The sequence below is a fragment of the Triturus cristatus genome, chromosome 7 (assembly GCF_964204655.1).
Source record: "Triturus cristatus chromosome 7, aTriCri1.1, whole genome shotgun sequence".
NCBI classification, from domain to species: Eukaryota; Metazoa; Chordata; class Amphibia; order Caudata; family Salamandridae; genus Triturus; species Triturus cristatus.
In genome coordinates, this window is record NC_140590.1 from 1,849,507,510 (window position 1) to 1,849,651,688 (window position 144,179).

At 46.2% G+C, this 144,179-nt stretch overlaps 1 protein-coding gene across 1 annotated transcript; it reads right to left on the reverse strand.

Moving 5' to 3' along the window:
* Nucleotides 1-829: 829 nt before the first annotated feature.
* Nucleotides 830-79,846, reverse strand: LOC146813435 (uncharacterized). Its single transcript, XM_085620199.1, has 4 exons — nt 79,696-79,846; nt 8,328-8,510; nt 3,878-3,980; nt 830-988 (listed from the first exon to the last, which is right to left on the reverse strand). The coding sequence occupies exons 1-3, from the start codon at nt 79,757-79,759 to the stop codon at nt 3,895-3,897; spliced, it is 333 nt and encodes a 110-aa protein (XP_085476325.1). The 5' UTR covers nt 79,760-79,846; the 3' UTR covers nt 830-988; nt 3,878-3,894.
* Nucleotides 79,847-144,179: the final 64,333 nt, after the last annotated feature.

Here is a 144,179-nt window from a genome sequence, read left to right on the forward strand (position 1 = left end):
CTTCTAGATATCATCCGCATACAGCAATTCCACACTTTCACTGCATTTTATTTAATCGCCTGTACTCTTACACTTACTATAGAACACCATTTTTAACTTGGGGACGACTAACCAACAATTTAGGTGGTACACAGAACGTTCGATTAATTAGTACATTACGTATACCTTGAGAAAAAATTGCAAATGATTTAAAAATATGATTAAAAAATATATTGAAACACAGTCACCACGGATAAATGGTTTAATTTCTGGAATTTAGCCACTTTGGGGACTTTTTTGCCTTGTTGGAAAACGCATTCATCTGTAATGGTTCATCTGCATTCCTCACGATCAGGAGGCGATACCCAGAAGCACCCAAAGAAGACAAATTGGAATAATTTACTCATGACTAGGAGTGCGATTGTCATCTCTTTTCATTTCTATATTAGCAATTGACAAGTGGCAGCAATGTAAGGCCTGATTTAGTTTGGCGAATAGTTCCTCCGTCACAATAGGATATAATGCACTTGTAATGAGGCAGACGGGATAGCCGTTCCGTTTGTGATGGAGAGCCCATCCCTCAAACTCCACCTCCGGCCCGTGGTCCTCCCTACCTCTGGTTGGAGAGGCAAGATTCTGCTTTAAAGACCAGAGTGTTGCATGTTTCTGCTCTCCATCTACCTCGTCCTCAGTAGGTCCTCTGACCAGGAGTGGTGTATTCCGGCTTTGCCCTATGTTTTTTTTCTTAATGGCTGCTTCTTGTTAGGGTTCAAAAACTCGTTGACATAAACAATGCCCAGACCAACATCTTATGCAAGACACACAAAGTAAAAAAAAGTAAAACAATGTATACAAGCTATCGCCTAACACTTTATTTCTATGTCTACTTTCTGGAATAGTTTTTCTTAGTTTCTTCTTCAAAGTGCTCATGTTTCAGGGGTGATGCCGCCGTCAGCCGATAATGCCCCAATTCTCATGAAACTCCCCCATCAGCAGAATATGGACTTCCCTGAGGAGTAAAGAAAAGTGGAAATTAATTTATTTTAAGATTTCAGAGTCCTAAAGCAATGTGATCAGCCTACAAGACTCAAGGCTGGACAGGAGAGTATAACAAATTACCACAAAGAAATGTTTAGAGAACTGAGGGTTCTGTTGGTCACCTACTGCTCCCATATCGCCAAGCCCCTGCTTTCAAAGGCTCTGTGCCCAAAGAGGCAACCACCACGCCCTCTACTTCTCCGCCAGCACCAACTGAGGAACTTGTAAAGGAATAAGTGCAGGCCCAAAGTGTTTCTTAAGAAACCTCTGCCCGTGCTGTCAAATGACACAGTTGTTGAATACTGGTCTAGTGAATACTAACGCTACCTAATTAACATTCTCCCTCATGCCTCTTTCGTCCACCTCTCTGTACTTCCTGCCTCTTTATCTTATAAATACTGAGGCTGCCTATTGAAGATTCTACCTCAAGCCTCTGTCTTTCTCCACCCTACACTTCTTGTCTCTTTCTCCCATGAATTACAAGGATACCTATTCTTGATTCTACCTCCTGTCTTTTTGTTCTACCACACTACTCTTTCTGTCTCTTTAGCTCAGTAATTCCAAGGCTGCCTGACCACGATTCCATCTCATGCCCCCTTCTTCCACCACCCTATGCTCCTGTCTCTGGAGGTCATAAATACCAAGGGTTCATAGTCTTGAGCTCAGCTCATGCCCCCTTCTTCCACCACCCTACATGTCCGGTCTCTTTATCTCATGGATACTAAGGATACTTTATCTTGATCCCACCTCATGCCCCCTTCTTCCACCACAATACACTTCCTACATCTTTATCTCATGAGTACCAGGGAAGCCTAGTCTTGAGTTCACCTCATGCCTGTTTCTTCCACCACCCTACACATCCTGTCTCTTTATCTCATAAATTTCAAGGCTGCCTGCACACGATTCCACCTCATGCCTCTTTCTTCCACCACCCTCCACTCCCTGCCTCTTTATCTCATGAATGTTGAGGCTGCCCAGCCTTGAATCCACACCATGCCTCTTTCTTCCACCACCTTAACCTTGTCTGTTTGTGTCACTCTTGCAGGCTTGTTTTCACCCCATTACCACATTTGTCTCTGTTTGATTCGCTTCCTCGTTCCTTTTCCCTTTTCTGTCTCGCTCTCTCGCTGTGGCGAAAGTCTGATGAAGAAAAGTGAGCCCTGCCACAAAGTAAGCAATGCCAACATGGACAGCTATGCCATCCGAATTAAATGGCAATTTCTATTAGCCTCTGTGTCCAATTGTCTCTTGTGTGTGGCCTTATTACAAATGGGCCGAAAAAGCGAAATTAACTAGACCATGAATATATATATGGCTGTCTATTGGCTGAATGCCAGAGGAAGTGGAAATGGCACAGGCACCCTTTTTCCTCTGACAAAGGGTGCCTGTGGTTCAGGCCTTGTTCTGCCTTCAAACGCCTCCTATTCGCTACGGCGGGGATGGGTGAAGGGCAAGGAATGGAAACCGCATAAAGTAAACAGGGTTCCTACAAGTCTGGTGACATTCTGTTCCCACTACTGGCTGTAGGATCCCTGTGACCAGGGCTAGCAGGGGCAGAGTCAGGGCTACCAAAGGGAAGCCTGGGCTAGCAGCTGCTACACCTGCCTTCCCCTACTTACCATCTCTGCTTGACTTACTAAGCAGCCAGTGTGGGTTTCCTCTCCCACCGAGGGGCCTCGAAAGAGGGCAAAGCAAAAGCGACCAGTGATCAAGGGCCAGTTGGTTGTGGTAGTGATGTTAGAGGATAGGTTTACCATTCTTAATCCATTTCTCATTTCTCTTATTAGGAGTGACCTTTTACAACAATTTCCGGGTGCATTTTTCACTGTATATATATCTATTTATAAAATACTGTTTATAGAATATCCGTGGAAAAACTGCAAAATGTTTTCTCACCTAACGCATATTTTTTGTGAGAATAAAGCATATTTTATAAAATACATTTTGTTTGCATGAAAATTGTCACACAACATTTTAGTGGGTAAAATGTACCTTGAAAAAGCATCACCAAGAGATTAAAAAAAATAACGCAAAACACCAACATATGAGAATGAAGCGAGATCTCGCTTGCATAGAACGCTATTCCCCTAAGTCTTCCTATTGGTAGGCAGTGTGGCCCTCATTTATGAGGCCCTTACGCCGCAGTTGCGGCACTTTTTGTGACGCTGTGGTGGTGTAAAAAATGTGCCACACTACGCAATATTTACAAAGTGACGCATCTAGGCAGATGCGTCACTTTGTAAACCCCTGGGCTACATTATACCTGCGACAGGTATAATGTATGCAGGGTGGACGTTCCGGCACAGAACAGGCTCGTAGAAGTGACGCACTGAAATCTATAAGATTTCAGTGCGCCACTTTTAGGATGCCACTGCGTGAAATCCTTATGCCTAATTAACAGCAGGCATAAGGAGTGACGCTGGACAATCCACATGCGGCTTGCCCTATGGGAAAGGACATATTGCTGGAACTGCGACTGTTTTCAGACACACCCGAGCAGTGCGCCACCTTTGCGCCTACTGATACGTTAGGAATACTGGTGTATCTGTAAATCCTTGCGATATGGAGCACCGTACAGTACATCCAGCGCATCCATGGTGTCGCAAGGAGGGTGCACTAAAAAGTGTTGCATCGCTGTTTTCGCGCAGCGATGCAACTCTTTTCATAAATGAGGCCCTATGTACCTTATGCGGTGTGAACAAGAACAGCCCCACCTAACACAGTCGGACACAGTCACAAAGCAGCCCAATTCTCTTACACCCTGCCCCCAACACACAAAGAAAGAAGGAGACGGAAATTCTCAGACCAACATGTGTGTTACTTTTCTGTAGCATCTCCAAAGTGCAGATGACATACGTACCCTGGCGGGACGTCGAGTTAGGATGTCTCGCAAGTGTCAGTGCAGGTCCCGGCACAGCATATCAGCACCTCAGGGCAGTCATTGTCCTCTTCACAAGGGTTCTCTTAGAACACAAAAAAACAGATCATAAAATGAGATGATCAACAAGGCCCTGAGGTCAGAGGCGCATATCCCCAGTAGATCCCACTCACACGCCCTCATCTCTCTTGGCACGTGGTATCAGAGTGGCGGCTCTTGCGTGTGGGCGCCCAGGCTCTGCCCTCTCAATGCAGCGTCTAGTCTCTGGTTCGCAGTCAGTGAGGTGACGCCCAGAAGAGTATCCTCTGTCAGTTGTCTCACCCCTGATGACATTCAGCTGTTACTTAGGGAAGCCCAGGCTTTGCATTCCTCAGTGTTTCTGGTCATATTAAAGGGGGACCAGAATCCTCTGTTTCACCACTCTGCTCTTAATTCCCTGCAGTACTTTTCCAAATTGGCAGCTGAAGAGTGAAGCTATCCTTTCTGTCTGCCCTTAACTTATTCCCTGCATGTGCCTCACTCAAGCTCTGTTCTGTGTCCAGTACCACCATCTGTCCCTTCCTGTTTTTAACTGTGTTGTTTGTTTTTGCTTTCTCCAGCTTTGTCCCCTTCCGTCCCCCTCATATGCCTACATTGCCCAGGTACTTCACCCTCACCACCCTGCCTCAGGGGGCACCAGGTGTCTGTCAGATCCAGTTGATCAGACTGAATGGCATCAGAACTGACACATTGCTCAAAGGGTGGCTCGGTCAGGTACCGCAAGATGTTCCTGTACATTTTGGAGGTAATCTTGTGGAATCTCTTGCATATATTCTTTACAGATCTCCTAACTGTCAAGGTTGTGAGATCTCATCCACATATTCAGTGCCTAGAACAGCTTCTCGCCCTCCTGGTTACTCTCCAATGACCCTGTGACTGTAGCTCTAGATTGTGAAGTCTGGACTAGAGGTCCTCAGAAGTGTATCTCCACTGGGAACTGGGAGAGTTTTTCAGAAAGTTAAAACTAGAAATCATTTTTTGAAAAGACACAAGACACAGAAGGCAAAGCGTATACAGGCCTCAAGAAGAAATTGAGTTTTGCCCTCCCATAACAGCAATCCGCATTGATGCTCTAGTGTTCGGACAAACTAAAGTTGAGGCCCTTGATAAGAACAGCATTAGAGTGTTTTAAAATATGACAAAACAAGAAAGAAAACCCTTGGAAGAACTGAAGTCAAATACAGACATTATCATAAAACTCTCTGACAAAGGGAGAGGAAAAACACTAGGAACAGTAACAGAATACAGGAAGGAGTGCAGACGCTTCCTGCAGGATGAGAAAAATTATGCGATTCAATAAATAGACCCTACACCACAGCTGAGTATGGAATTAACAGGCTTATAGAGGAGGCAGAAAGGAAGAAATGGATATCGAAAAAAGAAGCAGAATTCCTCAAAACCACCATTCCAATAACACCCTATTTCTACACAATTTCAAAAATACACAAGAACAGATCCCCACCTCCGGGACATCCTGTTGCATTGGGTTTTGATTCCTTGTTGGAACCTTTGCCCCGTGTTTGTGATTTTGTTTCTAAAACCCTTGGTACAAAGACTCCCACACATCTCAAGGACACCGGCGATCTCTTAAATCAACTAAAAGAGATAGAATATAATCCTGAAGAGAATGTGTTACTTGTCTGGACATTGAAAGCCTTTACACTAGTTTACCACAGGAAGATACGCTACATGTAATACAGGAAATCCTTGAGAGAGGGGATTGGGAATATTAGACACCGCATAGATCTGTCTTGGAGTGTGCAAGACTCACACTTGCAGAGAGTTTTTTTTTTAATTTGAAGACACTTTTTACTGGCAAATACATGAAACTCAAAAACACATGAACTCCACACTGTGTGGAGGAGGGAACAAGAGGCACGGGGTTTTAGGAGCTAGCAGCCTCCAACTATGAATCTTTAACCATAAAAGAGCTGCTCCTAAAGTGATAACCACTATAAGGTTTGAGTTATATTGTGAGTGGGGACATCTCACAAAAAGTAACGGACTGGTCTCACACACCACCCGGTGTCATGCTTCATCAATGACCAGTCCTCGCCCTCTAAAACCTTGGTTTGATAGAGGGCGGGCATACACCTGACGACAGGGATGCACTTCTAAACTAAGTGGGGGCCCGTGTATGAGTGAGTGAGATTAAAAATCATTATAGTTATCCTCAATGTGTTTTTTAATGTGAAAGGTAACTATATGATGTTTAAAAGCAGGTGACGGTATGTGGGGGAATTAGTGTTCCCTAACCGTTGTGTGTAGAGGTCGACATGTTTCTGCCGTCTTGGCCCAGGAGGGTCCAGGGCAGTCATCAGGCCTCCACAGTGATCACTTTTGGTAAGAACGGAGCCCCCATTTACATATTTAGGTCCTGATGAATGCCCTGTACCCTCCTGGGCCAAGACACAATGAGGATAACTATAATTATTTTGATTCTCACCCACTCATACACGGGCCCCCACTAAGTTTAGAAGTGCCTCCCTGTCGTCAGGTGTATGCCCGCCCTCTATCAAACCAAGGTTTTAGAGGGCGAGGACTGGTCATTGATGAAGCATGACACCGGGTGGTGTGTGAGACCAGTCCGTTACTTTTTGTGAGATGTCCCCACTCACAATATAACTCAAACCTTATAGTGGTTATCACTTTAGGAGCAGCTCTTTTGTGGTTAAACAAAAATACATGGAACTCCCATGAATAGTACCTTCGCCCCAAGTGTGGCGGGACTGCATGTCCATGATTTTGAAAGAAAATTAATTCTAAATCCATCTCACCCCTTCAAAGTAAACACATTAACATGATGTAAGTGAGGTCCGTGTAGTATGGGCTGCGGATATGAATTCTACTCTCCCAGTCTTCCCATGGCTGAACAGTTGCGATCCTAATCTTGAATTCACATATACTGTAAACAAGAAAACGTTGACGTTTTTGGATGTCACGATTTGCGGAAGACGAGGTCCTACTCATAAACACCTATCGAAAACCAACTGATAAGACCACTCTGTTGAAATCTGACAGCTTTCATCCCAGAACATTAAAAGAGAACCTCCCCAATGGCCAGTTTTTAGGGTTAAGGAGAAATTGCAGTACGATTGCACAGTGATGTTTGGAACCCTGAAAAAGTCCTATTCAAAAAGGAACAACAGTGGATCTACCAATTGTCCACCCATAAAGAGAGCTTGAATGACAATATACCCTGGAATTGTACTTCCGATAACTATTTAAATAAATTACCTGACAGTCCTATTGCTATTAGGCGATGAAAGGTACCTGGGGCATTTTCCCCTCCAAAAAGCATTTATGGAAATTAAACAATTATGTTGGGTTTCTTCTGACCAAAAGTACAATATTAACAAAGCTTTCAATATATGTATTTCATACTGTGAGTTACACACAGAAACATACACAGAACTCCCTCGAAGTTACATGGGTACTGCTCCGGAACAAAATACAATGCTTTGTTTGTTTACAGAGAGGTGCACAATGTGGAGCAGGAGTGACTTGAGCACAGAGTCCCAGAAATACTATGATTCTAAATAATTATGTTTCTCCTTTTGATCTTTGCAGACTCTTTAACAGTAGATTATCTTGTGATGAGGGAATCGAAACCATAAGAAACAAGAAAAATAGCATGATGTAATGCAAATTGATCACAGGTACACAAATTTGCGTTCTACACCAGACAAACCTATAGATAGGGATCCTGTTAAATCACTGGTCCTGAAGAAAGCCATTTGACCTTCAGCGGCACCAAAGATATGGCTGAAACATGTAGGCCGAGGCACTGATGTGGGAGCTCATAATATCTCCAAACACATCAAGATTTGCTGTTTTTAACCTTACCAACGTTTCCCACTAATAATATGTTCACATAAAGAAGGGGTACCTGCAGGTAATTTTAAAACATTAGACCCCTTGATAACAACTTGGTCCAATTTACCATAATCGTTGAAGCACAGCCAGATACACTGGAATACTGGGTGGGATCCCAATGATGAAGCATGCCACTAGAACAGCCCGTGGGTGAGGGTTCTTTTATAAAAATAGGGAAACCCCTTCTTAATCAGGAAGTTAATGCACGATTAACATATTTACAAGCTCTCTCTCTGTTGACACGAACAAACAAGTCGCTTGTCAGTTTTCATCAGAGAGGAAACTACATTGTGAATCTTGTGTGTTGAGTTCCCTGGGCACCGCCCGCAGCAGGCGACTACTGCTGAGATCTTCGGGACCTCTCAGCAGACTCTGGAGCTCAGTTCTGTCTGTGTGCTATGATATACACAGACGTTTCAGCGCTGTATGGACGCGGGTTCCAACTGGGGTACAAAGGCCTTGTCTTTATCAAATCATATTCCTAACCAAGTCTGGGAGGTGCTGGAAAATGACTCACTGAATATTGGAAGCAGGCATTTGTTTTGCTCGGAGAAGGGGCAACACTTGAAGCTGCCATCGCACTCCTGGTCATTTTCACAGGGCTTGCATTTTTGTTTGTCACCATCTGGAATTTGTTGACAGACGGTAACTTCATTCACACTCGGGCACTTCCCTTTATGTGGTTCTGCAACGCTGGTACCTGAAAGAGAGAAAGAGTTAGAATGCCATCAATGCCATCGAGTAGTCGGATCCAACTTTCCCCCGATCCCCTTCTTGTCACAGTTGGGGACGAGGCTCTTGAGGATCATCAGCTTGAGTGTTGATGTGAAGGGCTTGGGGAATCGGCCAGTGACATGAGGCAGGAAGTTCTCTTGTCTTGTATGCATGTATGTATGTATATATGTATACATGTATGGGATTTATAAACTGATCACTTAGCAAAAAATCTCCAAAGCCTTACAACAGGGGTAACGGGTCAAAATAGGTCATTTAGAGATATAGGGCCTGATGTAGATCTCGGCTGATGGGTTACTCCATCACAATGGTGACGGATATCCCGTCCGCCGAAATATAGATCCTATTATACCCTATGGGATTTATATTTCAGCAGACAGGATATCTGTCACCGCTGTGATGGAATATCCTGTCCGTCGAGATCTAAATCAGGCCCATCGTCTACTGTTTTCAGTAACTTTATGGAAATCAGGTTTCAGGAATCCAGGAGCTATCCAACTCCCTTCAGAAAAACTGCCCTGCCTCCTTAAGTTTTCAGGGGCTGATTTACTTATTGGTGGACGGGGTCATTACTTTCACTGCCCCTGCAGCCATCTATAGCATTTTCAGGAGCCGGTGTCACTCACGGCGATTACTGGAAAGGCATTGTAAGTTTGAAGGATGGCTCTGCCAACATGTCGGAGCGGTACATCACTTATTCTTCCATGGCATGAGGGTCATTTAAAAGTTTTCACTGCTCAGTACCACCACTTTTTCATGGCTGTGGCGGGCAGTGAAAACTGTCCATGTGTCCACGCAATCTAAATATGGCGGGCGGGCACATGGCCAAACATCGGACAGCCTTTACTCCGTCGGCCGTGTGTATACGCAGTGGTGATAGAGTAATCTCCGCTGTCTATACACTGGAGGTCCGCCTGACTCTAAATGAGGCGGGTGGCCCCTTCATGTTAAAAGAAAGGGTACTCTGTCACCCTTGCAGCTGAGTACCCTCTCCGCCAACAAGATCTCGGCTGATGGGTTACTCCATCACAATGGTGACGGATATCCCGTCCGCCGAAATATAGATCCTATTATACCCTATGGGATTATATTTCGGCAGACAGGATAGCTGTCACCGCTGTGATGGAATATCCTGTCCGTCGAGATCTAAATCTGGCCCATCGTCTACTGTTTTCAGTAACTTTATGGAAATCAGGTTTCAGGAATCCAGGAGCTATCCAAATCCCTTCAGAAAAACTGCCCTGCCTCCTTAAGTTTTCAGGGGCTGATTTACTTATTGGTGGACGGGGTCATTACTTTCACTGCCCCTGCAGCCATCTATAGCATTTTCAGGAGCCGGTGTCACTCACGGCGATTACTGGAAAGGCATTGTAAGTTTGAAGGATGGCTCTGCCAACATGTCGGAGCGGTACATCACTTATTCTTCCATGGCATGAGGGTCATTTAAAAGTTTTCACTGCTCAGTACCACCACTTTTTCATGGCTGTGGCGGGCAGTGAAAACTGTCCATGTGTCCACGCAATATAAATATGGCGGGCGGGCACATGGCCAAACATCGGACAGCCTTTACTCCGTTGGCCGCGTGTATACGCAGTGGAGATAGAGTAATCTCCGCTGTCTATACACTGGAGGTCCGCCTGACTCTAAATGAGGCGGGTGGGACCTTCATGTTAAAAGAAAGGGTACTCTGTCACCCTTGCAGCTGAGTACCCTCTCCGCCAACAATTAGCCTCTTAATCTATGTGCCTCAAACCGGTAACGGAAGCACATGCAATTTAAGATAATTATAAAATCTGCGATTCTACTATTTGGGGAGAAATCTTACTACTTTAAACCAACCCACTACATATTAAATGAAATAAAGAATGAATGCATGATGATTTAAGCTACTGGCATGGCTCCTAGATAGCCAGACAAAGGAGCTATTTTGCCTTCCAAAGCAACCATCCCACAGGGACACATGTCCAGCCCTTAAATCGCGAAGAACATGGCCAATGGACAGGTCTTTGAATGGAACTCCATCGCCCTGCCGCCTCCAAGTGAAAGAACTAGAAACGTATATGATAATAATATTATAATGATAACATAATAATATGATTAATACAAATATTTTTTCCTGTCGCAAAAACCGATTTGGACTGTGTGTGACTCTAAAAACGATATTTAATGTGTACTAATACTGGTTTAGGAATCTGTTTGTGGTTCCATAAGGAAACCATATTTGGAAAATGTGTGCTATAGGTGTCCCTTCCAAATATCAATTCTTTAGGTGGTGTATCAAAGTTTTGCAACCCAACCCCAGCCGCAGAACATTGAAAAATTACTGACTTTCGTGTTGGTGTGGTAACCCACTATGTGACCCCCTTTTGCGAGTTAAAAAAAAGGGTTGTTGGGGAGTATGCAGAGGCCTGGAGAACCCACTGACAACTCTGCAACAAACTTTGTAGCAAAAGTAAACCTTTCTTTGTTAAGGCAGCCCTGTTTCCTTTAGTTCAGTTTAAATACAGTTTAGTTGATTCAATTGCAACCACAGTCCTGGTGGTCTGCTGACCGAAGCAGGCCACCATCTCTGTGATGACATCCAATCAGAGAAAGCTGCAATTTGCACCTACCTCATTAATATTCATGAGTTAGGTCAGAATATGCCCCACTCCAAATGGGAATTTAGAAAATTGAAACAAACACAGAAATTGGCATGATATCCTCAGAGAAATGCTGTTTGCCTGATCAGCAAGTCAGCAGGCTAGTACCAGAGACCCAATGAGTTCTGTGTGTGCTGCTAGTTGTGTGTTACCTAAATTGAAGGCATTTTCTAAGCACCTAGCTCAAAAGTTCTAGGTTATCACTAATTATGATACCAGTTGAGAGGTAGGTCCTCAGTTTATATCGAACCCACCCGGTACTTGCTAATTGCAGTGTGGGGGCATAGACACGGCCCTGATGAAAGCCTTAGACCCACGGCTGATTAGAGGCAGAAACCTGTTGGCATAATTAATTGTACAGTGACGCATATAGGTCATTACACCTAAGTATGCCTCCTGTACTTACCCCTTGGTAATCTTTTACTCAACCAGGGATACCACCAAATTAAAGGATACTTAAGTGGATTATCCCATGGTTTTTAAAGTCATAAACTGGACCTAAATCATTGTCCTCAGAGAAGAAATATCTAAGAACTCCCTCAGAAAAGCCCCTTTCTGAGGTCGAGGCCGCCCTTGCCAGGTGACAGATGATGAAGCGTGTCACATTACGAGAGTGGGCCATCCTCGTCCAATTCTTGAAATTGCCTTGAATTTAGGTAAAAAACAACTAGCAGCGCACAGCACTCATTGTGTCTCTGGTACAAACCTGCTGGCCTGCTGATTAAGCAAACAGCATGTCTCTGAGGGTATCACGCAAATGTTTGTGTTGGTTTGAGTTAGTAAGGGCTGGCGTGAGCCCCATAACGCCCCTCTTAGCTCCCCTTTGTTATAGTATAATTTTGAAAATTGAACTATTACTACATAGGTCTGTTTGATAAATTGCACACTAGTCGTAAAATACTGGTATACATTTTTGACCACTATTTTGCGACTAGTATTTTGTACATAAAGTCCAGGCTTGTTAATAAAAGTGACGTTTTTTTGTTTTCTTCAAGAAAGAAGGGCTGCATTTAAAAAATAAAGTTTATGGGGCAGATATATAAGCCCTGTGCGTCACTTTTGTGCCGCCGTTGTGTTACTTTTGTGATGCAGCGGCTGCGCAAATCCTGCGCCATGCTGTGGGGTATTTACATGGTGGCGGATATGCAGGGATGCGCCCGTTATTATAAATCTGCACCTATGTTTTTTAACTGTGAACACAGACATGGCGATCTGCTGACCCCAGGGGGCCACCATCCCTGAGACATCAACCATTTGGAATGAGTTACGATTTATGAGGTAGGTCCTAGTGCGACCCACTCCGAATGAGAATTTGATGAATCGCCCGATTAGTGCATAGGCTGGTTCAGAAAATTCATGATCAACAAGCAACAAAAACAAGGCGTTTCTCCATTAATGTTCAAACAGGCATAGCTCAGTAAATAATCACTATCATGAGACGGACCTACTTAGTTTATATTTTATTATCCGGTATATACTCATTCATGCTAACCAGTTTAACAATTTTAGATTATTTTAAGCTCCCTAATAAAGCAAAACAAAAGCAAACACATACTCACACTTCAAGACAGCCAATCATACTTAGGAAAACCATCCAATCCATACATTAAAAACATTGTTCAGTCTTATTAATATGTGTACAGTTACAGTTCCTGCGTGCGTGTATCTGGGTGTAAATCCATACTGATAAGTATAGCCCTAGTATCTTCAGATACAGGACTATCCTCTTGACTGGAATAGTGTATCCTTACAATTGTACACTTATCCTCCTATTACACGATCCCAGCTATACCTTATTCTCCTTACGGCAGCTTTTACCTTGGGCTACCATAGGGTAACTGACACATATGAGTCCCTTTTTTGGCCAACCGAACTGGCTAATATAGATGAGTATTTACCAAATAATAAAATATAAACTAAGTGGGTCTGTCTCATGAAATGAATTATTTACTGAGTCCTGCCTGTTTGAACATTCATGGGGAGGCGCATTCTTTTTGTCGCTTGTCGATGATTTGTTCCCCCGGTTTTGTCTTCTTCCACCATCAGTGTTCAGGGGCCCTCTTGCTTCTTGATGGCTCCCAAAATTCCACACTGGTCACGTTATTACAGGTCACACTTTGCGACTAGGAGATTGCGACCAGTGTTTTGTACAACGCGCTCTTTGTGTGAGAGTTGTCAGCGTTTCCCTGGACCACTGCCTACCACCCAACAAACGTTTACATTTAAAAAAGGGAAGGAGTCTGAGGTGGACCCATTTCCTTTTGTGGTTGGCCCACACCCCTAGCTCGGAAGTCGGTACAAATTCAATGTTTAACATCCGGATTTCAATTGAAAATCATTGATACATCTCATGAAGGAGCGCTTACATAAAGCCCCTTTCAAAGAGTGATTCCTTGTGGAGTCGCAAACCCCTTTAAGGAGTTTGTAGCAAGTAGCCCACGCCTAAAATAGGGATAGCCCACTATAAAACATGTCCACGGTCATGTTCTCCATCACGGTGACACGAGCACGACTCCTACCCTCGTACATCTCCTACCCTCGTACATCACCACTGTTCTTTGCACAAAAGAATGAAATGTGCACAGGTTAGAAGGAGAAGCAAAGCTGAAAGAGGCAGCCAGGGAACATGTCTGCTGTCACAGAGGGAGGGCTTTTGATGTAATATAACAATAATAATAAAAGTATTCATATTATTGATAATAATAATGCCAATAATGAGAAGAAGAATGATTGCCTTATTAACAGTAGGTTATTTTCATATAGCGCTTTATAGCGCATAGTTCTCAAGTTTGTATATACACCTCTTTTTTTTCCTCTGTGCACCAGTTGAGCTCCCTCACCAAAGCCCCACAGATGCTTCATCGGAGTTTCTTTCTGCCTTTCAGGTCTTCCTAATGTGCAGCTTCAGGGCACCGCTGTGAAGGAGGAACCTTCTGGCTCAAGTGAAACCCCATTGTGGGATTTTGTCAGCGTAGTGGACAAGTACGAAAAGCTCACAGTCACTGGGTGTGCGCGGTGCACCCTGGGCACACTGTTGTCAGGGCACCATTTACTGATTGGCCTTCCCTGCTGGAACACACCAATCATTTAGCTGCAGTTCCAGACCCTTAGTTTCGTCTCCGCTGCAGGCCTATCTGAGGGCCTCATCCATCCGTGCTTCCTTCCTGACCAGAGATACATTGTTGTGCTTCCTCCGGGGCCTCCCGGATGTGGCTCACACAAGGTCTGCAAACAAGCGCGCGTGCTGCAGATCATTCTCTACGGCGTCTGTTGAGAACTCAGGTGCCACCAATCGTCATCAGGCTAAAACTACTCTTTCTTTACAAAATGCATACAGTTAAAATGGTAGATGTAATATGGTGTCTAAGGGTCTAATTATGAGTTTGATGGTCCAATGGACCGCAAAACCCCCAGTGGCAGTGTGCAGGACCGCAGCACCGGCGGTCCAACCGCCCTAATATGAATTTGGCAGTCAGACCGCCAAAGAACCTCGGCAACTGCCGGGGATCCGTGATCCCGCGGTGGTGTTGCAGAGGTGTGAGGCCGCAATATGCTGGCGATGCTGCTGCAGCATCACCAAGCATATTACAAAATTCCCCACTTCGCCCCTTTTCATAGCGTTGAGTCCGCAATGTAAAGGGTGGTGGAGAGGAAACTAAGGAGGCCCTGCAGGCCCCACTGTTGCCTCTGGCCCAGGAGATGCATGCAGGGGGCACATGTTGTGCCCCCATATATGCATGCACCCCCAGTTCCTGCACGGCATGAACTACACAGTCCATGCCGTGCAGGAAAGTGCTTTGGTGCTCCCATTGCGGTTCCTTTCTAAGGCACAGATATGAGCCTTAGAAAGACACTGCCGTGGGACCACCACAGCACCGCGCCCCAGACTAGGATTAAACTGCTAATCTGATGGGCAGTGTGCAGACGGCTTCGATCTCACAACGGGGCGCTGGTGTGGTGGCCTGCTGTGAGACTGCCAAAGTCATCATCATGTGAATGTATGACACTGTTCTCCATTCTGTTCATCAACTGTTGTTTTTGCTTTTGTCCCCCCGAGTGGGACGGGTATGCTGAGACGTGAGTCCCGTGCTCTCCATGCCACTGGAATCAAGCTATCCTGGCTGAAGAGGGGTGAAACTCCGAAAGCGGTCCTAGGATGCTTGTTTCCAGTCCAGGGAGGACCTGGTTTGGCATTTCGGGCTGGACTGTTCCCATGAGGCACAGGGTCAAGACTGATTTGCATATGGCTGTGTTCAAACTGGAATGGCATGGTGAGCAAAAAAACGATGGATTTATGCCCAGATCTCTGTACTGGGGTGAATGTATGACATTGTTCTGCATTCTGTTCATCAACTGTTGTTTTTGCATTTGTCACCCCCGAGTGGGACAGGTATGCTCAGACGTGAGTCCCGTGCTCTCCATGCCACTGGAATCAAGCTATCCTGGCTGAAGAGGGCTGAAACTCCGAAACCGGTCCTAGGATGCTTGTTTCCAGTCCAGGGAGGACCTGGCTTGGCATTTCGGGCTGAACTGTTCCCATGAGGCACAGGGTCAAGACTGATTTGCATATGGCTGGGTTCAAACTGGAATGGCATGGTGAGCAAAAAAACGATGGATTTATGCCCAGATCTCTGTACTGGGGTGAATGTATGACATTGTTCTGCATTCTGTCCAGCAACTGTTGTTTTTGCATTTGTCCCCCGAGTGGGACGGGTATGCAGAGACGTGAGTCCCGTGCTCTCCATGCCACTGGAATCAAGCTATCCTGGCTGAAGAGGGGTGAAACTCCGAAACCGGTCCTAGGATGCTTGTTTCCAGTCCAGGGAGGACCTGGTTTGGCATTTCGGGCTGGACTGTTCCCATGAGGCACAGGGTCAAGACTGATTTGCATATGGCTGGGTTCAAACTGGAATGGCATGGTGAGCAAAAAAACGATGGATTTATGCCCAGATCTCTGTACTGGGGTGAATGTATGACACTGTTCTGCATTCTGTTCATCAACTGTTGTTTTTGCATTTGTCACCCCTGAGTGGGACAGGTATGCTCAGACGTGAGTCCCGTGCTCTCCATGCCACTGGATTCAAGCTATCCTGGTAGAAGAGGGGCGAAACTCCGAAACTGGTCCTAGGATGCTTGTTTCCAGTCCAGGGAGGACCTGGCTTGGCATTTCGGGCTGGACTGTTCCCATGAGGCACAGGGTCAAGACTGATTTGCATATGGCTGGGTTCAAACTGGAATGGCATGGTGAGCAAAAAAACGATGGACTTATGCCCAGATCTCTCTACTGGGGTGAATGTATGACATTGTTCTGCATTCTGTCCAGCAACTGTTGTTTTTGCATTTGTCCCCCGAGTGGGACGGGTATGCTCAGACGTGAGTCCCGTGCTCTCCATGCCACTGGAATCAAGCTATCCTGGCTGAAGAGGGGTGAAACCCTGAAACCGGTCCTAGGATGCTTGTTTCCAGTCCAGGGAGGACCTGGCTTGGCAGTTCGGGCTGGACTTGTCCCATGGGGCACAGGGTCAAGACTGATTTGCATATGGCTGGGTTGAAACTGGAATGGCATGATGAGAAAAAAAATGATGGATTTAGGCCCAGATCCCTGTACTGGGGTGAATGTATGACATTGTTCTGCTTTCTGTCCATCAATAATTCTTTTTGCAAAGTCGTAATCAGGCCCTAAGTGAAGGTGATAAGTACCAAGAATTTGAACCCCCGGGGTGCAGCAGTTTACCTTGTAGTAGACCCACCACTAAGTGGCTTTGGTTGAATAATTACCAGTGTCCACTTTCCTGTTTTTGTCTAGGTGTTACTGTGCCAGTTCACAAGATAAGCCCCGCACAAAGCCATCGCCCTCTTGTGCCTTGGATTGTCCTGGCATGTCCACCATGCTGGCCCTGGCTTAGTTGGATCGGTCACTGTGAGCGATCACAGAAGAGTGACCGGAGGGCCGATCTATCTCTGCCCCGCCACGAAGAGTTCATGCTGCTTCTCTCATTAGCCCACAAAAAATACAGTGCAGCCTCCATATCGCATCCTTCGCCCAGCCAGAGAAAGTTATGTTTGTCATATTAGTGAGTGTTTACATAACATACCATTCACCAATCACTTGTCTCGTGGCTCTTATGCAGATTATGATCTGAATTTGTGATTTATTCAGTACAGGATTCCAAGTGGGAGAAGAAGTAGAAGGGTGTGTATGCGTGTGTGTGCGTGGCTGTGTGTGCGCATGTGTGTGTGTGTTTGTGCGCATGCCTCTGTATGTTGCTCTATGTGTGTGAGTAGAGGTGTAGGTCCATTCACAAAGGACTTCCTGACTAGGTGAAGTGATACCACAGAAGTCCTGCAGTACTCTTTCATGTACTCATAAATGCCCTTTTGATTTGGGCCCAAAATGTCCAGATCCCTATTAATAAAGATGCAAAGAGGGTGCAGTTCCTTCTATATGTACAAACTGTATATTATATTCCCTAAACATCCCCATGTTTCCTGCTTTGGGGTCAGTTCACAAAGGCATCTGTGGGTATGTCAAGTAATGATACTTCATTACTTCATAAATGCCTCTGTGAATTGACCCATAATGTACATTAATGGATCATTTACTTAGGCAAAAGTTTCCACTAGGTAGGAATTCTGCATGAGGAACTTTACAAACTGCACTTCCTGAAACCTAGCACTGCTGTAGAGTTACAGGAACACTCATAGATCTGTTTGTGAATTATAAGAGGTGGGAATCCTGTACAGCAGCAGGCGTGGCCCATGCAGAGCTGCCTTTTAACTTTTAAAACCTGCGATTTGTGAATCAGGTGGTATAATCAATTCTATCATAATATAAAAGTACCCTGAGAGTACAGATATATTATTCTATAAAACTACACTGAGACTACAAATCTATCATTGTATAAAAGTACCCTGAAATCACAAATCTATTATTTTATAAAGGTACCTTGAGACCATAACTCTATCCTTTTATAAAGGGACCCCGAGACCACCAATCTATCATTGTAGAGAGGTACCTTGAGACCAAACATTTACCATTGTATAAAAGTACCCTGAGACCACAAATCTATTATTCTATAAAGGTTCTCTGAGAGCACAACCCTATCATTGTCTACCCTGATAACACAAACATATCTTTGCACAAAAGTATCCTGAGACCACAAACCGATCATTCTTTAAACGTATGTTGAGACCACAATTCTATCATTGAATAAAAGTTCCCTGAGACCACAAATCTATCATTGTATAAAAGTGTCCTGAGACCAGAACTCCATCATTGTATAAAAGTACCCTGAGACCACAAAGCTATCATTGTATAAAAGTACCCTAAGACCGCAATTTAATCATTGTATGATAATGCCCCGGGAACTAAATCCATCATTGTATAACAGTACCCTGAGACCAACACGCTTTCATTGTACAATAATACTCTGAGACCACATATCTGTATTTGTATAAAAATGTACTTACAGACCACAAATCTAACATTGTGTAAAAGCACGCTGAGATTACAAAAAATTATCATTGTGTTGAAAAACCTTGACACAACAAATCAATCATTGCATAAAAGTATCCAGAGATCACAAATCTATCATTGTGTAAATCTACCTTGGGACTAAAAATCTATTATTGTATGAAAGTATCCTGAGAACACAAATCAATAATTGTATAAATGTGCCCAGACACCACAAATCTATCATTGCTTGAAAGTACCCTGAGACCACAGATCTATCAAGGTACAAAGGTACCCTGAGACCACAACTCTATCACTGAATAAAGATACCCTGAGACCACCTGTATATCATTGCATAAAAGTCCATGAGACCAAAAATGTACCATTGTATAATAGTACCCTAAGGCCACACACCTACAATTTTATAAAAGTACCCTGAGACCATAAATCTATCATTGTATAAAAGTACCCTAATACCACCAATCTATCATTGTATGAAAGTACCCTGAGACCACAAATCTACCAATGTGTGATAGTACATTAAGACCACAAATCTATCATTTTATAAAAGTACCCTGAGAACAAAACCCTATCATTGTATAAAAGTTTCAGAGACCACAAATCTATCATTGTATAAAAGTACCCTGAGGCCACAAATTTATCATTCTATAAAAGTACCCTGAGACCACAAACCTATTATTGTATAAGGGTGTCCTGAGACCAAACATCTATAATTTTGTTAAAGTACCCTGAGGCCACCAATCTATCATAGCATGAAAGGACACAAGACCACAAATCCATCATTGTATAAAGGTACCCTGAGACCACAAATCTATCATTGAATATTAGTACCCCAAGACCACAATTCTATCATTTTATAAAAGTGACCTCACACCGTAAATCTATCATTCTATAAAAGTTTTCTGAGAGCAGAACTCTATCATTGTCTAAAAGTATCCCAAGACCACAACTCTATTATTGTATAAAAGTGCCTGAGACACCAGTATATCACTGTACAAAACTATCTTGAGACCACAAATCTACCATTGTATAACAGTACCCTAAAACCACAAATCTATCATTTTCTTAAATACCCTATAGCCACAAATATAACATTGTATAAAAGCTCCTTGAGACCACAAATCTATCAGTGTATAAAGGCACGCTGAGACCATCAATATATCATTGTCTAAAGGTGCCTCAAGACCACAAATCTACCATTGTATAATAGTGCCCTGAGACCACACACCCATCAATCTATAAAAGTACCCTGGGACCACAAATCTATCATTGTATAAAGGTACCCTGAGACCACAAATATATTGTTGTACAAAAGTACGCTGAGACTGCCAATCTATTGTCGTATAAAAATACCTCAAGACCACAAATCTTTCATTGTGTCCAAGTACCTTGAGACCACAAATCTATCATTTTATACAAGTACCCTGAGACCAAAAATCTATCATTCTGTAAAAGTGCCCTGAGACCACAAATGTATTATTGTATGAAAGTACCCTGAGACCACAAATCGATCATTTTATATAGGTACACTGGGACCACAGATCTATCATTGTATACAGGTGCCCTGAGATCAGAACTCCATGATTGTATAAAAGTCCCCTGAGACCAGAACAACATAATTGTATAAAAGTGCCCTGAGACCAGAACTCTATCATTGTATAAAAGTACCCTGAGACCACAAATCAATCATTATATAATAGTACCCGAGACCTAAAATCCATCATTGTATAATAGTATCCAGAGAGACCAACACTATCATCGTACAAAAACACTCTGAGACCACAAATCTATATTTGTATAAAAATGTACTCACAGACCAAAAATCTAACTTTGTGTAAAAGCACGCTGAGATTACAAATTAATCATTGTGTAAAGAAACCTTAACACCACAAATCTACCATTGTATAAAAGTACTCCAAGGCCACAAATATATCATTGTATAAAAGTACCCTGAGACCACAAATCTATAATTTTCAAAGGTACCCTGAGACCACAAATGTATTACTGTATAGAAGTACCCTGAGATCACAAATCTATCAGTGTGTAAGAGTGCCCTGAGACCAGATATCTATCGGTTTATAAAGGTACCCTGAGATCACAAACCTATCACTGTATAAAAGTTCCTTGAGACCACAAATCCATGTTTTAAAAGTACCCTGAGACCACAAACCTAACATTCTTTAAAAGTACATTGAGAACACAAATCTATCACTGTATAAAAGTACCCTGAGATCACAAATCTATGATTATGTAAAGGTACCCTGAGACAACAGATCTATCATTGTAAAAATATGCCCTGAGTCCTGAACTCTATCATTGTATAAAAGAACTCTGAGATGAAAAATCTATCATTTAATAAAAGTACCCTGAGACCACAAATATATCATTGCATGAAAGTACCCGATACCACAAACCTATCATTGTATTAAAGTATCCTGAGACCACAAACCTATGATAGTAATAAACTACCCTGAGACCAAAAACCTATTGTTGTATGTAAGTATACTGAGACTACAGATCTATCAATGTATAAAGGTACCTTGAGACCACAACTCTACCATTGTATAAAGAGACCCCAAGACCACAAATCTATCATTGTGTAAAAGTACCCTGAGACCACAAATCTATCATTGTATAAAAGTACCCTGAGAGCAAAGATCTATCATTGTATGAATGTATCCTGAGACTACAGATCTATCAATGTATAAAGGTACCCTGAGAGAATAACTCTACCATTGTATAAAGAGACCCCGAGAACACAAATCTATTGATGTGCAAAAGTACCATGAGACCACAAATCTATCATTTTATGATAGTACCCTAAGACAATAATTCTATCACTATATAAAAGTTCCCTGAGACCACAAATCTATCACTGTATAAAGGTACCCTGAGAACACAATTATATCACTGTATAAAAGTACACTGAGACCACAAATCTATCCTTGTATAAAAGTACCATGAGACCACAAATCAATCATTATATGAAAGTACTCTGAGAGCACAATTCTATCACTGTATAAAAGTTCCCTGAGACCACAACTCTTATTGATGTATAAAAGTACTCTGAGATCCCAAATCTATCATTGTATAAAAGTTACCCGAGACCACAAATCTGTCCTTGTGTAAAACTACCCCGATACCACATACCTATCAATGTATAAAAGTACCCTGAGACCACCAATCTATCATTGTATAAAAGTACCCTGAGACGCAAGTCTATCATTGTATGAAAGTACCCTGAGAGCACAACTCTATCATTGTATAAAGATACCCTGAGAGCACAATTCAATTACTGTATAAAGATACCCTGAGAACAGAATTCAATCACTGTATAAAAGTTCCCTGAGACCACAAATCTATCATTGTATAAAAGTGCCCTGAGACCACAAATCTATCATTGTATAAAAGTACACCGAGACCACAATTCTATCATTATATAAAGGTACCCTGAGACCACAAATCTATCATTGTATAAAAGTTCCCTGAGACCACAAATCTATCATTGTATAAATGTACCCTGAGACCACAATTCTATCATTATATAAAGGTACCCTGAGACCACAAATCTATCATTGTATAAAAGTACACCGAGACCACAAACCTATCATAGATTTGCTTACATATACATGCTCTCAGGTGAGGGCCTTGCTTCTGAGCTGGATAAAAGACTTAAAGAATGGATTGGAGGATCGAGTCACATCTACGGGTGAACAGGGAACGGCCTGCTAGATAGGATAGAGTACAAATGGACTCTGAGAAAGAAGTGATCGAGTACGACCAATTCCTGATAATCAACTTTAAAGGAGGCTAAACAAGGGAGTGGGGAGGGCACAGTTTTTGGGATTAATTAGTTCAATCACTTGATATTCTAGGTGATATAAGGGTTTGGGGGGAGGATCTTGCTGAGGGTCAATGGTTTGCCTGTCGTTGATTGTAATGCTTCAGAAATGTATGCCTAACTGACCTTCATGTGGAAATGTCTTCATGTTTTGTAAAATTGAAAATTAGATTTAAAAAAAATATATATCTATATATATATCTATATATATATATATATATATATATATATATATATATATATATATATATATATATATATATATACTGAAAAAACCATAGGTTTCAGGGACGTTATAGTTAGTTGGACATTTGACTCATATAAAACCAGAGAAATTCGCCTGTTATAGTTAGTTGCGCTAACTATAACTCGCTCGCCCACAATGAACTGGTGATTAATGTCACATATTACATCACTCATGACATGGTCAGTGACATCACTGATGACATTACTGATGACAATTCAAATGAATGACATCATCCAGTGAATGTGTGTTTCTGTAAAGTTTAAATATTTTTCATATATATATCTATGCCAAGGTGTATTGAAGAAAGAGTGAATTTACAAGTCCCTGAATGGATTATCTAGTAGGTGCGTGACTGACTGTATAAATGAGTGATTGAACATGTGTTACTGAAGGTATGGGTTAGTGACTAAACTGTGTGAAACTCTGTATTAGTGTCTCAGTTGGTGTATAAGCGGCTTCATGGGTTGGTGAGTAGCTACATGAGTGTCTATATGGGTTATTGATTTGTTGTCTCAGTATCTGTATCAGTGCCTGAATGTCTGTATGGGTGGGTGTGGGGGGGTGTGACTCTGTGCATACATATCTGAGTGGGTGATTCACTGGTTGTATGGATTAAAAAGTGCATCTGGGAAGGGCTGTATGGGTGAGTTACTGTGTGTATGGGTGAGTTGGTGAGTGAATGAATGTCTCACTGGTATATGTGGGAGTAACTACATATGTTTTAAGGCAGTATATGTGAGTGTTGGAGTATATAAATGACTATACGTGAGAGTAAGTTATTTGAAGAGTGGGTGTATAAAAGAGTGTCTGCTTGTATCAGTGATTGTATAAGACAGTAAGTATGTGTTAGTATCTGCATAAATAAGTGATGTGGTCTGTGTATAAATAACACAGTTGGTGTGTATAACTGTATACATGAGTAAATGCCTATGTGATTGATTCTTTGCATGACTGACTAGGTGTGTGAGAAACTCTATGCTTGAGAGGTGGACTGTGACTGTATGTATAGGTATATGAGTGCATATTATAGTACTGTATTGATGAGTAACTGCATGTATAAGTGAGTGGATGTGAGTGTAGACCTAGGAAATAGTGGGTGGTATGTAGTATCTGGCATTGTTGTGTGTATGGTTTCAAAAATAGTAGTCTGTATTTTAGAGTGCGTGTATCAAAGTTTATATTAGGCCATCAGTATGTGCATCAGATTATCACCAGTGATGTCATCAGTGATGTCATTTGAGATGTCATCAGTGATGTCACTGACCATGTCATGAGTGATGTAATATGTGACATCAACACCAGTGCACCTAACTATAACAGGCGAATTTCTTTGGTTTTATATGAGTCAAATGTCCAACTAACTATAACGTCCCTGAAACCAATGGTTTTTTCAGTGAATTTCTAAGGTTTTTTAAATGCTAATTCCTAACTATAACATCTGTAAAACCTATGGTTTTTTCAGTGAATTTCAAAGGTTTTTAAATGTTAATTTCATATTTTAAATATTTATAAAACCTATATTTTTTCTATTTTGTTTGTAATATTTTGCACCTCTATAATCCTTTTTTTTTAAATTTGAAAAATTATGTAATTTTTTATATCTTCCCCAAAAAGTATGTATATATATATTTGTTTTTTAGAAAACTATACTCCTGTACCGGTAGTGTACCAAGCTCCATCACCACGCGAATCCGATCCGTGATATTGTGAAACTCGTTAAGGATGCGCATTTCGTATCCGACGGTTTCGTAGCACCGTGTCCTGCCTAACATCATATACGTATAAGGTCGCGCCAGCTCCTAGTTTGGTATGCGATGGCTGCGCGGTACCAATACGTGCGTTACGTCATCTACGTATAGGGTCACGCCGGCTGCCCGTTCCGTATGCGACGAGTGCACGCTGCCAGACCCTGTGTTACGTCATAGATGTATGGTATCGCGCCGGGTATGCCATTCCCTCATTAATTTTTTATGTCTCAAAACTATATCTAAATAAGTTTAAAGTGTATATGAGAGCAAGCGATAATCTGAAATATTTTCCGCATTTATATATTTCTAACTGTAATAAACTTTTATTATGGTAAATATATTTTCTCAAAATCGCTTCGGGTGCGGCCTCCTTGCGCACTCGGTGCACGCTTGTCAGGTGACCTTAAAAAAAAGCTTTTGATTGGTTCATAACATTTCCCATTGTAACAGTTGGAGGACCCCACCCATTTTAGTCATTCTCTCTACACCGTTTGATGAGAGACACCTCTTCTGCTTACAGAGCTTTTTTGATAACTTTTTTGCTGTGTACACATATCTTATAGTACACACAACATGCAACGATCATCTTGATCAATAATCGTGCTCTGTACAGTAGCCTTGCACGTGTGATAGCCATGCATCTGAAATGTTACTTCAAAAAACAAATGTGTGTTACACGCTCCCCCTGGTGTGCATGTGCGCGCATTATTGTGCTGCCTTTCGGCCTGGGTATTGGTGGCTTGAAGGGGTATCATCAGTCACGGGCAGAGTGCACATCCTAGATCACATGTGACAAACAGTAAAGAGTAATGTGTAGATTTGTGTTGCAGTATGCTCTGTTGTCAGGCTTTACCAGTATAGTAGTGTGTCATATGGGAGACTTTCAGATTCACGTTTGACATGCATTGCTTGACTGTAATGAGCGTTATCACTGTGTATGACGTAGCCTCACTGCTGATCCTCCCTCCATCCGAGCACATTAACATGTGTGCGCTTCGCGATAGCAACACTTTCAATAATACCGCACACCATTGACATGCTTGTCTGCGCATATCCACAAGCTTGACAACGACATGTGATTTTGTCCATTCAATGTTTTCGGACAGCATCTCATTAGCGATAGTTTCCGCCCTCCCGGTACATGCTACATTAATGTAAATTGCGGATTGTGCGATGTCAAAACTGCAACAGGGACACACACATAAGTACACTTCCTGCCCAGGCAGGAACTGAACAACACCCAGGTCCCCGGAATAATTATTCACACCCCTACGCTGTACTGGTGAACGCAAACCCAGCTCACTTTGCGTATGTATAAATAGGATAATGACGACGCCACATGTCCCAGTTCTTCCACACTGCTTCAGGTGATATGGCCGCATCCACCTCGCATATCACAATGCGCAATAAACAAAAGGGATCCATGAGGTGTACATCATCCTGGCAATCAAAACTACATCTGAATTATGAACCCTGCTGGCCATCGTGTTTGGACACAAACCAATGACAGCAGGTGAGCAGTGGGGCCTGCATGCACAGGGGCTGCAATTGAGCGCGGTGCGGCGGAAGGGATGGGGTGCATCAGCCTGGGTGCACAGCTGCAAACAAGCGATGTTGCTGTGCGTAATGATGTGATCTCTGACCTCATTCAGTCACATCGCTCTCTCATTTTAAGGACCTGCTGGACCGTACTGTAGGCCTGAGCCAGTGGGCAGCGCTGCCCTACAGACACGTGGCGTTGGCTTTTGGGGCACTGTAGTGAGCTGATTACTAAGTGTACATGCACACAGGCTTGCCCAAATGCATTGCACGTGCACATTATCCTTCTAGCATGCGCTCTGTTCCTTTGTATGTGAACGCTGGCATAATATATTATTATTTACCCTTGTGTATTCTCGTGCACTCCAACTCCTCTTTGAACCACGATTACCACTAACAGTTGACAGATCGTACTTTAGGAAGGAAGGATGCACTCAACTGGTGTTCTCTCTAAAGCTTGAAATAAACCTTCATTTACCTTAAGACGTTTCCACCATTAAATTATTTCTCCCTTTTCAGACCCTGAGTTAGTTGCATGAAAAAGCATGCAGCAGGTGCTCAACCGGTGCTGAAGCTCTGGCCTTTCTGACGCCTTCCATCGTGGTATCAAACGGGCACGGACCACAACGTTGTGCAACTGGATTTGTGGTTTATTACTCCAGGACCTTTACAGCCATGACACGTTTCAGCCCTACTTGGGCCTTGATCACATGACACGCTCTGTCAGGTGAGCAGTCTTTTACAGGCATTTTTTTCTCTCTCTTTTTTTCTCTTTTTTTATTGCATAACTATAACTTTATTGCTAAACCAGTGTTTAAAGTGAGACATGCATATCGACATTGAAAACACATAATCACATAGATGTAAAATATCATAGAAGCACAGAACATTGGACATTGGACATTGTATAGAGTAAAAGTTATCATATCGCCTACACCCTCGTGCTTGCCTTGCAGTAAAATACCATAATGGCACTATTGTAGTAGGTTGGAATAGAATACACTATATATACTATATATATAGAAAAATCCCTCCATTCTTTATAACATTAAAAAACAATTGTTATAAAAGAATTGAAAAAAAGTTTACATGGAGTTAAATATACCTAAAATCATGTACAATTTGGACATTTCAGTAAAATACCTATTTATATAATAGTTGTAGCTTTAATTGTGCAAAAATTAGCAAAAATTAGCAAATACTGTGCAAAATTGCCAAAGCTGTATGTAACCCTTCTGTGTTTCCAATAAAGTGCCAGTGCTGTGCAAAAAGCAACGTTAAAATAATTTTTAACCTCTAAAAAATATGAAACCCTGGAAAAAAAACTAAAATAACTAATTTAATCAATTCACCCTATGTGTCTGAGTTTAATTTAATAAAGGGGACGGCAGCTCACAATATTTTGATTGACTTCTCAAAATTATATATATATATATATATATATATATATATATATATATGGAATTCCGTTCAGCAGTTCGGGCTGTAGTCGTGTCTAAAGTTTCCTATGGGAATTAATATGGAGAAAACACGTTTTGGGACTCCCCTTTTTTCTCAGCCCCCACTAGCTGAATCACCCCAAAACTTTCACGATAGGAGCTGACTGGAGCGGGCCATAAGTTTGGAAAATTTCGCGAAGATTCGTCAACCGTCGCCAAAGTTATTGGGAAAACAAAAAACGAGTTTCCTATGGAAACTAGGTCCTAACTATAACTAACTACTAGCGACCGCCAGTAGGTTATATCTATATATATATATATTCACTGAAAAAACCATGGGTTTCACACAGGTTATAGTTAGGAATTAGCATTTAAAAAACCTTGCAAATTCACTGAAAAAACCATGGGTTTCACACACGTTATAGTTAGGAATTAGCATTTAAAAAACCTTAGAAATTCAATGAAAAAACCAAAGGTTTCACACATGTTATAGTTAGCTGGACATTTCACTCGTAAAAAAACAATGAAATTTCCCCGTTATAGTTAGTTCAGCTAACTATAACTCGCGCGCCCGCAATGCACTGCTGATGACGTCACATATTACATCACTCATGACATGGTCACTGACATCACTCATGACATCACTGATGACATCTCAAATGACATCACTGATGACATCACTGATGACATCATCCAGTGAATGTGTGTTTTTCTGAAAATTAAATATGTTTTATATTTATGTATATCTCAAGGTCAATGGAAGAATAAATGGGTATATAATTGTTTAAATGGATGCTTTTTTTTGAAAAAAAATTTGTGTAACTGACTGATTAAGTGTATCATAGTGAATACATGGCTTACTGAGTAATGTTTAAATATGAAAATATCTGTATCAGTCTCTCACTTTGTGCATAAGTGGCTGCATGGGTTGGTGAGTAGCTTCATGGGTATCTATATAGGTAAATAGTTCTTTTTTTAAGTATCAGTCTGAGTGTCTGTATGGTTCGGTGGGGGGTATTATGTAGTGCATTGGTGCATGAATGAGTGATTCACTCTTTGTATGTGTTGAAGACAACATGTGTGCAGGACTGTATGGGTGGATGAGTGTGTGTATGGGTGTGTTAGTGAGTGAATGACTGTCTCAATAGTGTCTTTATAAGTAACTACATATCTATTAAACTAGTATATGTGACTATTGGTGTATATAAGTGAGTATATGTGACAGTGAGAGATTGAAAGAGTTCCTGTATGAATAAGTATGTGTTTCTATAAGTGATTGTTTTTTAGACTAACTATGTGTAAGTTTCCGTAGAAGTAAGTGTGGTGGTGTGTGTATAACTGTATAAGCTAATAAATGTATGTTTGTTTCTTTATTAGCATGAGTGACTATGTGTGAGTAACTCTATGGATGAGTGGCATTGTGTGACAGGATGTATAGGTGTATGAGTACATATGAAGAGTGAGTGCATGTATGAGTGACTGTATAGGACTGTTGGTGAATGAGTGGATGTGTATGTGGTTCTAAGAATTACTGAATAGGTTGTTGTAACTGATATTGGTATGTCCATTGTTTTGAAAATTTTAGTTTCTATTTTTGTATGTGTGTATCAAAGGTTATATTAGGGGAAGAGGAGGTCTGCCACTCTATCACAAGGATGATGTCATCAGTGATGTCATCAGTGATGTCATTTGAGATGTCATCAGTGATGTCATGAGTGATGTCAGTGACCATGTCGTGAGTGATGTAATATGTGACGTCATCAGCAGTGCATTGCGGGCGCGCGAGTTATAGTTAGCTGAACTAACTATAACGGGGAAATTTCATTGTTTTTTTACGAGTGAAATGTCCAGCTAACTATAACATGTGTGAAACCTTTGGTTTTTTCATTGAATTTCTAAGGTTTTTTAAATGCTAATTCCTAACTATAACGTGTGTGAAACCCATGGTTTTTTCAGTGAATTTGCAAGGTTTTTTAAATACTAATTCCTAACTATAACGTGTGTGAAACCCATGGTTTTTTCAGTGAATTTGCAAGGTTTTTTAAATGCTAATTTTTTTTTTCCATTTTTTTTTTTACATATTTTTATTATAATTTTCTATCCTTTTTTAAAGACTATGGTTAAATTTTAAAAATTCTACAATATGTTTTTTTTTTACCATCTTTATAAAATAAACAGGTAAGATTTATTAGTATAACATATTGGGTTTTTTTAAAAAAAAAAATTTTTTAACGTGCGCGTACGGTAAGCGCACGTCTTGCTTTCATTACGTTAGATTTCTACGCTGTTTGCGTTAATTTACGCAATTTGCGTAGACGTACGTCACGCGCGCGCAGCGCGTAACGCGTACGCTGCACGCGTACGCTGCACGCGCTTGTTACGCGGAAGTGAAGGGGCGTGCCTGTTTTGCGCATGCGCGCGAGCGCGTGTCTTTTTTACGCACATGCGTACTTTTACCGTAAGCGCACCGTAAGCGTAACGTACGCGCACGGTGGGTCATGTGATCATGAAACACAACTTTTGATTGGTTGAAACTACTTTCAGTTCTAGAACTCTCCTACACCACACCCATTCCCCTCATTTCTGCTTGTGATCCCTTAGGAGAAGGAGCTGAGTTGTCTTTGTGATACGATGGCAGAACAGCAGAACTCTTCTGAGAGTGAGGCTAGCAGCACTACCTTGAGGCAGAGAAGGAGGAAACAAAAGAGCTCTTTCATATGGGAGTATTTTTCTTTTCCAGAGGGCAAGAAAAAGGTAAATGCACCCTTAGTGACTTGTAAGCTTTGTGGCCGTGTACTTTCAAGAGGGAATCCCAACAAGAAGTATTCCTTCGGGAATCACACCATGTTGAGACACCTTCAAGATGTACACGGTAGGACATTTGCTCGACATACCGAAGGTAACCCTTCCGTAAGTCAAGCAAGCACAGCCACAGCAGCTCAGCCTGGTCCATCATCTGCAGTGCCGAGTCCATCTTCGGCAGGTCAGCTGAGCCCTTCATCTGTGGGGGGAGCATCTCCTTTTTCTCGTCCTCTGGAAATCAACCATCGGTTTTCGAGGGTTTTAGTTCGGTGCGCCACTTGTCATGATCTAATTGCTCATAGGGAGACCAGTGTTGCCCTAGTGAACAATTTAATAGATCAGCACATTTGTCGTAGAGACTAATATTCCCACTCTTTCTTTCCTCTGTCCCTGCATGAACACAACAGCTCTTTTAAGAGCCAACCTTACCTTTTAACTTTTTTTAATATATTTTTTAAAACTTTTTTTATTTTTTTTTACCGTAGGCGTACGGTACGCGTAATTTTTTTTTTTTTTTTTTAAAAACACTAAAAATCAATTATCACATTACAAGGTCCTTGAGAGACTACAATGAAAAACTGAAAATGTGATTGTGGAGAAGTGGAAAAAAGGGACCATGAAATTTTTGACTTACCATACCCACTCAAAAAATTATTTATTAATTTAAATTTAATTTAAATTGCTTTAAAAATGGTTCTAGTTTTCGAAAATTTTCTATCTCAATCTGAAAAAAAAGAAAAAAGTATTAATATTTAATAAAACATTTTATAATACAGTACACATATTTACATATTTTCCCCCAAAAATTTTTGCCTTTTTTTTGCTGTTTTCAGAATATATTGCATTTCACTATAAATTGTGAAAGCAATTGCATTCATCATTTAACAGCGGGCAAAAAAAAAATTAACAATCTCAAAGATTGTTTTAAAAAAGCCCACAATCTCTTTTTGCATAAACATAACATTATAGAAATGCATAATATTCTAAAAAAATATCATCTAATATCAATACTTATTTCTTTAAAATACCGTCTGACATTTTTGTTTCAGAAGTATAATCACAAAAATATATCTCAAATAACTCCACAATACATCTGGTTCCATTTCCTTTAGGCCAAATAGTAATTTTAAAATTCTTTTTTGATTAAATTTCCAATGGTAATCCAATTAAAATCTAAAGTTTAAATTGTACAGATCTCACCGATTGTCTGTAACATTTTGGTTTCCGAAAGATTAATTAATAATTAAATAAGTCCACAATAGAATTGTTTACCTTTCCTCATGGCCAAATAGTAATTTTAAAAATCTTTTTTGAATAAATTTCCAATGGCAATCCAATAACATTCCAAAATTTTAAATTGTGCAGATGTTCCCGTTTTTGTCAAAATTTTTGGTTTTCCAAAGTTTCATAAAAAATTTAAAAAGTCCACATTACAATTGGTTACCTTTCCATTAGGCCAAATGATAATTTGTAAAATCATTTTTTAAGAAAATTCCAATGGTAATCTAATAAAATGGTAAAATTGTTTTGTACAGATGTTGCCAATTCTCTCTAAAATTTTGGTTTCAGGAAGATTAGATAGGAATTTGCTAAATCAAAAGGCAAACGTTGCTTGAAAATCAATTGGGAATCATTACACAGTGTCCAGCCTTTTTCACATTTAAGATAAACTGTGTAATGTCCAGAAGTAACAGTAGGTCCTTCATGGAAAATTATTGCAACTGTTACAAAAGTTTTTCCTGAAATTGATAATTGCTGTCCTGTAAACTTCTTTATTAAAGTATCTAATTTTGAACCATCAGCTTCACATCGTTGCATCATTAAAATTACATATTGTCCGTATTCCTTTAAAATTAACGTTGAAAACATTTCAGATTTACACTCACTGCATTCCATGCTATGATTAGCATCTTTAACTAATTTAGCAAAAGTGACTGTTTTACTTTCTGGCAATGTTAAATAAATAAACCTTTCAGAATCAACATTAGAGCCACATATATTGTAACAGTTTTCACAACTATGTTCCCATTTATAAGAGAGACCAAACAAATTTTCAATGGGAACCCCTTCTTCTTCCAGTACCTGAAGAAAAAACATCAAGAATTCCTGTGCGTCTTGCTGTACATTTTGAGAAAACTGTGTTCGTCCTGAATATACATCTAAAAGTTTTCTAATTTCAGTAGCACTTTCTATTTGAGTTTTATCATTACTCAGCTTTTGAAAAAGGAGACTCAACTCAGAACAGAATCTTTTTCCCTGATTTACTATTATCTGCTCTTGCACACTTTCCAGATAAAAAGCAACATTCAGCACTACATTAGCGTAGCAGTTGACACCAGAGCTATTTTCAAAATGACATCCTACAACCTGTTCTTCATTTTCCTTTTTCTTTTTGCTTGCAATTACATCACTCCTCTTTTTTTTCCTCCTCTCTACATTTTCATTACAGATATTCTCATTTCTCCTTTTACGAGAAACTACACGTTTCTCCAACACAGGATACTGACCTAAATGAGGAGCATAGCTTCTTCTTAATCTATTATACTCCTTTACACAATTTGTATCGGCACTAACTTTTGAGTCATCAAAGTCTATCATGAATAAACCAGATAATGTTTTCACTCGTGACAAAGCTACATAAGCCATACCTTCTTTGAACACAGTTGAACCAATGTTCACAAAAGCACAATCTACAGTCAATCCTTGAGACTTGTGAATAGTTACAGCATATGCTAGAGAAAACGGAAACTGCTTCCTACGTACATATAAGTCTTTCACAAGCATGAAACGAACTGAACAACGACAAATATCTTTAACTTCTTCTATCTGATCAAATTTTATTTTTAAACATTCAATTCCATCTTTTTTCTGATAATTAATAAAACCCACAACTCTTCCCATAGCTCCATTAACTAAACCCTTTTCAACATCCAAATTTCTCCTTAAAAATACTCTACAGTTCATGCAAACATATAGATTTTTTTCTAATCCACCTGTTTTGGAAATGTTCTTCTCTAGTGAATCCAATTTATTTTTCAGTGTGCCTGTTAATGTGATAGTAATTCTTCCATCTTCAATTTTGTCCACTGCTTCCAATTTCCTGATATCTTCCTTTTCCAATTTTAAAAGCTCCTCATTGAATATTGAGCATTCACGTAGAGTTGGCATTAAGCAGATGACACTTTTCTTTTCTGCAATGTTCTTGTATATCTTCTCTGCAACTATTTCTTCTTTTGGAAATAAATTATGTAGCAGCCGACTCTGTAATGCTTTTTTGCCAACTTCTGTGAGTAGTCCAATCCTGATATCTTTCAGAATACTTCCATATTCTTCATCGTTTGCTTGCCTCATATTAGTAGTAAGTTCCTTGTACTCAAAGAAGGACCAAATATTTGCATTACCAATGCTTCCCAATGACTTCTTTGTGTCTTCATGTGTCACAGTATTAAACACTGGTTGTCCTTTAACTGGAGTAAGCTGTAGAAGATCCCCAAATACTATGACATGTTTTCCACCAAATAACACGTCATAGTCTGTCCTTAGAATTTGCTGCATTCTTAAATGCACAAAGGCAAGCATTAAGTTTGATACCATGCTCACCTCATCAATAATGAGAACTTGCATCTTCTTCAATACTCGTGAAACTTCCAAGCATGCTTCTCCAGTTAGCTTGTTGTATTGTGTTTTGTTCTCATGCTCCACTGGTAACATTAGCAAACGATGTAAGGTGATTCCTTTTATGTTATATGCTGCTAACCCAGTTGGAGCAGTAACCACACAAGACAAAGTAGAATCCGTTTTTTGCTGTAGGTAGCTTCTGATGACTTTTATTAGGAAACTTTTTCCAGTTCCAGCTTGTCCGCTTACATACATCCTGATTGGATGAAATGATGTGCATGAGCACTCTTTTTTTTCATGTAGAAATCCGTGATCAATTTTGTTTCTGATCTCTTCATAAATTTGTTGCTGCTCTTCGTTCAGTTGTCTTTCCAAATTTTGTAAGTCTATAAATTCTTCTTGAGCTTGATTCATAGCCATTTCCACTTCATTCATGGCTATTGATGCTTCATTTTCAACGATTGTTTGTCCTAGGGGATCTTGACTGAGTGTTCCTGAACTTTGGCTGTCCTGAGAACTGTCTCTAGCTACTTCTGCTGCAATTGTAGTTTCCTGTTCAATTTCTTCATTTAACATTTGCAGATAAGTTGTGAATGTATTGCATTGTATGCTGTCTTTGCAAGCATTAAATGAATCTTCATAGCTTTGAAATTCTCCCAGTAGTTCATCCTCTGTACGCCATGGTTTAAACAGCTGTAAAAGAGCCAAGTAGTAAAATTCCTTTTTGTCAGTAGTGTCGCAACTCAGCTTCCGGTGATTTATCAAACTTCCTTTTGTTTGCTTCACCAAACATCCTTCCTCACCAATGACTTTATATTTTCCATTTTTGATGTCTTCTGCGGCTTTCCGTGAATAAATGTAGTTCTGCAGCACTTCATAGAGACACATGTTCTCCAGATGTTGACTTCTCTTGGGATAATATGTGTCCAACATGTTTGATTTCAAAATATCTGTACTTTCTGGGTCATTCTCGGCCAAATATTCAATTTCTCCAACAGATTTCAGTACCCGATTTCTCATTGCTGCAAGGCCTAAACTTGCCCAAATTATTCTTATTGATTTCGAGTAGAGACTTGCAGAAGATAACCTATCTGAACATTCGTAGGATCCAATTTCTCGATGCGATAACATCTTTAAACTGAAACTGTACAGCTTCTTACTGACAGTCTTCTCGTGAGAAATCTCTTCCCACATTTCCTTCAATTCCATTTTCTCAGATTTAGTAATGTAAGACGTTACATATCGAGCAACAGCAATGGAATTGTCAGCTACATACTGTATATCCATGTTAGCATTCCACATGGATAAAATGACTGGGTTGTAGTCATTTATATTTTTTGATTCTTCTTTTCTTTTTAGGTTGTAGGTATTCTTAGGTGATTTTCTTGTGATAGTATGTCTCACAGATGACATAAAACTGTTTACTCTTCCATTTGAAAGAACAGGTCTAGGAAATCCAAATCGACATTTAGTGTAGTATTTATCTTTGCTCTTGTATTTCCGTCGACAGTATTTTCCACACCGATGACTTTGGAAACGTAAAACTTGCTCCTTTAACTTTTTCTCTTCTGTGCTTTTTGGTATAGCACATGTTGTATATTCTTCAATGTAAGATAACACTGCTTCATCAGTATCTGTTCCAAACTTTGGGGCATCCTTGATCCACAACAGCATATGAATATGAGGAGCACCTCTTGCCTGGTACTCTTTTCTCCAAAAGAAATCCACTACTTCTCCTAGAGGTGGATTTTTTTTATTGCAGATGAAGGACATCATAGCCTCAAATCTATGATTGAAATATCTGCAAACATTAACCGGATCCAATGAGCACAGTTCTCCTGCTGTCTTGTATTCGATGTTTTTAATGTTTGAATTTGCCTCTCGTAGAAAATCCAGTAAATCATCCCAAGCGTACTCAGCACAGCTTAGGGTAAGGAACCATGTTGGTGTTCCTAAATTTCGTAACATGCATTTTAATTCACCATGGCGTCGGTACCAATATTCATTTGTCCCACGCTGACAAGCCATCAGATTGATCAGTTGTGTTTCCAAATGATCATCTCGGTGCTGAACTTTCTCCATAAAATCCTTAGCAGACACATTTTGTAAATGTACTCCACTTTTTAAAATGTGATTTACTGCATAAGATAGTGCAGACAAGTCGCTTTCAAATAAAAGATGGAACAAATAAGGAATACTTTGTCGAAATCTGGGATCTTCTGCATATAGTCTTGTAGTCCGATACTCAGAAGCTGGAATCTGTTCTGGACGTTCATCGTATCGTCCTCCTTTTCCTGTAGGAAACAGCTGGGGAAAACATCGAGCTTCCAAGCTCTCCTCCCATACACTCACGGGAGTTCCTTTTGCTTTCTTCATCTGAAACAGATCAATATTGTCTCCCATAACTTCTTTTGAATGAAGAGGATGTATGCTAAAATGTTCATAAATTTCTTCTTCCTTTGACTTGTCCACTTTTTCAATTTGTCCAGTTGGTGTTTCTGTGTCTTCTTGTAAATCTTCTTCTTCTTCTTCTATATTAATTGTTTCATACCATTTGTTATTCCTTTTCAAATACAAATTTGCTCTTTGTACTTTCCGTACATCTACCAGCTCCTTCCAAATCTTCTTATTCTTTGTAGGTACACCATTAACCAGAATAACTAATGGTTCAGTTTCCAAAGTATCCGCATCAATAGTTTCCATATTTTTTTTCAAATCCAAGGGCAAATACACCACTCTACCTTTTAAACCTCTCAGTAAATCTGAAGGAGGTAATTTACCAGTTGTGGGCTCCATACGTACTATGGTCTGGAACGGATGAACACATTGAATAAGTATAGACTCATATGTATTTAATTCACAAAGTTCAGCAGGAATAGCATCCAATTCTAAATTATTATGTACAGCTCTGGTCGGCATTCTATTTTCCTCTAACTTGTTGTAACAGTATTTACAAATACGCTGATCTTCACCCAATTCAAAACAATTTTCTAGAAATATATATGTGGCAAAATCCTTCCACTTATAATTATCTTCATTTTCACTCTTTCTGTAGAGATCAACATTCCTAGTTTGTTTTCTATAATGAGTTCTGCGGCAACAAATACAAGTAATATTTGGTCTTTCATTATTGCAAATTTTGTTATGTGATCATTAAATGTCTTACTTACAGAGGGTTCTACATTCTCTTCCACTTCTTCCTCATTTACTGTGTCCTTTTCTGCACTGTTTTGTTCAGGACCAAAGTAACAAAACTGAATTTCATCAACAACCTTCTCTACATCTGATACCGATCCACGGAACAGAGCCCTATTCAATTCATCTAACTTTATTGCTGGACTTTTAGCAAAATACAACCGTCTCACAAACTTTCTCATTTCAGTATGATGAACAGCCAGCATCCTAAAATGATGGAAAACACTATTACACACTTTTCTAGATAGACAAGCCAGAGAATGACCCTGCAAACCAGTATTCTCTCTCACTCTGCATGGATCTAGACTTTGAAGCACCTTAATCTTCTGTTTTACACTTTTTTTTACTATATTCTTTTAGAAACTCACGAAATTTATCAATAGATTCCTGACGCACTGTGCAAATACTACTACAATTCCAAGTGTACACTGGGGCTTTAGGACGTCTCCCCATAGCCTCATCCGCCATCACTTGTACCTCATCTCTTGGAACCATTATCTCCTTCTCCATTATGCAACCATTTTTCACTTCATAAGCACGACCTCTGGTGTCAACTGCATGCAGCAAACTATTACTTTGAAAATAGCTCTCTTCATTAAAAAAAGGTTCACTACTTGAACTATGCATCCATTTTCCTAAAAACACTTTACAAAAGTTTGTTCTGTTCACTACTCTTTTCCTTTTGCTTTGTGATTTCAGTACATTAACCATTTTATCTAATGTACGCATCCTATTCAAAATTAAAATGAAGTTTCCTTTTTAATTCTAATGCCTTTGCTGCAATGGCTTCAATTTCTTTTTTTCTCTTGTAATATTTTGCCTTTTGCTTATATTTCTTCACATCCTTTATCAAATTGGACATAACTCTTCTCTGAAACATTTTTCTACGTATCTCTTTAAACGCTGTTTTTCTGTTTAAGTTAATCTTTATTGTTGCAGAAGGTATATTTGCATTAACTAAATTCTCAATTTTTTCCTGTTTTTTTCTATTGAAAACATTCTTTCCAGTACAGACATTTTGTACATTTTTCCTTTTTTTGAATATGTTCTTTAAAAAATCTTTTGTCTGCTTACCAGAAGATTTTTTCTTTTTCCCAACATGAGCATCTCCAACTAACTTAGGTCCTCCAGTTGTCTTCAAATATAGGTTTTTTTTGTGGTCTTTCTTTAGTCTGGATTTTGTAGGCATCTTAAATTTTGTTCACTGCTCTTCAGCAATACCTGAAAAAAACTAAAAAAAAAATTCCTTTATTTTATTTAAATATATTACTACATTTTTTATGATCTTTTGAAATCTTAAAATACTATAAACCCCTTTCCTATAAATGAAAATGACAATAACACCTTCACAAATTAAATATCTAAAAACAATTCCTGTGTGCACACAGAGTCATGCTTTAAAATTAGGCAGAAAACGAAATTTCTTTGCCATTTTGAAAGCACACTTACTACTCTTTTTTTTGGCAAGTGATAAACACTTTTACAGACTGACACATTATGAATCCACTTTTCAGATTCTTAAAAAAGCACATGTCCAAACTGCTTTTTCAGACCAGCACCATGTGTAACCTGGGTGACTGACTACACTCCAGCAAGGGCAACCAGCCTTTTTGATGCTGAATGTATTTGCATTACTGACTGAAACCTCAAACCCCACTCGGTTGTGAATACTGTGCATGATTCCACAGGATAAGCAGCTGGGTGTGTGCTAAGAGTATGCTTCTGCACAAAAAAATGGCTCCCCCTTTCCATCTAATGCAAATGTGAAATCTCCAGAGCAATACGCAATAAATCTCTGCCTGTAATTCCTCTTTGCACACAGAGTCATGTTTTCACATTAGTCACAAAACGAAATTTCTTTGCCAATTTGAAAGCACACTTACTACTCTTTTTTTTGGCAAGTGATAAACACTTTTACAGACTGACACATTTTGAATCCACTTTTCAGATTCTTAAAAAAGCACATGTCCAAACTGCTTTTTCAGACCAGCACCATGTGTAACTTGGGTGACTGACTACACTCCAGCAAGGGCAACCAGCCTTTTTGATGCTGAATGTATTTGCATTACTGACTGCAACCTCAAACCCCACTCGGTTGTGAATACTGTGCATGATTCCACAGGATAAGCAGCTGGGTGTGTGCTAAGAGTCTGCTTCTGCACATAAAAATGGCTCCCCCTTTCCATCTAATGCAAATGTGAAATCACCAGAGCAATACGCAATAAATCTCTGCCTGTAATTCCTCTTTGCACACAGAGTCATGTTTTCACATTAGTCTCAAAACGAAATTTCTTTGCCAATTTGAAAGCACACTTACTACTCTTTTTTTTGGCAAGTGATAAACACTTTTACAGGCTGACACATTTTGAATCCACTTTTCAGATTCTGAAAACAGCACATGTCCAAACTGCTTTTTCAAACCAGCACCATGTGTAACCTGGGTGACTGACTACACTCCAGCAAGGGCAACCAGCCTTACTGATGCTGTATGTATTTGCATTACTGAGTGCAACCTCAAACCCTTAAAGTATTCCTTATTTTTACCAGTACACCTTAATTTATCGTGAAAACATAGTCCATATTATTTTACATGTTCCTCACATTTAAATTTCTCCCAAAACAGAAAATAATAAACACAACTTCAACAAAAGGAATTCCAATTCTATTATTCATTTCTTAATTTACCATATACATCCCCTCTCAAACTCTAAACTCACCTTTTAAATTAGTTAGTTGTGACACTCAAACAGCAGATTATCAGAGCCAGGATCTCTGTTCTGTTCACCTCTCTCCTCTCAGCAGAACCAGATAATGGCAAACTTTCCCTCTCTTTTTCCACACTTATACATGTTAATTTCAAATCTCAGTGCTTCCCCCTTTTTTTCAAATGTAATCACACATTTCTATTGGTTGAAAACCAACCCTTTTCCAAAAGTACCCTTCCCTCAACTTGACTTCTGCCTAGTACCCTTCCCCCAACTTGACTTCTGCCTGCTACCATAGCAACAGCTCATGGAACACTGCTGTGTGGAGTTAGGTCAGAAGTTCGCCACACAATGTTTCAATTCCAAAGAGCAGGAGTGCTTGACTTTTCAAACCTAACAGCAAATCCATAGTACTGTTCTTTAGTAACACATTTTTCTGTACCAATACAAAACATGCTTCTATAAATTTACACATACAGCCTAGTTTTTATTCTAGAATGGTATGAAACAGCCAATCAGTTCTTTTTTTTATAAAAAAAATATGTATGCCTCCATTTCCAAACTGTCTTTCATTTCTTTTTACCATTCTACTGAATTACACCTCCTGAGTGCATCCAGTTCTCCTTTGAAGATGTTCACAGTGTGGATTGTAGGGCACAGCTATGTCTTCTGGAGTGAAAAGTATGCAGAGAAAACAGATATGGTGAGAGACCTTGCTTTGCCAAATGTAGACATTAAATGGATTGGTCAGAGAGGGTTAAAGTGGCACCAATTGATGCCATTGGTGAAATCCTTCATGCAAATCCAACACCCTGACCTCATAATAGTGCACTGTGGTGGCAATGACCTAGGCACTTTGACTGGGGTAGGTCTGGAAATGCTTATGAAGGACACCTTTGCACAACTGTTTTCACTTTTCCCTAAAACTGCCTTTGTGTTTTCTAACATATGCCAAAGGCAAAAATGGAACTGGTCCAATCATTTTTGTCCGCAGATTGACAAAACAAGAAAGCACGTCAACAAATCTGTTTCTGCTTTCCTCCGTGACTATGGTATGGGTTCCATTTACCACAACAACTTGCGTTACGACATGCAAGACATTTATAGAGGAGATGGTGTACACTTCACTGATGAAGGGAACAGAGTCTTCCTCTTGAACCTTAGACTCTGCATCGGTACTTACTTGTAGGTACCAATAAAAAATCACTTCATAAACACAACGGCTCTTTTTAAAGCCCCCTAATATCTAAACACTTAAATCTGCATTTCATTTCTTTTTTTTATTTTTTTTTACCGTACGCGTACGGTGAGCTTACCGTACGCGTACCCCGCGATTTTTTTAAAAATCAATAAATGTTTTCTTTGTACTTTTCTGTCCTTCTTTGACCCCCTTACAAATGTTAGGGGGTCTGTAACTCTCTTCCTTGCCCCCTTTTCAAGATATCACCCTTTTTTACCGGAGTGAAATACACAAAATGGCGGCCGCCGCTTCCTGGTTTCGACCGATTCGAATGTTTACTAAGATCTAAGAGCCAATCAGAATCGCGCTCGCGCACGTCACCGTACGCGTACGGTAAGCACACCGTAAGCTGGCTCAGATATATATATTGATTTAAAGGCTATTTTCTCAGAATCTACTGAACAGATTTACACCAAACCTACAAAAGGCACTTCCTTGACCTGAGGACTACTTCTCTGCCAAATTTCATTAAATTCTGTTCAGCCCTTTCGGGCTGTAGCTGTGTCTAAAGGTCCTATGGAAAAATGCATGGGAAAAACGCGTTTTGGGACCCCCCTTTTATCTCAGCCCCCACTTGACGAATCCCCCCGAGACTTTCAGGGTAGGAGCGGAGCGTAGCGCCCCACCTATTTTGAAACATTTGCGAGGATTCGTCGACCGGCGCCAAAGTTATTCAAAATAGAATGTTGCGGATTTCCTATGGAAACGTGGTCCTAACTATAACTACCTACTGGCGACCGCCAGTAGGTAATATATATATATATATAGATATATATATTATCTACTGGCGGTCGCCAGTAGATAGTTATAGTTAGGACCGAGTTCCCATAGGAAATCTGAAAATTCTATTTTGAATAACTTTGGCGCCGGTTGACTTATCTTCGTGAAATTTTCAAAACTAATGGGGCGCTCCGCTCAGCTCCTACCCTGAAAGTCTCGGGGTGATTCGTCAAGCGGGGGCTGAGAAAAAAGGGGGTCCCAAAACGCGTTTTCCCCATGCATTTTCCCATAGGACCTTTAGTCGAAGGTACAGCCCGAACGGCTGAACAGAATTTTGGCAAAGAGGTAGTCCTCAGGTCAGGCATGTGCCTTTTGCTTAAATGGTGTAAATCCGTTCAGTAGTTCCTGAGAAAATCAAAAGTAAAATCACATATATATCTGGGCGGAGCCTAACCACACATTTCATCGTGAGATCTGATTGGCTGTCAGCACTTCATCCAAGAAGTGTTGGCAGCCATCTTGGGACCAATATACATGATAGCACCTCATTAAAAACCATTGCAGTTAATAGGAGGTTTTAAGACTTTAGTTACATTATAAATCATTTGTTGATGGTGCCATACTCATTTTAGGAATTGTGGTGTGTTCTAAGGTGATTTTACCATGTGAAAAAGCCTTCTGCTGTGATATCATGAATCATGTTTGAGAGAAAACTATTTTCTCATGCTTTTCCCACAGAGGTTTGGAAGGTGATCTATAAGCTAAACTGAGAGCATATTTTCTGTAAATTGACATTATCTTTCTCAATGATGTGAGAATGAAGTCTGACATTCTCAGTAAAACATGTACATTCAACAAGGGCAGAGACTATCAGTTGATTCCTTTGTGTTCTACTGCAGCTTCATAGAGTGTTCTAAAGAACAACTAGAGTGCTAACAGTCCTACTTATGACAAACGTATGGCACGCCAGAAGCCATCTTGGTTTGAATAAAGTGGTAACTCTTAAAACATTTAATTTAAAAAGGAAAACAATGAGGGGGTTAATTTTGCCTTAGAAAGTATGATTAGTGCTGCAGAAAAAAAATTAGGGTACATTTTGAGTGACTTCTCAAATCCTCTTCTATTTCATTAAAAAATTCTGACATGCAGACTGAACAATGCACTTTCAATACCAGCAGCAGACTTCCCTGGTGAGCAGTAGCTTTACTACAGTGATCTAATAAGCAACTAGAGTGCTAAAATTCTGAATTTATGGCAAATGTGTGACACATCTGAATGCCTTCTTGATGGAATCAAAGTAAAAAACTGAAAGTATTTCCTACTGAGGAGACTGTAGTAAATGAGGAAATTAGGAAACATCATTACAAATAAGTCTCCCAAAATGGCCACCAGAGGCAAAAGAGCCCAAATGTAGCCCAAATATCACCCAGATGTAGCCCAAGTATAGCCCAATGACAGAATGTCCCAGAGTGTTCTAACGAACAACTAGAGCGCTAACAGTCTTACTTATGACAAAAGTATGGCACACCTGAAGCCATCTTGATTGCTATAAAGTGGTAACACTTAAAACATTTAATATACAAAGGAACAAAATGAGGGGGTTCATTTTGCCATAGAAATTATGATTAGTGCTGCAGAAAGAAAAATTAGGGCACATTTTGACTTCACAAATCCTCTTCTATTTCATAAAAAAATTCTGACATGCAGACTGAAACATGCACTTTGAATACCAGCAGCAGACTTCCCTGGTGAGCAGTAGCTTTACTACAGTGATCTAATGAACAACTAGAGTGCTAACATTCAGAATTTATGGCAAATATGTGACACATCTGAATGCCTTCTTGATGGAACCAAAGTAAAAAACTGAAAGTATTTCCTACCGACGAGACTGCAGTAAATGAGGAAATTAGGAAACTTCATAACAAATAAATCTCCCAAGATGGCCACCAGAGACAAAAGAGCCCAAATGTAGCCCAAATATCACCCAGATGCAGCCCAAGTATAGCCTAATGACGGAATGTCCCAGAGTGTTCTTAACAACTAGAGCGCTTACTGTATTACTTATGACAAAAGTATGGCACACCTGAAGCCATCTTGATTGGAATAAACTAGTAACACTTAAAACATTTAATTTAAAAAGGAACACAATGAGGGTTTCATTTTGCCATAGAAATTATGATTAGTGCTGCAGAAAGAAAAATTAGGGCACATTTTGACTTCACAAATCCTCTTCTATTTCATAAAAAAATTCTGACATGCAGACTGAAACATGCACTTTGAATACCAGCAGCAGACTTCCCTGGTGAGCAGTGGCTTTACTACAGTGATCTAATGAACAACTAGAGTGCTAACATTCAGAATGTATGGCAAATGTGTGACATATCTGAATACCTTCTTGATGGAATCAAAGTAAAAAACTGAAAGCATTTCCTACTGAGGAGACTGCAGTAAATGAGGAAATTAGGAAACTTCATAACAAATAAATCTCCCAAGATAGCCACCAGAGACAAAAGAGCCCAAATGCAGCACAAATATCACCCAGATGTAGCCCACATGTAGCCCAATGACAGAAGTGTGCAAAACACTTATTTTTTGTGTATTTGCAGTTTTATATAGTGCAGACTTGTCAGGTATTGGAGTGCTTTACATGAGCATTGGTTACATCACACAAGATCAAATTCATTTTGGTGGTAGACATGGGGAGATTAAGTGATTTGACCAGAATCACAGAATGTTGAGCTGAAGCAGAAACTCCAACCTGGTTCCCCAGTTGCAAAGTCTGCAGCTCTGGAAGTAACACCACATCCTCTCCCCTAGGTGCAACATTTAATCAAGTGGTCAACTGGATAAAAAAACATAAAGATTACAAATAATTTAAAAGTTCTTTGTTGCTATTTGAAAACTCAGCAAATATGTCCTCATTTTAGTTTTTTAGAGCACGAACCATAATTTTGATGCAAATAATACCCTCTCATATATGTAATTTCTAAAGGAAATACTCTAGGTATTACAGTTTTGATTACATCAAGATGACGTCAGGCGTTCCACACTTTTGTAATAAATATAGAATGTTAGCAATCTAGTTGTTCATAGGGATACTGTTGAGAGGCAGAGCCCAGGGGCACGGACTCTGAAAATTGAAGGCAGTTAGGAGAGTGCAGAGGCAACAATTTGACCACACTGGGCAGGCAGGAAGGGCAGTGGCAGCACAACAGACTATGGAGGGCAGTGGAAAGGGGGGCAGGGGCAACAAACCAACAATACAGGACTGGCAAGAGAGGCTGTGGCAATATAATAGACCATTGTGGCCAGAAGGAAGAGGCAGTGGTAGTACAACCATACATGCCAACAGACCCGTCTCCTGTCTACAATCTCCTCTTTTTCAATGTAACTCAAAGGGGAAAATCAATACCCCAGTTTTTTTCAAAATCTCCCTCTTACCAAGTTCAAAATGTTCGCAAGTATGGTACATTGGATCATGGTAGGCAGGAGGAATTGGGGTAGGGACATGGACTCGGATAACAGAGGACAGGAGGGACATGGAGAGGTGCACCGAACTGACCCTAGAGGGCAGGCATCAGGGTTTGCAGCAGCACAATACACCACACAGCGCATGCGGGACGGGAGTGCAGCACAACAATCCATAGAAAGCAATAGGGTGGGGACAGGACCATGCACATGGACAACAGAGAACAGAGGGGAAAGAGGCAATGGTAGCTAGCTGACCATAATGGACAGACAGGAGAGAAAGCTGCAGCATAACAGACCATAAAGGGCAGGTGGGACGGATCAGGGGCATTACAATGGAACAGACAAGCCTGGAGGGAGGGAATAGGGGTCTGCACATGGAAACAGAGGGCTGGGGGCATGGGGGCATGGCAGAAGCAGCAAGATGACCATGGAGGTCAGGCAGGATGGGCACTAGAAACAAGACACACCATGGAGAGCAACAATGAGACTATGATGGCACACACTCAGACCATGGAGGGAAGGTGGGAGGGGGTCAGGGGCAGCAAGCTGACCACACAGGGAAGGTGGGAGGGGCCATGGCAGCACAGAAGACCATGCATGGCAAGAGGGAGGGTTAGTGGCAGCACAATGGCTATGATGGGCAAGAAGGAGGGAGCAGGGGCATGCACAAAGGACCATGGAGGATAGAAGGGAGGGTCAGGACCTGGGCACAGACAAGAGAGTTCAGGGGAAGGGGCCTCACAACAGACTGCGTGGGGTAGGCAGGAGGAGCAGTTGCAGCACAACAGACCAGGGAGGGCAGAAGGGTGTGGCAGTAAAATGGACCATGGAGGACAGGAGGAAGGGGATAGGGGCATGGCATGTGGACAGGCAGGGTGGAGGTGGCAGGGACAGGTTACAGTCATCTGACAATGCTAGGCAGGTGGGAGGGGAGTGGCAGCTCAACAGAACACTCAGAGTAGATAGGAGTGGCAGGTCCATGGAACATGGTGGGCAAAAAGGATGGAGCAGGGGCATGCACAAAGACATCGGAGGGCAGGGGGAAGGAGAATAGGGGCAGCAAGCTAAGCACAGAGGCTAAGCAGGAGGTCAATGATGGGCCATATAATTGGGCAATGGAGGGCAGGAGGAGTGGACTGGTACATCATACTAAATGGAGGGCAGTGGCAGCACATCAGACCATGCATGGCAGGAGGGAGGAGGCTAGTCCATGGATTCAGACAACAGAGGATAGGGAGGAGGTGGATGGGGCAGCAAGCTAACTGTTCAGAGAAGGTGGGTATTAGGAACTTTATTGTTTTTAAAATGTGTGTCTGTGCGAACTACTTAAAATATGAACAAGTATGCAGCATAATCTCACTTTTATTCAGGAAGAAGAGGACGTTTGTGACTGTGACTCCGGGCTCACTTGGCAGAAACACCCCCTGACCCTCCACCCCCATCGCAAAATGTAATGCCCGTGAAAAGGGTAGGTGGACGCAGTGTTATATAGAATATAGTCCTGAGAGCACGATTGAAAATGAAAACTAGATATAGTATATGGTATAAACTATGCACCAAAAAGTGTGATATAAGATGAACCGGGGCGTGAAATATAATATGCAATACATTGTGCGCAGTGACAGATTCATTGGAGAGCGCGAGATAGCACAGGCACTAGCGCGTGCTATGCGATATTCGCCTTGGAGTGTAATATGCACAGGGCAGTGTTGTGTAACCTAACTAGTCTCTAAAGTTGTAATATAAAATATGTGCTGGGGAGTGTAACGTTGCATATGCACTGTGACAAAGATATGAATCCCAGATTGTAATATGTATGGCATAGCGCTGTGCGTTATAACATAGGCATCGAGGAAGGCACGTTAGATGGGGCAATATAACCCGTGCGAAGGCAAGTGTGGCATGACATATTCACGGGGTGGTATTACAGTGCACATGGGCTAGAGAGTGTCATAGCATACGCACTAGCTGGTGGAATACAACACAGAGGTGTGAGGCACTCGGCGGGCACTGGTGGGTGTAACACAGCATTGGGCTCAGCCAGGAGCACGCTGTGACTCTCAAGTGAGGTTTGTCTCCTTTCCAGAGAGTAAAATAAAAAGTATTGCACATCCGGCGGTGGATGTATATTTTATTAACCGTGAGGGGGTTTTCTTGCATAGTTTGGTCGAATTTTTGTCGAATCCCCTTTGAATGGCTAGGTGTGCGTGTGTATTAAATGTGCCCGTCAATAGCTACCCATGTTTGTATAAATAAATGATAAGGGTGTCTACTTGGAGAATACTCAACGGCGGGGGCGCCGGGATTAGGCACGGTAAGGCGTCCAACACGTCAGAGCTTCACTAGCGGTGTAAATACATTCCATGTGGATTCATTCTATGCATATGTCGCCTTTTAATGAATATCACGCAAATCGTCATGGTGATGTACGGTTTGTCCAGCATGTCCTGGTTGTTTCTCCAAATATATATTTTTTTTAAATAATAAAAAACAAAGGCCGGCCCCAGGGGATGGGGTCCCCGGGGCCATAAGTGGCCTGAGGAGGGGGGCAACGCAGCCCCCCCTAAAGAATAAAAAAAAAAAGGCAATGACCCGGGGGTTGGGGTCCCCGGGGCCGATTAAGGCCTTGGGAGGGCCAAATTATTTTTTTTCAACAAAAAGAATTAGGGTGCAGGCCCTGGGGGATGGGATCCCCAGGGCCAGTAAATTAGAAAAAGAAGGGGGGCCACACAGCCCTCCTTCTTAAAAAAATAAAATAAATAAAAGACCGGCATCGCGCCGGAGGCCACGCCCCCTCCTTGCAGCACTCTGCAAACTCGCCCCTGGCCAGTTGTAAGTTGGGGAATTAATTCCCCTTCAATACTGAGGGTCCCTGAGGGCCAACTAGCCCAACAGGTATCTCCAGTATGCACCAGGGAGCTGCGTTGCAGACAGGTTTTCTGAGGCCACGCCCCTTTTTACACCTCTATGCAACGCAGCTCTGTGGCGCTTACTGGAGGTACCTAGTGGGCTAGTTTGACCCTAGGGACCCTTAGGATTCAAGGGGACTTAATATCTCAACTTAGAACGGCCACAGGGCGCGTTTACACAGTGGTGAAGGGAGGGGACGGGGCCTGAGGTGACGTGTGCAAACACGCCCTGTGGCGCGTTTTAAGTTGGGGAAATAATTCCCTTTCAATCCTGAGGGACCCTGAGGGCCAACTAGCCCACCAGGTGCTTCCAGTAAGCTCCACTGCTCTGCGTTGCAGAGAGGTGGTGCAGGCCGTGCCCCTTTTTACACCTCTCTGCAATGGCGCTTACTGGACGTACCTAGTGGGCTATTTTGCCCCTAGGGATCCTCAGGATTCAAGGGGACTTAATCTCCCAACTTAAAAAACGGCCACAGGGCGTGTTTACACAGTGGTGAAGGGAGGGGACGGGGACGGGGCCTGAGTTAACGTGTGCAAACAAGCCCTGTGGCGCGTTTTAAGTTGGGGAAATAATTCCCCTTCAATCCTGAGGGACCCGGGGCCCAACTAGCCCCCAGGTGCTTCCAGTAAACGCCACTGCGCTACGTTGCAGAGAGGTGGTCTAGGCCGTGCCCCTTTTTACATCTCTCTGCAACGCAGCTCTGTGGCGCTTACTGGAGGTACCTAGTGGTCTAGTTGGACCCTAGGGACCCTCAGGATTCAAGGGGATTTAATCTCCCAACTTAAAACGGCCACAGGGCGTGTTTACACAGTGGGGAATTGAGGGGACGGGGCCAGAGGTGACGTGTGGCGTGTTTTAAGAGGTAGTTTTAATCCCCTGCCCTATTATATACTAGGGGCTTACAGAGGAGGTCCTGCTGATCACAGGGGGACCCCAACGCATAGTGTTCCCTAGTGTATGTAGGTGTTTTCACTGTATTCTGAGTGTCTTTTAACATAGCACTGGCTGTAGGACTGGTTAGTCAGACTCAGTTACCACCAGTATCGGTCTGAAAAAGTTGAGGGTACAGGATGATTTTGCAACAAGGCTTCTTTCTGCTCTTCTGTTTGTTCTTCTGCATGTTATCCTTCTTAATGCACTTTTCTTCGTCTTTGAGGACTTCTGTTGCTTCTTTCTGCATTTCTTTTTTTTCTTTCTCTGCTTTTTTTCTTCTTTCTTCACATTTCCTATCTTTGTAGGCATAGTTAGAAATTAGCATGTAAAAAACCTTTGAAATTCACTGAAAAAACCATAGGTTTCAGGCACGTTATAGTTAGGAATTAGCATTTAAAAAACCTTAGAAATTCACTGAAAAAACCATAGGTTTCAGGGGCGTTATAGTTAGCTGGACTTTTCACTTGTACAAAACCATTGAAATTCCCCCGTTATAGTTAGTTCAGCTAACTATAACTCGCGCGCCCGCAATGCACTGCTGATGACGTCACATATTACATCACTCATGACATGGTCAGTGACATCACTCATTACATCACTGATGACATCTCAAATGGCATCACTGATGACATCATCCTTGTGATAGAGTGGCAGACCTCCTCTCCCCCTAATATAACCTTTGTTACACACATTCAAAAATAGAAACTAAAATTTTCAAAACAATCCACATACACATCCACTCATTCACCAACAGTCCTATACAGTCACTCATACATGTACTCACTCATTATATGTACTCATACACCTATACATCCTGTTACACAATGCCACTCATCCATAGAGTTACTCACACATATAGTCACTCATGCTAATAAAGAATCAAACATCCATTTACTTGCATATACAGTTATACACACACCACCACACTTACTTCTACAGAAACTTACACATACTTAGGGGCATATGCATCAACATTAGCATTTGCGATTCCTTATTAGCGAAAAATAAGGATTCGCTAATAAGGAATAGCAAAAGGCTATGCATGTAGGAATCGCTATTCAAATAGCGATTCCTTAACTTTCCTTAATTGCTACTAGCAAATAGCGAGTAGCAATTAAGGAATGCCGTCCCAATCATTCCTATGGGCCTCCAGGCCCATAGGAATGAATCGGAGATTGCATGAGCAAATAGCGAGTACCAGTAGGTTCTCGCAAATTGCTCATGCAATTTCAAGGGTGCAAGGGTGTCAAAATGACACCCTATAGCACCCCTGAAAATGATATGTGCACATATGTTGCACACACACATGCTCTAAGGGCATGTGTGTGCGCAACATGAAACTTTGGAAAATGCACAAAAGTGCATTTTTCAAAGTTTTTGCAAATTACCATGCAGTTCATCTTCATGGTAATTTGCTCCCCCTATTAGCGAAATCGCTAATTTTTTTACTTTGATGCATTGCATTTAAGGAATCTCACTTTGGGATTCCTTAAATGCAATCGCTATTTAAGGAATCGGTATTTAAGGAATCCCTATTTAAGGAATCGGTATTTAAGGAATCCCTATTTAAAGAATCGCTATTTAAGGATTCCTTAAATAGCGATTTTTGCTTTTGGGTTGATGCATTGGGATTGGGTATTTTTAACTTAATACCAGGAGCTATTAGCGAATCGGTATTTTACCGACTGGATTTTGGGTTGATGCATGAGGCTGAAAGTCTTTTAAACAATCACTTATAGAAACACATACTTATTCATACAGGAACTCTTTCAATCACTCACTCTCACATATACTCACTTATATACACCAATAGTCACATATACTAGTTCAAAACATATGTAGTTACTCATAAAGACACTATTGAGACAGTCATTCACTCACTAACACACCCATGCACACACTCATCCACCCATACAGTCCTGCACACATGCTGTCTTCAACACATACAAACAGTGAGTCACTCATTCTTGCACCTATGCACTACGTAATACCCCCACCGAACCATACAGACACTCAGACACTGATACTGATACTCAAAAAACCAACTAATAACCTATATAGACACTCATGTAGCTACTCACCAACCCATGCAGCCACTTATACACAAAGTGAGACTGATACAGATATTTACATATTTAAACATTACTCATTAAGCCATGTATTCACTAAGATACACTTAATCAGTCAGTTATACAATCAATTTTTCAAAAACAAATCATCCATTTAGACACTTATATACCCATTTATTCTTCCATCGACCTTGAGATATACATATATAAAACATATGTAATTTTCAGAAAAACACAAATTCACTGGATGATGTCATCAGTGATGTCATCAGTGATGTCATTTGAGATGTCATCAGTGATGTCATGAGTGATGTCACTGACCATGTCATGAGTGATGTAATATGTGACGTCATCAGCAGTGCATTGCGGGTGCGCGAGTTATAGTTAGCTGAACTAACTATAACAGGGGAATTTCAATGGTTTTGTACGAGTGAAAAGTCCAGCTAACTATAACGCCCCTGAAACCTATGGTTTTTTCAGTGAATTTCTAAGGTTTTTTAAATGCTAATTCCTAACTATAACGTGCCTGAAACCTATGGTTTTTTCAGTGAATTTCAAATATAAATATATTTAAACTTTACTGAAATACACAGTTACTGGATGATGTCATCATTGATGTCATCTGTGATGTCATTTGAGATATCATCAGTGATGTCATCAGTGATGTCACTGGCCATGTTATGAATGATGTAATATGTTACATCATCAGCAGTGCATTGCGGGGGCGAGTTGTAGTTAGCATAAGTAACTATTACAGCTGAATTTCTCTGGTTTTGCACAAGTAAAATGTCCAACTAACTATAACGTCCCTGAAACCTGTGTTTTTTTCAGTGAATATATACATATATACAAATACCTCATACTCCAAGGAATGACAACGCCGTGTTCTGGCCAAATTTTAATTTATTAGTCAGCTGATAGGACGCGTTTCGCCTGTCCAGCAGGCTTGCTCACCAACAATTTTCCATTACAATTCAACCATTTTAAATAGATGTGCTCTGGACACGTCACGTAACATGACTACCAAACAAGTGTATTGAAAGAAAGACTGGTAGTTTTGACGTACTTTCATAATATAAAACACACTAGTTATTGCATCTTGATATTGATATACATTATTTTCAAGGCACATTTGCGCTACAAAAGTTCCTTTCAAATAAATGTTCCTTTCAAATAAATTTACATTTTCCCAAAAACGCTTCCTGAATTTAATTTATCCTGGAAGACACATTTCAACAGCAGAGTGCCTGACACGATACTACATTGCAACGTGTCGCGGCTCAATAGGTGAAAAAATATACATAAATACCTTAATACGGTATCTTTATATTGTAAATTAACGATAAAGTTGTGTTTGGATATCTCTGTTGACTTTATTATTTCATTAATGGGGACCAAACTCAACTTGCATTTCGGGAAAGTTATAAGGAACTAGATGCTAATCTAACCCGATCAACGGGATCATCCATGTGGGTCTATTTGCATACTCTGTTCCAATACTCGCAAAGTTATTGCAATCATTGATGCAATAATGCATGTTGTCATGCCCAAGTGGGCAATTATCATTATTTACAATAAATGCCAGTTTTCAAATTATCATGCTTAAAACCCAGTGACAAAATTAATAAAAGAAAAAACAAAATGGTTAAAAACAAGATTCAAGGAAACTGTCTTCTATTACTCCATAATAACCTCAATAAACACCTTTTAGAGAATTGTTATAAATGTGTAATCAAATCCTCTTCAAAATTTCATCCTATCCGGGTACGTGTGTTCAATTCCAAGATGTAACATGACTCAAGTTTTCTGAGCTTTTTTATCCGTTTCCACCTCCAACATTAGGTGGCAGACAGTCAATTACAAAGTACGATAGACCTTGTGCATTTTTGTCATGATGTGACTCAAAGTGGCGCGCCAGCGGGTAAGACCTGTCCCCGTTATGAATTGCTTTTAGATGCTGCAGCACCCTTTTGTGTACGGGGTGAATTGTGCTGCCCACATACCTCATGCCACAAGGCCAATGGAGGACGTAGACTGCATAGTCTGTTTTACAGGAGAAGTACCCCTTAATCTTTTTTTCTCTTCTAGAGAGACCTAGTACATACGATGAAGTGTTTTTACCGTACCCACAGGCTTTGCATGTGGTACATTTGAAAAAACCCTCCTTTCTTTTTAGCCAGGTAGTGGCATGATTTTCTTGTTGTTTCTTTGACTCCATGTTGCTGACTAACATTTGTTTTAAAGAGTGTGCTCTTCTAAAAGTTTTTGCAGGTCTTTTCTGTGCTAGTTTGCCTAGTAGCGGGTCATTGCGAATTAGATGCCCATGTTTCATTCTAACTTGATTAGTTTTGGCTTGTTCTGATTTAATTTTACTCTGACTTTTATTTAAGATGATATCTTCTCTGGGTCTCTTTTTTGCTCTATGGATGGTTGTTTGTACATTTTCCTCTGTGTAACCTCTTGCTTTTAAACGGGTTCTAAAGGAGTTTAATTAACTATCTAAGACATCCTGCTCACTACAGTTGTGTTTTGTTCTCAGGCACTCTCCATACGGAATGCTTCTTTTCAAATTATAGGGATCGAAACTAGTTGCATAAAGCAACGTGTTGCCTGCTGTTGGTTTCCTATAAAGAATTGTGTGCAGTTTGGAGTCTTTGACATAGATAGTCAAGTTCAGAAAGTTAACAGAGGTGTTGCTGATTGTGCGGGTAAATTTCAGATTTAAATCATTTACTTGCAGCTTTTTAATGAATTTTCTCGCTGATTCCTCAGTCCCTTTCCATACGACGAAAAGATAGTCGATGAAACGACTCCAATGTAGCACATTCTCCTCCCATTCTGCCTGGTAGATGGCCCAGACCACCTGCTCCACCCACCAGCCCATATGCAAGCTGGGGGCGAAGCAGTTGCCCATTGCTGTCCCGCAGGTTTGGTGAAACAGCTCGTCATTGAAGAGGAAATAGACAGAGACCATAGATAGCAGCATCTGTGTATGTGACCATAGATTAATTGGTCGATTGCTCAGGAAATGCTTGATAGCCTTTAGGACATCTTCATGCCGGATGCTGGTATATAAAGTGGCGACATCACTTGTTACCAGCAGCAGGTCTTGGTCCCAGGGAAGGTCATACATTTTCTTGAAAAAGTCCCCCGTATCCTGAATATAGGAAGGGAGCACTTTTACCAAAGGACACAAAAATGAATCTATGAACTTTGAGGTGTTTTCTAAAGCTCCACCAATGGCAGAGATAATGGGGGATTCTCAAGGCTTTTGTGAACTTTCGGCATTAGATAAAATACTGGCACCACAGGATTATCAACTTTCAAAAATAGCAGTTCTTCATGTGTGATTAGGCATTGATTATACCAATCCTGTAGTTGCTCATTGTACATCCTAAAACTTATATGCATAGTTGTTTCAGTAATTTTAGCATAGCTACTCCAATTGTTCAATTGCTTCTAGGCTTAATTAAGATAGCTAGCCTTGTCCCACAAAACGACACTCCCACCCTTGTCAGTATTACGCACATTGCAATTACTGTTCGATGCCAATTTAGTAACCAAAGCTGAGTACTCTTTTTCATGCTGTGACAGCATTTTATGCTTTACACTTGTGCATTTTTCAAAATTTTTCAGATCATTAATTACTAACTCATTGAAAACATCAACTGAGTCTCTGGTGGTCATTGGTATGAATCTTGGAAGCTGGTATAAAGTTTGTAGGCGCATTGCTGCCAATATCCACTTCTTGCTCCCTAGCAACTTCAAGAACCTGGCTGGCAGACGTCTGAGTGTCCATATTGAGATTAGATGGATCCATCTCGATTGTTTTTTCTATATTTAGACTAAGTGAGCTTGTCTCACTTACATTGTCCATTCGCCTTAAATTTAAGAGAAGATCTATATCAGCCACTGACAAATTTCCTGATTGACTGACAACCATAGGTGCATTTCTTGATTCAGGTGTTCTTTGATGCTGATTCAAAGCAAAGTTTTTTTAAAATTTTAATGTCAAACTTGGAAATGTCCATTTGTGTCTTCACATAATCAAATTCCGCTGTCAGACAATACGATAGGCCAAGTTTAAGGATATTTTTTTCTTTATGCGATAGTGTAATGTCAGTCAAATTGATTATTGTTGCTTCACTTTCCGTTAATATATCTGTACTTAGTTGATCTTTTTTGTCATTTTTACATTGGCATTGTTTGGACCCCTTGCGCCTCTGTTGCCTTTGCCTCTTCCTCTTTGTACTCCTTCGCTGGTCGCTGGTGGTCTTGGGTGGAGATTGAATCTCCTCTCCTGCTCTAAAAACCAAACTCTTCGATAATGGAGGGTGCTGCTGGGACACCTTGTCGATTTTGCCCCTCCTCTAGGTCGGTATCGACCTCAGAGCTCTGAATGCTGCTCAATTCAGATTGCGCATCCGGTCTAGATTGGCCTTTAGGGTTCATTCGCTGTCTTCTTAGATTTTCGAATTTTTTAGCAAAGGTGTAAATCTGGCCTCATTCAAAATCGTTTTGGCCTGGTAATAATTTAGTTTTTTGTTTTATTAATTTTGTCACTGTGTTTTAAGCACGATAATTTGAAAACTGGTATTTATTGTAAATAATGATAATTGCCCACTTGGGCATGACAACATGCATTATTGCATCAATGATTGCAATAACTTTGCTCGTATTGGAACAGAGTATGCAAATAGACCCACTTGGGTGATCCCGTTGATCGGGTTAGATTAGCATCTAGTTCCTTATAACTTTCCCGAAATGCAAGTTAAGTTTGGTCCCCATTAATGAAATAATAAAGTCAAGGGAGAAATCCAAACACAACTTTATCGTTAATTTACAATATAAAGATACCGTATTAAGGTATTTATGTATATTTTTTCACCTATTGAGCCGCGACACATAGCAATGTAGTAGCGTGTCGGGTACTCTGCTGCTGAAATGCGTCTTCCAGGATAAATTAAATTCAGGAAGCGATTTTGGGAAAATTTAAATTTATTTGAAAGGAACATTTATTTGAAAGGAACTTTTGTAGCGCAAATGTGCCTTGAAAATAATGTATATCAATATCAAGATGCAATAACTAGTGCGTTTTATATTATGAAAGTACGTAAAAACTACCAGTCTTTCTTTCAATACACTTGTTTGGTAGTCATGTCACATGACGTTTCACAAGCGTGTCTATTTAAAATGATCAAATTGTAATGAAAAATTGTTGGTGAGCAAGCCTGCTGGACAGGCGAAACGCATCCTATCAGCTGACTAATAAATTTAAGTTGGCCAGAACACGGCGTCGTTATTTCTTGGAGTACGAGGCAATTGTATATGTTACCGGACCTTGCTCGGGTGGTCCGTTCCCGATGACGCACCCTCTGCTTTGGAGCAGCGGCGGCTGTAATCTAAGCACGGATATATATATATATATATATATATATATATATATATATATATATATATAGATAGATATATATAGATAGATATATAGATATATATAGATATATATAGATATATATATATATATTCACTGAAAAAACCATAGGTTTCAGGGGTGTTATAGTTAGCTGGACTTTTCACTTGTACAAAACCATTGAAATTCCCCCGTTATAGTTAGTTCAGCTAACTATAACTCGCGCGCCCGCAATGCACTGCTGATGACGTCACATATTACATCACTCATGACATGGTCAGTGACATCACTCATGACATCACTCATGACATCTCAAATGACATCATCCAGTGAATGTGTGTTTTTCTGAAAATTAAATATGTTTTATATATGTATATCTCAAGGTCGATGGAAGAATAAATGGGTATATAAGTGTCTAAATGGATGATTTGTTTTTGAAAAATTGATTGTGTAACTGACTGATTAAGTGTATCATAGTGAATACATGGCTTAGTGAGTAATGTTTAAATATGTAAATATCTGTATTCGTCTCTCACTTTGTGTATAAGTGGCTGCATGGGTTGGTGAGTAGCTACATGGGTGTCTATATAGGTTATTAGTTGGTTTTTTGAGTATCAGTCTGAGTGTCTGCATGGTTCGGTGGGGGGTATTACGTAGTGCATAGTTGCATGAATGAGTGACTCACTGTTTGTATGTGTTGAAGACAACATGTGTGCAGGACTGTATGGGTGGATGAGTGTGTGTATGGGTGTGTTAGTGAGTGAATGACTGTCTCAATAGTGTCTTTATGAGTAACTACATATGTTTTAAACTAGTATATGTGACTATTGGTGTATATAAGTGAGTATATGTGAGAGTGAGAGATTGAAAGAGTTCCTGTATGAATACGTATGTGTTTCTATAAGTGATTGTTTAAAAGACTAAGTATGTGTAGGTTTCCGTAGAAGTAAGTGTGGTGGTGTGTGTATAACTGTATATGCAAGTAAATGTATGTTTGATTCTTTATTAGCATGAGTGACTATGTGTGTGAGTAACTCTATGGATGAGTGGCATTGTGTAACAGGATGTATAGGTGTATGATTACATATGATGAGTGAGTACATGTATGAGTGGCTGTATAGGACTGTTGGTGAATGAGTGGATGTGTATGTGGATCTTAGAATTACTGAAGAGGTTGTTGTAACTGGTATTGGTATGTCCATTGTTTTGAAAATTGTAGTCTCTATTTTTGAATGTGTGTATCACAGGTTATATTAGGGTGAGAGGAGGTCTGCCACTCTATCACAAGGATGATGTCATCAGTGATGTCATCAGTGATGTCATTTGAGATGTCATCAGTGATGTCATGAGTGATGTCACTGACCATGTCATGAGTGATGTAATATGTGACGTCATCAGCAGTGCATTGCGGGCGCGTGAGTTATAGTTAGCTGAACTAACTATAACGGGGGAATTTCAATGGTTTTGTACAAGTGAAAAGTCCAGCTAACTATAACACCCCTGAAACCTATGGTTTTATCAGTGAATTTCTGAGGTTTTTTAAATGCTAATTCCTAACTATAACGTGCCTGAAACCTATGGTTTTTCTGTGAATTTCAAAGGTTTTTTAAATGCTAATTTCTAACTATGCCTACAGAGATAGGACATGTGAAGAAAGAAGAAAAAATGCACAGAAAGAAAAAAAAGAAGTGCAGAAAGAAGCAACAGAAGTCCTCAAAGACGAAGAAAAGTGCAGGAAGAAGGATAACGTGCAGAAAGAACAAAAAGAAGAGCAGAAAGAAGCCTTGTTGCAAAATCATCCTGTACCCTCAACATTTTCAGACGGATACTGGTGGTAACTGACTAACCAGTCCTAGAGCCAGTTCTATGTTAAAAGACACTTAGAATACAGTGAAAACACCTACATACACTAGGGAACATTATGCTTTGGGGTCCCCCTGTGATTAGCATGACCTCCTCTGTAAGCCCCTAGTATATAATAGGGCAGGGGGATTAAAACTACCTCTTAAAACAGGCCACAGGGCGTTTTTGCACACGTTAACTCAGGCCCCGTCCCCTCCCTTCATCACTGTGTAAACACGCCCTGTGTCCGTTTTTAGTTGGGAGATTAAGTTCATTTGAATCCTGAGGGTCCCTAGGGTCCAACTAGCCCACTAGGTACCTCCAGTAAGTGCCACAGAGCTGCGTTGCAGAGAGGTGTATAAAGTGGCACGGCCTGGACCACCTCTCTGCAATGCAGCTCAGTGGCGCATACTGGAAGGACTTGGTGGGCTAGTTAGCCCCCAGGGGCCCTCAGTATTGAAGGGAAATTATATCCCCAATTTAAAACGTGCCATAGTGCGTGTTTGCACACGTCACCTCAGGCCCCGTCCCCTCCCTTCACCACTGTGTAAACGCGCCCTGTGGCTGTTCTAAGTTGAGAGATTAAGTCCCCTTGAATCCTAAGGGTCCCTAGGGTCAAATTAGAACACTAGGTACCTCCAGTAAGCGCCACAGAGCTGTGTTGCAGAGAGGTGTAAAAAGGGGCTTGGCCTCAGAACACCGGCACGATGCCAGTCTTTTATTTATTTTAATTTTTTAAGAAGGGGGGCGTGTGGTTCCCCTTCTTATTCTAATTTATTAGCCCTGATGACCCCATCCCCCAGGGCCTGTCTCCTAATTATATTTTTTTGACCCCAATCCCCAGGGCCGGCCACTGTTTTTTATTATTTTTAAAAAATATATATTTATAGACACACCTAGGACATGCTGGACAAACCGTACGTACCTATCACCATGACGATTTGCGTGATATTCATTAAAAGGCGACTATGCATACAATGAATCCACGTGGAATGTATTTACACTACTAGTGAAGCTCTGACATGTCTGATGCCCTACCGTGCCTAATCCCGGTAGACACCCTTGTTGTTTATTTATATAAACATGGGTAGCTATTGACGGGCACATTTAATACACCTGCACAGCAAGCCATTCAAAGGGGATTCGACAAAAATTCGACCAAAACTATGCAAGAAACGCCCCTCACGATTAATAAAACACACATCCACTGCCGGATGTGTAATATTTTTTATTTTACTCTCTGGAAAGGGGACGAACATCACTTGAGAGTCACAGCGCGTTCCTGGCAGAGCCCAATGCTGTGTTACACCCACCATTGCCTGCTGAGTGCCACACACCTCTGTGTTGTATTCCACTAGCTAGTGCATATGCTATGACACTCTCTAGCCCACCCCGTGAATATGTCATGCCACACTTGTCTTCGCACGGGTTATATTGCCCCATCTAACGTGCCTTCCTCAATGCCTATGTTATAACGCATAGTGCTATGCCATACATATTACAATCTGGGATCCATATCTTTGTCACAGTGCATATGCAACGTTACACTCCCCAGCACATATTTTATATTACAACTTTAGAGACTAGTTAGGTTACACAACACTGCCCTGTGCATATTACACTCCAAGGCGCATATCGCATAGCACGCGCTAGTGCCTGTGCTATCTCGCGCTCTCCAATGAATCTGTCATTGTGCACAATGTATTGCATATTATATTTCACGCCCGGTTCATCTTATATCACACTTTTTGGTGCATAGTTTATACCATACACAATATGTAGTTTTCATTTTCAATCGTGCTCTCAGGACTATGTTCTATATAACACTGTGTTCACCTACCCTTTTCACGGGCATTACATTTTACGATAGGGGTGGAGGGTCAGGGGGTGTTTCTGCCAAGTGAGCCCAGAGTCACAGTCACAAACGTCCTCTTCTTCCTGAATAAAAGTGAGATTATGCTGCATACTTGTTCATATTTTAAGTAGTTCGCACAGACACACATTTTAAAAACAATAAAGTTCCTAATACCCGCCTTCTCTGAACAGTTAGCTTGCTGCCCCATCCTCCTCCTCCCTATACTCTGTTGTGTGAATCCATAGACTAGCCTCCTCCCTCCTGCCATGCATGGTCTGATGTGCTGCCACTGCCCTCAATTTAGTATGATGTACCAGTCCACTCCTCCTGCCCTCCATTGCCCAGTTCTATGTCCCATCATTGACCTCCTGCTTAAACTCTGTGCTTAGCTTGCTGCCCCTATTCTCCTTCCCCCTGCCCTCCGATGTCTTTGTGCATGCCCCTGCTCCATGCTTTTTGCCCACCATGTTCCATGGACCAGCCACTCCTATCTACTCTGAGTGTTCTGTTGAGCTGCCACTCCCCTCCCACCTGCCTAGCATTGTCAGATGACTGTAACCTGTCCCTGCCACCTCCACCCTGCCTGTCCACATGCCATGCCCCTATCCTCTTCCTCCTGTCCACATGTTCCATTGTACTGCCACACCCTTCTGCCATCCCTGGTCTGTTGTGCTGCAACTGCTCCTCCTGCCTGCCCCATGCGGTCTGTTGTGAGGCCCCTTCCCCTGAACTTTCTTGTCTGTGCACAGGTCTTGACCCTCCCTTCTATCCTCCATCGTCCTTTGTGCATGCCCCTGCACCCTCCTTCTTGCCCATCATAGCCATTGTGCTGCCACTAACCCTCCCACTTGCCATGCATGGTCTTCTGTGCTGCCATGGCCCCTCCCACCTTCCCTGTGTGGTCAGTTAGCTGCCCCTGACCCCCTCCCACCTTCCCTCCATGGTCTGTGTGTATGCCATCAGTCTCACTGTTGCTCTTCATGGTGTGTCTTGTTTCTAGTGCCCATCCTGCCTGACCTCTATGGCTATCTTGCTGCTCCTGCCCTGCCCCCTTGCCCCCAGCCCTCTGTTTACATGTGCAGACCCCTACTCCCTCCCTCCTGGCTTGTCTGTTCCATTGTAATGCCCCTGATCCGTCCCTCCTGCCCTTTATGGTCTGTTATGCTTCAGCTTTCTCTCCTGTCTGTCCATTATGGTCAGCTAGCTACCATTGCCTCTTGCCCCTCTGTTCTCTGTTGTCCATGTGCATGGTCCTGTCCCCTCCCTCTTGCTTTCTATGGATTGTTGTGCTGCACTCCCGTCCCGCATGCCCTGTGTGGTGTATTGTGCTGCTGCAAACCCTGATGCCTGCCCTGCAGGGTCAGTTTTGTGCACCTCTCCATGTCCCTCCTGTCCTCTGTTATCCAAGTCCATGTCCCTACCCCATTTCCTTCCATGATCCAATGTACCATACTTGCGAACATTTTGAACTTGGTAAGAGGGAGATTTTGAAAAAAAACTGGGGTATTGATTTTCCCCTTTGAGTTACAGATCAAATAAAGCCCATTTGAGCTTAAAAACATTGGACGTTTCCTGGCTGAATCGGGTCTGTTGGCATGTATGGTTGTACTACCATTGCCTCTTCCTTCTGCCCACAATGGTCTATTACATTGCCACAGCCTCTCTTGCAAGTCCTGTATTGTTGGTTTGTTGCCCCTGCCCCCCTTTCCACTGCCCTCCATAGTCTGTTGTGCTGCCACTGCCCTTCCTGCCTGCTCAGTGTGGTTAAATTGTTGCCTTTGCACCCTTCTACCTGCCTTCAATTTTCAGAGTCCGTGCCCCTGGCCTCTGCCTCTCAACAGTATCCTAATGAACAACTAGATTGCTAACATTCTATATTTATTACAAAAGTGTGGAACGCCTGACGTCATCTTGATGTAATCAAAACTGTAATACCTAGAGCATTTCCTTTAGAAATTACAAATATGAGAGGGTCTTATTGGCATCAAAATTATGGTTAGTGCTCTAAAAGACTAAAATAAGGACATATTTCTGAGTTTTCAAATAGCGACAAAGCACTTTTAAATTATTTGTTATCTTTATGTTTTTTTATCCAGTTGACCACTTGATTAAATGTTGCACTTAGGGGAGAGGATGTGGTGTTACTTCCAGAACTGCAGACTTTGCAACTGGGGACCAGGTTGGAGTTTCTGCTTCAGCTCGACATTCTGTGATTCTGGTCAAATCACTTAGTCTCCCCATGTCTACAACCAAAATGAATTTGTTCTTGTGTGATGTAACCAATGCTCATGTAAAGCACTCCAATACCTGACAAGTCTGCACTATATAACACTGCAAAAACACAAAATAATAAGTGTTTTGCACACTTCTGTCATTGGGCTATATTTGGGCTACATCTGGGTGATTTTGGGCTACATTTGGGCTCTTTTGTCTCCGGTGGCCATTTAGGGAGATTTATTTGTTATGAAGTTTCCTAATTTCCTCATGTACTGCAGTCTCCTCAGTAGGAAATGCTTTCAGTTTTTTACTTTGATTCCATCATGAAGGTATTCAGATATGTCACACATTTGCCATAAATTGTGAATATTAGCACTCTAGTTGCTCATTAGATCGCTGTAGTAAAACTACTGTTCACCATGGAAGTCTGCTCCTGGTATTAAAAGTGCATGTTTCAGTCTGCATGTCAGAATTTTTTAATGAAATAGAAGAGGATTTGAGAAGTCACTCAAAATGTGCCCTCATTTTCTTTCTTCAGCATTAATCATAATTTCTATGGCAAAATTAATTGAATGTTTTGGGGACGTGGCCAAGATGGCGGCGTAAGCGGACGTCTCCTTGAGCGGCTCCCGATCCCCCGAGCCTCCGGACCTGGTTCTATCGAAGATTCTCCCCCCAACTCTTCGGGAGAACGGGCGGAGGAGCCGTCGGAGCACAAAGGGAGGCTGTTTGCTGACCCAGAAGGCGCGATACATGTCGGCGGCACCCTCCGGACCGCTGGGACGAAAACACCGAGGGGAGGCGGAGCATCAGGCCGGGCCCCGGGAGAACGTGCTCGGCCACAAGACTACGCGAGCACCGAGCCAGCAACGCGGCCCGCAGCCTCGTGACGGGGCCTGCTGATATTGGACGGTGGAGGGCAGCAGTGGCCGGGCGGAAAGAGCACATCAACGGCGGCAGGCCGAGGGGAGAGCAGACCCTGATGGACACGCGCTTGGCTCCGGGTCTGTCACAAGGTATGCCACACGTGGAGTAGTGGCCGGAATACGGGGCCCCAAGGTCGCCTGGAGCTTGGGAGACAGTGAGGCGAACCGGAGTGGTGTGGCAAAGCAACGGCCGACGCCCGGGAGGAGGAAGGCACGTAGCTCCCCGAACGGCGGCCTTACACGGGGCAGACTGCGGCCCCGGCAGAGCGGAGCTATCGGGAGGGTGTTCCCCCACACAGGCGACGGCAGCAGAAGGACTGCGACGCGGTGCCTTGCAGAGGACGGGTCGGAGTGGACTGGTGGCGCCCGGAGACGGTGGAGGCCGGATGCCCCTCTCGTTTTCTTCTTCCCCCCCCCCAGCCTCAGTCAGACGGAACCGGGACACGGCGGGAACTGAGGAACACTGACAAGGGACCGGTGGCTTACAGCTCTGGAGTTTTAGGAGTGGAGCACGAGCCGGGGCGGCCTGGTGACACAAGTAAGGCGGGCATTTTCACCACCAATGGCCGGGGGACAGGGCCTGAGGCGCAGCACTCAAGCTAGAAGGAAGACCAGACCCGAAAAGAGAGGAGTAGAGGTGTGCGGAGAGCGCAAAGAAGCGCAGAGCCTGAGTGGGGGACCCCGCGGAGGCCCAGCGACATAGCCATGGCAGGCAGTAAAGGAGGGAAAAAAGGAGAACGCACCCTCCCCGAACTACTGGGTCGCCACCCGCAGAGAGTGGACAGGGGGCAGCAGTCGCCCCACACTTCTGGTAGTGCCCCGGATCCCAACGGGGAGAACCCCCGCTCACCAGGTCCTTTATGGAGTCCCTCTTCGGATCCCTTAGGGAGGATTTTCAAACTCTAAAGAAAGAAGTAGCCGGCGAAGTGCGGGAGATCCGTCGGGAGGTGGAGGGCCTGGGCGAACGAGTGGCCACGGTGGAAGAGGCTGGCCAACGGAGGGAGGAGGAGATTGAACAACTCCAACAGGAGGTACTGAGACTCAGAGACCAGCAGATTGACCTGCAGGCACATGCCGAGGACCTTGAGACTAGGTCTCGGCGCAACAACGTACGGGTTCGCGGAGTTCCGTCTGCAGAGGAAGGAACGGACGTAGCAGGTTATCTGAGGGGCCTGTTCCGAGAGGTTCTGGGGGAGCCGGAGGACTTTCCCATCCGCATAGACAGGGCGCACAGAGTAGGGGCACCGCGGAGACCATCCATGCCCCCCCCCGGACATTCTGGCTTACCTTCCTGACTACCCACTCAAGGAGCGTATCATGGCGGAGGCACGGAAGCGGCAGCCCCTGACTTTCCGGGGACACCCGGTGGCCCTATATCAGGACCTGTCGGCTATTACACTTCAGAAACGAAAGACATTTAAAATAGCTACCGACTTCCTGAGAGAACACCGAACGCCCTACGCCTGGGGCCACCCCTTCCGACTCATCTTCAGATGGAATGGAATCCTGCATCAACTACGTTCCTTACAGGAAACGTGCGGAGTCTTAGGCCTCACAGCTGTAGAGGATGACATTGTTTAGCAACGCCGGGGGCGCTCTGGAGAGGACAGATGGCGGCGGGCGACTGGACGGCGAGCCCGGGATCGGCGAGCCCAACCGGACTCTCCCACACAGGAGGCGAGCAGGGCCGACGCGGTATCGGCGGTGGCCGAGACCACTGGCTCCAGCGATGTTGCGCTGACGGCGTAAGGATGCTCCGGGGGGAGATCCCCACAGCCAACTTCTACAGCAAGTTCGGGGGCAGGGGGGGGTGGGGGGTTGCGGGGAGGGGGCAGTGGCTGGACGTCCACTTCGGAACTATTCCATTGACTGGCTCCTCCGGGAGCTTGACTTGGACTATTGAGGGATGGGGTTTGGAGCAGGGGGAGGAGGGAGAGGGGAGGGGGACTCAGGGGAGTTGGAGGGGTGTTGGGGGTTGGGTGTGGGGGTAGTTTCAGGGTGTTTGGAGGGGGATGGAGGGAGGGAGGGAGGGACGGGGATCCGGGGGTAGGGTGGAAGAGGGTGGGACCCGGGGAGGGAAGGGGGGGCGTCCAGTGTGTTAGCAGATTCCGAGCCGCAGCGAGGGCTGTTACGGCGTGGCAGCTTGGCCTACAGGTGACCTATGCTAGCCCTATAGTCTTTCAACATGCCACCAGTGTCCCTTAAGATTGTAACGCTTAACGTCCGGGGCCTTAATAACCCAGTCAAACGGCGCGCGGTACTGTCCCTGTTAGAAAACACCCAAGCTGATATATGTCTCCTCCAGGAGACTCATCTCTTACCCAGGGACTGCCACAGACTGCGCTCACGCAAATTCCCGACACAATTCTTCTCGTCGGGCAACACTAAGACGGCGGGGGTTGCGATCCTGGTAGCTGGGAGTTTTAGGGGAAAGGTACTCCACAAATTGGCGGAACAAAAAGGCCGACTGTTGGCATACCGGTTTCAAGTGGGGGACCTCCCCTTCACGATAGGATCCCTCTACAGCCCGAATGACCAGCAGGAGCGCTTTCTCCGCGCGGCGCTGGGGGAGATTACCGACACACCGGACAGGCACATCATAATCGGGGGGGACTTCAACATGGTCTTTAGCTCGGAGCTTGATAGATCGGCACACCGCTCACCTCAGGCCAGTGAATTCTCGGCCGGGTGTAGGGCACACCTGACCGACATGGACCTTCATGACCTATGGCGTAGCCAGCACCCTACGGCGCGGGAGTACTCATACTATTCTCACGCACACAAAACCTACGCGAGACTGGACCACCTACTGGTCACAGGGCCAGTGTGCACCCTAGCTACCGAGTCGGAGATGGGGGTGGTCTCCTTGTCGGATCACGCCCCAGTTAGCGCTACGCTTAGCCTACCACCGGTTTCTTGCCCCCCTCGGGTGTGGCGTCTGCGAGATGCCTTGTTACATAAGCGAGCGGTCGTCTCGGGAATATCTAACAAGATCTGGGAATATCAATCCCACAATGACGAATCGGACACATCTCGAGCGACCCACTGGGCCGCTCTGAAGGCGGTACTCCGGGGGGAATTTATTGCTATCTCGTCGGCGGATAACAAGGATCGGCGGCATAAGCGGGAGGAACTGACCCAAAGGGTACGGGAGCTAGAACAGATGCATTGTAGAACAGGCGCTCCACGGATCTGGCGCCAGCTTAAGGAGGCGAGGAAACTCTTGACAGCCTTAGATATGGACCGCGCAGAATACGCGGCCTTGCGTTTACGGCATGCCTATTACACGGGGGGGACAAATGCGGTCGGCTGTTGGCGAATAGGCTTCGGGTGGCCCGACAAAAACAGATAGTGAAAGAAATCTCCGACCCCACGGGCCGGTTGCTCACGGAGGACGCTCATATAGCAGAGACCTTTCGGAGGTTTTACGCAGACCTCTACGCCGGGGACCCCCTGGACGTATCCGCAATGACGAGGTACCTGGACTCGGTCTCCTTGCCTTCCTTGTCTCTTGTACAAGCCGTGGATCTGGAAAGGGAAATACGGGTGGAGGAAGTGATATCCGCTATTGCCAACCTTAAGCACGGCAAATCTCCCGGACCGGACGGCTATACACCCCTCTTCTATAAAACGTTTTGTGGGTTGCTGGCCCCACTCCTCACGCGCCTGTTTAACTCATTCTCCGAGCCGGGGGCCATCCCCCCGGACCTGCTGCGGGCCTCCCTCGCGGTCATCCCCAAGCCTGGGAAGGATCGGGGGCGGTGTGGGTCCTATCGGCCAATATCTCTTTTAAATATAGATCTTAAACTGTACACCGGGATCCTAGCGTCCCGACTGGCCCCTCACTTACCGGGACTCGTAGACCCGGACCAGGCAGGCTTTGTCCCGGGACGGCAGACGGTCGACAATACTAAGAGAATCGTTCATCTCATAGAGAAGGCGTCACGGATCCCGGGTGAGAGGATGCTTCTCTCGATAGACGCCGAAAAAGCGTTCGATCGAGTTCACTGGCAGTATCTGGAGCGGGTGTTACTGAAGGCGGGGCTGGGGGACAGGTTCCGATGTCAGATCCTCAATTGCTATAAATTCCCGACGGCGGTGGTTCGGGTGAACGGTTACAGCTCCAGGAGCTTTGCCATCGAGAGAGGCACGAGGCAGGGATGCCCGTTGTCCCCTCTCCTCTTCGCTCTGTACATGGAGCCTTTTGCTCAACGGATACGTGACAATCCAGCTGTGAGAGGGGTGAAGTTTGGTGGCTTCACTCACGCTATTAGCCTATATGCTGACGACGTAATCTTGTCCCTAGAGGACCCAGTCCGGGCCCTTCCAGCCAGTATGGCAGAGCTGGCCGCCTTCACAGAGGTCGCAGGCTTTAAGATGAACATGGGGAAATCGGTGGCATTGGATCTGTCTCTCAAGCCGACGACCCGCACCCACTTGCAGGACCTGTTCCCGATAGTTTGGTCGGCAGACCTGGTACCCTATTTGGAGATCCAACTGGCCCCCACGCTCCCCGCTATGGTGGCAGCTAATTACCTCGCCTTGGGCAGGAAAATCCGGGACGAGATGGGCCGATGGGATCGCGGCACCCTCTCGTTGCTGGGTAAAATAGCGGCCGTCAAAATTACAATCTTGCCCCAGATACTGTACCTGTTCCGAGCGCTCCCACTGCAGCCACCAGTTGGCTGGATTCAGCGGATGCAATCGGACCTGGCGCGTTTTATCTGGCAGGGCAAGAGGCCTAGGATGAGGAGAGCCCTCTCAGTGCTGGCGCCGGAGGCGGGGGGTCTGGGGATTCCGGATCTCCGTAAATACTATCAAGCGGCACAACTACGTTACCTGGTAGAATGGAGCAGATGGGAATCGGACAAGCATTGGCTCTTCCAGGATCAGGCGGTGGCGGGCCGACCGCTACAAGAAATACCGTTCTTGCGTAGGGTTCACCGACCGGCGAATCTTTACGCCTCCTATATTACAAGGGTGCCTCTGCGGGTGTGGGATGCCACCAATGCCATATATGGTCTGACGACCTTTCCATCGCCGCTCACGCCCTTGATGGATAACCCCGACTTCACCCCGGGAATGGATGGAAGGGCCTTTGGTCATTGGCGCGAAGCGGGCTGCAGGGCTCTATGCCACATGTATGACCCAGAGGGGGTTATCCCCTTCATGCACTTCCGACAGGAATACGCGTTTCCGGAGACCGAGAGGCTGCGCTATTTGCAGGTTCGCCACTGGGCCATGAATTCTCAGGTGCGGGAGTCGGCGAATCGGAGACTCCTTCCCTACGAACGCTGGCTCCTATCCCGCACGACCGATGCAAAGCTCATAACAGACCTGTATCAATTCCTCCAGCTTCCCGCCTCGCACTTCCATAACCCAGGGAGAGAATGCTGGGAGAGAGAGTTGGGTAGGCCCCTGAGCAATAAAGAGTGGGAGCAAGTAGCATATAGAGCCAGACACTCGGCATACTACACAGGCCTTACAGAAACTCTCACGAAAGTCTCCATATATTGGTATTACACCCCGGAACGCATACACGCCATGGACCATAGTAAAGACGCCAGCTGTTGGAGGGGATGTGGACGGGTGGGTACACTGACACACATTCTGTGGGACTGTCCCCTCTTAGGGCCCTACTGGAAGGAGGTGATAGATGAAGTTGACTCTCACTTCGGTATTGAACTGCCACGCCTCCCAGCCTATGTCTTACTAGGCCTGCCGAACAGTCTGATGTACCCGCTAAAATCTCGCAGAGGTAGACAAATAGCCATTGCATTGGGGTCGGCGATACAGAACATCTTAGCACACTGGCGCACCGCGACACTACCCACGGTTACGGGATGGCTCCACCGACTGTGGCATGTATTGGGCATGGAGAAGATGTCACTTACGGTGGGGGGGGACGTGGAGCAGTTCCTTGATCTCTGGCAGCCGTTTCAGTCTCTGCTGGTTACGGAGTTCCGGGAGCTGGCGTGCCCGCGATACCTCCGACTCCTACGGCTTACCTCGCAGGAAGATCAGACCTCCTGAACAGACACAGGGCGGGGACCCGGGGGGGGAGGTGACAGAGGAGGACGGGGAGATCTGACATACACACTGGACGGAGGGAGGGTTGGGGAGGGGGGGGAATGGGAGTTGGGGTTCTTTCTTCCCTATTGGAGTGTCAAGAGCGGCTGATGTTTTGGGGGACTGAGACGCCGTAGAGCCTCCTACCCTGCTTAGAGCACTGGTCTTTTAGCGTGGCAACCTTCTGGGCCAATGACGTCAGGTGGGGGGCTTCCCTTATCTTATGATACACAGTTTTCCATGTAGGAACAATCCCCCGGCAGGGGCTGCGGGGGAGTGGGTGTGTCCTTTTCCCCCCTGTTGGAGACGCGGCCGGCCCAGAGGGGTTGTAGGCGACATGCTGTGTTAGAACTCACGCTTTTCGATATGTCCCCAACGCTGCTACTATGCTGCAATTACTTTGTGACATCCGCCGGCCCGCTGGGTTGTAGGCGATAAATGCTGATGCCAATCTTGATACTCTTCAATAAAAAAGTCTTAAACTTAAATTGAATGTTTTAAGTGTTACCAGTTTATTCCAATCAAGATGGCTTCAGGTGTGCCATACTTTTGTCATAATGAAGACAGTAAGCGCTCTAGTTGTTTTTAAGAACACTCTGGGACATTCTGTCATTGGGCTATACTTGGGCTACATCTGGGTGATATTTGGGCTACATTTGGGCTCTTTTGTCTCTGGTGGCCATCTTGGGAGACTTATTTGTTATGAAGTTTCCTAATTTCCTCATTTACTGCAGTCTCCTCAGTAGGAAATACTTTCAGTTTTTGACTTTGATTCCATCAAGAAGGCATTCAGATGTGTCACACATTTGCCATAAATTCAGAATGTTAGCACTCTTTTTGCTCATTAGATCACTGTAGTAAAGCTACTGCTCACCAGGGAAAACTGCTGCTGGTATTGAAAGTGCATGTTTCAGTCTGCATGTCGGAATTTTTTTATGAAATAGAAGAGGATTTGAAAAGTCACTCAAAATGTGCCCTAATTTTTCTTTCTGCAGCACTAATCATACTTTTTATGGAAAAATGAACCCCCTCATTTTGTTCCTTTTTAAATTAAATGTTTTAAGAGTTACCACTTTAATCCAAGCAAGATGGCTTCAGGTGTGCCATACGTTTATCATAAGTTAGACTGTTAGCACTCTAGTTGTTCTTTGGAATACTCTGGGAAGCTGCAGTAGAACACAAAGGAATCAACAGACAGTCTCTGCCCTTGTTGGATGTACATGTTTTACTGAGAATGTCAGACTTCATTCTCACATGACTGAGAAAGATAATGTGAATTTACAGAAAATATGCTCTCAGTTTAGCTCATAGATCACCTTCCAAACCTCTGTGGGAAAAGCATGAGAAAATATTTTTCTCTCAATCATGATATCCCAGCAGAAGGCTTTTTCACATGGTGAAATCACCTTAGAACATACCACAATTCCTAAAATGAGTATGGTACCATCAACAAATGATTTATAATGTAACTAAAGTCTTAAACCTTCTATTAACTGCAATGCTTTTTAATGAGGTGCTATCATGTATATTGGTCCCAAGATGGCTGCCAACACTTCTTGGATGAAGTGCTGACAGCCAATCAGATCTCAGGATGAGATGTGTGGTTAGGCTCCGCCCACATATAAATATGATTTTACTTTTGATTTTCTCAGGAACTACTGAACAGATTGACACCAGACCTGCAAAAGGCACTTCCCTGACCTGAGGACTACCTCTCTGCCAAATTTCAAGTAATTCTGTTCAGCCGTTCGGGCTGTACCTTGGACTAAAGGTCCCTATGGAAAAATGCATAGGGAAAACGCATTTTGGGACCCCCCTTTTTTCTCGGCCCCCGCTTGACGAATCACCCCGAGACTTTCAGGATAGGAGCGGAGCGGAGCGCCCCACATATTTTGAAAATTGTGCGAGGATTCGTCAACCGGCGCCAAAGTTATTCCAAATAGAATGTTGCGGATTTCCTATGGAAACACGGTCCTAACTATAACTATCTACTGGCGACCGCCAGTAGATTATACATATATATATATATTCACTAAAAAAACACAGGTTTCAGGGATGCTATAGTTAGGCTGACATTTCACTCATAGAAAACCAGAGAGATCGCGCCCCCGCAATGCACTGCTGATGACGTCACATATTACATCACTCATGACAAGGTCAGTGACATCACTGATGAGATCTCAAATGATATCACTGACGACATCATCCAGTGCCTGAGTGTTAATAAAAAGTTTAAAAATTTTATAAATATACACCAAGGTGTATTGAAGAATGAGTGGCCGTATGAGTGTCTGAATAGATGATTTAGTAGGTGTGTGACTGACTGTATAAGTGAGTGATTAAACGCGGCTTAGTGAATCCATGGGTTAATGACTAATCTGTGTGAATGTCTGTATCAGTCTGTCAGTTGGTGTGTATGTGGCTGCATGGGTTGGTGAGTAACTACATGAGTGTCTATATGGGTTAATGATTGGTTGTCTGAGTACCTGTATGGGTGCCTGAGTATGTGTGTGGGTGGGTGGGGGGTGTGTGACTCCCTGCACGGATGTGTGAGTGGGTGATTCACTGGGTGTATAGGTTCACGAGTGCATCTGTGAGGAGCTGTATGGGTGAGTGAGTGTGTGTATGGCTGTGTTAGTGGGTGAATGGATGTCTGAGTGCTATATGTGTGAGTAACTACATATATGAAAGGCAGTATATGTGAATGTTGGAGCATATAAGTGACTATGTGAGAGTGAGTGATTGTGAGAGTGGCTTTATTGATGAGTGTATGCTTGTGCCAGTGATTGTAGAAGAGAGTAAGTAAGTGTTACTATCTGTATGAATAAGTGAGTTGGTGTTTGTATAACTGCATAGGTTAGTAAATGGCAGTGTGAGTTATTCTTTGGGTGACCGACTAGGTGTGTGAGTAACTCTATGGGTGAGTGGCGGTGTGTGAGTGACTGTATGGGTATATGAGTACATATATCAGTGACTGTATTGATGAGTGACTGCGTGTGTAAGCAACTGTGTGAGTGAATGATGTGTGCAGACCTATGAATCAGTCAGTGGGCATGTACAAACTGGTATTGGTGTGTCTATGGTTTCTAAAAGGGTAGTCTGTATTTCAGAGTGGGTATATAAAAGATGATATTAGGGTGTGAGGAGGAGCATCAGACATTAAGTGGGTGATGTCATCAGTGATGTCACTGACCATGTAATGAGCGATGTAATATGTGACGTCATCAGCAGTGCATTGCAGGGGCGCGAGTTATAGTTAGCTCAGCTAACTATAACGGCTGAATTTCTCTGCTTTTGTACGGGTGAAATGTCAGCCTAACTATAACGTCCCTGAAACCTGTGTTTTTTTCAGTGAATATCTAAGGTTTTTTAAATGCAAACTCCTAACTATAACGTCCTTGAAGCGGGTGTTTTTTTCTGTAAATTTCTAAGGTTTTTAAAATGCTAATACTAACCATAACGTCCCTGAAACCTATGTTTTTTTCAGTGAATTTCTAAGGTTTTTTTAAATGTTCATTTATAACTATGCCTACATAAGTAGGACATGTACAGAAAAAATAGGAAGAAAGGTGCAGAAATACGCAAGAGAAGTGTAGGAAGAAGCAAGAAGGGTGCAGAAAGAAGCAAGAAAAATGCAGAAAGAATCAACAGAGGAGCAGAAAGAGGCCTACTTCGACTGTACCTTTCCACAGACTCATATAAAGTAGCTTAATCAGTAATCCTTCACCCAAGATGTCTTAAACCTCCCTTTTCTCTTGAAGGTTCACTATTCATCGACTGCTCAGCATGTTAGGCCTACCAAATGTAAAACAGCAATCCTAACCATATCAATGTTGTAAGTCTCAACAAGTTTGTGAAGGTATGCATGTGTGTCTCTGCTTTTACCTAGTGACATGTTGCATAAAGATAAACATACAACTACTTGAATACCTGTGATTCAAAAAGCATACTCTGTAAACTTGTGTACAAACAGGTGTATATATTTGTTTCTGCTCATAATACAGTGCACATGGGTACTCAATAGTATATTTGAGGGGCTCTATAACACCTATATACATCAGACATGTCTGCATGTGCAACCGAATGACAGAGCAGATCTGAGAACATTTAACCACTTAGAGGAGAAGCTACCTGCTTTTTAAGATACCATCTTCAGATGCATAACACATGTGAGAATACATGTATAAATAGACATATACCTGAGTCACAAGAGCACGCAGGACCTTTGAACTTGACATCTTGCATTTCCTATTTGAAAGAGGCGAGACAGAAAGAGGCGAGAGAAGTACAGAAAGAAGAAAGAGAAGTGCAGAAAAAAACAAGAGAGGTGCAGAACGAGGCAAGAGAACTGCAGAAAAAGGCAAGAGAGGTGCAGAAAGAGGCAAGAGTGGTGCAGAAAAAGGAAAGAAGGGTGCAGAAAGAGGCAAGAGGGGTGCCGTAAGAAGCAAGAGAGGTGCGAAAAGAAGCAACAGAGGTGCAGAAAGAGGCAAGAGGGGTGCAGAAAGAGGCAAGAGGGGTGCAGAAAGAGGTAAGATGAGTGCAAAAAGAGGCAACAGGGGTGCAGAAAGAGGCAAGAGAAGTGCAGAAAGAAGCAACAAAAATGTAGAAAGAGGCACGAGAAGTACAGAAAGAAGCAACAGAAATGCAGAAAGAGGTAAGAGAAGTTCAGAAAAAAGCAACAAATGTGCAGAAAGAGGATGTATAAATAGACATATATCTGAATCACAAGAGCACGTAGACCTTTAAACTTGACAGCTTGCATTTCCTATTTGAAAGAGGCGAGACAGAAAGAGGCGAGAGAAGTACAGAAAGAAGAAAGAGAAGTGCAGAAAAAAACAAGAGAGGTGCAGAAAGAGGCAAGAGAACTGTAGAAAAAGGCAAGAGAGGTACAGAAAAAGGGAAGAAGGGTACAGAAAGAGGCAAGAGGGGTGCGTAAGAAGCAAGAGAGTTGCAGAAAGAAGCAAGAGAAGTGCAGAAAGAAGCAACAGAGGTGCAGAAAGAAGCACCAGAGGTGCAGAAAGAGGCAAGAGGGGAACAGAAAGAGGCAAGAGGGGTGCAGAAAGAGGTAAAACAAGTGCAAAAAGAGGCAACAGGGGTGCAGAAAGAGGCAAGAGAAGTGCAGAAAGAAGCAACAAAAATGTAGAAAGAGGCAAGAGAAGTACAGAAAGAAGCAACAGAAATGCAGAAAGAGGTAAGAGAAGTTCAGAAAAAAAGCAACAAATGTGCAGATAGAGGATGTATAAATAGACATATATATGAGTCACAAGAGCACGCAGACCTTTAAACCTGACAGCTTGCATTTCCTATTTGAAAGAGGCGAGACAGAAAGAGGCGAGAGAAGTACAGAAAGAAGCAACAGAAGTGCAGAAAAAAACAAGAGAGGTGCAGAGAGAGGCAAGAGAACTGCAGAAAGAGGCAAGAGAGGTGCGGAAAGAGGCAAGAGAACTGCAGAAAGAAGCAACAGAGGTGCAGAAAGAGGCAAGAGAAGTGCAGAAAGAAGGAATAGAGGTGCAGAAACAGGCAAGAGAGGAGCAAAAAGAGGGAACACAGGTGCAGAAAAAGGCAAGAGGGGTGCAGAAAGAGGGAAGAGGGGTGCCGAAAGAGGCAGGAGGGATGCAGAAAGAACCAACAGTGGTGCAGAAAGAGGCAAGAGGAATACCAAAAGAGGCAAATGACATGCAGAAAAAGGCAACAAAGGTGCAGAAAGAGGCAAGAGAACTGCAGAAAGATGCAAGGGAGGTGCAGAAAGAGGGTGCAGAAAGAGGCAAGAGAAGTGCAGAAAGAATCAACAGAAATGTACAAAGAGAAGTGCAGAAAGAAGGAACAGAAACGTAGAAAGAGGCTAGATAAGTGCAGAAAGGAGCAAGAGAGGTGCAGAAAGTGGCAACAGAGGTGTAGAAAGAGGGAAGAGGGGTGCAGGAAGAGGCAAGTGGGGTACAGAAAAAAGCAAGTGAGGTGCAGAAAGAGGCAAGAGAGATGCAGAAGCAGGCAGGAGAGAGGCAGAAGCAGGCAAGATAAGTGCAGAAAGAGACAAGAGAAGTCCTGAAAGAAGCAACAGAGATGCAGAAAGAAGCAACAGAAGTGATGGAAGAGACAAGAGTGTTGCCAAAAGAAACAAGAGAGGTGCAGAAAGAGGCAACCGAGGCCCAGAAAGAAGCAAGAGTGGTTTGTGCACCATTAGTACCAATGTAACACCTACATTTAGGAATAAGTAACAGGTGACCATTCCAGCTTTGCAACGGGCCTTCCACCATGCTGTAACACTTGTTGCTGCATTTTTGGTGACGTTTGAGCTGTTTGAGCTAGAAACAAGGTTTTTTGTTTTTCAAATCTGCAGATTATGCAGCAGATGATTGATTATGTGGCAAATGCGGAAAATGTTTAATTATGCGAAAATTGGGCCAGCTGAACAGTCGCATATTTCCAGTGGCCCCGCTCATACCTCTGACTAGGTCCAGAAGTGCTCCTCTGTGGTTCTTTCTTTTTTTGAGCCTCATTGAGTTTATAGTTTAGCTTCTATGGAAACAAGGAAGGCTAAACCTGAGGTTATCACTCTACAACACAGACTACCACACCACTTAAGAGTCCCACACAGCAGGGTTGCTAAGTTCTCATAGCAGGCCACACTCCCTTTGCCCACAACTCTGCAAACGCGCTCCCTGGTGCGCTCTTCGGTGGGGATTGAAGTCCCTTTCGCTGCTGGGAGTCCTTAGGGCCCAACTAGCCTACCTGTTACCTCCAGTAAGGCCCACACAGTGGGATTGCTGAGAGGTGAACACGGGCCATGTCCCCTTTCTCCACCAATCTGCAAACGAGCCTCCTGGCGCGCTCTTGGTCGTGGGATGAAGTCCCCGTGCCTTTTTAAAAAAAAATAATCCGGTGGGATTTGCGCACCCTACGCAAATCATTTTTTGTAATGCTTTTTTGGGACCCCCTGAGCAGGCCTAGGGGGTCAGGGTGTTTCTACCCTGCCCCCTTTTCTTCTTTTTTCCGCTTTTATCTTTATAGATATATAGATATAGATAGATACACAGATATATATGGTACTCTGAGACCACAAATCTAAAATTGTGGAAAAGAACATTGAGACCGCAGACCACATATCTATCATTGTATACAAGTACCCTGAGATCACAAATCGATCAGTGTGTAAGAGTGCCCTGAGATTACAAATCTACCATGCATAAAGGTATCATGAACCAGAAAACTATCATTGTATGAAAGTACCCTGAGACCATAAATCTATCATTGTACAAAGGTCCCCTGAGACCACAGATCTATCAGTGTATAAAGATACCCTGAGACCAGAATCTTATCATTGTATAAGAATACCCTGAGACCATAAATCTATCATTGTACAAAGGTTCCCTGAGACCACAGATCTATCAGTGTATAAAGATACCCTGAGACCAGAATCCTATCATTGTATAAGAGTACCCTGAGACCACAAATCTATCATTGTACAAAGGTCCCCTGAGACCACAGATCTATCAGTGTATAAAGATACCCTGAGACCAGAATCTTATCATTGTATAAGAATACCCTGAGACCATAAATCTATCATTGTACAAAGGTTCCCTGAGACCACAGATCTATCAGTGTATAAAGATACCCTGAGGCCAGAATCCTATCATTGTATAAGAGTACCCTGAGACCACAAATCTATCACTGTACAAAGGTACCCTGTGACCACAGATCTATCAATGTATAGTATGACACTGAGAACACAAAACTTTTCATTATATAAAGGTACCCTGAGACCACAAACCTATAATTGTATAAAAGTACCCGAGACTGAAAATCTTTAATTGTATGAAAGTACCCTGAGACTCCAGATCTATCAATGCAGAAAGGTACCCTGAACCGCAAATCGATCATTGTGTAAAAGTCCCATGAGCCCAACAATCTATCATTGTATGATGATAACCTGAGACCACAAATCTATCATTGTACAAAGGTTCCCTGAGACCACAGATCTATCATTGTATAAGAGTACCCTGAGACCACAAATCTATCATTGTACAAAGGTCCCCTGAGACCACAGATCTATCAGTGTATAAAGATACCCTGAGACCAGAATCTTATCATTGTATAAGAATACCCTGAGACCATAAATCTATCATTGTACAAAGGTTCCCTGAGACCACAGATCTATCAGTGTATAAAGATACCCTGAGGCCAGAATCCTATCATTGTATAAGAGTACCCTGAGACCACAAATCTATCACTGTACAAAGGTACCCTGTGACCACAGATCTATCAATGTATAGTATGACACTGAGAACACAAAACTTTTCATTATATTAAGGTACCCTGAGACCACAAACCTATAATTGTATAAAAGTACCCGAGACTGAAAATCTTTAATTGTATGAAAGTACCCTGAGACTCCAGATCTATCAATGCAGAAAGGTACCCTGAACCGCAAATCGATCATTGTGTAAAAGTCCCATGAGCCCAACAATCTATCATTGTATGATGATACCCTGAGACCACAAATCTATCATTGTATTAAGGTACCCTGAGGCCACAAATCTATCATTGTATTAAGGTACCCTGAGACCACAAATCTATCATTGTACAAAGGTACCCTAAGACCAAAACTCTACCATTGTAAAAAGGAACCCAGGGATCAGAAGGCGCCAGTAAATGCACAAAGACCTCTTCCCAAGCCAGGCCTGGAAATTCCTGTTAATACCGCACCAGGGAGACGTTCTTAAAGCCACAGAGGCGGTGCACGGCTCTGACGTAGCAGCGGTGCACGGCTCTGACGTAGCAGCTGTGCAGCGCGCACTGACACTGCAAGTGATAAGGGGGCTTATTTACAAGCACCTTGCGCCACTTTTGTGCAATTTTTAACATGGAAAAAGTGACGTACGGGAGGCGCAAGGGGCTTGTAAATAAGCCCCAAGGTCTCTCTTTCACAGAGCAAGGGTGAGGCCCGTTCACATAGGCGTCCATGGGCGCCTGAAGTAGGACTCCTGGGGCCGCATTACACATAGGGCCACTGTCCCACTCCGCACTGCCCTGCCCTGCACTCGCCAGGCACAGATTGGGTCAAGGGGCCCAGTCAGGGCTTTAAGTGGGATATAAAAACTGGGGGGTCTCAAAGGGGCGTGGCCAATGTAATTAAAGTGCTGCCCGACTTGTATTTTGCTATTTCTGTCACTGAATCCAGATATATGATACAAGTAACATCATACCTACAAGAAGTCAGGACTATTGGCTTTGTCAATGGTTGTTAGTTGCATAAGATAAAGAAGCAGTGACTATGGCTTGTATATAAAATTGAAAAAGCTTCGATTTAAAGCCCTGGTGACACCACGACAATGTTGCTGCTCCTGAGTTTCAAAAAGAGAAGGGAAATCCAGAGAAAAAATGACTCTCTTTAAAGGATTTCCCTTCCCCTACAAGGCTCCCCTGGCATGACGTCATGCCGTAACTTCTCCACTAGTGAGAAGTGAGCAGTGTGAGCAGCGTACATCGATGTGCCTGCTGTCACTGCAGTCCACCTGTGCCAGGGCACAAAACGGAGCCCGATAGAGACCTGTTTCAGGCCCCCTTTAAAAAACTGCCGGTGCTCAGCACCGGTGAGACCCGTCCCACTTAAAGCCCGGGGCGCCCTGTTACAGCTATGGCGCTGCGGGGGGCGTAAAGACGCACCCCCGCTGCAAGGAGAACGTCAGGGAAAGTCAGATGGGCTGCTTAAAGCCACTAGGCCGTCTCGCCCTAAAGCCCGGAGACCTGGCCTCGGTTTAAAGTGGGGGGCAGGACCCCTGGGATGCGTGCAGTTAGGAATACACCCCCGCGTGCAGAGCGACACCTGGTTGAGCCTGATCCAGCTGCCACCATTCCCAGGTGCATTGACTGCACCGCCTCTGTGTGCCAACAGCCAGTGCGCCTCACTGCAGATTCCGAGACACTGTGCACACGCCAGGGACACTGCACAGGCCCCATCACAACAGGGTCTGTGGTTTTCTTGGGGTCACATCCTATGTAGACGAGGGAACCCCCCTGGAGATCGCACTGGTCCAAATCTCAGGCTGACGCGATTACAGAAGGGGCCGGGCCAGCTCTACGCCCCGGGCAGCAATGCCAAGGTGCCCGGGAAAGCAACAACTGGTGCCCACGGGCACTTGCTAGATTAGCGCACCTGATCTCAAATGCCCCTGTGAAGCGCTTCGATGTCTTGATGCTGTACAGGCGCTTTTATCAGTCTGCGTCCAAAGGTCACTTACCCTGGCCCCCACTGTCAGCCAGCACCAGGCCCAGCAGGACGGACAGACCGACGACCCTTAACATGGCGAGTGCGTGTGCCCTGCTGCGGTGTGTGCGTGAGGACGGGAGACAGGGATGGCTCACAGTGATGGGCGCGGAGGGAGCCACCTGTATTTATAACGTACCGGACCCTCCAGGCGAGCAGAGCAGAGAGGCCTCCCCGCACTACCCCGTGCCAGGGAGGGATGGCCTCCCCGACCCTCGGGCGCAGAGGCTCCTGTGACAGCGGTGCCAGGGCGTGTTGAAGCTTCTCACGCACGGCGCGTAAGAGGCCCTTGGACCAACAATGGTGGGCGCCCGGGGCAGGTGGCATCATCTTTCGGCAGACACTTCTCTCTGTTCAAAGGCAGAACAAGGGGCTGTTGTGCAGGTGGAGGGACGGGCTGACGTCATCCTATGCGATCTGCCCACGTGATGCCAGGGTCAGGCACAGGAACCTGGGTTAAGGGTGTGTTACTCCCTGGTTAGGATAGGCAGAGGCCCCTCTGCTCAGAGGCAGAACAAGAAACGATCGTGCAGGTGGAGGGGCATCCTGACGTCAGGGTTGGACTGGGGCCACAGGTAGGCCCCGACAGTGGCCCCCATTTGCAGATTGCAACCTTTCGCTAAACACTGCTTGGTTAGGATCATGGGGGTAATGTTGGCAAACTTTTTCGGTAATAAAGTTTTTTTTTAAGCTTCTAGGGCCGGTAACCTTTGCAAAGACGGGTAACAACATAATTCCATGGCAGCACACCATCAGATGTCCCCGCGCTCATCTTCAGGCTATAAATCGCGTTCGCAGCCTGAGGTCTATACATTTTCATCTCACCCTTCGGTCCCACAGCCCGTGCTCAATCTTAGCTCCCTGAATGTCTGTAGTCCACCAGTCCTCAGCGTTTCTGTTCGTCCATAGGGATCCTTCCTTCCCAGTGACCAGCAGGTCTCCAGAGGATCACACTTACCCTTCGGTCCCACAGCCCGTGCTCAATCTTAGCTCCCTGAATGTCTGTCGTCCACCAGTCTTCAGCGTTTCTGTTCGTCCGTAGGGATCCTTCCTTCCCAGTGACCAGCAGGTCTCAGGAGGATCACACTCACCCTTCGGTCCCACAGCCCGTGCTCAATCTTAGCTCCCTCAATGTCTGTCGGCCACCAGTCTTCAGCGTTTCTGTTCGTCCGTAGGGATCCTTCCTTCCCAGTGACCAGCAGGTCTCCAGAGGATCACACTTACCCTTTGGTCCCACAGCCCGTGCTCAATCTTAGCTCCCTGAATGTCTGCCGGACACCAGTCTTCAGCGTTTCTGTTCGTCCGTAGGGATCCTTCCTTCCCAGTGACCAGCAGGTCTCCAGAGGATCACACTTACCCTTTGGTCCCACAGCCCGTGCTCAATCTTAGCTCCCTGAATGTCTGTCGGCCACCAGTCTTCAACGTTTCTGTTCGTCCGTAGGAATCCTTCCTTCCCAGTGACCAGCAGGTCTCAGGAGGATCACACTCACCCTTTGGTCCCACAGCCCGTGCTCAATCTTAGCTCCCTGAATGTCTGTCGTCCACCAGTCTTGACGTTTCTTTTCATCCGTAGGGATCCTTCCTTCCCAGTGACCAGCTGGTCTCCAGACGATCACACATACCCTTAGGTCCCACAGCCCGTGCTCAATCTTAGCTCCCTGAATGTCAGTCGGCCACCAGTCTTCAGCGTTTCTGTTCGTCCGTAGGGATCCTTCCTTCCCACTGACCAGCAGGTCTCCAGAGGATCACACTCACCCTTCGGTCCCACAGCCAGTGCTCAATCTTAGCTCCCTAAATGTCTGCCGGACATCAGTCTTCAGCGTTTCTGTTCGTCCGTAGGGATCCTTCCTTCCCAGTGACCAGCAGGTCTCAGGAGAATCACACTCACCCTTTGGTCCCACAGCCCGTGCTCAATCTTAGCTCCCTGAATGTCTGTCGTCCACCAGTCTTGACGTTTCTTTTCATCCGTAGGGATCCTTCCTTCCCAGTGACCAGCTGGTCTCCAGACGATCACACTTACCCTTAGGTCCCACAGCCCGTGCTCAATCTTAGCTCCCTGAATGTCTGTCGGCCACCAGTCTTGACGTTTCTGTTCGTCCGTAGGGATCCTTCCTTCCCACTGACCAGCAGGTCTCCAGAGGATCACACTCACCCTTCGGTCCCACAGCCAGTGCTCAATCTTAGCTCCCTAAATGTCTGCCGGACACCAGTCTTGATGTTTCTGTTCGTCCGTAGGGATCCTTCCTTCCCAGTGACCAGCAGGTCTCCAGAGGATCAAACTCACCCTTCGGTCCCACAGCCCGTGCTCAATCTTAGCTCCCTAAATGTCTGCCGGCCACCAGTCTTCAGCGTTTCTGTTCGTCCGTAGGGATCCTTCCTTCCCAGTGACCAGCAGGTCTCCAGAGGATCCCACTTACCCTTAAGTCCCACAGCCCGTGCTTAATCTTAGCGCCCTGAATGTCTGCCGGCCACCAGTTCCAGGTGTGAATGTTGTTCACTATGTTTTACATTTATCTGGCACCAGCAGCTGTTGGCTGCATAGCCAGTCACCCACAGAACTGTAGACCTTGTTACCTGACCCTAGTCACCTCATTACAAGCTGGAGAAGAGCTGAGGACAGTGATGTCACTATGCCCTCTCCACCTGAGGAGGTGGAATTTGAGTAATGCTGATTAAGGACCTTGTGGGGGAGGGCATGGCCAGAGGCGCAGCCTTCTTGCCCTTTGGCCCAGGGTTGATGGGAGCTTCCTTTAGCAGAGGTGAGCTACCTGAAGGAAGGATCTCTGTGTAGGAGGCCATTGTAGAGTCAGTAGGTGGCCTCCCTCCATGTGCCGAGGAGTGTACATACCCCCTGAAAGAATGGGGCTCTTGTCAAGCCTCATCTTTAGCAGCAAGAACAGGTAGGGTTGGATAGGTCCCCACATCTGCTCCCCTGCTGGACCAAGGGCATCCTCTTTCTCCGGGGCTCACATCCTTGCAGGTTTAGCCACTGAGCTAGCCCCTCCTCGCTTCTCTGAACTTGTCCTTAGACAATATGTAGATGAGATTCTGTATTGTATTGTAGAATGTATATTGTGCTGAGTATGCGGATGAATCCATAACCGATCTAATTTACATCAGCCTCCTTGGCTCACTGCCACAGTTTGTGGTTGATTGGGTGTTGGATGTAGTTTGGCCAACATGCAAGATATTGGGTGCCCTACCTGAGGTTCCAAGACAGGCTTCCAACATGCTGTAGCAAATGATGTTGCAGATAAACATAAGGTGTTCCAGTGAGTGTGGGAAGAGACACGGCCATGCAAATCTGTATTTTTGGGTCAACTGTAATCATATGGACGGGAGGAATCCATTTCAGTGCCCTCTGAAATTCTAGGTGATCGTCACTTGTTCTTACTGTTGCAGCACTCAAGTTCAAGAAAGTTGCCCTATGGACAGATCAAGAGCTTCTGCAAGTTCATGATTTTTGGAAAGAAGATGTTCCTGCCCAGAGCACAGCAGTCTTGTTTGTTGAGGCTGCTGGTGATCTGCTGAGCCACCAGATATGTGAACTTGTTGATAACTTTAGAGGTATTGAAGAGAAGTAGCCTTTGTTGTGGTCCTCTCTTTGTTATTACAGTGACATCACACAGGTGTCTCCAGGTATTTACCAGGTCTTTGACTCATGCTATGACATCATCTTTCTGAGAGTCACATAGTTTCTGACGGCGACTTGTTTCAGAGCGATGCATTCAGGGGTCAGAAATTCAACAATATGGGGCATATTTATTAAGGGTTTGATTTACGTTTGCACCATGCAACGTGGTACATGCGCGATGCAATCCCACATTGCTATTTATGAAGCCACGCACGGCCACTTTGCGTGGCCCTGAGTGGCTTTCTTAAATCAGGAGTAACGCAGCACAAATCAGTGCATTGGGTTCCTCTGCTTCTGGGAGGTATTCCATGAGCGTTGCATGGGTGTTCCGAAGCAACCCGCATAGATTTTGAGGAATTCCCAGATTTACCATTACTGGTACACCTGGGAATGCACCACAATGCTAAGCCTTTCCAGGAGAGATATAAGGAGGAGAAATATCTTTATAAAATATCTTTATTTCTCCTCGTTACTTCCTCTTTCTATGTGTGCTGCAGTGTGCAGCACACATAGATGGAAGAATATGCCTCAGGGGATTGTTTTTGTGCAGGAAGGTGCATGCAACATAGGCACCCTTGCACCATTGCCTCTGTTGACGCTAGGCAACTCTTTGTAAGCCAGTGCTGGGAAAAGGGCAGCAATGCACTGTATTGGGATAAATACAACGCGTTCCTGCCCTTTCCCTGTAACACAGCGCAGAAAGGGGACGCTGCGTTGTGATACTTTGACATAAATATGCCCCTAAGTTCCTTCTGTACTGGTATTTATCCTTATTGTAGTCTGTGCAATAGATACAGCTCCAAATAAGGTCACCCGGCTCATGTTTCTGGCAGTCTGTAATTCAAACTTTCCATTCCATTGGCAAGAACCAAGGGCTCTGTGAAGCAGGCTCACTGGGCGGAGGGTGTGCCCGCTCCTGGTAGCCTGCTCTGCTCGGGCGCACAGGCCACTTTATTCTTGGTTGACGGCCCCAGTGAAGGCATCAGGTGAATCTCTGCATGTGCCGATTTTCACCACACAACTACTTATCAGAATGATGATGCTATCTTTGGGCGTGTTTTAAAACCTAGCAGTCCTTTTTTCTTTAATTTAATTATTCTATTTATTTCAGAGCATTATATTTAATTATATTGAATTCATATATTTGTATCTCTCAGGGCAACCTATTTAATATATTTTTCTAATATTTTACTTCTTTTATTTGTGTAAAACAATTGATTATTGCCTTCAGCTGACAGCCTTTCTGAAAAAGAGGCACAGATTTATAAAAAAGTCACGCAACATGGTGCAGCAAGACAGCTTGCTGCACTGCCTGGCATGAAAGGGAGAAAGACGAAATGCACCGTATCTACTATGCCATGGTGCAAGGGTGCCTGTGTTACCGTCTGGATTGCTTTTGTGCCGGAAGGGACACCTGTCTGCACAGCAACAATGCTTTGAGGCATGTTCCTCTTTCTAAGAGTGCAGAATGCAGCACATGTAGAAAGAGGAAATAATTAGATAAATTAAAGATATTTCTGCTTGTTACGTCACTGTTGGGTAGGCGTACCATTTTGATGCCTTCTCAGGTTCACTGTTCTTAGTAACTCTGTGATTGCATCGAATCCATGGGTGAATGCGTGAGAACGCCCACACGCCACCCAGGGAACGCCTTCCCAACGCAGAGCAATGCAAGGCAGGGATTTGCTCCTCCTTGTGTTCACTATCCCATGCAGAGCTATGCAAGGTGGGTTTGCGTGGATTAGGAATTTCCACTAAAGGTCTTGCTTTGCCTTGCGTCATCTTGTGTGACACAAGGGCAACACAAGCCCTTTCTAAATCCGGGCCACCGAGTGGAAAAATAATACAAGAACACAATTTCAGTGAATAATTGTTGCAATACGACACAACTACCTGTATGTGGAAGGTGAAACAGGGTAAACGGGGTAGGGAGCGGGGTTTGGGATGGGCCTAGCATGAGTTTATGGCACTTTCCATGTGATGCACAGAGAGATCGTCAGTGGTTTAGGGTGGGTACAACCAAGGCTCGAGCAGGAGAGATTCCAGGGTCAGATGTATACGGAGCACCTGGGCTCAAGAATGGGAAATTCACTTTCTCTGGAAGTGGATGGGATTAACGAAACTAATAGCAAGCTTCTATATAACAGCAAGGAAATATTCTAGGTGAAAATGGAAAAGTAACCACACTACATATCGTACAAAAAATCAGAGATTACACATTTATTATTAAAGATATATATGGTTCTGTTTCTTTTTAGATCTCTTTTTTATTCATTTTGTAGGATTTTGTTTATATATATATATATATATATATATATATATATATATATGTATATATATATATATATATATATTACCTACTGGCAGTCGCCAGTAGGTAGTTATAGTTAGGACCTATTTTCCATAGGAAATCCGCAACATTCTATTTGGAATAACGTTGGCGCCGATCGACGAATCTTTGCGAAATTTTCAAAACTTTTGGCCAGCTCTGGTCCACTCCTATCCTGAAAATTTCACGGTGATTCGTCAAGCGGGGGCTGAGAAAAAAGGGGGGGTCCCAAAACGCGTTTTCCCCATGCATTTTCATATAGGACCTGTTGGCGCAGCTACAGCCCGAACTGCTGAACGGAATTACACCAAATTTGGCAAAGAGGTAGTCCTCAGATCACACTCGTGCCTTTTGCTTAAATTGTGTAAATCCGTTCAGTAGTTCCTGAGAAAATTAGAGTTAAAAAGTTAGATATATCTGGGCGGAGCCTAACCACACATCTCATCGTGAGATCTGATTGGCTGTCAGTACTTCATCCAAGAAGTGTTGGCAGCCATCTTGGGACCAATATACATGATAGCACCTCATTAAAAATCATTGCAGTTAATAGAAGGTTTTAAGACTTTAGTTACATTATAAATCATTTGCTGATGGTACCATACTCATTTTACGAATTGTGGTGTGTTCTAAGGTGATTTTACCATGTGAAAAAGCCTTCTGCTGTGATATCATGAATCATGTTTGAGAGTAAACTATTTTCTCATGCTTTTCCCACAGAGGTTTGGAAGGTGATCTATAAGCTAAACTGAGAGCATATTTTCTGTAAATTCACATTATCTTTCTCAGTCATTTGAGAATGAAGTCTGACATTCTTAGTAAAACATGTACATCCAACAAGGGCAGAGACTGTCAGTTGATTCCTTTGTGTTCTACTGCAGCTTCCCAGAGTGTTCTAAAGAACAACTAGAGCGCTAACAGTCCTACTTATGACAAACATATTGCACAGCTGAAGCCATCTCGATTGGAATAAAGTGGTAACTCTTAAAACATTTAATTTAAAAAGGAACAAAATGAGGGGGTTCATTTTGCCATAGAAAGTATGATTAGTGCTGCAGAAAGAAAAATTAGGGCGCATTTTGAATGACTTCTCAAATCCTCTTCTATTTCATTAAAAATTTCTGATATGCAGACTGAAACATGCACTTTGAATACCAGCAGCAGACTTCCCTGGTGAGCAGTAGCTTTACTACAATGATCTAATGAGCAACTAGAGTGCTAACATTCAGAATTTATGTCAAATGTGTGACACATCTGAATGCCTTCTTGATGGAACCAAAGTAAAAAACTGAAAGTATTTCCTACTGAGGAGACTGCAGTAAATGAGGAAATTAGGAAACTTCATAACAAATAAATCTCCCAAGATGGCCACCAGAGACAAAAGAGCCCAAATGTAGCCCAAATATCACCCAGATGTAACCCAAGTATAGCCCAATGACAGAATGTCCCAGAGTGTTCTTAAGAACAACTAGAGCTCTTACTGTCTTACTTTTGACAAAAGTATGGCACACCTGAAGCCATCTTGATTGGAATAAACTGGTAACACTTAATACATTTAATTTAAAAAGGAACACAATGAGGGGGTTCATTTTGCCATAGAAATTATGATTAGTGCTAAAGAAAGAAAAATTAGGGCACCTTTTGAGTGACTTCTCAAATCCTCTTCTATTTCATTAAAAATTTCTGATATGCAGACTGAAACATGCAATTTTAATACCAGCAGCAGACTTCCGTGGTGAGCAGTAGCTTTACTACAGTCATCTAATGAGCAACTAGAGTGCTAACATTCAGAATTTATGGCAAATGTGTGACATATCTGAATACCTTCTTGATGGAATCAAAGTAAAAAACTGAAAGCATTTCCTACTGAGGAGACTGCAGTAAATGAGGAAATTAGGAAACTTCATAACAAATAAATCTCCGAAGATGGCCACCAGAGACAAAAGAGCCCAAATGCAGCACAAATATCACCCAGATGTAGCCCACATGTAGCCCAATGACAGAAGTGTGCAAAACACTTATTTTTTGTTGATTTGCAGTTTTATATAGTGCAGACTTGTTAGGTATTGGAGTGCTTTACATGAGCATTGGTTAAATCACACAAGATCAAATTCATTTTGGTTGTAGACATGGGGAGATTAAGTGATTTGACCAGAATCACGGAATGTTGAGCTGAAGCAGAAACTCCAACCTGGTTCTCCAGTTGCAAAGTCTGCAGCTCTGGAAGTAACACCACCTCCTCTCCCCTAGGTGCAACATTTAATCAAGTGGTCAACTGGATAAAAAATCATAAAGATTACAAATAATTTAAAAGTTCTTTGTCGCTATTTGAAAACTCAGAAAATATGTCCTCATTTTAGTTTTTAGAACACTAACCATAATTTTGATGCAAATAAGACCCTCTCATATGTAATTTCTAAAGAAAATGCTCTAGGTATTACAGTTTTGATTACATCATGATAACGTCAGGCGTTCCACACTTTTGTAATAAATATAAAATGTTAGAAAACTAGTTGTTCATTGGGATACTGTTGAGAGTCAGAGGCCAGGGGCACGGACTCTGAAAATTGAAGGCAGGTAGGAGAGTGCAGAGGCAACAATTTGACCACACTGGGCATGCAGGAAGGGCAGTGGCAGCACAACAGACTATGGAGGGCAGTGGAAAGGGGGCAGGGGCAACAAACCAATAATACAGGACTGGCAAGAGAGGCTTTGGCAATATAATAGACCATTGTGGGCAGAAGGAAGAGGCAGTGGTAGTACAACCATACATGCCAACAGACCCGTTTCAGCCAGGAAACGTCCAATGTTTTTAAGCTCAAACGGGCTTTATTTCATCTGTATCCTGTCTCCTCTTTTTCAATGTAACTCAAAGGGGAAAATCAATACCCCAGTTTTATTTTCAAAATCTCCCTCTTACCAAGTTCAAAATGTTCGCAAGTATGGTACATTGGATCATGGTAGGCAGGAGGAATTGGGGCCGGGACATGGACTCGGATAACAGAGGACAGGAGGGACATGGAGAGGTGCACCAAACTGACCCTACAGGGCAGGCATCAGGGTTTGCAGCAGCACAATACACCACACAGGGCATGCGGGACGGGAGTGCAGCACAACAATCCATAGAAAGCAATAGGGAGGGGACAGGACCATGCACATGGACAACAGAGAACAGAGGGGAAAGAGGCAATGGTAGCTAGCTGACCATAATGGACAGACAGGAAAGAAAGCTGCAGCATAACAGACCATAAAGGGCAGGAGGGACGGATCAGGGGCATTACAATGGAACAGTCAAGCCAGGAGGGAGGGAATAGGGGTCTGCACATAGAAACAGAGGGCTGGGGGCAAGGGGGCAGGGCAGGAGCAGCAAGATGACCATGGAGGTCATGCAGGATGGGCACTAGAACCAAGACACACCATGGAGAGCAACAGTGAGACTATGATGGCATACACACAGACCATGGAGGGAAGGTGGGAGGGGGTCAGGGGCAGCTAGCTGACCACACTAGGAAGGTGGGAGGGGCCATGGCAGCACAGAAGACCATGCATGGCAAGCAGGAGGGTTAGTGGCAGCACAATGGCATAGATGGGCAAGAAGGAGGGTGCAGGGGCATGCACAAAGGACCATGGAGGATAGAGGGGAGGGTCAGGACCTGGGCACAGACAAGAGAGTTCAGGGGAAGGGTCCTCACAACAGACGGCGCAGGGCAGGCAGGAGGAGCAGTTGCAGCACAACAGACCAGGGAGGGCAGAAGGGTGTGGCAGTAAAATGGACCATGGAGGACAGGAGGAAGGTGATAGGGGCATGGCATGTGGACAGGCAGGGTGGAGGTGGCAGGGACAGGTTACAGTCATCTGACAATGCTAGGCACGTGGGAGGGGAGTGGCAGCTCAACAGAACACTCAGAGTAGATAGGAGTGGCAGGTCCATGGAACATGGTGGGCAAAAAGGATGGAGCAGGGGCATGCACAAAGACATCGGAGGGCAGGGGGAAGGAGAATAGGGGCAGCAAGCTACGCACAGAGGCTAAGCAGGAGGTCAATGATGGGCCATAGAATTGGGCAATGGAGGGCAGGAGTGGACTGGTACATCATGCTAAATGGAGGGCAGTGGCAGCACATCAGACCATGCATGGCAGGAGGGAGGAGGCTAGTCCATGGATTCAGACAACAGAGGATAGGGAGGAGGTGGATGGGGCAGCAAGCTAACTGTTCAGAGAAGGTGGGTATTAGGAACTTTATTGTTTTTAAAATGTGTGTCTGTGCGAACTACTTAAAATATGAACAAGCATGCAGCATAATCTCACTTTTATTCAAGAAGAAGAGGACGTTTGTGACTGTGACTCCGGGCTCACTTGGCAGAAACACCCCCTGACCCTCCACCCCCCTTCGCAAAATGTAATGCCTGTGAAAAGGGTAGGTGGACGCAGTGTTATATAGAACATAGTCCTGAGAGCACAATTGAAAATTAAAACTAGATATAGTATATGGTATAAGCTATGCACCAAAAAGTGTGATATAAGATGAACCGGGGCGTGAAATATAATATGCAATACATTGTGCGCAATGACAGATTCATTGGAGAGCGCGAGATAGCACAGGCACTAGCGCATGATATGCGATATGCGCCTTGGAATGTAATATGCACAGGGCAGTGTTGTGTAACCTAACTAGTCTCTAAAGTTGTAATATAAAATATGTGCTGGGGAGTGTAACGTTGCATATGCACTGTGACAAAGATATGGATCCCAGATTGTAATATGTATGGCATAGCGCTGTGCGTTATAACATAGGCATCGAGGAAGGCACGTTAGATGGGGCAATATAACCTGTGTGAAGGCAAGTGTGGCATGACATATTCACCGGGTGGTGTTACAGTGCACATGGGCTAGAGAGTGTCATAGCATACGCACTAGCTGGTGGAATACAACACAGAGGTGTGTGGCACTCGGCGGGCACTGGTGGGTGCAACACAGCATTGGGCTCAGCCAGGAGCACACTGTGACTCTCAAGTGAGGTTCGTCTCCTTTCCAGAGAGTAAAATAAAAAGTATTACACATCCGGCAGTGGATGTGTGTTTTATTAACCCTGAGGGGGGTTTCTTGCATAGTTTGGTCGAATTTTTGTCGAATCCCTTTGAATGGCTTGGTGTGCGTGTGTATTAAATGTGCCCGTCAATAGCTACATATGTTTGTATAAATAAACGACAAGGGTGTCTACTTGGAGAGTACGCACCGGCGGGGGCGCTGGGATTAGGCACGGTAGGGCGTCAGACACGTCAGAGCTTCACTAGCGGTGTAAATACATTCCACGTGGATTCATTGTATGCATAGTCGCCTTTTAATGAATATCACGCAAATCATCATGGTGATAGATACATACGGTTTGTCCAGCATGTCCTAGGTGTTTCTATAAATATATATTTTTTTTAAATAATAAAAAATAAAGGCCGGCCCCGGGGGATGGGGTCCCCGGGGCCATAAGTGGCCTGAGGAGGGGGGCAACACAGCCCCCCTCCTAAAGAATAAAAAAAAATGGCCATGATCCGGGGGTTGGGGTCCCCGTGGCCGATTAAGGCCTTGGGAGGGCCAAATTAATTTTTTTCAACAAAAAAAATGAGGGTGCAGGCCCTGTGGGATGGGGTCCCCAAGGCCAATAAATTAGAAAAAGAAGGGGGGGCCACACAGCCCTCCTTCTTAAAAAAATTAAAACAAATAAAAGACCGGCATCGCGCCGGAGACCACGCCCCCTCCTTGCAGCACTCTGCAAACACGCCCCCTGGCCAGTTGTAAGTTGGGGAATTAATTCCCCTTCAATACTGAGGGTCCCTGAGGGACAACTAGCCCAACAGGTATCACCAGTATGCGCCAGGGAGCTGTGTTGCAGATAGGTTTTCTGAGGCCACGCCCCTTTTTACACCTCTATTCAACGCAGCTCTGTGGCGCTTACTGGAGGTACCTAGTTGGCTAGTTTGACCCTAGGGACCCTTAGGATTCAAGGGGACTTAATCTCTCAACTTAGAACTGCCACAGGACGCGTTTAAACAGTGGTGAAGGGAGGGGACGGGGCCTGAGGTGCCATGTGCAAACACGCCCTGTGGCGCGTTTTAAGTTGGGGAAATAATTCCCTTTCAATCCTGAGGCACCCTGGGGGCCAACTAGCCCACCAGGTGCTTCCAGTAAGCGCCACTGCTCTGCGTTGCAGAGAGGTGGTGCAGGCCGTGCCCCTTTTTACACCCCTCTTCAATGGCGTTTACTGGAGGTACCTAGTGGGCTATTTTGCCCCTAGGGACCCTCAGGATTCAAGGGGACTTAATCTCCCAACTTAAAAAACGGCCACAGGGCGTGTTTACACAGTGGGGAAGGGAGGGGACGGGGCCTGAGGTGACGTGTGCAAACACGCCCTATGGCGCGTTTTAAGTTGGGGAAATATTTCCCCTTCAATCCTGAGGGCCCCTGGGGGCTAACTAACCCACCTGGTGCTTCCAGTAAGCGCCACTGAGCTGCGTTGCAGAGAGGTGGTCCAGGCCGTGCTACTTTTTACACCTCTCTGCAACGCAGCTCTGTGGCGCGTACTGGAGGTACCTAGTGGACTAGTTGGACCCTAGGGACCCTCAGGATTCAAATGAACTTAATCTCCCAACTAAAAATGGCCACAGGGCGTGTTTACACAGTGGTGAAGGGAGGGGACGGGGCCTTAGTTAACGTGTGCAAACACGCCCTGTGGCGCGTTTTAAGTTGGGGAAATAATTCCCCTTCAATCATGAGGGACCCTGGGGGCCAACTAGCCCACCAGGTGCTTCCAGTAAGTGCCACTGCGCTGCGTTGCAGAGAGGTGGTCTAGGCAGTGCCCCTTTTTACATCTCTCTGCAACGCAGCTCTGTGGCGCTTACTGGAGGTACCTAGTGGTCTAGTTGGACCCTAGGGACCCTCAGGATTCAAGGGGACTTAATCTCCCAACTTAAAATGGCCACAGGTCGTGTTTACACAGTGGGGAAGGGAGGGGACGGGGCCTGAGGTGACGTGTGCAAACACGCCCTGTGGCGGGTTTTAAGAGGTAGTATTAACCCCTGCCCTATTAAATACTAGGGGCTTACAGAGGAGGTCATGCTAATCACAGGGGGACCCCAACGCATAGTGTTCCCTAGTGTATGTAGGTGTTTTCACTGTATTCTGAGTGTCTTTTAACATAGCACTGGCTCTAGGACTGGTTAGTCAGACTCAGTTACCACCTAGTATCCGTCTAAAAAAGTTGAGGGTACAGGATGATTTTGCAACAAGGCTTCTTTCTGCTCTTCTGTTTGTTCTTTCTGCACGTTATCCTTCTTCCTGCACTTTTCTTCGTCTTTGAGGACTTCTGTTGCTTCTTTCTGCATTTCTTTTTTTCTTTCTGTGCGTTTTTTCTTCTTTCTTCACATGTCCTATCTCTGTAGGCATAGTTAGAAATCAGCATTTAAAAAACCTTTGAAATTCACTTAAAAACCATAGGTTTCAGGCACGTTATAGTTAGGAATTAGCATTTAAAAACCTTAGAAATTCACTGAAAAAAACATAGGTTTCAGGGGCGTTATAGTTAGCTGAACTTTTCACTCATACAAAACCATTGAAATTCCCCCGTTATAGTTAGTTCAGCTAACTATAACTCGCGCGCCCGCAATGCACTGCTGATGACGTCACATATTACATCACTCATTACATGGTCGGTGACATCACTCATGACATCCCTGATGACATCTCAAATGACATCACTGATGACATCATCCAGTGAATGTGTGTTTTTCTGAAAATTACATATGTTTTATATATGTATATCTCAAGGTCGATGGAAGAATAAATGGATATATAAGTGTCTAAATGGATGATTTGTTTTTGAAAAATTGATTGTATAACTGACTGATTAAGTGTATCTTAGTGAATACATGGCTTAGTGAGTAATGTTTAAATATGTAAATATCTGTATTTACATGAAATTCACCAGTTATGGTTATCTCATGTTACCGTACTTTGTACCCTAAATTTCCTATAACTCGCTCCCCTCGACATACACATTTATGTCATCAATGGTGTCATAGAACATGTCATGAGTGATGTCATTTGTGAGTTAATTAGCAGTGCATAGGGGCCATTTTTTGTGGCTGCGATCCTGTGAGAGTCTTGCAGGATTGCAGCATATGTTTTTATACAATGTATAATCCAGCGGCTATCTTGGTATCACCCAGAGGCCCAGACCTGGAATAAGCAAACGCTGGTGTGACCTAAGATCCTGTACAAAAGAGAAGGTGGCCGGCAGGCTAGCTGATGCTCATGGCACCGGTGGTGGACCCTCCAAACATCCTCCTCCCACTCCAATGGAATCACTATTGAGGGGACACTTGAACCTGAAAGTCTGGTGGAAGTGTCAGACATTGACATCTCCAATCCGGCCGGCTCTAGTCAAAGTAAGTCATTTTCTTTATACATTTTTCCATAACATATTGTTCTTAGCTACCAAAACTCCCTTTAAATGTCTGCTGTAATTTGGCAATGCATTATGGGAGTTGCAGTACAACTAAGTTACATTGTAAAATGCCCATAACACTGAGCACACATTTAATAATATTACAATTAAAATATACAAGATAATGCACAAGTCTTCTTTATTTTCTTTTGTTTGCCCAACCAACACGAGTTTCGTCATATAGGGAGTTCTCCATGACTTCATCAGGGCTATAATATTACAATGAACAACTGGTTGTAGTGTGTAAACAACACTCCAAATCCATGTGTATCAGTGACTTTTGTGCTTAGGAACTTAAATATCCAACTCGTGAATCCATTGTGGAGAGTGGAAACCCACAATTCATTGTATACACCAGCCTATCAATTGTTTCGACTTTGTTGGTAATAAATCTGTAGGGCACCATATGAATTCGAGTTCTGTAATGACAAGGGTCCTCATGTACGAAGGATTTTAGCATTTGCACATCCCACTAATAAGTAGATCACAGGGTTTGCGAATGCTAAAACCCTCTTTCAAACATACTAAGCTCACACGGTTTTCAGAGCCACTAAATTGGTCTTGCAACGGTTTCAGAATCACAAAATTGGAAAGGGTTTTTTTGCGCATCCCGTCCAAATAGCAATTTTGACCCCAGTGCACATGAATGTTTTTCGACCGTTATCCAGTCACAAAACACTGAGGGGCATATTATCAAGGACGGCGTTAAAATTATCGCCGCTTTAGCGGCAGAAAAGTGCCGCTAGAGCGGCAATAATGGGCTTGATAATATGCCGCAGACAATTCCAATAGAAGCCAGGTTGACACCAGAACATGAGCTTCTATGGGAATTCTCAAGGGCATATTATCAAGCCCATTATCGCCGCTTTAGCGGCAGTTTTCTGCCACTAAAGCGGCGATAATTTTAACAACGTTTCTTGATAATATGCCCCTGAAAAGTTACGGACTCCCAAGCCTGGTTAGTATCTCATTTGCAAAGGGGAAGTTCCCTTTGGTTTCCTTCCCATTTGTGAATTTTGAAAAGCGTTTCAGGGAGTTGAGACAGTGGCCCTGTGGATCACTGCCAACGCTCAGTAAAACGTGTTACAAAAAAAGCCTTCTTGTTTCACACGCAGTCCCGCTTTCTTTAAGGAAAAGAAGCTGCGTTTGATAAAAAAAAATTAACCACGGTCACAGAGATGGTGATCTGGTAACCCTTGCAGACCCCCAGCCCTGTGAATGTGACTACTGCATTGGTGTCGCAGATTGTGAACTACCAACGAATATTATTTCTGCAAACCACTGCGATTTGGGATTTGGTACCTATTTGTGCACAAGTCGGGTCACAAAATACTATTACATTCAAAATAAATGGATGCGTAAATTGTGAACACTTTTTCCCAATAGAACAAGAGTACACGTGATCTGTAGTGTCTGTGTCTAAATTAAATTTCTGCAAGATAAGTAGGAGAAAAAAAGGTAAAATGTTGCTGCCCATGTGGGGGGAGTGTTGTAATCACCCTCCCATATTGCTGGTAGGGTCTGTAGGTAGTCTGCGGGTGGCAGAAAATACAACACTGCCCCACCCGTGGACTTCCTATGCTGGATGGTGTTCGAAGGGAGTAAAATTAATTTTATACTTTTCACAACTATTGAAGAACAGATAATTTAACTTCAATGAGATGACGTCTGGGCATATTTTGTATTTAAAATGAACACATGGATTTAAAACAACGGAAGGACCTGGCACGAGTAAAGGAATGCATATGCAAGGCTTTGGGATGCATTGCTTGGAGGGAGACCTTTAAAAAGGGCCAGTGACGTGTGATAATGTGAGGGAAAGAAGGTTGAGCCCCCCCTCCCCCCAACGCACGTGCCCTAGCTTTTATCTATTACACTTGTTTTCTGAATCTAGGCGTTGACCCACCGGGGGTGGGTGATACATCATGGCACACGAACATCTCTAACAGTTCCACATAAAGATCTAGGTGAACAGAGTACCAATGCCTTCATTTCTCACGAGATTCAGGCATCACCGAGACACAAGTGCACTTTTCAAAGGCCCCGGGATATTATGGCGCTCGTATGGTACGCACACTCCTCACATCGGGCTTTCAATGAGTAGGTCACCCTGGACTTCTGTGCTTTACAAAAACGCATACCACCCCCAGGGAGCCAATGCAACATTATTAGACATGCCTAGCTCACAGGACATCCATGCGATGTCAACATTATCATTAAGTGATATTTCATTGGCCACATTGATCAGGATCTGACCCCCTTACCCGGGGCCATTGCTCCGCTAACACATGCACGGCTGCGGCCCCTTCCCAGAGTATGCGCACCTCCGCCTTCAGACACTTTCTCTTACACATGCGCAGTAAGCTCAGACGGGTGATTAGGCACAACACGTACACCGAACAGGAAGGAGGAGACGCCCTCCTCTACAGCCCCGTTAGCTAGGATTTTAAAAGCCTGCGCCTTGTGTTCATAGCTATTCGTGCTTGGGCATATCTACAAGTCGAGATTGCAGACCACATTATAGGGACACTAACCCTGCGGTCTACTCCAAGCCACCTCACACCCATGTGGGTTACCATTCTGGAACCCCTTCCTTTTCTGTCGTGCACAATCACCGTATCAGTTAGGTCCTGAAGAAACGCCATTGATCATTCTGACTATTTAGGCGTGAAACATGTCAACCTTTTGTTAAGTTACACGGGCACATTAGGCCTCATTGTAACGCACCAACCTTCTGTTTTTTTAACCTACCAGGGGAACCACACTATTAAAGAATCCACCAGTGGAAACCCCTAGGTAATATTATCTACCCCTGCACGAACATCACCACCTTTCCCACTGAATCCACCCCACTCACCAAACGGCTTTTCTCTTTAAAGATCTCCGTTAAAGTGATCCTTTGAGGGCTCGTCGGGCATTGCAGCGCCGGCCCGACGAGGAGCAAAAGCGTGATGATGAAGCATGACATCCTTCAGGGTGTGTGAGGGCAACTAAGAGGCAAGACTTGGCCCTCCCCTTCGGGATTGGATCCTTGATACTGGGGATGAACCTTGGCCTCTCTCTTTTTCACCCTCTTCTTCTAAATCTTTCCTACTCTATCTCTTTCCTCTCTTTAGACTGGGTGACCCCTTGCACCCTCTACATGGAACAGTGTCTCTTGTGATTTAGCAGTCATTTGTGGAGCACGGACACTGGACCGAATCGAGCTCTTGGTCCCCCCCTCCTTTTGTTGACTTAGGGATTTGTTGATGCCACATAAAGGTAGTCAGTAGAGTAAAGCAGGGCCTGCATTTACTCACATAGACTGGATGTCCCCCCGTGAATGTCTTGACAAAGTGGGGCTCCCCTCAGTTTGATATGCATATATGTAACCACATTGTCCATATCCAAGTGTCTGCAGCGAGAGGATGAAAATGTGAGCTTTAAACTAATAACAAAGGACCCCAAGAGACCTCAGTGCTGCCTTTCCACTATTCTCCTAAAGGCAGATAAAGTTCTCAGATAGCCCGTTCCTTCGGCCTATCGCTTAGTCTTACATCTTGGTTCTGTAAACTGGGCTTTCACTATGTTCACGAGGAAATGTCCTTGGAGACCACGATGTCACTAGTGCGACAGGGATGGGGATTTCTATTCCCACTGGTGTCCCTGGGATACTCGGTCTCACAAATCTCCTGCCCCCTGCCCTTTTCTGTCCTTGAACAAATTGCAGTGTGTCATGAAGACCATTTTTAGGTCTGGCATTCTCCAAAGTCTTTTGATTTTAATAATATTATTAATTTAAAATACATATAGGAGCTACCAGCTAGCTGTGTTCATTCATTGGCCTTTTAGTGAGTCATTCACTTTTTTCCACCCTCCACAGCATTCTGCTCTTGCACAATGTCCACTGACACACAGACATTAGTCATCTTATTCTGTTCCACAAACACCATTCACCAACTTTGGCAATGACAAAAAATTGTCATACAACTTCTTATCTGTTGGTTTTGGCAATGCTTGTTCTCTTTTTCCTTGGACTGTACTTGTTTTTTTTTTTTTTCATTTAGAAAACACTTTGAGAAACCCTTGATTCCGTGAGACCTCTGGTTAACCTCGGGGAATATATTGACGTTTTATTCAAGCCATGGTAACCAACCTGGACCATCAGATCTCAATTATAATTGTGCTGAGCTGCCCCTGACGTGTTCTTTGAACCAGGCCTTGACTTCTCGTCTGCATCTACCTGGAAGGCCAATGGGGCTTGGGAGGGCACCTGTATACATCACAGGCGGTGGGCCCTGTGTCCCGGCCGGTTGGAGGCACCAGCGCCCCCCTTTGATGGCGCCTGGCTGTGACTTACATTGATGGGGGACACGCAGAGCGTCAGGGTGTAACTGGGTATACCGCGTGGCCCCTGAGGCCTTTCAAACTTCTTAGGGCCTCATTTATGAAAAGTGACGCATCGCTGCGTGAAAACAGCGATGCGTCACTTTTCATTGCGCCCTCCTTGCGACTTGCTGGATACGTCATATTTACAGTATGACGCATCATGTAGCAAGAAGTTACAGATACAGAGAATTTCTGACGTATCTGTAGGTGCAAAAATGGCGCACGGCTGGAGTGTGTCACGAAAGTGACGCAACTCCAGTAATGGGTCATTTCAAATGGGCAAGTCCCATTTCAAAGGTGCCTGCTTCAGTCTTACGCCTGTGAGGCAGGCGTAAGATATTGACGCATTTGCGTCCTAGAAGTGGCGCAGTGAAATCTCATAGATTTCACTGCGTCACTTCTTTGAGGATTACTTGCGTTGGAATCGCCAACGTGCATACATTGGGCCTCATTTATGAGAAGTGGCGCATCGTTGCGTGAAAGCAGTGATGCACCACTTCTAAGTGCGCCCTCCTTGCGACACCAATGATGCGTCATATTTACAGTATGACGCATCATGTCACAAGGAATGACAGATACTTCAGTTTTACTGATGGATCTGTCGGCGCAAAAGTGGTGCAATGCTGGAGTTGTGTCGGAAGCGTGATGCAACTCCAGCAATGTTTCTTTCACATGGGGCAAGCCCCATGTGAAAGGGCCTGCGTCACCCTTACGCCTGCCAGGAGGCAGGCGTAAGGTTTTGACGCATTGGCGTCCTAGAAGTGGCGCAGCGAAATCTCACTTTGTAAATATGACGCAACAAGGTGTATTTTTTACGCCGCTGGTGTGTCACAAAAAGTGACGCACCGGCGGCGCAAAAGTGACGCAAGGGCTCATAAAGAAGACTCTTAGTTACTTTACAATTAACATTCATGATTCATTTTGGCGCGCTCACATTCATGAGCGCACCTAGGTCATCCCTGGGTGACCAGGTACAAAGCACCGGCGGCCATGGCTTCTTCATGAACATGAAAACCGTCCAAGGCCGCACAGTTCCTTGACATGAAGCTGGGAGTGATAGGAGGTGCCGGGTGACTGGTAGTGCTTATGTACTTACTATTCCAAGAAGGAGCTTTGGCACGTGGTCTTTGTCCACATTTGTTCCAAGTGTGCTGATGTTTCACGGACAATTGTACCCCAAGGAGGTGACTAATAGAAGCCTCAGAGTCCATTGAGCTGTGATAATGAACCTAAGCAGCTGGGAGAGAATGGATTCTCAGAAGTAAACCTGGGACCTGTTCCAAGAAGTGGAAAAGACACTTCGTGCTACTATTACTGGAGCCGGAAGTGCCTGTTCGTAAACTGGCACCGCCAGACGTGCTCTTAGAGCCGAGCCTTGCACCGAAGAGGTGCCACGAGGCACCCCCACTGCCTCAAGCACTAGGACTAGGAGGACTCAAAATGGAGGCGAGGCCGCATGTCACTTAAATGTAGGACAGCCCCTGAGGCTCACCACACACATCCGATCTGAACATTTCACAGCTCAGGACTTGCTCTCACCGTGTCTCCACCCCTGGCTGTCCCCCGGTCTGTCTGTGATCGCGCCCCCTCCACTTCTGCTGACAGGGTGCCGACTTCATTGAACACCCCTTGAGCGAAGCAGAAGGCGCTTCTAGTAACTTCGAGTCTGGATCCTTCTTAAAACATATTCCTGACCGCCTACTTTGGGGTGGCGCCTGTGCTGGACATGTCACCTATGTTTAAAACCCCAGTGGCTTACATTCACTGTCATCTCTCACTGCCCTCCTCCTCTTCCAGGCTACATAGTATCGTCATTGGCATCCCTTTCCACCCCTCCAACATAATATACATTTCCCATAAATAAACAAACAACACAATTTTGTTTGGGTAAAGTTGTTGCAGGTTTATTACATACACCGTTATGTAATATGTGGGTTATCTTACGGGCGATCCAAGGGCAGGCAACCATCTGGGCCACCTGCCCGCCTGATGAGCCAGGCAGCACTGGGGCGAACCCCGCCTGTGCTGCCCTTACTAGTGATCCTCTTCCCGGAGGCCTGCTTCCAGATCGCCCTGTAACTCCACCTGCAACGAAAAAAGGAAAACATTACAATATTCTCTGCCCCCCTCCTGCCACCACCACGCCGTGTAAGCAGTAGGGAGGGAGACGGCGTGAGCGGCTATCAAAAGAGGTTGCCAAAATGGTGGGGGAGGGATATATACCCTCCCCCAAGTCCTGGGTGCCCAGGAAGTGACACCCCTCGTGCGCCGCAACCAGGCTGGAGAGGGGGGAGGGGGACTCCAACCAGAGTCCCTGCCCCTGAAGGGGGCGGGGGCGTGGAGTGCCCAGGCGACACTAGAGTGCTGACCTCTCTAGTGGCCCACTGTGGGTGCTTTGGCCAACAGCATAGTATTGTCATTGGCATCCCTTTCCACCCCTCCAACATAATATACATTTCCCATAAATAAACACACAACACAATTTTGCTTGGGTAAAGTTGCTGCAGGTTTATTACATACACCGTTATGTAATAGGTGGGTTATCTTACGAGCGATCCAAGGGTAGGCAATCAACTGGGCCGCCTGCCCGCCTGATGAGCCAGGCAGCACTGGGGCGAACCCCGCCTGTACTGCCCTTACTAGTGATCCTCTTCCCGGATCACGTGACCGTTGGTACCTTCTTACTCACGCCCCTTTCAGGGCGGAGTGTCACATAGCAAACCCCCCGGTTGTTCAGGCCCACAACCGCCCAAAGGACTAGCTGGCCGCCGACACGGTTTCAAGGACCCTGCCATGAGGATCCTCGGATTTGGCCCAGGCACTCCCTATGGTGCCACGCAGCGGTACCCTAGGGACCAGCCTGCTTCCAGATCGCCCTGTAACTCCGCCACAGCTCTGGAGGTGGCCACCGTCACCGCCAGAGCCCCCCACCAAAACAGCTATTGTCTTACCCGCAAACTCTCCTGTCTAGAGCCTCCTGCAAATCTAGATTAAAGAGAGCCATCCCTACTGGTTATAGATGACCCCATCTATATCCCTGTAGCTCTTGATGCTAGCCTGGGTCAGCTAGTATCTGATGAAACAAAAAGGCCCTATTGGCCTGAGAAGTTGTGCCAAGAACTATTCACTCTCATGCGAGAAAGTTCCACTGCATCACATGCCACAGCCCGTGCCAACTCTGGGCGGGACAAATGCAGACACCATGGCTCAAATTGCCCCATCTATTTGCTGATCTCACCTAGCTGCTGTCCTTCTTGCACCGTGTGGGCCTGAACACCTGCTTGTCCCATCTATGGGACAGCAGCCCACTTGCCAGATGACCCTTCCCACAACCCGCCTGCCTACCTTGGCTATTTGGGCGAGAAGGATTATCCTTAACATTTGAACAGTCCCTTTGCTCGCTAAATCATGAAGCACAGGAATGTTCATAACTAGAAGTGTGTGACAATGGTCAAGGGGACCTCCTGCCCTTGCCATGTATCCCTTATTCCATATGATAATTTTTGCCCATTCAGTTCCCACTGTGGTGGAACCCCCTAGGCATACTAGCTTAGAGAATCTGTCTGATTTAAGCAGTGCGCACTGTCTGAAATATGGTGCCTAACATTAAGGATTGACTAAGTCCTACTTTGCCCCATCCTAGAATACTCCCAGATAGGGTGTTGGGGGGGAGGGGGGAATATACCCACTGCCAACCCGGAGCATCCCCAGCGGTGACAAATTACCTGCCCCGTTAAAGTTTAGTTTTTGTTGCACAGTGGACGTTCCAAATGTTCTATTGGCATAGTAGCCCATTGTGCTTGACACCTTAATACCCCATTAATTGGGACGGCCGCACACTATGTTGGCTGACCGCATCCCCACCAAGCGTGGTAAAAGTGTCGGTATCCCAGGTTCCCAGTTTCCTGCTAGCTGCAGTACACTTCCAGTGGATCCGCTGGGAGATACCACAAACCGCAGTGGTCATGAGAACCTTAAGAAGCACCCCAGTCTCACCTGGGCGTACCTCTAAATGATGGTGGCTTCACACAGCTGTAAGGCCAGAGACACACCTCTTAAACCTATTTACTGTTTTTTGCTACTTGGCACCCTTGTAGTTGAAGCTCTGTGTTTGTGCAGCGCGCGTGCCCACGGGGCACGATGTTGCTGAAGAGCCGGTGCCCTTAGTTGGATAGAAGGAATGCTGGATGCTTCCTAAGGACTGTAGACTTAATGCTCCCATCTAGTATGACCCCCAAACTAAGGGAAAACCCAAGTAGTAATCAGGCCCTTCATGGTACATCTACCCCAGCGTTGACCATCAACGTATTTGGGACACCGGAGCAGAAGACGCCCCTTCAAGTCTCAGGTTCTAACCCCTAGAAGGATAACCCAGTGGGCAGACAAGTATGTGAGAACCAGACGGGAACATACCATGCAAATACCTGCCCTTTCCTGAATATTGAGAATGCCGAATGGTCAATAATACCCTGTCTCCATATGGCTCTAACGTAGTGTTTATCAAACTCTTTTGCACCACCGCACACTTGTTAGATGACTACGGCACCACCCGCCTGCTGCCCTGCCTAAAGCGCGGGTGACTATGTCTTAACTGAAGCGACCTGAAACCTGCCCTTGGTTGCAGAGGAATGCCCCCCAGTGTATCTCTGGACCTGTTTCTATATGGTGCCAGCAGATGTTCCTCATAAAGGCCTAAGCTTGGGTTTGGTGCTAAGTTTAGTGTGCTGGTGGCTGGTGTTTTGCGGCTTCTGACATTGCCTCCAGATATATAATACAAGACCACACTACATCTACACCTACAACACGCCAGTACCAATGGCTTAACAATGTTTGTTAGTTGTATAAGACAACTGAAGCCACAATTCTGGCTTTGCTGCGTAGCATATTGAAAATGCTTCCATTCTGAAATGGTGGGACTGTCACCTTTCTGTGTTGAACAATGCATTAAATGTCTCCCTTCAATGAATAGCAAGCTCACCCATGGCTTGTGCAGCAGACACTGCGTCGCAATGCAACCGATGTTATACTAAATAACCTGGCATGTAGGTAGTGCCATGTTAATGTTCCCTGACACCCCACAGAGCGCTTTGAGAACAGCATACACCGTGTAAAGTTGTGCCTTTTAAAATTCCAAGCCGCACCCTAGACCAAGGGTCGTCGCGCAGTGCCCACTGCTCCTCACCGCAAGACCCTTCCTCACACGCAGCGAGACATGAATCACAGGTCAATCTCGCGTCCGGTTGATTCCGCTTTACACTAAAAGTGTGGGAATGAGGGCCCTCCTATGACGACGAGGCTGTCGGCAAATTTGCCCACTCAAGAACCGTCTGCAGGGAAACATATTCCCCAGTGATGGAGCGTTGCCGAGTAATCGTAAGACCCCTCGGGACAGCAAAGCACAGGAAGTGCAGTGCCTCCTGCCCCAGCGCCGCGGCCAACTCCACAGAAAAGAATGTGTTGGGAGAGGGGGTTGGCACGGCCCTCCCCGTCCCGCAACATCAGGCCTGCGCGGGCCCAAGCACAGGCCCCGACCTGCTCATCGCAGCGTTGCTTGAACCAAACCCCAAAGCCAAATACATTTAGTGGGTTTCCGCCAAGCCGTGGTCGGTTCCCCCCACACGCACATCACGTGTGCGACGGCCGCCATTACTGCGAGCGAACACATTACGTTTAATTGCACGCATCGATATAATGCAAACAAGCGGACACGGCCGTACCACATCCAAGAAGAACCCGCTATGGTTTAAAGCCCCCTGAGGGGAGAAGTACAGTTCCTGCCTACTTCGGAACCAACACAACTAAATAGAAGGTGGACCTCTCTGGAGCGCCCCACCTTGTCCCCACTGACCTGCAAGAGTGCTAGTGGGGGGGAGGGAAACAATGCCCAACTGAGTGGTCACTCGCGACACTGATTGGGTCGATTGCCCAGACAGAACTGATAATGAAACAATTGAAACCTACATGGGCCACGATTAAACTCGGGCGCCATGAGGCGGTCTTGTACAAGGACCAGTGGACAGCGAGTCACCAGATTGTCAATGGAATATTGATTGATTTGAGACAAAGGCACCATCCAAACTACTGAAATAAAATTGGCGAGAATAGTTTATACTGTTTTGCCACACCCAGGGCACCCTGTCCGGTTACCACCAAGGCAGACGTACCGCAATGCCAACTGAAGGCAGAGTAAAACACAATTCCTGACCTAGAGCTATTCACGGCGACACATACCTAGAGACGCCCAGTATTGCGCAAAACTAGAATCAGCATACGCCCGCGCTACATACAGCAAGGCAGTTCTACGGAACACCTGACAATTGTGTGACTATATGCCAGGACTCATGTCAGGTGGCCACTTCCTTTTGCACCACACCTTACTCCTGCCGTGCTGCCAATCATAGTAACACCACAACTAACCCTAACACTTGTGCAAGCGTGATAATTCCGCCTATTCCAAGCCCTCAAAACTATAAGAATGGCTTGGGCAGCTGGCAACCGTGATTTAATGTCAATTGCATTATCCATGCCTCTTGGGTCATCTCTACAATAGACAGACAGCGCCAACTCGTGGCAGACTGTCCCAAGCACCAGTGAGCAATTAAGCCACGTGCGGCGCACCAGCAACCACTTGGTCAAATGACACCGGTAAACTTTGTGCTATAATTTAGCCTTAGGGGCCGCTGTGTAGTAGGCCGCTATGTAGTGGCCGCTTAGTATTTTGCCGCTCTGTCCTTGCATCCCTGTATTCAATACAATAGGGGCACTACACCTACACGTCCATCTTTTGGCTTAGTCAACGCATCTATTTGGTTCAGATAAATAAGCCACAATTCTAGCTCAGTTGTGTAGCCAACCAAGAGCTAGCCGGCCCCATTCACAGCTGCCAAGGTTTCGGTTTGCTATGTGTGACATTTTCATCATATCAGTGCAACTATGAGTGACATTTAAAGGCCTATGACTGACACTTTCCTGCAAGCAAAATCAAACCTTGAAGATGAGGAAGACCTATCGATATCAGTAATTACCCAAACATACCAGTGTACGGTAGTCTATAGGCCATACAATTCATAGCTCTGACTAGTTGGACCATAGTGACCGTTACTGATAGGCTTGGCTAATAGTAGCCCCACAGACTGTGCCACTTGCCACACCCCAGGCTCATGGACCCCCCCCATGAGCCAACACATGTAAACGAAAGGACAAGCCGGCTTTAAATTGCTCCTTTACGTGGCAATCCCATCAAAAAATCGTGCTCAGATAAAGGCCAACATACGCACATTGGAGGGGCAGGGTTGAAGTCTTAGAGCAAACCTCTTTGGGACTGTGGGCAGCATTCCAGGTTTGGTCTTGGGCCCCTGTGCGAGCGATGAAGGGAGACTGCTTTATCCCGGATTAAGGAGGGTGATTTTTACTCATGACCCCCGCAGTATTCGGACCTTTTAAGTACCACATTGTTGGCCAAATCAATGATTCTTCCCTACTCCCTCAGGCTGGGATAATATAATTCTCACACCCTCTAGCCTGTGTAGGCCCCCAGCATTAATAAGCAACAGCTTCCAATAGAATAATTATGCTTGAAGCTGCTGCGGCAACGTGTCAAAGCCACCCGCAGGTCCAAAGAAGGCTGTGCATCGCCAAACAGCGAGCCGGATTTGTTAGTACTGGTGGGCCCAGGCAAGACCGGTTGCCCTATGTACGCCAAAAGCAGTAACCCATTTATTTATCTAGCCCATACTGGAGCCAAGGGTTTTGGAGCACTTGTGACCCTCAGTAGAAATTATTCGACAACACATACCCTTATTGTTGGCACAAAGAGTTAAGTGGTTAGCGCAGTGTCACCGGTTAAAGTGACTAGGTGGACTTCCCATTTTCGCCAATACTATAAGCCAGCCTCACATTTTATTTATTTATTTATTTTGGTTTGGGTAAAAATGCGTTTAAATCTCCTGTCTCTGTACCCCCATCACCTTATGCAACTTTCTGTTGCCTGGTGTCCATCCCCTCGTGCCCTTGCTTACCACGCCAACCCTGTTGCGAATGTGGACCGCGTGCCGCCTGAAGCCTTGTTGGCGGGCGTAAACTCTCCATAGTAACCCTGTAAAACAAAACATATGTGAGACATACGCAGACCCCGTATCCCTCAGGTAACTGTGGAAGTGGGGGGGGGGGGGGCCTGAACCCTGCTAATCATGCTGTAGAAATAGTCCTCTGCGCGAGGCAAGTGTTAAAGATGCCCATTTTTTTTTTTTAATACCCAATTTGACCCCACCTCAGGACTGTGCCTAGCATGGTGAGCAGGCCAACTTGTATAATGCTGTTTCTGTCATAGCATCCCTATATATGATACACGTAACCTCATACCTACAAGAAGTCAGCACTAAAGGCTTGTGCATGGATGAACGTTGCACAACTAAATAAGCACTAAACATGGCTTGTATAGATTGAAACGCTTCCACTTAAATTCTGGTAAACATTGCTACAGATCCTGAAATGTAAAACTGGGGGGGGGCAATACCGTGGACGCGGCCAAGCCGATAACAGTAGCGCCTCAAATACCCTATTTTGCCCCAAGCTCGAATATGTGTCTAGCATAGAAAGCAGACATGACGTATCATGCTGTACCGGAAATAGAGCAGCTTCCGCTTCGAGCTCCGGAGCTCAGTGGTCCTAAACAGCGAGAACATATTAAACTGTAGAAACTGGTAATCATGCATATAAGTCCACCTAATTGTGTGTGCGCGCACTCACAAAACCCCGAGCCATCCCGGGTGTCCACTTAATTGCTCCGATATCCGTCGCTCCCAAAGCAGCACAACACCTGGAACTATGTCCGTGGCCGCTCCGTGGCCACACCGGGGTGCCATACTCACACGGATGATATGCAACATGTACCAATTGCACCCATTGCCAGCTGGGCAAAGTGCAGACCGCGATGTGCACGAGGCACAGCGGGGCACGAGACCCTGCTGTGTGCCGATAAAAATAGGGGAGGAATCAAGACCAACCACTAAGCCTCTGTCCTGACGAGGGCCTCGGCCCTGGGTCAAGGGCAAACGGGGCCATTGTAGAGTGTGCCCCCTTACTAAAGGAAAAACCAGCGGTAACCCGCGCGCCCGACGGGGCCCAGATCCACCCGACCCCGAGTCATGTTCCCCAAGCATGCCTCACTCCTCCCACCGCCAGACCTCGGTCAAGCGAGCGGCCCAACGAGACCGCTGCAAACATGCATAACCCTCAGAGGCACACACAGAGAAGGCGGTGGATTTCATCAAGTATTCAAAGAGCTAATTCACTCTGCTAGGCGCAGCCTCCCGACGGCCCGTGTCACATGTGCAGGGGCAGACGGCGCACTGAATGCAAGCGCAGGTAAGATCCGGGCTACACCGGGAGACCGCTGCGCTGACGAGATGACCCTCCCTCCGTGCAAACCCCAGCCAGCAGCTTAAGCACCGCAGCCGCAGCAGGCGAGTGTCTGGCTCCCGAGGTCTGCCCACAAAAAAGGGCTGAGAGTAGGGGTGACGGGTGCAAGGCTGCCTCAGGACAGACGGACTCAGTCTCTGACCCGGAAAGAGAGGCGGGGGCGCACCCGGCCTCTACCCCTGACGCCACGTGGTGCCCCTAAGTATGGGCCCACAACCTCACTGCCTTCGAGTGAGGTGATCATGCTCAAAGCGAGAACTCCCCCACATAGGCGGCCGTGCACGCCAAGTGCCGTGCAGGCCAGCGAGGCTGCTGCCTACCGGACCAACCCCCCTACCGCCCAGGCCCCCGTCCCACTATCTGGCCCCCAGTCAACCTGAACGTGGACGCTAACCTCGCTGGGACCAGGGGCACAATGTGAGGGACGAGTCCCCACCGGGCCTAGCCTGTTTGGTTGAACCCTGGGGAGGGGGGGCAGTAACTAACCTCGTGGTCCTCGGCGGCCGGGCAGGGGTCGCACGACCAAACGGCGAGATGGGCAGCGGACAAGAGGAGCCACCATGAGCCCGTACATAGGCCGTGCCCGACCAGGCCGCGGGCCCTTGGCCCATGCTGCTTCCGACGGCGTGAGCGGCGATCAAAAGAGGTCGCCAAAATGGTGGGGGAGGGATATATACCCTCCCCCAAGTGCTGGGCGCCCAGGAAGTGACGCCCCTCATGCGCCGCTACCAGGCTGGAGAGGGGGGGGGGCCCAACCAGAGTCCCTGCCCCTGAAGAGGGTGGGGGTGTGGGGTGCCCAGGCGACACGAGAGTGCTGACCTCTGTAGCGGCCCCCTGTGGGTGCCTCGGCCAGCAGCAGATATCATGACCTCTCACTTCTGTAAGAATCCTGAGGTCTCACCCTTACCAGACGTGCGAGTGGCCACCAGTTCCCTCCCGGCCAACCAAATGCACCCCTTCCCTCTTAGTGAACAGCCAAGGGAAGCCATATTGGTGTATAACAGATGCAGTTTATTAACATAAACACATGGGCATGAGACATCACAGCTGCATGGTCATTTGCCTTCCACGGATTCAAATACTTCATCACATCTGTCATATCTCCCATTCTTACTTCAGCAGTTCTGGTTTGTTGGTCCAGTGCCTCGAAATCCCCAGCCATTCCCCCTGCACACTTTTGCCATGGACGTGTTTATCTTGCGCCTGTATCTCTCCACCCCCCCCCCGCCCATGATCTGCGGCCTCCCTCTACTCCCGATGGGTTATGACCGCTGACCATATCACATCTGCTCAGCGAACCAGACTTGCGATCACAGTGAGCCCTGATGCCATTGCCCCCAAATCGTCTTTCCACCCGAGGCATGCCAGATCGTTGCCCCCGAGGTGCACTAGGACAGCATCCGGCCTTTCTTCCCACCGCAATACGTCCTGGACGGGCAGTAGCAATTGTGCCCATCTCATGCCCAGCTTTTACAGCCAAGTCCCTGCTGTGTTGTGCAGCCAGATTCCCTTGTAGTCCTTACGCGCTGATGCCCACTGCTGTGCCTTCGTGATGGATGAGTGGCCCAGCCAGGACCCACACTCTGTGCCAGCTTGCAGGATTTCCTATTGCAAGAGAAACACCGCTGAGATACCCCCGGGTCTATGTAACCCTTGAAGGTGCCCGAGGCCCAGTGGCCCAGATGCTTTATACGCTCCTCACACAGCCCGCTCAATGTCACAGTTGTGGCAGCGCGTATGCGAAAGTAGTGTGACCCAAACTCCTTGGAAGGCAGCCCAGCCTTGGAGATGGCCATCTGCAGGACGGCCAAGAACTGAAAGTAACTTAGGCACAAGCCGTCTTCATGCAGCCTTGTGGCGCCCCTGCTGCATGTATGCTCGCATGCCTATAGCTACTTCTAGACAATCTAATCGTGTGTGCTTCGCTTAGGCATTTCAGTCCGTCTTTGACTAGTGTAAGTGGACTATCATGTAACCACTGCCCAAGTGCCCATCCTCACGACCCATACATGCTGTACCCATGCTGGTTGTGGATGGAGCCGCCAATTGGCTAACTCTATAGGCACCAAAGAATGCCAGGGCGAACGCTTCCCTGAACAGCACCAGCTCGTGCCCAGGGCTGCAAACATCAGGGAGTGTGTTGAGCAGCTTTCTCAGCAATCTGAAGTCAATGGGGCACCTCTGGTCCTTGCGCTTGCGGAGCAAACGCCCTCATGCTTTCATCACCCGCCTTGTGATACAAGGAGCTAGCTGGGACCCTTCTTGTCATCAGGTTAGCGTAATAGGATATCGTGCTGTGGCGCACATGTGCCCAAGCCTAGCTTCTTTCACCCTCAAATGCCCACTGTATGAATCTCATTACATCCCCACTTGTGATCTTCCCTGGACTCGCCACTCTTGTCATGCCGCGAAAAACTTCCTAGCACTTATGGTATTTTTCTAGCGTCTTGGGTGCCAGGGCATTGCCCACCAACATTGCTAGGATGGGTCTTTTCTGGTCTTCTGTTTTTCCCCGTCGGAATCCGAATACCGTATCATCTATCCGGACATAAGAAAAGAAGGCATTTATCCTTTTATTGTGTGAAATAAGGACGCTATGGAGATTCCTAGCACCTAATAAAATTGGAGAAGAGGAAGAACACGCTAATTCCTTTGAAGAATTTACCAAACCCTGAGGAAGTCCTGTTGGACGAAACACATTGGCTGGGCTATGTAGTCATGTCATTGAAAAATACAAATAAACTAAAATTGGAAACAGACATCTGCAAACTACTCGACCAAGGGCACACCGCAGCCCTGAGCCTGCTCGACCTGTCAACAGTGTTCAACACCATCTCCCACCGCATACTAACTGCCAGACTACACGATGCTGGCATACAAGTAAACGCCCTCGACTGGATCCGCTCATTCCTCACCGGCAGAAGCCAAAGGATCAGGCTGCAGCCCTTCCTCTCCGAACCCACGGAAATCAACTGTGGAGTGCCCCAAGGATCATCTCTCAGCCCAACCCTCTTCAACGTCTACATGGCCCCCCTCGCCGCCATTGTCAGACAACACGGCCTCAGCATAGTATCCTATGCTGACGACACCCAGCTCATCCTCTCCCTCACCAAAGACACCACCACCACCAGACTGAACTTCCAGGAAGGAATGCAGGACGTCGCATCCTGGATGAGAAACAGCTGCCTGAAGCTCAACTCGGAGAAGACAGAAGTCCTTGTTCTTGGAACCACCCCATCAGCATGAGGCAACACCTGGTGGCCCACCGCCCTCGGCAGTCACCTACCCCCACGGACTACACCAGAAACCTCAGCATCGTACTCGACTCCTCCCTCTCCATTAACTGACAGGTCAACGCCATCGCTTCCAGCTGCTTCAACACACTCCGCATCCTCTGTGAGACGTTCAAATGGATTCCCCCAAGTCAAGAAAGACAGTTACCCACGCTCTCATACCCAGCAAACTAGACTACGGAAACACCCTCTACGCCGGCATAAACAAGTTTCTACTCCACAAGCTCCAAACGATACAGAACACCACCGCCATACTCGTCCTCGGTATCCCTCGACACGAACACATCAGCCAACACCTTTGGAATCTCCACTGGCTCCCCATCGAGAAGAGAGTCACGTTCAAGGTACTCACCCACACCTACTAATGCCTCCACAACACCGGACCCCAATACCTCAACAATAGAATCACCTTCCACGTACCCAACACAGACCTCCGTTCCGCCAACCTCGCCGGGACCCTGCGCAGTCACAGAGCTAAAGCAGGGGGAAGAGCCTTCTCCTACATTGCTGCCAAGACCTGGAACGAGCTCCCAAACAACATCTGACGTGCCCCCTCCCTGAACACCTTCAGGAAGGCGCTAAAGACCTGGCTATTCGTCTGAACGTAACTGCGGAGTCCCCCTCACCTCCTTAAGACCCTCACAGGTGATCAGTGCGCTTACAATCTCCCTGATTGATTGACACACCAAGACTCCCTGTTCAATATTTCTGGATCTTATGGACTTGTGATACTGATTGTATTTTACAACTGGATTGAATATAATTGTATGCTCCTTTTCATTTTGTGTTTTTGGAAAATTATATTATTGCTGTGACCTCTAGCAGATCGGGCTGGACTGTTCCCATTGGGCGCAGGTTCAAGACTAATTTGCTTATGGCTGGGTCCAAACTGGAACGGCATGGCGAGCAAAAACACGATGGATTTATGCCCAGATCTCTGTACTGGGGTGAATATATGACATTGTTCTGCATTCTGTCCATCAATAGTTCTTTTTGCATTTGTCACCCTGAGTGGGACGGGTATGCTCAGACGTGAGTCCCGTGCTCTCCATGTGAAGAGTACTGATAATGTGTGTGACATGGTGAGGCCATGTAAGAGTCTTGACACCGTGTGTGACATTGTTAGACTGTGTGAAGAGTGCTGACACCATCTGTCCTGTGGTGAGGCTGTGTGAAGAGTGCTAACACCATCTGTCCTGTGGTGGGTCTGTGTAAAGAGTGCTGACACCATCTGTCCTGTGGTGAGACTCTGTGGAGTGCTAACACCATCTGTCCTGCAGTGAGACTCTGTGGAGTGCTAACACCATCTGTCCTGTGGTGAGACTGTGTAAAGAGAGCTGACACCATCTGTCCTGTGGTGAGACTTTGTGAAGAGTGCTAACACCATCTGTCCTGTGGTGAGACTCTGTGGAGTGCTAACACCATCTGTCCTGTGGTAAGGCTGTGTAAAGAGAGCTGACACTGTGTGTGACATGGTGAGACCGCGTGGAGTGCTGACACCATATGTCCTGTGGTGAGACTGTGTGAAGAGTGCTGACATCGTGTACCATGTGGTGAGACCATGTGAAGAGTGCTGACAACGTATGTCACATGATGAGACCGTGTGAAGAATGCTGACACCATTTGTCCTGTGGTGAGACTGTGTAAAGAGTGTTGACACTGTGTGCCATGTGGTGAGACCATGTGAAGAGAGCTGACAACGTGTGTCACATAATGAGACCGTGTGAAGAGTGCTAACACCATCTGTCCTGTAGTGAGACTGTGTGAAGAGTGCTAACACCATCTGTCCTGTGGTGAGACTGTGTAAAGAGTGCTGACACCATCTGTCCTGTGGCGAGACTGTGCAAAGAGTGCTGACACCATCTGTCCTGTGGCGAGACTCTGTGGAGTGCTAACACCATCTGTCCTGTGGTGAGACGGTGTGAAGAGTGCTGACACCATCTGTCCTGTGGTGAGACTCTGTGGAGTGCTAACACCATCTGTCCTGTGGTGAGACTGTGTGAAGAGTGCTGACACCATCTGTCCTGTGGTGAGACTGTGTGAAGAGTGCTGACACCATCTGTCCTGTGGTGAGACTGTGTGAAGAGTGCTGACACCATCTGTCCTGTGGTGAGACTCTGTGGAGTGCTAACACCATCTGTCCTGTGGTGAGACTGTGTGAAGAGTGCTGACACCATCTGTCCTGTGGTGAGACTGTGTGAAGAGTGCTAACACCATCTGCCCTGTGGTGAGACTGTGTGAAGAGTGCTGACACCATCTGTCCTGTGGTGAGACTCTGTGGAGTGCTAACACCATCTGTCCCGTGGTGAGACTGTGTGAAGAGTGCTGACACCATCTGTCCTGTGGTGAGACTATGTTAAGAGTGCTGACACCATCTGTCCTGTGGTGAGACTCTGTGGGGTGCTAACACCATCTGTCCTGCAGTGGGACTCTGTGGAGTGCTAACACCATCTGTCCTGTGGTGAGACTGTGTGAAGAGTGCTAACACCATCTGTCCTGTGGTGAGTCTGTGTAAAGAGTGCTGACACCATCTGTGCTGTGGTGAGACTCTGTGGAGTGCTAACACCATCTGTCCTGCAGTGAGACTCTGTGGAGTGCTAACACCATCTGTCCTGTGGTGAGACTGTATAAAGAGAGCTGACACCATCTTTCCTGTGGTGAGACTTTGTGAAGAGTGCTAACACCATCTGTCCTGTGGTGAGACTCTGTGGAGTGCTAACACCATCTGTCCTGTGGTAAGGCTGTGTAAAGAGAGCTGACACTGTGTGTGACATGGTGAGACCGCGTGGAGTGCTGACACCATATGTCCTGTGGTGAGACTGTGTGAAGAGTGCTGACATCGTGTACCATGTGGTGAGACCGTGTGAAGAGTGCTGACACCATTTGTCCTGTGGTGAGACTGTGTAAAGAGTGTTGACACTGTGTGCCATGTGGTGAGACCGTGTGAAGAGAGCTGACAATGTGTGTCACATAATGAGACCGTGTGAAGAGTGCTAACACCATCTGTCCTGTAGTGATACTGTGTGAAGAGTGCTAACACCATCTGTCCTGTGGTGAGACTGTGTAAAGAGTGCTGACACCATCTGTCTTGTGGCGAGACTGTGCAAAGAGTGCTGACACCATCTGTCCTGTGGCGAGACTCTGTGGAGTGCTAACACCATCTGTCCTGTAGTGAGACGGTGTGAAGAGTGCTGACACCATCTGTCCTGTGGTGAGACGGTGTGAAGAGTGCTGCAACCATCTGTCCTGTGGTGAGACTCTGTGGAGTGCTAACACCATCTGTCCTGTGGTGAGACTGTGTAAGGAGTGCTAACACCATCTGTCCTGTGGTGAGACTGTGTGAAGAGTGCTGACACCATCTGTCCTGTGGTGAGACTGTGTGAAGAGTGCTAACACCATCTGTCCTGTGGTGAGACTGTGTGAAGAGTGCTGACACCATCTGTCCTGTGGTGAGACTGTGTGAAGAGTGCTAACACCATCTGCCCTGTGGTGAGACTGTGTGAAGAGTGCTGACACCATCTGTCCTGTGGTGAGACTCTGTGGAGTGCTAACACCATCTGTCCTGTGGTGAGACTGTGTGAAGAGTGCTGACACCATCTGTCCTGTGGTGAGACTGTGTGAAGAGTGCTAACACCATCTGTCCCGTGGTGAGACTGTGTGAAGAGTGCTAACACCATCTGTCCCGTGGTGAGACTGTGTGAAGAGTGCTGACACCATCTGTCCTGTGGTGAGGCTGTGTAAAGAGTGCTGACACCATCTGTCCTGTGGTGAGACTGTGTGAAGAGTGCTGACACCATCTGTCCTGTGGTGAGACTGTGTGAAGAGTGCTAACACCATCTGTCCTGTGGTCAGACTGTGTGAAGAGTGCTGACACCGTGTGTCCTGTAGCGAGGCTGTGTAAAGAGTGCTGACACCATCTGTCCTGTGGTGAGACTGTGTGAAGAGTGCTAACACCATCTGTCCTGTGGTGAGACTGTGTGAAGAGTGCTAACACCAATTGTCCTGTGGTCAGACTGTGTGAAGAGTGCTGACACCGTGTGTCCTGTAGTGAGGCTGTGTAAAGAGTGCTGACACCATCTGTCCTGTGGTGAGACTGTGTGAAGAGTGCTAACACCATCTGTCCTGTGGTGAGACTGTGTGAAGAGTGCTGACACCATCTGTCCTGTGGTGAGAGTCTGTGGAGTGCTAACACCATCTGTCCTGTGGTGAGACTGTGTGAAGAGTGCTGACACCATCTGTCCTGTGGTGAGACTGTGTGAAGAGTGCTAACACCATCTGCCCTGTGGTGAGACTGTGTGAAGAGTGCTGACACCATCTGTCCTGTGGTGAGACTCTGTGGAGTGCTAACACCATCTGTCCTGTGGTGAGACTGTGTGAAGAGTGCTAACACCATCTGTCCCGTGGTGAGACTGTGTGAAGAGTGCTAACACCATCTGTCCTGTGGTGAGACTGTGTGAAGAGTGCTGACACCATCTGTCCTGTGGTGAGGCTGTGTAAAGAGTGCTGACACCATCTGTCCTGTGGTGAGACTGTGTGAAGAGTGCTGACACCATCTGTCCTGTGGTGAGACTGTGTGAAGAGTGCTAACACCATCTGTCCTGTGGTCAGACTGTGTGAAGAGTGCTGACACCGTGTGTCCTGTAGCGAGGCTGTGTAAAGAGTGCTGACACCATCTGTCCTGTGGTGAGACTGTGTGAAGAGTGCTAACACCATCTGTCCTGTGGTGAGACTGTGTGAAGAGTGCTAACACCATCTGTCCTGTGGTCAGACTGTGTGAAGAGTGCTGACACCATCTGTCCTGTGGTGAGACTCTGTGGAGTGCTGACACCATCTGTCCTGTGGTGAGACTCTGTGGAGCGCTAACACCAACTGTCCTGTTGTGAGACTGTGTGAAGAGTGCTAACACCATCTGTCCTGTGGTCAGACTGTGTGAAGAGTGTTGACACCATCTGTCCTGTGGTGAGACTGTGCGAAGAGTGCTGACACCATCTGTCCTGTGGTGAGACTCTGTGGAGTGCTAACACCATCTGTCCTGTGGTGAGACTCTGTGGAGTGCTGACACCATCTGTCCTGTGGTGAGACTCTGTGGAGTGCTGACACCATCTGTCCTGTGGTGAGACTCTGTGGAGTGCTGACACCATCTGTCCTGTGGTGAGACTGTGCGAAGAGTGCTGACACCATCTGTCCTGTGGTGAGACCCTGTGGAGTGCTAACACCATCTGTCCTGTGGTGAGACTCTGTGGAGTGCTGACACCATCTGTCCTGTGGTGAGACTCTGTGGAGTGCTGACACCATCTGTCCTGTGGTGAGACTCTGTGGAGTGCTGACACCATCTGTCCTGTGGTGAGGCTGTGTAAAGAGTGCTAACACCATCTGTCCTGTGGTCAGACTGTGTGAAGAGTGCTGACACCATCTGTCCTGTGGTGAGACTCTGTGGAGTGCTGACACCATCTGTCCTGTGGTGAGACTCTGTGGAGCGCTAACACCAACTGTCCTGTTGTGAGACTGTGTGAAGAGTGCTAACACCATCTGTCCTGTGGTCAGACTGTGTGAAGAGTGTTGACACCATCTGTCCTGTGGTCAGACTGTGCGAAGAGTGCTGACACCATCTGTCCTGTGGTGAGACTGTGCGAAGAGTGCTGACACCATCTGTCCTGTGGTGAGACTCTGTGGAGTGCTGACACCATCTGTCCTGTGGTGAGACTCTGTGGAGTGCTGACACCATCTGTCCTGTGGTGAGACTCTGTGGAGTGCTGACACCATCTGTCCTGTGGTGAGACTGTGCGAAGAGTGCTGACACCATCTGTCCTGTGGTGAGACTCTGTGGAGTGCTAACACCATCTGTCCTGTGGTGAGACTCTGTGGAGTGCTGACACCATCTGTCCTGTGGTGAGACTCTGTGGAGTGCTGACACCATCTGTCCTGTGGTGAGACTCTGTGGAGTGCTGACACCATCTGTCCTGTGGTGAGACTCTGTGGAGTGCTGACACCATCTGTCCTGTGGTGAGGCTGTGTAAAGAGTGCTAACACCATCTGTCCTGTGGTCAGACTGTGTGAAGAGTGCTGACACCATCTCTCCTGTGGTGAGACTCTGTGGCTGCACGTAATGGTTTAGGACTATACTGGCGACAACGTGCTCCTAAATGCACCGCTGGACACTTATTGCACCCTCCCCACCTTCCTGCTGGATGGGCGTGGCTCGTTTGTGACACTTGTTCTTTATGTGACGCTTGGAGTTTTCAGAATCCCTATGAGTTCACTGATGTAAGATGGATGGCAGCAACACCCCACTCCCCCCACCCCCCCACACTCTGAAAACTGTCCCAGCAGCGCGAGAGTGTGTTTATTCAATGTGGCTTTGATTGCTGAAAAGAGGCTGTAACATGAGCAAGGGCTGGTTTCGCTTCCTCGATGGGGCTCATTCCAGGAGGCCATGACACCTCCTGGAGCCGAAGGCTCAACTCTTCTGAGAAGGGGCCTTGTCTGGGGAGGTGATCACACGCCCGGGGCTGTAATCCACCCTGCCCGAGAATAATATCGGTTTCAGCAAGAGGCTCCTATGCATTGTACTCAGAAGAAACTCTTTACACCTGCGAGTGTAAGGTAAGTGAGAAACGTTCAATGACAACGGCTCAAAGCTGTGGTTTTACAGACAGTTTAGTAGAACAAGCACAGGCAAAGCCAACAGGCTCGGCTGTTTTGTGAAGGACGAGTTTGGGATTCTGTGGACGTTTGAACTGGTGGATGTGTTAATGAGTTAACGACCGGATGAATGAGTGACTGCATCAATAAATGAACTGACGGATGTGTTAATGAGTTAACGACCGGATGAATGAGTGACTGCATCAATAAAGTAACTGATGGATGAACAGTTGAATATATGGAATAGTGGCTGGTTGAGAGTATTGTCAGTGATGCAAGATGGCAAGGCTACCACCCGGGGCGCAGCAAGTTCCAGAACTGCCCCTGGCTGTGCTGTTCTCCCCCCTTGAGCTACACGCCCATCCCTGCTCTCAGGGGCTTCTTTCACTCTCTGTACCCCAGGGCACAGGCTGCGCTCTCGGCACTTCCTGTCTTCAGTGGTCTTCTGGGTGGGGCTGAGGCAGCCTGCTGCTGTAAACACTGCCTGGCGCTGTGCTTGCCAGGGACCTATAATAGCCACAGCCAGGGTCTCTGGCAGTGCCCAAAGGGCTGGTCTCACAGATCCGTGTGTGGGTTGTATGTATGACTGGGTGTCTGTTTTTTAGGTCTCGCCTGAGCCAGCGCTTTGGCACTGCTCTCGCAAGAGCTTTTGTAAACGGGGGATTTGGAAGTGAAAACTAGTGCTTTCAGGCCTCCAAATACAGTGCATGTGCGCCGGGCGCGCACACCATTTGGCAGCCTGCGTGATCATTTTCGCGGCCGCTTTGATGTTCTCAGTGAGCCCCGCGGCCACCGAGAACATCAAAGCGGCCGCGAAAGTGCACACCATTTGCCAGCCTGTGTGCCTCTGTTCCCTTAGAGGGCGCGACGTGCCCTACCCCCTCCCTTATCCCACTTCCTGCTTGGTTTTTTTGGATGTTTTTGCTTGTTTAACTTCATTGTCAGTTTTCTTTTTTTTATATGTGCGGGACCTTTTTGTTGAACAAATGGAGAAACAATTGAACCCGTTCACACCATTATAGACTTCTTGTTTCAGCTACTCTTATTTGCTTTACCAATAAAATACGTACGCATTCACACTTTCCCAAACACAGCAACAAACAATAGAAAATGATCCCACTGCCACAGACTTCTGGATGCACGCACCCTTCTTTCTTTTAGCATCTACGTGCGTGTGCATTTTAAAGTGTTTCCAATATAAGGGTAGCCTGATAGAAACTGTTACTTTTCTCGCCAATAAAATGCACATTTAAAATAAAACAAACTGCGCACACTGCCGCAAACTCCTTGGCGCATGCACCCATCTTTCTTTAGCAACTACGTGCGAGCGCATTTCAAAGAGCTTCCAATATAAGGGTAGCTTGATGGAAACTGTTACCCACAATTATATCGATGTTAACTACAAAGTGAGTTGTCGCTTTTCTTATAGCAGTGCCTACTTTTTTCTAAACATATAAACACCCATTTCAACTTGTTCGCACCACCATAGACTTGTCTCAGCCACTCTTCTCGTTTTTAGCAAAAAAATATATACCCATTCACACCTTTCAAAACATGACAGCAAACAATAGAAACTGCTCCCACACTACAGACTTCATGGCTCACGCCCTGTTCTTTCTTTTGCCGACAAGGTGCCTGCGCATTCGTTCACACCACCATAGACTTGTAGTCTCAGCCACTCTGCTCTTTTTTAGCACTAAAATATGAGCCCATTCACACCTTAAAAAATATTACAACAAACAATAGAAACTGCGCTCGCACTAAAGACTTCATGGCATGCTTTGTTCTTTATTTTACCAACAAGGTGCATGCACATTTAAAACAAGCATTGTCATAGCCGATAGGTCTCGCCTTTAGGACCTTATAAGTGTTTAGTTATCCAGCACAATTTCCTTGGTGCAACAACATTAACTGTTACATGGCTAAACACTTATAAGGTCCCACAGGGGAGACCTATTGGCTATGCCAATGCTTGTTGTTCTGAAGGGCTGGTTTTTAGGTCTCGCCTGACCCAGCGCATGCGCGGGTCTGGCGAGACTTTTAGAGAGGGCTCCAAAACGTGCTACCAGGCAGCCTAGAGCTACAGTGCATGTGCGCAGGCGCGCACACCGCGCTTTACCGCGATTACTTTCACTTTTGCGGCCACACGGCCGCTTTGATGTTTCAAATGTCGATAACAAAATTTAGCCTTGCCTCGCTCGTACCCGAGCGCAGCACCGGGAAGGGCAAACTTTTAAACACTTCACTCATGCATGACTCGGCCAGTAATAATTAAAACCGGCACTGGTCGTGATTTCGTTTCTACTTGGAATTTAAAAGAGATTAAAACGAACGAATACCATGAATGAAAATAGCACATATGTACTTTCGGTTATCTCGATCTATTCCAAAAGACGTTATCCTAATATAGGTTTCAAGTGTATCCAGGGCCTCAAGAATTAAATTTTAAACGATTTCAAATTTTAATAATAATATACTACAGTGTTTGAGCAAGAGACATTTAAAATAATACTGTCACGGACAACAATTTAGTACAGAGACAGTCACGTTTGGATTGATTGGTGAACGCACAGAGATAGAACTGCTTGACTAGAATTACACAGCGCGTCAATGGCCGCGCCGAAGCCTGAATCTCCAGGGACTGACAGTCTCCTTTGCTCTCCACAGGCAAGCACAGCACGCTTCCTAAAACCGGAAGAGAAAACAGCATGCCCTGCGTAGCCAAGCTCAGCTTGAGCTGGTGGCAGATTGCTTTCCGATCTCGTCTGCTTTACAAATATGAGGGCGATGTATCCCCATTTTCACCTGCGTGTTCAGTTACAGGCCAGAGATTTGTTTTCTGAAACATCCCCAGTTTGTAATTTCTCGTCCATACGATATCTATTCAAAGATTCGGGTTCGGAGTTAGTTTGCAGGTTGTAAATGGTCTCGAAATTTTCCTATTTAACTTACATTTTTCTCCTGAAAAATGGTCGTTTTTTGCTTGCAAATGTTGATTGTGCTGTCGTGAATTGGTGGATTGTGGTCACACATATGATATTTGATACGCCCTGTTCCAAGCATTCTAAGGAGGAGCGCACAGTGGTACAGGGCGCAATTTTATCGTAGCCGGGACATCCCCAACACGAGTGGTGTATGTGGAACATTGTGTGGTGTCCTGTTGAGACCAGGTTGCAGATATCAAGGAGTGCCTTGGACGGGCTCACCAGAACGCGCAGGCACATTTTTTTGTACATACTTGCATTACTCACCTTTAAAACACAAGGGAATACAGACATTTCCTACGTTTTTTGCCTGCCGGGGATGGGACACTGGCGGATCAGAAGCTATACCCGTACGCTTGTCCGCACCCCCGCTGCCTGCCCTCCCCCTCAGAGCACTGTATAGACAGCTCCTCGATGCTCTGGTACCTTAAAGGTGCACCAACAGCAGCGCCTAGAGCATCCCCGGAACAGTGGACCGCTATTGTCGGGCACAGAGTACTGTAGTGTCCTGCGAGACACGTTCTAGTGTCCCGCAGGAAGTTGCACTTCCAGCCACTCCCTTGAGGGCTGGACACACTGCACCCGACACCCATCCATCACGGGTGTCACGAGTGACGTGGCCCCGCCAATAAAAAGGCCCGGGTGCACGTGCTCGTGGCCAGTTTTCTGCACCAGTAATCCTGTGTCCTGTGTCATTCATTTAGCTACATGCGGGCCTGAGGGCCCAACACCACATTGGCGACGAGGCGGGTAGCTAACCCCGCGTGTCTGCTGCATGATGGCTCCTTGTCCCTGTGAGGAGGAAAGGGTCTGCCGCCCGTGCCTGTGGTGAGGGACGAGCTCAGCACGCGGCCATCTGTCTTTCAGAAGGAAGGCACGGAGAGTGGCTGTCTCCCGCTCACAGCGGCCCGGCCCCGAACAGTGGAGGAGTGGACGAGCGCCCCGCAGCTGCCATTGGAATGCCACGAGAAGCGTGAGTCTCCCCACCTTGCCTGCGGTGCGGCCGCCGCCACGCTCCGGCATTCATCGTCGCAAGCAAAGAGCCCTGCACTCCACACGGCGCAGCGCCCAAGAGTGGTCATTCCACCCCTAAGTTAGGCATTGATCCGCCGCTGGCTGTCCCTGTGTCTGCAGCACAAACAGGGAGGCGTTGCGACGACCCCGCTGAGCAGCCCTCCAACCACTGACTGGAGTTACCCCACAGCAGGCACCAGCACAGCCCGTGACAAAGGAGGGAGGCTGGCACCGAAAGGAGGGTGGCGAGTGCCCCGTGCTCCCGCCCTGTCGGCAAGACACCGGCGACCGCCCAGGAACCGCCCGACTGCATTGGCCCGAAGCGGCGTCGTGAGCAAGCAGTGCGTGCAGGAGCTAGAAGGCCATTCCCCGCCAGCTAAGTACACACACAACCAATGAGGGAGACAGCAGAGGCTGCAATCGACCGGCAGGAAACCTGCGCTGGTGTGATCTGCGTTGCGGTGGAACCCTGGCAAGAAGCTGCGTCTCCGTCACTGCCAGCACGCGGCACTGATGTTACCCCGACAACGCCGAGCGACCAGGAGAGAGAAAGCGAGCTGCCCAGCGCTTCTCTACAGTGACCCCCCTTACCTTCATCGTACAAGCCGGGCAGTACGAAGGTGGACGCGTGGGCTGTTGACCGGCAGAAGGATGGGCCCAACGCCAAGGGTCGGCGCAGCATCCGATGTCAGCAATGGAGGGAGAGAAGCGTGGCAGCCCAGTAGCCAGTGAAGTGAGCTGCACCGGAAAGGGCTCCTGCCTGCATCTTCAACCCTGCACGGCTCATGTCCAAAGGTGAGAACCGGCCGCACTGACCTGCAATGATCACTCCGAGTACGGGCAGCAGCAAGGCCAGCATCCCCACATTGCGAGAAAGAGCAGTAAGGCCCGCAGATAAAACGAGTTCTGCCGACGCCGGCAAAGCAGAAGCGCTGCACCGCCACCTAGTGGCCATCAATAGTACTCCACAATAAAGCACGTACATGAGAGCCCGGCCGGTTGTTACTGAAGGAAGACACAGCCAGCTCTCAAAAGAATAGCTGGGCCAAATCAAGGAGATTGTTGCAGCCACAATCCAGCCAAAGCAAACCAGGCCCCGAGTAAAACAAAAAAAAACGGCTGCCAAGTGCCTGAGCAGTAAGTCAGTGCATGAAGTAACACAACACTGCACACAGAATAAAGAAACCAAACGGGAACAGTAAGGCACACTATAATCCCACACGGCCGTGTATAGAGTCCTGCAGTGTCAGCAACCACCTCGACAGCTCCACCTATTGACCCCTACCACAGTACCTCCCACGAGCTACAGCGGAAGCTATGTAATGAGGTCAGCCACATGAGCCCTGGGGCTACAAGGAGCACGAAGGAGAGACTGTTAACCCCGCAGAGAGCTTGCAAAAGGCCCAAACCCACGCCGCCAAGTAAAGCCCAGTCAGAATGGCGTGACCAAAGGCCCACAGCAGCACAGCCTGAGCGCGCAACGCCCGGGGAGAGGAAATGAGGCGCGCCAACAGGAGAGAGCATACAACCCCACCTCAATTAACAGGTGAAAGCAGGGACATCTACAGCTCTGCACTGCCCTCGCTCAAAGGAAGCTGAGGCTGCACAACACAGCCAGTACCAGAACTGCCTGCACCCAGCTGCCCTGCAAGTGAAAGCACATGAGAGGCCTACACTGTCTGTCCCTATGCAACACAGCCAGTACCAGAACTGCCTGCACCCAGCTGCCCTGCAAGAGAAAGCACATGAGAGGCCTACACTGTCTGTCCCGATGCAGCAAAACCCAGTGGGATGGCAAGCTCCAAAAGTAGCACAGGAAGATGGGGCGCGTTGCGTGCCACCCCAATGAGCTACCTAGGCTTTCAAAGTAAAAAGACAAATGGTGGCACATCACCAAGAGCCCCCAGGAAGACCGAAGGTTCTCCAGCCCAAGCAACACCGACCAAGCTCAAGCACCGACACCGAGGGAGCTGCAACACAAGCCCCGTCATCACAAGTAGAAGGCCAGCCATAAACGGCATCCCCTCAAGGGAACTGTCCCTGTCAACAGCGCAAGGAGAAACTGGTGCAGAGCACGCACCACAAGTGGCTGCCCAACGCCACCGCCAGGGAAGAGGTCGCGTCACCCGCCCCTTCTGGTGAACAGGCACAACCGCCAACCACGCCACAGGCACCCCAAGTGCCAGGAGACAGCGTCCAAGAACGAGACATCTCCACAAACAAACACAGCTGAGCGCAGCACAGAGAGCGACTGTTAGAAAGGGTAGACGGACCGGGAGGGTCGGCCGGGGTCAGGGGGAGAGGTCTCCGGGGAGAGCCGTCTCCAGCGATCGTACAGACAAGTAACTTCCCCCCCCACAGACAGATACCACACACGGATAAGGTTCAGTGTTCTTTATAAGCACTTCTTAAGGTACGGTTGAACGGTACAAGGAGGTCTGGACTCAGGGGTCCCCTCGATTCAAGTCTCTCAAAGCAGGGTAAGGGGTAGCGGGACAGTCTGTTTACCAGTCAGGTAGTTCGGATGAGATGATGACTAGCTCACAATCCTCGAGCTTGGTGGTTTAGTTGGTACGGGCCGCGGTAGCGCCGGCAGGTCCCGGTCGAGATGGTCGGTACACGGTCCGCGGCAGCGCCAGCAGGTCCCGGAAAGATGGTCGATGTACGGTCCGCGGCAGCGCCAGCAGGTCCCGGTGAGGATGGTCGTTACAACGGGCCGCGGCAGCGCCAGCAGGTCCCGACGAGGATGGAGGTTGCAGAAGGCCGCGGCAGCGCCAGCAGGCAGGACGATGGTTCACAAGAGCGGGCTACGGCAGCGCCAGTAGTCCGTCAAGGCTGAGTTCTCTCGGTGTCTCTCGACTCCAGGATACAACTGCCTTCCTGCTCCGGAGTTGCCCCAGTTATAGGGCAGGCGCCCTTTGATGTCCGGACCCTCGCACTTGGAGGTCGGAGGGCCCGGGATGAAGGTGTCCAGACACCCAGCAGGGGGTGGAGCCAGCGCCTTGGGGAGCTGGAGGCGATCGGCACCTGGCGGGGGAAGAGCTCTTGACACTTCGTTCTCCCATTGACCTGCCAAGTGGTCCGCTCACCTCCTGGGTGGATGATGGTGCCGGGATGTCGGGGCCGGCCAGGCCCGGGGTTAGGGTCGGGGCGAGGCCACGCGGCCTCGTGGTGCAGGGCCCAAGATGGCGGCTTGCACCGGCCGGGGGAGCCGGTGGGGCTGGGCCCCGTGATGAGTAGAGGTCCGAGGGCAGAAGATCCGTCGGGAGACGGGGTACAGGTGCTTTTCGTGGGTTATGCCTGGTGGGCCGGAGCTCGGGCCCTGTCGTGCGGGGAGGGAGCAAGCCCTTCGTGTGGCCTGTCCAACAGCGACCATGTCCCCACTGCACCAGCGAAGCCCCGCAGAGTGCCGAAAGCAACACAGGGTCCTCCTCAACACAGCCTCAAGATGGAGTCGGCGGTGACCCACGGCAGGCAAGGAAGGAGTCGCACCCGCAGCGGCCCGGAAGCGTCACAGTATCCGTGACACAGTGTCCTCCTCAGCACGGCCTCAAGATGGAGTCGGCGGTGACCCACGACAGGCAAGAGAGGAGTCGCACACGCCACGTGGCGGCCGCCACAGCAACAGGCGCTCCAACGGCAGCGACACGCGACAGGACGTCACGTCGCCTCGAGGTCCAAGCGCAACGCCCTCGAAGAAAGAAGAGTGACAGCCCTGTCACCCTGAAAAACCGGAAGACACAGGTAGACTGAATAGACCGGAAAAAGGAGAAGACCGGGGACTCGCAGCAAGCCAAGAACTCACCCTGACACATCTGACAGCCACCAAGGCGGACAACCGTCCCTGGACACAGCCTCACAAGAGAACTGAACGTAAGCCGCAGCAGTCGCAAACCGCGTCTCTCCACAACGCGTCTTCAGGTGAACGGCCACTCCCCAAGCGTCGGCTGTCCAAGTCAAGTGGCATCCCTGTTCCTGTCCGCAGGTGCCATGGGTGAAGATCTGCCCTGAGTGTCCGTCCTCACACCGCCTCAAGATGGAGTCGGCAGTGGCCCCCAAGCCAGGCAAGAGAGGATCAACACACTCTACGTGTTAAGCCGCCATGGACACTCAACATCAGCAAGGCGGAGGCACGTGGCTGCCCAGGTCCATCCTAACATCCGAACCCTCCCAGCAAGTCACCAACAGTCATTCCGATCACCACATAGCTGGTAGCCATCACCACGCCAGTCATCAGCACATGCGTCAAACACCACTTCCCGAGTACCGATGGACTGGAGTCCGAAACCGTTGCCACACAAGCCGACTAAAGGGAACCAGCAACCACCTGTGAACTGGGCCTACACCGGAACCGCAGCAGCGAGTGCAAGTCTTGACCAACAATCATCCACCCGTGAGGGTTGTGCGTGCGACCAAGCAACGGCTCCTCGGCGGTCCTGCAGCTGCCACCAGATGGCACCCGAGCAGCGGCTCCAGTGCAGCCTTCCTATAGTCCCGCAGCAACCCCGATGACGGGCCTCTCCAGGCGGGAGAGCGAGAAGAGACATTGCCCCACCAACAGGGTACCGGTCACAGCCACGTGGTTCCACAGGGACAGTCGGTCCAGCAACACCTCGGTGAACTCTCACGTTAGACTCCATCCATTGTCATGACGCAGCCCACCAAAAGAACTGTTAGATCTCACCACAGACCATCACCGACGTCAGCCAAGAGGAAGCCATGCAAGACACTTCATTGTCCGCAAACGGACAGTATGCAGCGGACGTCTCCAAGCCAGCGGTCGTGCCCTGAGTCCCTCAGGTTAAATTACGAGTGCCCGCGGAGAAGGTTCTGCTGCAAGCCAAGGTCACCAGCCCTCGTCTGATGTCGTCCTGCCACCTGACTCGAGGGAGCTGATGGACCCTGTGGTATTTCATCAACTGTGTTTTTCCCCACAGGTTGGACTTGACTCCTTGTTTTGTCCTTCAATAAAGTTGGGGAGGAATGTAGTGTCCTGCGAGACACGTTCTAGTGTCCCGCAGGAAGTTGCACTTCCAGCCACTCCCTTGAGGGCTGGACACACTGCACCCGACACCCATCCATCACGGGTGTCACGAGTGACGTGGCCCCGCCAATAAAAAGGCCCGGGTGCACGTGCTCGTGGCCAGTTTACTGCACCAGTAATCCTGTGTCCTGTGTCATTCATTTAGCTACATGCGGGCCTGAGGGCCCAACACCACAGAGTACCAGCATTTCTAAGCAAGGTGCAATATCTTTAATAGGCACGTGTAGCAGTCGCAGTCGTGCATCCTGGGAGTGTGAGTGCCAGTACTTTTGAGACATGTACAGGCACTAGGGCGTGAGCTGCTGTCTTAGGAATTGGGGAATCAGGCTCCAGTCCCGGCATCGGGTCAACACCCTGTGATTCTGGGCACACCACTTAACCTCCCCGGGCATACAAACAATATGTAACGTGTGGTTCCTCTTTTCAGCAGGTACAGGTGATATCTGGTCTCAGTGTAGTGGGAGTTGGGGGCGGCGGCGTGAGTGGAGTTAGGTCAACTTTTGGGGCACCCCTGGAGATGTACCATTTACCATACTTCAATCCGCATCCCTAACTTCTCAGCTGCGCCCAGCACGCAATCATACACAGCCTGCCTCCACAGACATAGACATTTGCACACTCGGTACAATCAAACAACCGTACAAAGTATAAACCCTCGGACACATACCTTAGCCCCATTTTCTTATACATATAAAACACGTGCACATCTTTTCCCTCCGTCACATGTAAAACACTCACGTGAAAAACACTTATTTAGTTCATGTAGAATTACACACAGCTACATCCACATGCAACACTACGAACCTGCGAGGAACCGCATACAGGCACCAGGTACAATAACACAGTGACATGACATATAGCGGCTCTCAAGGGAATACACAGAAAAATGGAATTTAGTACACACCAAATTAGAAGCGATCGCACACCTATGCATTTGTCAGCTCAAATGGTGGCATGTGGACGTTGGTAGAGACGCACTCTCTCATTCCTTGAGTAAATGAAGAGTTCTTATCGCCCAGTGGGGTATATCTTTCAGAGAACTCGCACTCATTTGATGTGCAGGTGCCTTGTTTCCAAACTGCAGAATGTGAAATAAATCCCTAACTCTGCATAACATGTACTTATCGACAAAAAGCACACTTCTTCCTCTTCCACTCATGTTGTGATCACTCCTGTGAGCACATATCTCAAGCTCTCCAGGCTGTGCACTGATCGCAGACAGAACGTTTCTCCCACTTTGTTGAATCTCGTTATTACAGATTAGCAGCAACCATCTAAGGGAGCAGATCTCCAAGGTTATACTAGATCCGAACTCACCACCTCAGGAGGCATATCCCCCAGGTCAATTCAGAGAACATATCATTATTTGTGCATGCTTCATCCCAGGGAGCATAACTCCCAGCCTTCTAGATGGACACATCATTCAGGTGGCAACATCTCAACTTAGTCTATCGCCCAACCTGACAGTGCCGCAATGCTCACTACAGAGCAACATTTCACCAGCTATGGTCACCCCACTGAGCATATCCGGAGGCTCATATTATACCGTATTATCAATGGTCTCCTTGGGAAACACTCGCCAGGGTCAGCACCGATCTGCCCAGGGGGTTTCTTATTCAGATTAATCGAAATCAGCGTTGATCATTAGTGCAAGTGCATTGCTGGCGTATTACACACTTGCACGGATCTGAGCCCCCAGCATCCTATTTCTAGGTGTTTTGCAACTCTTCATTGTGCTTGTTTGAGCCACGTGTTTGGGAGTGTGTGAATAGGGCGTTACAGTAGTCAAGTCTAGCTGATATAAGAGCTGTGACTACCTTTTTCTGTAAAGCAGACGGTTTGTAGGGGAGGACCTTCCTAATTACTTTAAGAATGCAAGAGCATGAGGACGCGATGTGGCTTCTCTGGCCCTCAAAAGATAGTTTTGTATGGAAGTATCATCAAACAACAATAGTATGTCAACGAAAAAACTAGCACTGGCAGTGAGCAGATACAGAAACAAGCGTCCATTGACAGTAGTTCTCCCCCTCCACATCTCTGATAACTATCACGGTAGGGGTAACCGGGCAAATGAGCAGTAAAGCGGGGGGAGAACCCCTCTCCAGTGGGGAGATCGAGAGGGAAGGGACCACAAACCACCGCATCAACCTCCAGCCTGTGGTCCACACTGCATCCCAACTCGTTACCTCCTCATCCGTCTTCCTCGCCACAGTAATCACTCATGAGCATTCTGCTTCCACAGAAACTCCCAGCAAAAGTTATCATACTAGTCACCCTATCCCTCCAATACGGCCCTCATTGGCAACCACCAATTACATAAAAGGATACAAGATCCAAACCATGGCCAGTTTTTTGTTTTGTTTCTGGACTGCTCCAAGTGCTGTTCCTGTGATCAGGTAGGGCGGGACGGTGGTCCTGCTATAGCGGACTCTCATGTCCCAGGACTCTTTTGGTTTGCCTCAACATGTCTTCCTTCCCCCCTTTTTAGGTCTCGCCTGAGCCAGCACTTTAGCGCTGCTCTGGCGAGAGTTTTAGTAAGCGGGATTTGGAAGTGCAAACTAGTGGCTTTTTTAGGACTCTAGCTACAGTGCATGTGCGCCGGGCGCGCGCACCATTTGTCCGCCTGCGTGATCACTTTTGCGGCTTCTTTGATGTTCTCAGTGAGCCGCGCGGCCACTTAGAACATCAAAGCGGCCGGGAAAGTGATCACCATATGCTATGCTCGCATCTCCCTCCTCCCTTTTCGGAACATGGATCGTGTGCGCTCGCTTTCGTGACTTGCTTTCTTGGTGGCTTTCTTCATTCATACAGGACCTTATTCCCTCCATGTTAAGAAACGTTAATTTCAGGCACATTCAAAACGAGGGTTGTTATCTTTGCAAAACCTGCGAACGAGTCCCGCAGCGGCATGCATCACCACCCTAGGCCATTCCCACTCCCTAGCTCAGGCACTAGCTTGCAGGGCAGCCATTCTCACGGAGGCCGTTGAACAGGCCCAGTGGCTGCTACCCACCTTCCCACAAGTGCCCAAAACGCGACTAAGCAGCTTCGGACAGTGGAAGTCGGATGTTCAGTGTGATTTTTCGACTTCCACCCCTATCTCCAGTGCTGTGTTTTGAAAGTTTTTCTTCGCTTTGATTTTCTCCGACGTGCCGTCTGGGCGGAGTGCGAGCGTTTCTTGCGAGAGGGGCTGGAGAGGGCCTAATTGAATGGAGAGAGCATTAGTTGCTGTGGTAATGCCTTCCAAATGCGGAACACTGAACTATGGCGCTAACCATGGCAACATTGTTTGTGCGAGGAGGGTGAGAATAATAATTATAAACAGAACAAGAGGCCGCTGAGCATCACTACAGTCGTCATTTACTTTGATTGGGTGATGCAGTATTGATTAGCATTCCCAGAATACCTGCTCCAGCAAATCACTCGGGTAAACAGGCTAACAGTTTCTGTTTAAAGTCGACTTATTTCTGCTTTTATTTTTTATCTACCTTGTTGTTGTTTTCAACCACAAGTCTCGGTGTTCATTTAGTTTCTGTCCTCGCCCCCTTGACCCGCCCCCCAGAGCTAAGTTTTTATTCTTTCATCTTTTGTATGCTTACACAGAAATTTTGAATTTTCCTTTTGTAGGTTCAGGGTGACAGGAAGTCAGAAACTAAACGTCAGAATGCGACAAAAAGCAGTTAGGAGTTAGGACATGTGATGTGGCACCTGTCAAAGAAGAGTCTGCCAGTGGATGCGGCGATATAGTTATGAAAGACTTTCTGACTAGGTGAACATATAGCTACATGTGTCCTCGATGTGTTCTGTGATATATTCTGGAGACATTCTGTTACGTATTGTGGGTGTGACTTTGTATCGCACTTTTCCACTATCACTAGCCGGATGAGACAACAAGAGTCTGGGCCTCATTTGTGATTGGGGGGGCGAGCACCATTTGGCTGATGTTGTTGAGACACCGCCCCCACAACCCCAGCCGAAGTAGTCACAGGCCCAGGGAAATGCTGCATTCAGTTCTCAGCAAGTCAGGTCAATGCCTGCTCTTATAGAAGTCCTGGAAAACTAAAGCCAAGCATTGGCATAGCCAATAGGTCTCGCCTTAGGGACCTTATAAGTGTTTAGCCATGCAACAGTTAATGTTGTTGCAGTAAGGATATTGTGCTGCATAACTAAATACTTATAAGATCCCAAAAGCGAGACCTATAGGCTATGCCAATGCTTGTTACTGTTGACTTCTCTGATATTACCCAAGCTTGCAAACTCTCACACAGCGTGTCTTTACATGTTTAAAACTGCCCTGATTTGCATATGTGGGCCACTTTTTTATCTAACCTGTTCGCTAATGGGTCCCCCTATTTTTCTGGTACCTAGGCCTATTTTTTGTCCCAGTCCAACCCTGTGGCACTGCCATGGAGATCTTTACGACGCATCAGTCTTCTTCCTTGGTTTTTATACCAGATAGGCCCCCCAAAACCTGCCCGGCGAGCACCTGAGGGGTGCAATAATGATCACACACTCGGTCTAGCGGGCGAAATGTAATCCCCAGATTATAACCAGGGCCTAAGACCCAGCATGTGAACGCAGTCATGACTTGCCCCTTCTGTCAGTGACATCTCGGTTTGTTTTTGGGGTACGCCTACCCTTTAATGAACTGTCACCTCCTAAGTGACCGATCTTACGACTGATCAGCTGGAAATGTTCGTATATACTAAAAATAACATAAAAATACTTGCGCTACTTTCCTTTCCTTCTGTTTGCTTATTTTTCGTATTGCATAAAATAGCCATTTAAGTAATAGAAAACTAAAACATTTTCATTTAACTTTAGATACCCTCTTTGCCCTATTGAAAATACGTTTTCCTAAGTTGTTCTTTGTTTTTTCTATTTGCTGTAAAACTGGTGTAATTTTTTTACTCATACCCTCTGCTTTGCTTACGTATAGCTCTTAGAGATGTCGGGGCATATCAACAACAACTTGCGATAAACATCGCAAAGCGCGCTTAGCGCTATTTCTTTTATTGCTGGCTATCGCTGGATTTCAACACCGAGATAGCGCCTTATCATCAACGCTTATCTCCGAGGCGATTTGAAATCCAGCAATAGCGGTGAAAAGCGCCATTATCTCTTGAAAACCAGAGATAAAATGTGGGAGTTATTGAAATCCTTGCTGATACGCCTCTGTGACCTTAACCCTACAATCCACCTCCCGTTATGTAGATGGCTTAGTCATCTTTTAAGCAGGTGTTAAGATCCTGCGATAAGGGGGCTTAGTCCATTTTAATCTTGTCGCTAAGCGGGTCTGCTGCAGGCTTGTTAATACTGCGAAGCCTTGTTAGCGACTATTTCCATGTAGTTTTGCTCCGGAACGCCTACTTTGCATGTCATCAGCGAAGGCAAGCAGGGTGATAAGAAAACGGGAGCAAACTCATGGAAACTAGCACTAACAAGGCTTAGCACGAGCTTGTTGATAGTGCGATGTAAATATCGCTGCTTTTCTGGCTTTTAAAGCCAGAAAAGAGGCGATATGGCCCTTGTTAATATGCCCCGTCATTTGGTGCACAGAAGGAGTTTAGCCTAGCTGCATCGGAGTGGGCGTGGCCATATTTGCACACGTGTCCTCTGTCCAGCCCTCTGATGCGGCCACAGGAACGTGCAAAACTAAACATTTGGGGGGAAAAAACTAAAAATGTACGTGCTATGTCAACGGAATAAGGTATGCACTATGTTTTACGTCACATGCAAAACACTTGGAAATATGGTTAATCTTACTTAATCATGAATTGAAAGTGAACAAATTAAACGTTTTTCTTTCAGTTTGTCAATTAAGTACATTATATGACTAAATCGAGTTACATTTATTAGAGGAAACCCCAGCAACACACACCATGGACCGCCCCTTTCACGCAGAGTTATGCATGAAAGGGAAACATATTTATATTGTTATGAAAAGTCACATAGGGTGACGTTACATAGCCTTGTAAATACGGGAAAACCCACTGCACTGCCGGTGTGTCAATAAAAGCGACGCACTGGAGGCGCAATGGGCTTGTAAATAACCACCATAAGATATTTGTGTGAGACAGGATTATTTTATGTTAACCGTATAAAAGTGGAATTTTGGTATAATACAGACCCTGTACTGAATTACTCCAATCTGTTCACAAACTGGTTGGTTGAGGAAAAGGACATGTACTGAAGTAAAGCGCTTGGCCAAGGATTACACAATTTAGTCAAATGGGGTAGCTGGGAATTGACCACCGGTTCCCAGTTGCACTTTGAGCAGGACAGAGACTATAGGGCTACATTCGTCAATCGTTCATTGCTGTTACCTGCGTCAGGCTTACATGCTGTCGATGAAAAGGGCTCCACATGTCCTCCATGCAATATCCGTAGCTTACAGTGAGCGCCAGTGGGGGTGGAGGGTTTTGTGCTGCTGCACGAGGAACAGAGGAGTGTTTTCATTTTCGTGGGAGATCTCAAAGAGAGATCGAGTCAACACAGAGTGGTATTTAGACGGAATATCTTGTCAAAAAGATCAAAGACGTTCGATGTTTCCTTACCTCCCCTTTTCCCTCGTTGCTTTCAGATTTATTGGTGTCACTATCTTTTCCATGGTTCTTCTCCACTTCTCTTTCGTCATTCTCTCTTTTCCGCATTGTTTGTTGGCTCTCTTGCTTGTATTCATCTCTCTTCACCTATTTGATTCTCCCTCTCATCTTTCTCATCATTATCTTTAAGAATTATTGTATCTTCCTATCATTCTTCTTATTTTCTTGGCTCTTTCCTATCTCTATGGCCTCACTGGTTCCTCTTTCTCTTTTTCTTCTACTCCTGTTCATTCACGTTAATTCTCACTTCACTCTCTTTTTCTCTTGTGCCCTTGCTCGCTGCGAGGTATTTCCTCACTGTCCTACCTTTCAACTGATCCACTTTCTGATTAATCCTTAATGTCAGTCCGAATTGTTTCCTGGAATGTTAAAGGTCTGCATTCTCCTATTAAGAGACAAAAAATCCTTTCTCATTTAGCCAAACTGAATGTAGACGTTGCCTTTTTACAAGAAACACATCTGTCTGATGCTGAGGCTGCCAAACTTAAGAGAGGTTGGGTGGGTGCTGTGTTCTCATCTCCGGGTGATGGTAAGAGGAACGGAGTGGTTGTATTAGTTCGTAAATCTTTTGCTCATTTGCTCTTGATTTCTGAATCAGACCCTGATGGTAGATGGTTATACGTTAAACTCTCCTCAAAGGGCGCCCCTCTTTCCCTCCTTAATATTTACGCCCCTACTGGTGGTGATCAGTTTTTTTGGCGTGCAATGGCCTCCCGTATCACCGAATATATTGACGATAATTTTATCTTAGCAGGTGATTGTAACCTTCCCTTCGACCCTTTTTTAGACAGGAACTCCAAGGTACCCTTTGTCCCTAATAAATCCCACAAGCTTTTCGCCCAAGCGATATCCCAACATAAACTCATTGATGCTTGGCGTCTCTGCAATCCCACCTCTAAAGAATTCACCTTCTACTCCCCAACTCACCATTCCCAGTCACGTATTGACTACATTTTCCTCTCCCATCATTTGTCCCAATCCCTAACCCACGCTGATATAGGCCCCATCTTATTTTCTGATCACGCCCCCGTTTTGGTAAACATTGACATTTTACCCAAGTCCACCGGACCAAAGAGATGGCGCTTCAATAACACTTTACTCCTCGACCCCAAATTCTCCGCCTCCTTTGTAGATTTCACCACAGAATTTTTCACCATTAATGATACACCCACTGTGCCTAACCACGTTGTTTGGGATGCCTATAAAGCAGCAGCTAGAGGTTTCATTATCAGCTTTGTGGCCACCAAACGCAAGAATGCTCGCAAACGCACCAATGACCTCCTCTGTACGATTAAAAAGCTAGAGCATTCTTTCTATACATCCCATTCGCAAGAAAGTCTGACCGCCCTCATTGCTGCTAAGATGCAATTTAACAAACAATCCACTGAGGATGCTTCATTGTACTTGTTGAAATCCAGTTCAAAATTTTATGGTGGTAAAAATAAGGCGGGGAAGGTTTTAGCCAACTATTTAAAAGTCAAACAGAACAAACTGAATATTGAATCTGTTTACGATGCTAATTCTGTTTTAAAGCATACAGATGTTGACATTTTAGAACAATTTTCCCAGTTTTATTCCAAACTCTATTCTTCTGAGACGCACCCCACTGCTCAATCTCTTGCTGCTTTTTTTGCCACCATCCAACCGCTTCCTAATTTCCCTGTTGATTTATCTGCCCTTGAATCACCAATTTCTGGTGATGAATTACTCACAGCGCTTCAGTCACTCAAGAAGGATAAGGCCCCTGGGCCAGACGGATTCACAGTTGAATTTTATTTACATTTCTCCAAATTGTTGCTGCCCAGACTCCACTCCCTTATTGACTCCTTCATATTAAACGGTTCTTCCTCAGGTACATTCTCAGACGCACACATTTGTATTATACCCAAAGAAGGCAAAGACACCCAGCATTGTAAGAATTACAGACCAATTTCTTTGGTCAACATTGATTATAAATTGTATGCCAAATCTCTCGCCATTCGATTAGACCCTTACCTTCCCGAACTGCTAGGCCCTGAACAGTCTGGCTTCGTTAAGGGTCGCTTCATCACTGATAACACCAGACTGTTGTTTAATGTCCTTTCCAAATCTCCACAGTTCCAAGACTCATTAACAGCCATTGCCCTAGACGCAGAAAAAGCGTTCGATAGGGTGGAGTGGACTTTCCTTTTCTCCGCCCTCAAATGGTTTGGATTTGGTCCACGTTTTATTTCTTTTATCTCCTTCCTTTATTCCAGTCCTAGAGCGGCGGTTTGCGCCAATGGTCTAGTCTCCTCTTTTTTCAATCTGGGTAGGGGTGTTCGTCAGGGTTGCCCTCTTTCCCCTTTTCTTTTTAATTTGGCCCTGGAACCTTTTCTTTCAAAGCTTCGTCAAAATCCCAACTTACACGGTTTCCAAATCTCCCACACTAATATTAAACTTGCTGCCTACGCAGACGATATTCTATTATTCATGTCTAATCCCGCAACTTCCATTCCCGCATTCTTAGCTGAAGTTCACGAATACTCCCAGATTTCAGGTTATAAGCTAAACAATGACAAGTGTGAGATTCTACCCCTCACTAAGTTCACTTTTAAACCAGACTTTATGGCGTCCAATTTTACTTGGAGCCCCTCACACATCAAATACCTAGGTCTACACATAACTCCCTCCCTCTCCGACACTGTCTCGCTGTGTCTCACCAAATGCACCCAGAAACTATCCGACCTCACTTCCAGATGGCACCCATTATACCTTTCCTGGTGGGGTCGTCTTGATACGATTAAAATGATGCTCTCCCCGTTAGTCCTTTACACCATCTCCAACATCCCAATTCCTATCCCTGCTAAGTTCTTTAAGAAAATTAACACCATTCTCTCCTCCTTTCTTTGGTCCGGCAAAAAAGCACGCATGTCCCTGCTTAGATTGCAACTCCCCAAATCCGAGGGTGGAGTTAATTTCCCGAATTTCCCCGCTTACCACAAAGCATTCCTTCTGCGGCAAGCTTCCCATTGGCTGCAAGACCCTGCTGAGCCGTCCCCCTTATGGGTTACCACTGAGCGGCTTTCTTTAGCCCCTTTCACTTTTGCTGAATATCTCTCATTCTCTCGTAAACCTCACTTTTCCTCCATTCCTATCCACAAGTTCACAGCCAAGTTGCTTCTTTCCACCTCTCCAGACCCTCCTTCCTCTACAGCAGAGTTTCTCAATTCCACTATCTGGCACAATAATAGTATTACCATCAATCGCAAGCCCTTTTATTGGAAAACCTGGAGACAGAGGGGTCTAATCTGGGTTTCTCAACTCTTCTCTAATTCTGATTTCTTATCCTTCTCCGCTCTCAGCCAGCACTTCCATCTCCCTCGTTCTTTTGCCTGCAATTATCTTGCGCTTAAAAATGAAGTCATGTCCACTTATGCTCTTCTTTCCAACCCCCTCACGCATCCCCATCCCCCAAATCATACCTCACAGCTTCACTCCTTCTTGCGCACTCACCCTACAGCCTCCTCAATATACCACTCATTTCACACGATTCTCACACCTAGGCCAAAGTCCAAAGTTGAGGAACAGTGGGAGTCTGACCTTGCCATCTCTTGGCCCACCTCCCTTTGGGATAAACTATGGACCAAACTTCGCAAGACATCTAGAGCTGCTTCTCTTACACAAACCCTCTTTTTCATATACAACAGGCTTCTCTTTTCTCCCCAGGTGTTGAATAAGAGATTCTCCTCTACACCAGATCTTTGTTGGTCCTGTTCTGCTCCTAAGGCCACTCTCTTCCACATGCTTTTCTCTTGCACTTTCACGCAAAATTTCTGGACACTAGTTTGGACCCAAATCAATGCCATATTCCACACCACATTCCCCTTCTCTCTTGTCAATATTTTTTTAGGAAGCCTTTCACCTTGTTGGGATCATATTGACCTCAACACGCAAATTGTTGACCTGTTGTTAGCTGTTGCTTTCCAGCAAATCACCGTCAACTGGAAAGACTTTACGAATATTTCTTTTAAAGCATGGTGGTACAATGTTTGTTATAATCACATGCTAGATACTGCTTTTGTACACCCCCTTAGTCTAGCTGCTAAACGACATGATTTATGGCTTCCTGTAACCTTGTATCTAGATACCTGTGCTAAACGTTCCTCTCATGTCTCACCTATTCAGCAAGAGGTCCCTAAGCCCCCCTGATTGACATTGATTTTCATTTGTACTATTCTATTTATATAAGCTACTTTATTGCTCATTAGTACCAGTGCTGATTTTTGTTACTCAGCCTTAAACTTCTGTTATCCTCTGATCAATTGTATATTTTCATTACCATGTTTTACTCTTCTCCTCTAATTGAAGATATGTTTGTATTTTCTTTTTTCTCATGTATTGACACCTTTACTTATCCAATAAAAACCTTTTGAACTTAAAAAAAAAAAGATCAAAGACAAAGATATCAAAATATCATGAAGGTAAGTTTCCATAGGTGAGTAAAGCTTTAAGGTATATGACTCCACATATCTGTACATTAATGATATATATATCTTTGAGGTTTGTAGCTGTGGAGTTAAGAATAGTAAATCTGTGCAGGCACCTTCTAGACACTTTGGTCCTCCATATTTTTTATATGATCTTACAGAGCAGGATTCCAGATGCACCTGGGAGACCAGTGCACCTGAGACCACCCCTCCCGAGACCACCGCTACTAACACCACCCCTCCCGAGACCGCCACTACTAAGACCTGCGCTCCTGAGACCAGTGCTCCTGAGACCACCCCTCCCGAGACCACCACTACTAAGACCTGCGCTCCTGATACCACTGCTCCTGAGACCACCCCTCCCGAGATCACTCCTCCCGAGACCACTGCTCCTGATACCACTGCTCCTGAGATCACCCCTCCCAAGCTCACTCCTCTCGAGACCACCGCTCCTGATACCCCTTGGCTTGAGACCACCCCTCCCGAGACCACCACTACTAAGACCAGCGCTCCTGATACCACTGCTCCTGAGACAACCCCTCCCGAGATAACTCCTCCCGAGACCACTGCTCCTGATACCACTGCTCCTGAGATCACCCCTCCCAAGCTCACTCCTCTCGAGACCACCGCTCCTGATACCACTTGGCTTGAGACCACCCCTCCCGAGACCACCAATACTAAGACCTGCGCTCCTGATAACACTGCTCCTGAGACCACCCCTCCCAAGATTACTCCGCCCGAGACCACCGCTCCTGATACCACTGCTCCTGAGACCACCCCTCCCGAGATCACTCCTCCTGAGACCACCGCTCCTGATACCACTGCTCCTGAGATCACCCCTCCCGAGATCACTCCTCTCGAGACCACCGCTCCTGATACCACTGCTTCTGAGACCAACCCTCCCAAGACCACCACTACTAAGACCAGCGCTCCTGATACCACTGCTCCTGAGACAACCCCTCCCGAGAACTCCTCCCGAGATAACTCCTCCCGAGACCACTGCTCCTGATACCACTGCTCCTGAGATCACCCCTCCCAAGCTCACTCCTCCCGAGACCACCGCTCCTGATACCACTTGGCTTGAGACCACCCCTCCCAAGACCACCAATACTAAGACCTGCGCTCCTGATACCACTGCTCCTGAGACCACCCCTCCCAAGATCACTCCTCCCGAGACCACCGCTCCTGATACCACTGCTCCTGAGACCACCCCTCCCGAGATCACTCCTCCTGAGACCACCGCTCCTGATACCACTGCTCCTGAGACCACCCCTCCCGAGATCACTCCTCCTGAGACCACCGCTCCTGATACCACTGCTCCTGAGATCACCCCTCCCGAGATCACTCCTCCCGAGACCACCGCTCCTGATACCACTGCTCCTGAGACCACCCCTCCCGAGATCACTCCTCCTGAGACCACCGCTCCTGATACCACTGCTCCTGAGATCACCCCTCCCGAGATCACTCCTCTCGAGACCACCGCTCCTGATACCACTGCTTCTGAGACCACCCCTCCCAAGATAACTCCTCCCGAGACCACTGCTCCTGATACCACTGCTCCTGAGATCACCCCTCCCAAGCTCACTCCTCCCGAGACCACCGCTCCTGATACCACTTGGCTTGAGACCACCCCTCCCAAGACCACCAATACTAAGACCTGCGCTCCTGATACCACTGCTCCTGAGACCACCCCTCCCAAGATCACTCCTCCCGAGACCACCGCTCCTGATGCCACTGCTCCTGAGATCACTCCTCCCGAGATCACTCCTCCCGAGACCACCGCTCCTGATACCACTGCTCCTGAGACCACCCCTCCCAAGACCACCTGTTAGACGGACTGGGAGGGTCGGCCGAGGACAAGGGGAGAGGTCTCCGGGGAGAGCCGTCTCCAGCGATCGTACAGACGAGTAACTTCCCCCCCACAGATGTACACCACACAAAGATAAGGTTTTGACGTTCTTTATAAGCAATCTTTAGGTACGATGGAATGGTACAAGGAGGTCTGGACTCAGGGGTCCCCTCGATTCTAGTCTCTTGGTTTGGGAAAGGGGGTAGCGGGACAGTCTGGTTACCAATCTGGTAGATGTGATGATGGACAGCTCACAATCCTCGAGCCCGGTGTTCTAGCTTGGACGGGCCGCGGCAGCGCCAGCAGGTCCCGGTGAAGGTGGTCGTTACACGGTCCGCGGCAGCGCCAGCAGGTCCCGATGAAGGTGGTCGTTACACGGTCCGCGGCAGCGCCAGCAGGTCCCGATGAAGGTGGACGTTACACGGTCCGCGGCAGCGCCAGCAGGTCCCGATGAAGGTAGTAGTTACAACGGGCCGCGGCAGCGCCAGCAGGTCCCGACGAGGATGGAGGATGCAGAAGGCCGCGGCAGCGCCAGCAGGCAGGACGATAGTTCACAAGGCAGGGCTACGGCAGCGCCGGTAGTCCGTCAAGGCTGAGTTCTTCTCGGTGTCTCTCGACTCCAGGATACAACTGCCTTCCTGCTCTGGAGCTGCCCTAGTTATAGGTCTGGCGCCCTTTGATGTCCGGACCCTCGCACTTGGAGGTCGGGAGGTCCGGGATGAGGGAGTCCAGACACCCAGCAGGGGGGTGGAGCCAGCGCCCGGGGGAGCTGGAGGGCGATCGGCACCGGGCGGGGGAGAGCCATCGACACTTCTTTCTCCCATCGACCTGCCAAGTGGTCCGTTCACCTCCTGGGGGGATGGTGGTGCCGGGATGTCGGGGCCTGGCCAGGCCCAGGGTTAGGCTCGAGCTGAGGCCACGCGGCCTCGTGGTGCCGTGTCCAAGATGGCGACTGGTCCGGCCCGGGGAGCCGGTAGGGGTTCGGCCCCATGATACATAGATGTCCGGGGGTAGGAGCTCCGTCTGGAGACGGGGTGCGGGTTGTTTCTGTGGGTAACACCTGGGGGGCCGGGGCTTGGGACCTGTCATGCGGGGAGGGAGCAAGCCCTTCATGTGGCCTGTCCAACATGCGTCCCCCCCAGCTGAAGGCGGGGAGAGTCACCCATCCTCTTGGGGACTTTCCTCGTCGAGGCGGAAAAAGCGTGACAGGCCATCTGCGTTGGCGTGGTCTTGGCCCGGTCGATGTTCCACAGTGAAGTCCATCCCCTGCAGGGAGATGGACCAGCGCAATAGTTTGGGGTTTTCCCCCCGCATCTGCATTAGCCACTGCAGGGGTCGATGATCTGTTTGCACCCGGAAGTGGGTACCGAAGAGATAGGGCCGGAGCTTTTTGAGGGCCCACACCACTGCAAAGGCCTCCCTCTCGATTGTGCTCCAGCGCTGTTCTCGGGCCAGGAGGCGTCTGCTGATGAAGGCCACCGGTTGGTCAAGTCCTTCGGGGTTCAGCTGGGAGAGGACCGCCCGATGCCATGGTCGGAGGCATCCGTTTGCACAATGAATTCCCGACTGTAATCGGGGGCCTGGAGCACAGGGGCAGTGCACAGGGCGGCTTTCAGCTTCTCGAAGGCCGCTTGACAGTCTGGGGTCCAATTAATCTTCTTCGGGTGGTTTTTGGATGTGAGACCCGTGAGGGGCCCCACAATGCTGCCATAGTCCCTCACGAACCGCCGGTAGTAGCCGGTGAGCCCCAAGAAGGCTCGGACCTCGGTCTGCGTGACTGGGGGCTGCCAGGACTGGATGGCAGCGATTTTGAGTTGCAGAGGGGCCACCAGACCGCTTCCCACCTGGTGTCCGAGGTAGGTAACGGATCCCTGACCAATTTGGCACTTGCCGGCCTTGATTGTGAGGCCGGCCCGCTGGAGGGCCTGCAGGACCTCTCGGAGGTGGTGGAGGTGGTCGGACCAGTGGCGGCTGTACACAGCGATATCGTCCAGGTAGGCGGCGCTGAACTCCTCGGGCCCCGCCAAGACCTGGTTTACTAGTCGCTGAAAAGTAGCTGGGGCATTCTTCATGCCGAAGGGCATGACTTTGAAGTGGTAGTGGCCATCGGGGGTAGAAAAGGCGGACCGTTCTTGGGCCCGGGGTGTGAGACCGATCTGCCAGTAGCCCGCTGTCAGGTCGAAGATGCTGAGGTAGCGGGCAGCCCCCATGCGGTCGATCAATTCATCCGCTCGGGGGATGGGATGAGCGTCGGTCCTGGTGACAGCATTCAAGCCCCGATAGTCGACGCAGAATCGGAGTTCGGGAGTGGTACTGGGGGCAGCAGCTTTGGGGACCAGCACGACTGGGCTGGCCCAGGGGCTGTCCGAGGGCTCGATGACCCCGAGCGTGAGCATTTTGGATACTTCCCCTTGGATGCAGGCCCGCACCCGATCTGGTACGCGGTATACCCGGTGTCTGATAGGGGGACTGTCCCCAGTGTCCACGTCGTGCAAGCACCAGGGGGTGACCCCAGGGGTGAGGGAAAACAAGGTAGCAAACTGCAGCAGGAGGTCCCGGCAGCCTTGGCGCTGCTCGGGGGTGAGGGCATCGGAGAGCCGGACCCCGTCCACGGAACCATCTTTCTCCTGAGTCTTCAGGAGATCAGGGAGAGGCTCGGAGTCTTCTTCCGCTCCACTGTCTGTAGCCATCAGGAGGCTGAGTTCCGAGCGCACAAAGTGGGGTTTAAGTCTGTTGGTGTGGAGGACCCGGAGGGGGTTCCGGGGAGATTCCATATCGATGAGATAGGTGACGGGGCTCTTGCGTTAGACCACTTTGAAGGGCCCCGTCCACTTGTCCTCAAGGCACATGGTTCGGTGGGGGACATCACCCACACTTGTTGACCAGGTTTGAATTCGACGGAGGAGGCATTTTGATCGTACCATTTTTTCATGTCCTCCTGACTGGCCTCAAGATTCGCTTTTGCCATTTCCCTGAATCGCCGGGTCTGATTGCGTAGTGTCAGGAGGTACTTGAAGACGTCTGGAGGGGTCTTTAGGGGGGCCATCTCCCAACCTTCTTTGACTAGGCTGAGGGGCCCTCGCACAGGGTGCCCGTACAAGAGTTCGAAAGGGCTAAAACCGAGGGACTTCTGGGGAACTTCTCGATAGGCGAAGAGGAGGCACGGAAGTAGTACATCCCACTGGCGACGGAGGGGCTCTTCCAATCCCCCAATCATTCCCTTGAGCGTGCGGTTGAATCGCTCAACTAGTCCGTTTCCTTGAGGGTGATAGGGGGTCGTGAATCAGTAGGTGACCCCGCACTGTTGCCAGAGGGACTTCATATATTTCGAAATAAAGTTTGTGCCTCGGTCGCTGACGACTTCTCGGGGGAAGCCCACCCGGGAGAAGATCCCCATTAAGGCCCGGCCGACCACCGGGGCTGTTACAGTTCGCAGGGGCACACCCTCGGGGTAGCGGGTGGCATGGTCCACCAGTACCAGGATGAACCGATGTCCTTGTGCTGTGCGGGGGTCCAGGGGCCCCACAATGTCTATTCCCACCCTCTCGAACGGGGTGGTGACAACTGGGAAGGGTTGCAGAGGTGCCTTGAGCTTGCGGCCGCTCTTCCCGCTGGCCTGGCACGTGGGGCAGGACCAGCAGTGGTTGAGGACGTCGTTTCTCATCCTCGGCCAGAAAAAGTGGGTCACCAGGCGACTGTAGGTTTTGTCCTGGCCCAGGTGTCCAGCCAGAGGGACATCGTGGGCCAAATTTAACAGGAAGTCTCTGAAACGGAGGGGCACCACCAGCACTCGACTGGCCCCTAACTCCGCGATTCTCTGTTCACTGTATAACAGGTCGTTATCCCAATAGATCCAATGGGCTCCGGTGGTGTCCCCTGCGCTCTGGGCGATGGCTTGCTGGCGGAGTCCCTTGAGGGAGGGACAGGTCTTCTGCTCTTGACGGAACTGTTCCTGGGTGGGCCCCCCTTCTTGACGCCACTGAGCCAGGTCGGGAAGGTCCTGGGGCTGGGCGACCCCTTCGGGGCTTTGCTCTGGGGGGTCGGTATAGTCGGTGTCCTCTACTGGAGCGATCGGGGGAGGAGGTGCAGGCCATTCTGGTTCTTCTGGTCGGGGGATGGCACGGGCGGCCATGGACCGGGTGGTTACGCACGCCCAGTCCGGGAGGCCCAACATCCCCAGGTGCTCTCTTCTTTCGACGGCGGCCCACGGGGAACTCTCAAGATCATTCCCCAGGAGACAGTCCACGGGGGCATCGTCCCGGACCGTCACCTTCAACATGCCGGAGACCCCTCCCCATTCGAAGGGGACGCAGGCCATTCGACATAGACTCTCTG

Excerpts from the sequence above, each read along its gene's own strand:
- LOC146813435 (XM_085620199.1), bottom strand. The coding sequence starts at position 79,759 with ATGTTAAGGGTCGTCGGTCTGTCCGTCCTGCTGGGCCTGGTGCTGGCT. Across the intron at positions 8,511-79,695 it reads GGCTGACAGTGGGGGCCAGG|GTACCAGCGTTGCAGAACCA; the intron begins GTAAGTGACCTT and ends TCTCTCTTTCAG. Across the intron at positions 3,981-8,327 it reads ATGCCTGCTTCCAATATTCA|AGAACCCTTGTGAAGAGGAC; the intron begins GTGAGTCATTTT and ends TTGTGTTCTAAG.